Source organism: Lacerta agilis, chromosome 10, assembly GCF_009819535.1.
Source record: "Lacerta agilis isolate rLacAgi1 chromosome 10, rLacAgi1.pri, whole genome shotgun sequence".
Lineage (NCBI taxonomy): Eukaryota > Metazoa > Chordata > Lepidosauria > Squamata > Lacertidae > Lacerta > Lacerta agilis.
The window spans coordinates 35,214,474-35,358,652 of record NC_046321.1 but is presented as its reverse complement, the minus strand read 5'-3'; the positions used below and the strand labels follow the sequence as shown (position 1 = coordinate 35,358,652).

The window sequence follows — 144,179 nt, the reverse complement described above, 5'->3', positions numbered from 1 at the left end:
CCAGTTTCCTTACTGGAGGTCTGAAAGGGGGATGAAATACCTCTCTGAATTTGCTACACCACTCATGGGCAACAAACAGGAGACATTTCATTTATCTTTCAGAACGAGGAATTGTTTTAGAACAGTTTGAGGGACACTTACTGCTGGCTGCAAACAGTGGCATTTTCCTCAGGCCTTTCACTTTTTAAAAATGTAGTTTTGTGACCTCCTGCAAGCGAGTGGTGGAGATTAATGCAGCCAGCAGGAGCACCACTGCACTCCACATAGAACAAAAAATAAAAATAAAAATTTAAGCGAATAAAAAACAGAGAAGAAGAAGAAATTGCCACTGTTTACTGGAATAATAAGACCCTCAGGGTTGACCTAAGAAGGTTTGATCTCTCAGGTGAAGAATAAAATGGCACTCCCTCCCACATACAAAACTCACTAGACTTCCAGTTGAATCTTTCTTCAGCGCTGGTGACATGACACTGCCCTCTTTTCATGAGGACAAATGAGACACTGCTCCACCGACCATAGTCTGTCCTCAGCCAGCCCCCACCGGCCTCCTTCTTACTTATACAAATCCAGGGTATGGCTCTGGCTGTTGGCCTCCCTGCTTGCCACTCTGCCAGTCCCACTGAACCTGAGGCAACTAGATAGTTTAGGGTGGCCAGCACAGGTTGCGTAGCATCTGGGGCTTTGTTCTCTGACAGAATGACTAGGAGTGGAAGTAGGGTTAGGAACAGCTAGGGGACTGTCCCTCCAGTACCTGCTGCCTGAGGCCATGATCTCATTTTGCCTAATGGTGGGGCTGGCCCTGAGCACACACCACCATCCTATAACCCTTCCAACCTCCCCAAAGATTCACCAATAGTTTAAGGGTCCAAAGCTGCCCAGCAGTTTCAGGAGCAAAAAAATGGTGAATTATACCCAAATGTAAGCATGAAGTTTTGACACAAACCCCCAGCTATATATACGATGATGGGCCTGATCTGGTGGTGGCTAATCAGGAAGAGTAGCTTGGACTTTTGATTGCTATTTCACTGAAAATCTCAATAGGGATATTATTTGCCTTTTAAAAAGACTGGAAATGGGCAACTGACAAGAAAAAGCTAAAGCCTCTGGGCTAAGGAGGAGCCACGATTGAAGCTTATTTAAAAGAGAAATGTGTTTAGAGATTTCCTTCTCTCCCTCTTTCATAAGAGCTCAGGGTCATTCAATTAAAATGATTGTCAGTCAATTCAGGACAGAGAAAAGACATTGCTTCTTCACACAATGTATGATTAGCATACAGAATTTGTTACCACCATTGTAGCAATTGCTCCTGGCATAGATGGCTCGGAAAGGGGGATTACAGCCAAAAGTGCCATGGAAACTAGAGGAATATTTCAAAATTTACCAAACACCTTTCTAAACATTGCTGTATCAAAACTATTACTAGTCCTTTCAAAATGGTCAAGTTATCGTCCTCTGCCCTCTTTGAAAAGATAGGGAGGGATCTGATATGGAGCAGTGGCGAGGCTATTTTTTATTTTACAAAAAGAGCCTTTGCCCATCTTATTGATAAGGGTAAGACCTGCCCATTCCGTCCAATTATTTAAATTCCCCTCCTGAAACTATCCTTCCCACTTTTACAGGGGTCCTATGAAAGTAATGGTGCTGGGAACATTCACCACGTCTTACAGACATTTTAATCCCCTGAAAAACACACCCCACAGAACATATCGTTTCAGCTCAACACCAAGTCAGACTGTCATCCTAAGCACTTCTCTGAATGTCTTTTCCATTGAAATGGTAGACACCTGAACTAGAGCTTTTGAATGCAATCAATAAGACTGCTTTAGAGTAAGTACCCTGAGGATTGCCATAATCTTTTCTCTATAATGAAAAACAGGAAATAGGAATCGATTTTCTATTTGTGGAAGCATTACTGAATACAAAAGATATCACTCTTCTACACTGATCTGTTCTTTTTTTACAATTTATTAGCCTCACAGGTTCCAGAATTAAACTCTCCAACCCAACCATGAAATAAAAGATTTAGTGATCAATCTGACAGGGGACAGAATGAGACAGAACGAGCGCACTGAATTTATGGAGTCGGGCTGGATTAATGGAGTTTGTACAGTAAGCTCAAGTTGGAATACATTTGACGTATTTTATTATTAATAGTAGTAGACATCTTGCTTCTTTCCTTTGGAGAGAACAATCCTGTCATATCTCATATGGACCCAGAGAAGTTGAATCACACAATTGCCGCTACAGGCCAGATGGAACCTAGTGATCTAGCAATGGGATGTTTGCCACTCCTTTGGCAAGACACCAAGGCTAACAGCCCAGGAGTGAAGGTTGCTCACTGGCTATGCAGAGGCTCTGTCCAAAGCAAGGGTGCAATGCAGGCAGGGACCTAGCGAGTCCACAGAGATCATATTGAGAACCTTGATTTCCAAGGTAATGGGAGAAACCAGTTGGTACCATGCATTCAGGCCTCCTAGATCCTGTGATTTCTGGATAAAGGTTAAACCAAACTATACCAGTCCAACTGGATACTTTCTTGACCTTCCTGACCAAGGCCTATTAGGATCCTTGCAGATACCCACCCAACCTGTGTGTGTGCTCTTCCTCCTATGGGCTTACTGTGGTATAGGGACTAAGGCACAGGCACACTGGATACCACATTTACAAGTTGGAATGTGGGCTGGATTTGTCTCCCATGTGAATTGGATTGTCTCCCATGTGAAACTTCATGCACATGAAGACCTTCATCAGATGTTTGACCTACCCATTTAATTGTGAAATACAGTGAGTGGCAACATGGACCAGGCCTTCTTGGTAGCACCACCAACATTTTGGAACTTGTCACTGAAAGCAGGTTTAAAAGAGGCAATCTTGTAGTAGGAGTAAAACCCACTGAACACTTCCACAGCATGTGAAGCTTTCTCAAAACCAAACTCAGTAGCCCCAATTTAATTAAGTTTGGCCACACTTAACTCCCACTTCATTTTCAATCAGACTTTTGAATAATTAACTTTCATTAGGGCCAGTTTATATTCATTGGGATTTAAGCTTAAATGATTTCCTGAATCAATTTTGACTTTGAGGACAGAGTTTTAAGACTCTGCAAGCATGTGAACCACACCAGATAAAGACGGAACAGAGCTGAGAGAGCAGAATATACATTTATTTAAGAATCTGGAGATCAAGATGTATTCTGAACTTTCGAGGAATACAAACACATGGTCCAGTCATTGTATTTTTATGGCTCACAGGAAATACTCAGGTGAGATTCCAGACCTATATCTTCATATATTTGGCTTTTCTGACTACTCTCATCTTCTCCAACTTCCTCATCTCCCATGAAAATATTTATCTGTGGGCTCATAGCCGAAATGGTAGCCATGCAACTGGCACTTGGAAATATCATGTCACAATCATTCTCTCCTGTGGATTGTTGTTGTTCTGATTTCTCCTCTTCTCTTTTGTCTGCAGCAGCTGCTTTTTCCGCCGCTGCCCTTTTTTCCTCCTGGCGCATGTCTTGGTACACCTGATGCATGATAAACTGTGTTGTGTTCCTAGGGGCACGCATTCCTGGTGCCCTCCACCCACACAGATTCATGGGGCGCAGTCTCCCCTTTACAGCTGCATGCATAAATGCTAACAAACGCTGGCTCTTCCGCTTCCGACTACGGCGGTGACTTCTCCTGATCCTACAACATCTGGATTTCCACTGGTGACTTGCACACCAATGCTTTGCTTCCTCCTTATTATGTGATCTTTTCTTCTTCCAATAGCCTCCCCTTTTCTTCCATCGTCTACCATTCCCAGAGAACGTACCATTATTCCGTTCAGAAAAGTGACAAGCTTCTTGCTGCTGCACTTTGGGATCATGATGGCTACCATGAGACACTCCTGGATCACTTCTTTCACCATTTTGGTCCCTTCTTCCCATGTTGGGCCATTGTTTGGTATATCCTAGTTGCAGAGACAGCTGCTGATAACACCGCCGTCCCTGTCTCCACATTTCAGGAGATAATTGGGAAGCCTTTTTCCAAAAAAATACTTTTCCAACTTTTGTTTTTTTCCTCCCCAGGACTTTCTCCTTCCACAGCAGCCACTGCTTGTGCTGTTAGTTCTGTGTTGTGTGGTTTGTGCCTTCTGCCCTTAACCACTCCTGGGCACACACTCCTGATTTTTCAGTACTTTTTTCAGTACTTTTTTTCCCTGGTCGTTTTCTGTTGCTGCCCTCTTTCTTTGTGGCTTTGGTGCCACTGCTCGTTTTACGATGAGACCCCGGTGTGAGATGCTGCTTTGACCCAGATTCAGTGGGCCATAGGTGTCATACCACTAGGGGTGTTAACTTCCTTTCCTCTTGGGAGCTTTGTATAGATTGAATAAAGCATCGTCATCACCCTAGGCAACAGGGAACCAATCATAAAGCAATGGGTGGGGCTGTAACTGGACATTCCGCCAGCTTTTAACAGGGTGGGGCTGTGATAGGTGTTCTTTTGAGAGCAGCTCTGTAGAATCAAAGACTCTTGTCTTCTTTAGGCTCCAGGGCAACTGACTCCACACAACTGTCATGGTAGCCATGTTGGCGTGCATCTTTTAGCCAGATTTAAGGCAAATACTATTTTCAGATACCCCAATCCAGTGTAACAGTAATCAATAAAGACTGACCTATGCCATACGACATCTTTATGACTTCAACTTAAGCTGTTGCCAAAGATTAAGTAATGAATCAGTTCTACTTTTCAGAACACAAGGCTGAAAAACAAACCCATCTCATGATTTCCCTGTCCAAATTACACAGGGATGATGTGAATAAACTGCCCATGAACCCATATTTAATTTTCTATGTCTGCCATATATATATATCAGATTTCAGGACAGTTCCTACAAATGATGCTTGGGTAACAGTCAACATGTTTCTATCTACCCAAACTACTCATGCAGTAATACTTAACATTCTGTTTTGTGCAGAATGTCTGGGCCCACAAACTGCTAAATAACTTAATGCTCATATGGATTTTATAGCTAGAAGCTCTGTTTCTTATAAATGTATGTATTTGGTTATAGTTAAATTTTAACTTTGAGTTGATAGAGCACACCCTACAGAATATGCCCTTCTTCCAGTTTATCAAAATGTTGAAGGCAGAAGAAGCTAACTTTAAATATTCAAAGGATTAACTACACACTGCAATCAAATACATATAACCAAACCCTGCGTCCTTTTATTTCTAGAACAGTCATATGGGGGGGGGGGGTGAATTGGAGCAGAAAAGTAGCAGGGAGAGGGTTCTTTTAACCCTTTCCTTTCCCAGTGCTACTCAGCTACAAGTAGCTCTGCTCCAGCTGGTTTTTCAACATCTTGACTACAAATGTGCTTTGAACTATGCATGGAGAAAGGCTTCAGGGCCGTTTGTAGCAGAGACCTAGCAGGCAGTATAAGGGCCCCTGGGACCCTCCTGTTCCTCCTTTCCAGTTGTTGTTGTTGTTGTTGTTGTTGTTTGTTTTTAAGAAAGCTGGTTTGGATTCAAATTCAAATGTCTGTGTGCAATGTGTAGTAGTTAGGCCTGCAGCAGAATATCAAATAATTTCCTTTCTCAGTTAATGTACGGCATTCCAATTTGGATACAAGCATTTAATAGAGAAGTTGAACAAATTCAAGTGACTTTTCTTCTTAAGATCCATGGTGACCCTAAATGCATAAGTTACTTAACCCTATGTGTTGAAACCAGTCAACATCTGGTGGAAACCAATGCATGGCTCACTACAATCAAGGCATGGCTGAAAGTCCACTTTAGAACAACATCTAATTCCTTCTTAACCTCTATGCTTGAAGACCTGGATGGTATAGAGCAGGCACGTCCAACAGGTAGATCATGGACGTCTGCGGTAGATCACTGGTAGATCATTGGCTCCCCCCAAAGAAGCTGAACAACTGTGGCTCCCCTAAAAGCTCAATATTTTACCCCCTCCCTGAAAAAACTCAACAACTTTGACCCGAACCCCCCCCCATGGGTCTTCCTCCTCCCTAAAAAAAGCTCAACAACTTTTGACCTGAACCCCAACAAGGGAGTAGATCACTGCCCGTTTTTAACTCTGTGAGTAGATCGCAGTCTCTTTTTTTAAAATCATATTTATTGATTTTCCAATACATATCTCCAATTACCAATCAAATTAAAATCCAAATTAATTATACTATCCCAATTAAAACAATTCCAATTATGCCAATTCACAGTCCTAATACTTTCACAGCCTCTGATATATGCCAGCAAGCAGACGTGATTATAATGAACAATGTCTCTGTATGGATAAGGTCACTCTCATTCCAAATGCCACATTCCGGCCGCCGCCATCTTCTCCTTCTGTTACAAGCCGAACTTCGCACAGCCCTCTGCCCCGTGCGCATTCCATCCACTCCTTTCTGGGAGAGCCAGACACCTCCATAAATTCCAATATCAATCATCCACCAAGGCTGGCTTCTCCCTTTGAAGTGGTGTTCAGCTTCACAGGCTCTCCTCAGCAATCAGTCTTTGCTGCGCCATTACCAGCCGGAAGTCCTCCATTACTATTAAATCATTCCAAATCTTGTTTCAAGTCCATACAGTTTGTTTATATGACGTCCAATTCTACCTAATTCACTCTCAGTCTTTAAAGTCTGCTTGCTATTTCCCTGTGAAAGTGGATTTTCTGGGGGAGGTTTCGCCCGTGTTAAGTAAAATATTGAGGCAAAACAAACATAGAGTCCAGAGCTCCCCCCCCCCTTCCTCTCCTCTTTCACATACCAGTATAAAGTCCATATCTTCTTCCAATTTTCATTCTTAACAGCTCAGGGCTGAATCTGTTAGCAACATTCTTCCCACTCCTTTGTCTGAGGCATGCCCAAAACCTTTAACCAAATTTATATTTCCAGTTCTGGGAGTCGTGCACAAACAGGGCCAGCTTCCAGGAGCTCCAATCCTCCACGAGCCCTTTGCGCCCAGACCCCCCCCCTCGGTCCCGAAGGATCAAAGTGGGTTGAGGGGCATCTGCAGGCGAGGCAGCCCTCCCCGTCATCCCGGGGAGGTAGGGAGGCTGCTTACTCCCATCGCAGCCGCCAAATTATGGATAGCATGGGTGTTACGGTCTGCCATTCTCCCGCTGTGCACGCCGGAAGTCAGTAGATCGCAGTCTCTTGGGAGTTGGCCACCCCTGGTATAGAGCAATTCAAGATATAATCCATAGTTTGAGCATTGCTTTCGAGAGCCTTGAAGCATGTGATGAAAGTTACATATTCCAAATAATCAAACAGCGACTCTATGACCATGAAAGACAGTGCTTGTTACCTCATACTCCGAGATCCTGTTCTCTGGAGGCCTTAGGTATTACAACACCCTACGGAACCTGTACCAAATATCTAAAGGATCTACTACTCCCTTCCCATCGTAGAGCCTTTATACTCGCGAGATTAAATGCCTTCCCCTCTGCAGTGACCAAAGGTAGATTCTCACATGCCCCATATCAATCCCATTTGTGTGCCTGCAATCAAGAATACCTGATTCAATGGACCACATTCTCTTAGATTGCTCTCTACACAGTAGACCTCGCCAACTGATGCTGAGCAAAATGTTGGACCTCCGGCCTGTAACTCTGAGAAGAAGTCAAATGAGGTTTCTCCTGGCAGATCAGGATAAAGATATCACTGCTTTAGTAGCTTCCTTTTTAGCCACAATTTTACCCGAAAGGGTTCCCAACGAACCATCCTTTCAGGGAACAGACAGGGCGAAGCAGAATATCTAAGTACACACAATCACAGTGTGACCTTATGACCCTTGACAGCTTCACCCTTGTCCTTTTAATTATCCCAGTGATCTGAAATGTTTTAGATTGTGATGCCAATAAAGGTCTTTGATTTTATTTGAAAAATAATTTAATGGGATCACAATATGATCAGAAACACTTCTGTTCATCCCAGGTTCTTTTCTCGACTCCCCCATTGCTCCGCAGCCCCTTGTGCACCATCCCATGGCTTTTAAAAAATATATATTTATTAACTTTTTCAAAACATCAACAAAATACATACAACAAACCAATACAAATACAACTATGACAAACTACAAATAATTAAAAATAAAAACTATTACAAACTACAAAAATGAAAAACAAAAAATCATTCGTTAAAAACTGAATCTTTCCTTAACATTGTAAATTGACTTCCTCACATCTGCCCTTCCTGCGTTCATTGTCATTCATCTTTAGTAATTTCTTTACATTGTACAAACCTTATTTTTCAAAAGATCCTATCCATTTCTTTAACTATATTCTTCATTCAATATTTCACATTTCCTTAACACTTAACATAATTCTAAATCTGCAGTCTAACTTTTCTTACAAGTTCCTTCTAAATTTCAATCATGCTATACTTTTTTAAATACAATTTAAATTTCTTCCATTCTTCTCCGACCGCGTCGTCCCTCTGGTCACGGAGCTTCCCGGTCATCTCAGCAAGCTCCATATAGTCCATCATTTTCATAATCCCATGGTTTTCTAACATGTTTCCCAATCCTCAGGATTAGCTTCCAGGGGGAATGGAGGGGCTGCAGTGAGATGGTATGTGTGTGTTGAAAAGCCCCATCATAAGCAGAATGTTGCTCATGGAGCTCAGGACCCAAGTTTTTGTGTTTATGCAGGTAACCAAGCCTATAAATAGTCTATTGATTTGTTTCCAAAAAGTAACTAGGGTTTAATCTAGGGCTCAGCTGATGGAGCTAAACCTGCTCCTTCATTCATGGCGGAGAGGGTTATCAACGGATACTTCCCATGATGGTTATGTTCTGCCTCCACAGTCAGAGGCAGAAATGCTTCTGAATACCAATTATTCGAAAACACAGTATGGGAGAGTGCAGCAATGTTCTAATTCTGCATGCAGGTTTTCCACAGGCATCAGGTCAGCCACTGTGAGATCAAGATGCTGGACTAGATGGGCCATTGGTCTGATCCAGAAGGCTTTTCATTAACATCTGCAGGCAGCCCTATTCAGGGAAGTTTTTTATGGTTGGTGTTTTATTGTGCTTTTAATACTTTGTAGGGAACCGCCAAGAGTGGCTGGGGCAACCTAGTCAGATGGGAAGCATATAAATAATAATAATAATAATTTTATTATTTGTACCCCGCCCATCTGGCCGGGTCCCCCCAGCCACTCTAATTATTATTAGTTATTAATTTTCCTATGTTGTCAAGGCCAGGTGGCAAATTTCACCCCATAAACATTTGAATGCTGCACCCTTTTGCTTTCTCAGATAAAAGACTGCTATTCATTCCTATGAGGGGGGAAAAAAGCAAAACACTGCATTCTATTGCACTGCTTGGAAAGAAACCAAAGTACCATCCCCAACTATGCCGAAAGTTCAGCTTCAGAAACTTGGCCATTAAATAAAACAAAGGCTCTGCTTCTAATATGTTCCTTCATTGATTCTTATCAGCGTGACTGAGAAGAATGACCGTTTGAAAAGATAATGAATTATCTCCTTTCATTCTCTATCAGTACAGCAGCTGTCACATATTCAGACACAGGCTTAATTTCCACCTTGCCTAGCTTTATTCTCCAGACACTTTAGGGAAGCTAAAAAGCATGAGAGTTCTGTAATCCTGATACATAGAAACTTCAGCCAGAATTACTAGAAAACTTATCAAGTCGGTTGTTAAAAAGCACCCAACTTTAAATACACACACAAAATACAAATATGAGGATTTGACAAGCTTTATTTATAATATCTCAACACATGATGGCAGTAGTACTCTTTAAAATGGTGATACCAATCCAAGTACCGGTAAATTATCAACAGTCTAAGAACCTGATATTATTTGCATAGATTTTTTTTATTTTTAAACCAGAGGTTGGCTAAATTTCCGAGTTTTGCTGTCTTACTTGCTAGTAAAAAAAGATCAACAGTTGTTGACAGAAACCACATGGGTAGCAAAAGGAGAGGTCTAAAGATAGATGCATGTGTCTCCTATCATTTCTACTGCACATATGCATGCAAGTGTGGCTTTGACTTTAATCTGCACCCTGTATTAAGAAGCACAACTCTTACAGCTGAGGTAATAAACCTTTTGGGCCGAAGCCTGCACTGACTCATGGTCAACCCCCCAGCAACTGCATGCCAAAGTACAGGTCGCCAAAATGTAAACGAGTGTGATGACTTTTTCTTTTCTAAAGAAAACTGTGAGGGTTCCCATGCTTTTTATAGTTGGGTGACTATGGGATCAATCAGTTAATATGTATTAATATATACATTAAAGTATTCTTTTAAAATGTACCAGGACTGGCTTAGAGGGCCACAAAAAAGCATTTGTCGTCATGGCATCGAAACAGGGGACACAAAGAAACTGTAAAAAAAAATATGTACATGGCAAATTGTAGGAAGCATGTCTTAGTAGACTACAACTCTTGAGAACCAGTTGTAGATTGTGGGCCATGGATTAGACATCCCTGTCTCACAGCAAATAGATAGCAACACTTGTGATATCTCAATTGAATATTAACAAATATTTGCCCTTGAAAAGAAGCCCCTATTTTGACCATTTTTAAGGGAGTAATGAAAGGGCCACAGAGAATAAATGCTGGTCCTGTGAGCAAATAATTATATAGACTCACCCTCTGGTCTCAATGGTCTTGGCAACCAGGCCAGTGCCTTTGCTCCTGCATAAAATTTTGTTGCACTGTACTGTAGCAATGAAAGTAGAGCAGCAGAATGGGAAGCGCTGGCTGGCTAGGCATTGGAGTGAACATCTGAGCACACATTGGAATACATGTAAGAATGCATCTTTAAGCACAAATCGCATTGCTCTCAAATGAATGTTATTTATTTATTCAATAGAAGATTTATTGCTTATAGCCATAGACCATTGCATATAATACAAATACAAAAAGAAAATGCCTAAAATACAGACAGTCAAAGAGCAAGTCTGCAATAAATCACACCATTCAAAGTTGGAGTTGACACTTTATTAGCAAAAACACAACCTTCACAGACTTGACTGAGTGTCAGGCCTAATGAGCACAGCAGCTCATCCCTGGTAGTTTTACGCCATGAATCAGTTGCCAAGAAAAAGTCCCAACCTCCCTGCAGCTGTCTTAAGTCTCTCCTCTCCAGAGCTTTCCCCAAGCAATCAGGGACTAAGCCTATGTGCAGCCTGTCGCTGCTCTGTCCATTTCAGCTCAATTCTGGTTTTGGGGAGCAGGGAGGAAGGGGAGCTTGTGGCAGCAGGAGGGGGAGCAAACTGCCACATTCAGAGTTTTGGGAAGGTCAGTTGCTTCAGTAAGTCCAAGCCATCTATCTGCTCTGACCCTGACTAATTGCTACATTCCTTCTGTCTGCCACAGCCAGGACAGGACAATTCTAATTTAAGCAGGATAACTGACCACTGTAGGCACTGCTCTGTTTTAAGGACAGTACAGTATCTTCTAAACTGTTATAGACACGTATTAGGTAGTGTGATGCTAGAGAGGAAAGCATATATGTAGAAGGTAAATACTGACCGAATGTTGGGGACAGAGTTTCTTAGGAAGCAGTGCTTCATATTTGAATGTTTTCTCCCCTCTGGTGTATTAAAATATATGAACAGAAACATTCTGTACAGTTTCTACAATACACTTGGTATTGCTCTGCACTTATTTCCATAGTGTCAGGAACTACTGAAACACACCTTTTCACAAAAGTCTTCTACTGTTGCTTTGAGTTGATTGGTGAGCTTAGTAGAGAAGCAGGGAATTTTATTTCTTCACCGTTATCTAGCACAAAATTACTGTGAAGACAATACACATACTTGGTGTACATTTTTTTTACTTACACAGTATAAGGACACTTTCCATGTTTCCTCTCTAGTACAAAGCAAGAGAGTATATACAAGAGAGTATATTTATTTTTAATATTAATGTTTTAGTAAAATAACCTGATCTGGCATCTAGCTGCCCTCTATAACAAGTAGGACACTGGCCTATATGGAGCTTTGGTTTAATCCAGACAGGACTTTTGTTACATTTTTATGAAAAAAATTATGGAAAAGCTTTACATATAGAATATGATTAAAAACAAGGTAGCATGGGTCATTTTCTATTTATATACAATTCTTATAGCTTTACTATTATAATTTTAACGTGGATAAAATTATGAACCAAGTATCATTAATATTCAGTTTCTCTAATACAGTTTCTCTAATACTTATCATAGTTATCATGTCAGCTATTCTGCACTGGTTACAATGCACTGGTTACAATATGGAAGTATGGTATACTTTAATAGAGAATGATTTAGTATTCAGCACTGTGTGTTACTGACTGCAACTGTTTACTTATTATTTTACATCAATACAACCATATCATACTGTTACAAGCTTTTAAAGCAGTTTGCTTTAGAAAGCATACTTGCAAAAAAATTTATCTTACATTACATTTTCGTTATGGCTTAAGCCTAAAAAAGGCTCCCAACAGGCAGACGGGGTAGACACATGTACGCATGAGGGGTTTTGCTCAGATTAATGGGATTGCCATCTAGCCTGATGTCTTCAAGAGATTTGCGGATGTAAGAATAATCTTTCATTTTGCAGAAAGTATCTTCATGCATTTCTTGTATATTGTTGTTCTAAAAAGAAAACAAAAGATTTATTAGAGCCAGTATATAAATTCCAATTTAAATGTCAGTTTGTCAACAATAACCTAATAATTAGTAGTAGCGTACACTGGATTTGGATAGATCCTGGGGCCAGGCAGGATGCCTCAGAGGAATTTGGGGGGGGGGGGTTAGAGGTAAAGTGGGATATCAAAGAGGCACAAGTCAAAGCCCTAGGACTTTGCGATGAAGGTCAGGTGAGAAATTGAATCAATAATAAGAGCAGGGAACTCTGAGTGTCTGGAGGCAGTTGGCAGATGGATGGTGGCTGACTGATTTAGGTTCAATCATGACAAGACAGAAGTATTGTTTTGGGGGGACAAGGGGTGGGTGGATGTGGGGGGCTCCCTGGTCCTGAATGGGGTGGCTGTGTCCCTGAAAGACCAGGTGCGCAGCCTGGGAGTCATTTTGGACTCACAACTGTCCATGGAGGCGCAAATCAATTTGGTGTCCAGGGCAGCTGTCTACCAGCTCCATCTGGTATGCAGGCTGAGACCCTACTTGCCTGCAGACTGTCTTGCCAGAGTGGTGCATGCCCTGGTTATCTCCTGCTTGGACTACTGCAATGCGCTCTACATGGGGCTACGTTTGAAGGTGACTTGGAAAATACAACTAATCCAGAATGTGGCAACTAGACTGGTGACTGGGAGTAGCGGCCTGGACCATATAACACCGGTCCTAAAGGATCTTCCCTGGTTCCCAGTACGTTTCAGAATGCAATTCAAAGTGTTGGTACTGACCCTTAAAGCCCTAAATGGCTTCAGCCCAGTATACCTGAAGGAGCATCTCCACCCCCCATCGCTCAGCCCAGACACTGAGATCCTCCTCCGAGGGTCTTCTGCTGGTTCCGGTCCCTCACTCTGAAAAGCGAAGTTACAGGGAACCAGGCAGAGGGCCTTCTCGGTAGTTGCGCCCTCCCTGTGGAATGCCCTCCCTTCAGATGTGAAGTAGATAAATTACAAAAACTGAAGGCAGCACTGTATCAGGAGGTTTTTAATGCTTGATTTTTTAAAATATATCTTTAAAGATATGCTGTAAGCTGCCCAGAGTGACTGGGGAAACCCAGACAGATGGGCAAGGTATAAATAATAAAATTATTATTTATTATTATTTTGTGGCACCTTAGATACCGGTATTTAGACATCAAAATAATGCTGCAGACAAATATCTGCTGCAACCAGATATTGGTTTTATCCAATGCTCCATGTATGTGGTTCCACTGGTGCAATAGGACTTCCATTTTCTCTCCACCTCTTGCATATACCGGAATCAGCTCTGGAGGGTGTCCTCTCTGCCTCCAAGCTGATTTTGAGGGAGCATAGGAAGGTTGGAGGGTGACAGGATGGGGAGAGGAAGCTACACTGCATACACTGATGTATGTTGTGTCAGGAAAGCTGAAGCGTTGGATGTGGACCGATGTGTCTAAGCTTACCCACGATGTTGGGAGGATGGGAGGGAGAACATCAGGATTAGAGAGACCACAGAGGAGGAACTCTGTTGTGACTGACAGGTCTAGCTTGCTATCAGAGGGCATGATTTTACCATTGTTCCACAATTCCAGTGCTATGGGGGGTGGGGGGGGGAAGCAGCTTTGCAAGACCACATATGTTTCCAAATTTAAGCAAAGCACGAGGATGCAGAGCACCTTTGTAACCAATGGGTCCAACTTCTAACAAGAGGAAATGATACTTAGTTCTTCCTAGCATGAAAGCCCCTGAACCTATTCGTATGAAATTTGACACACTTCTTATCCAGTAAACACTATATCCAAAAGAATTTATTGATTGTTTTAGCCCACCTGCAGATGAAGAGACTGGAGGCTTTCAGGGAGTGGAAGTGGGATATGATCCAAGTTGTTATCAGTGATGTAAAGATGGTGCAAGTCAAACATATCCTGAAGAAAACAAACATTTTTTTTAAACAAAAGAGAAGTGATTTCTTTGTTCTTATTCTGAGCCACACATGAGTATAGACACTTCAATGCAGCCAATCGTTTTAAACATCTGCACCAAGATGGATTCTTTTTAGAGATTCAATGAATGTCAAAGCTCCAGATGTGTAGCATATTCAGCTTAGTGGTTTTAGTTGCTTGTTTTCAAGTTTGCAAAGCCTGGCTACTTCAGGCCATAAGACTGAGCTTGACCTCACTGCAGTTCTCTTTATCACTGCAAAATTTCCCCCTTGTTCTCAGAGAACAGAAGACAGAATCATACCATGCTACCATACAACTGCCACCTTACTCTGACAGTGACTTCATGCAAGGTATTTTTTCCCAAAAATATGGCTTCTGTATCAGTTTTCATGTATATGTGCATGGCACAGATTGCTTAAAAATACATGCTAGTGGCAAATTTTGATTTAAAAAAAATGGTTTTGGTTGTTTTTGCTGATAATGTTATTGTTTGATATTTGTAAACTGCTTGGAGCTTTTTCACAATCAAGCAGTGCACAACTTTTATGAAATAAAATAAATAAGAGGAAAATAACATGTGGCGCTGTGGGTTAAACCACTGAACCTAGGGCTTGCCGATCAGAAGGTCGGCGGTTCGAATCACTGCCACGGGGTGAGCTCCCGTTGCTCGGTCCCAGCTCCTGCCCACCTAGCAGTTCGAAAGCACGTCAAAGTGCAAGTAGATAAATAGGGAGCGCTCCAGCGAGAAGGTAAACAGCATTTCCGTGCACTGCTGTGGTTCGCCAGAAGCGGCTTAGTCATGCTGGCCACATGACCCGGAAGCTGTCTGCGGACAAACGCTGGCTCCCTCGGCCTATAGAGTGAGATGAGCGCCGCAACCCCAGAGTCGGACACGACTGGACCTGATGGTCAGGGGTCCCTTTACCTTTACCTTTAATCCATGGCCCATGATGCTTTCTATATTGACCTTAGGAATTATGCCTTCGCCACCATGTTGTTTTGCACTGGAAGAGCTATCTCACATCACTTTATGAGAGAGCTCCCTCCTGCTCTTATAATGGCAATTTTTATTAGTCAAATTGAGGATTTTAAAAAAAAAAATTAGTCAGCAGTTAAATACAGAACTCACTTTAAATGCTTCTTGTTTGATTCCTTTGCGACCAAGCCTGTTGTTACTAATATCAATGAATATCAAGGTTGGTGGTAATTCTGGAAGCTGCCTTATCTTGTTATCTCGAAGTATCAGTTCCTGAAGTTGTGGTAGATTCCTGAAGGCATCTTCATCAATTTCAGATATAAAATTTGAAGTCAAGTCAATCCTTTTTAAGTTGCCTAGTAAGGGACACCAAACAGGGAAAATAATTACAGCATTTCTGCCTGCTTTTAAAGACCAACACCAGGGGTGGGGGTGGGGAGGACAGACAATCACCATTCTTTGGATGCAAATAGTTCCAAATTATAGTTCACAATATGATATGTCCAGAAGATGTATGCTACTATGCACTTATCTTTCAGTTCAGTATGAGAAAGTACTTTGCATAGTGTGCAATAAAGTAAAGTGTAGTAACTAATAGTAAAGTCATCCATACTTAGGTTAGCAAAGTCATCCCTGTTGACCCTTTTGATTCTGTTATAGCGAGAGTAGAAATGTGTGGTTTCCTTCGGCAAGGGGGGAAGATCTTCGAGTTCACGATCATCACAGTAGACAGAAGTACTTAGGCACATACACAGAAGACAAGTTGGGAGACCTAAAACATGAAACAAGAAACCATTCACTTAGTTATACACTTGTAAAGATTTAGATAAGCCTTGTTTAGAGACACATGGAATGACTTCTGTCAAATCTAACCTGCTGCAAATTCATACAGGGCCATACCATCCTACAGAGCCACACAGTCTAAGTATCTTGCTGAACTAGTTTATGGTTCTGTTTGAGATTTCGAAAAGCATTTGGCTCCTTTTATTCTAGCTGTTCTAGGCTCAGGCTCATGTGTAGGCATCTGAGTTCTCGTGAATAACTTTCCTCTTAGTTCCAGTTACAGGTAGGTAGCCGTGTTGGTCTGCCAAAGTCAAAACAAAACAAAATAAAATAAATTCCTTCCAGTAGCACCTTAGAGACCAACTAAGTTTGTTCTTGGTATGAGCTTTCATGTGCATGTATCTGAAGAAGTGTGCATGCACACGAAAGCTCATACCAAGAACAAACTTACCGGTAGTTTGTCTCTAAGGTGCTACTGGAAGGAATTTTTTATTTTATTTCGTTTTTCCTCTTAGTGTAGCAGAATAATCACCAGTCATGCACCTTTACACAATTTGTGTTCCACATTTACACAATTTGTGGAGTAATGCATAGTGATATTTTTCAGATATTGGGAAACGTTATATTGAATATTTCATGCACTTTGTGTTACGCCATTCACAACTGGGTGCACATGCAAACATGTGTACAATATCAATGCTCCAATTTTCTGAGCTTAATATTTATTTTAAAAGTTACCAACCACGCTTTTGTAAATCTACAATTAAATGAAACAAACACACAAGAAGTTATTAGGTGGATTTATTATTGGAGGCAATGTGGCTGTTCAAAAGCAACAACTTTGGAAGACTCAGTGTAATCAAGTGGATTACCTTGTATATTAGATTGGTTTGGATATGAAAATTGCTGCTTGAATAATCCTAGTGATTCACTACATCTGTAATGTTTTATAGGAAACACTGTTATGAATAATGGAGCATTTTGTCCATACTAGATTTCTCAAGCCATAGCCAGGATGATATCTTCATTTTATATTCTACCTCCAGGATCTGTGTCTTCCCTTTAAAACTTAATAAACCTGCATACATTTAGTTTGGTAACCAGCATGCTTTTTTGATATTTGAGGAAATTGGTTCCCCCCCCCCCATGAAACCTCAATTTCCTTAGAATTGTTTTTAATTAGCATCTTTCATGCAGAACAATGACATCAGGAAAGGCTTCAACCAACCCTTGAGGAAAAACTGCTTGAAAGCTGTAGATTATTAAATAAAACATCAAACTACTGCTGAATGAACATAAGAAAATGATCTAAAGCATTTAAACCAATTTATGAAAGGGTTTCATTAACAGGTGTGTGGATGTAATTGGGAAGAGCTCTGCATTTTCCCATTGCCTTCTGAAAAAAGGAGGTGGGATTGAGAAACATCACAAATATTTATAGAAAATAGAACATAATGGTGCAAAATGACCCCATTTTATATGTCTAATACTGTTAATGTGGGTGTTTAGGATAGACTGGAAAGCAATATTTAACATTCCTGGTTAAAGTCCCATTTACTCCACTGCCCTTGCTTCTGCTGGTCTCTTTTCCCTTACTGTTCCTGAGCAGTGACTGGTCGCCCCTGAACCTGGTGTGAGGCAACCTGTGGTCAAGGAGGTTATGTAGGCGGGGACCAATAAGGTCACATGAGTAGGACTAAGGAGGTTACATGGAAAGGGCCAAGTTGTTCTGGGACTGAAACCAGACTAGAATCTGTTTCTTACAGGTCTACCTGCAGCTATTTAGCTACCACACTCTCAACCACCTTGCCCAGGGAGGAAGTACTAGTATAATTATACTAATTACCGGATTTTCCGGCGTATAAGACGACTGAGCATATAAGACGACCCCCAACTTTTCCAGTTAAAATATAGAGTTTGAAATATACTCGACTGTATATACACCCTTATAACACCCTTATAACAGTAAGGGAAAAGAGACCAGCAGAAGCAAGGGCAGTGGAGTAAATGGGACTTTAACAAGTAATGTTAAATATATATGAATGTATATACACCAGAATATACATTAACCTGAAATTTAGTGACATTATTTAATTAACATACAACCAAGCTTTAAGGCTTGTTTGACTTATAGGAGGGATCAACGTTGTGTTCTGGGGAGGGGGCTTTAGTTATTTTCCTTTTCTTTAGCAACTGACATCTCCACTGCTTGGCTCAACTTAGCTCAGCTTCTACCATACCTGGTAAAATAACACAAAATCAGCAATCTGCTTTTAAAAACTGGAAGAAAATAGATTAGATTACCCAATTTATTTGTCACTCTTGAATGTCCACACACTCATAAACCAGATAACTATTGTGGGAAGAATGCAGATTCATTCCCATACTTCTTTCTATCTACTGGTGGTAGTTATAACAGCACAACGGTGCCTCTTCTACCCCCTGATCACTAGATAATTTAAGAAGTCGAGATGGTAAGGAGGCAAGTCTGCATACTGCAAACCTGTATAGAAAACTGCATTACATATTCCCTGATGAAAAGGCTCCTTAGCTTGTGTGGAATTATAAGCCCAAATCTAGACTAAGCAGAATGCCAAAATCATGTCCCTCAACTCTCTCTTACAAACCTTCATGTGTATGGGGACCAAGAACTCCTGGTCCATGAGGTGAAGAGCCATCAATAAGCTTAGGTGTGGATGCTTCTTCTTCGGGTTCTTCCGGCAGTGGAGAAGGTAAATAAATCTCTTGAGTTACAGATGGTACTACTGTTCCAATCTCTACCTAGGAGACACACACACACTAAAGCAGTAATGTGGTATCAGTATGCAGTGTCAATTTTTATTACAATTTGCTGTATATTCAAATTACCTGGACTTATATTAAAGGCCTAGGAGTCTCTGGTGAGGTTGGAGCAAGAATGTGTCAGTAAGAAAGCATTATTCACTAAACGCAGGCAGAATGCATGATGGGAAGACTTTTTCTGCTAGCTCAGAGGAAATGTGAAATATTCACATCACATACAAATTAGTACTTTTCAAAGTAGGATATATCATTCATCATCTTGCTGCTGTAACCTATCCACTCTAGGTTCACATACTTAAAAACCAATGCATCTTTGCAACCCAAACTCGGCAAATAACCTGCAGTTTTCATTAAACTTGACATCTTAAGATATTGGAAAGAGGTCACTGTACAATATTAAATGTGTGATTTCTGACAAAAACACTTTGTATACCTACTGTACATTTTTTGGAGACTTAGAATAGCTCTTTGGTTTACTTAGTAAGTATCCAACATAGATTGGAAAAAGTAGTTTCAGAATCCTATTTTACCAGTAGATGGCACATACTCCCTGGAACACACCAATATCAGCTTATTTTCTGTTCCATAACTCTACAAATTTATAAAATCGTACATTAACCCACTCTTCTTTAAAATTCACTTTAATTTTTCTTTTCAGTATAGCTTTCTTTCTCATACATGCTAGATTGTTTTCTCTGGAGAAAGCTGGCAACAGATTCTATAAATTAGTAACATATTGCAAAAATAAAATAAAATCCAAATGGTTGTTGTTGGTGGGCTGTTTTTTTTAAAAATGGAATTGTAAAACTTTCTGTATTCTCAATATCCTGAAATAAATTGAGTGAAGGACTGAGTTAATAAATCATTTGCTGGGGTTTAAAAAAAAATCTCCCTCCCCCCAACTGCCTGAATGAACATTTTCCATGTGTGTTTATGGGGGCAACCATTGTCCAGAATTTCAGCAAAGAACCAAAACAGTGCTTGCAAAGCTGCAAATACAAAGAACTTGGTTAAGCACCTGGACCGCCTCTCCCCATATGAACCAACCCTGACCCTGTAATCATCATCCGAGGCCTTTCTTCGTGTGCTTCCTCCATGAGAGGGCCTGAAGATGGCAACACAAAAACAGATCTTTTTTTGTGGTGGCTCCCCATTAGTTAAATGCTCTCCCCAGGGAAGCTTGCCTTTATTACATATCTTCAGGTGTTGGTAGAAAACATTTCTCTATTACCAGGCCTTTGGCTGATTAACATTACATGGCCCTTTAAATATGTTTGTGGGAGGGTGCTTATTGGTTTGTTTTTTATTGTTTTGTTATGTATTCTGTGTTCTAATGTTGTATTTTTATGTTGTGAACTGCCATGTGATCTTTGGATGAAGTGATAAAAAATATTTTAGGGGTCTGCATCAGTTCTGTGTGCAAGGTGAATTGGGGTTATTCCAGTCATGATTCCATGCTCCTGACCAGATCACATTATTAACAAGGAAGATCAGGGAACTACTAATCTTCCAAGTTTTTCCTGAGGTCTATTTTTTTCAAGAAGTTAAACACATAAACTTTCCCCCTCTCCTTTCTTTTCTAAGAATCAAAACTAAGCTGAGCAGGGAAGATGACAGAGCTTGAGAGGTGAGGAGGGGTGTCTGTGTGTTTGTGTATCTCATGTTTTGACTGATAGAGAACACGCAACAGAAGCTACAATTCCACATTGCAAGTACCTAAATAGCATCCACATAAAATTGAAAGTACCCAATACCATCAACATAAAATGGCACAGCTTCAAGGAACCTTGAGTGTTTTCTGGTCCAACCTCTTCTAATGCAGGCTAAGCACCAGTGAAGCATTCCACCTTACTTCACTTTACTCATCACGTACACCTCCCTCACAGGGTTTTGATTAGTTTTGTAATCCTGAAACAGGGAGCAAAGAGGCAAAAGTCACCCCACCTCCCTCTTTGATAGATAACATGGAATTCCTCTTCTTTGCAGAGAACAGGAAATGCCACCACCAATGCCTTCTTTTGTGACTATGAAACTAAGGAAGTGTTTTCGGGATATCAGTATCTTGATGAGATGAGATATAAGTTCTTGTCCCTCTAGGCCGGGTGACAAGGATAATGACTGTTATCATATGCACGCCTCTAAAACACATTGTTGCCATCTGTCATTTTGAAAAGGAGACAGCTTAGACAAGAATGGACTTTGGGACAAATCAAAACAAGACCAAAAGAACACAGGAAATCAAGGCAGATGTTTTCTTCATGGAGGAAGTCTAGAGGGAGGAACACATTCCAGACGTCTTGACCCAGCAGGAGCATTATGCAAAAGTGCTAACATATGCCATATAAAAATATGGCAGCTTATCCACTTGAAGCAGCAGACATGATGAGCAATTTACTTTTGATCAAGGCCATATCAGAGAATACCATCTTTTCTAAAATGATTTTTTAACAGTAATTGCAGCATGTTTAGAAAATACAATAGATATTGACAAGCTTATAGAAGTGTTTTTACATGTAGGAAGCTATATCTCTTACAGTGTGACAGTATGCATGTTAATGGTGTGCTTTTATTATGTTGGAAGCTGCCCATGGTGACTGTGGCAACCCAGTCAGACTGACAGGTTATAAGCAATAAAATAATATAATTTATTTATTTATAATGATAAATCTCACTGTTTTCAGCTTCCCAGGTAGGTGCGCACAGAACTGAAGCTTCAGTTTGTGGTTACAAATTTAATCACTATGACTATTTGTGATAAAGATCTATATTTAGATAAAAGCTTTTGCAGCTCTTATGATCTTTTCTCTTTCTGAAATATCACTTTATGGCAGCAACAACTCAGGGGACTTGGCTTGGTCTGGAAGAGAGATGAATGGCAAGGCTTCCACTAGTATTCTGCAAAAATCTTAACATTAGAAAGTAATGCTGGTATAAGGGATGCCAACTTAAATGTCTGTGCGCGCACCAACACTCTTTCATTTCTCACCTTATTTTGCTTTCTTTCTGCCTGTTTCTCTCACTTTTTTCCACAATGGCTCTTTGTTCCACATGCTTTCCCTCTCCCAATACCACATGCATATATTTCTATTTATAACTAAAGAATCAAAATTTTCTAGGTGTACAGCCATGTTGGTGCATTGGTGTAATGGTGCAAATTCACACCAAGATCTGAAAGCCAACAAGTAAAGTCCTGATCTGAAAGGCAGGAGGAAATACAATCTCTCAACAGACAGATTCAGCTGAAGAAACCAGAAAATGGAACATAAGGGATAATAACTCATGGATGTAGTTTCACACTCATATATTCATATATTCACCCTCTATGTGGCTGTGCCTTGGGCAAGAACTTGTATTTACTCTGTCTAGAATGAACTGGGATGCTAAAATTTCTGACATGATTCTTCCAAAGTTAAACACTGCAGAAAGCATTCCAAAAAAACCAGAATCAAATATGTGTTTCCTGACTGCTATATCTTAAGCTTCACAACATTGTCAATAAAGTGATAGTTCTGGCTTTGTGTTTTGGGCATCAATCCAATGACAGGTGATTTAAAGCACTGATCAATATGCTACTATGCCATTTCACACAATGAGAACATGTGACCTGGAGGTTACAAGGAAAATCTGTTTCTCATTAGTTTTATCCTAAGCCATGCACTATTCTGTCTTTTACATATTTGACAGCTCAAACAAGAGCTTAACAAGACAAAGATGTTGCTAGGTTCAATAATGCAGAAAATAGTTTTTTATCTTCCAAATGTTTGTTTTTGGGAACACTTGAAAATGATCAGAAATGTGAGATTGTGATGGGGCAGAGGAATAGTCCATGTGATACATTGCTTCCCCCCTCTTTGTGTATTTCCTCTGCTGTTCTAAGAAAGCATTTTCTCCCTCCAAATAAATATACAGTGGAAATTATATGTCATATATGAAGGGAGTAAAAAGTAAAAAGAGGTTTGCTTCACAGAAGCAATTTTCATATATCAGTAGTATATAATTTAATAAAATTAATAATACAGTGTCCCATTAAAAGGTCTCATGAACAGCATGACATCAAGACACTTAGTTCATGTGAAACAGTTCATGTGAAACAGTAGGAACAAGCAATGTATCTGAACCGTATCTTTGAAGAAATGAGATATCCCCATAAAGACTTTTCTACTGAAATCAATGGGACTTAAACTCTTCCTTGTAAGTTTGACCTTGTTATGATCTTATGGATTCTCAAATAAAACTGAAGTAACTGAAATGCCTTTAGGGATCTTTTAAAACTTTTGATTGGGTGCTGTTTATGCTTGTCAAGAAGGGTATGGCAACATTAGATTATTGTATTTTAACATTCTGTTGGAAGCCGCCCAGAGTGGCTGGGGAAACCCAGCCAGATGGGCGGGGTATAAATTATTATTATTATTATTATTATTATTATTATTATTATTATTACCTAGAAATGTCTGTTATAAGTAGTGTCCTGCAACAAAATGTTGCACTGTGAAGTTGTGTTCAGGGTTCCAGACACCTAAATCTGCTCACACAAACACTGTTTCCCCACTTAGTTTGCCCAACCATTAGTCAGTACTGAATTCCCGTTGGGCGGTCTAGAATTTATGGGGGGGGGTGCGTTGCTGGGGGATATACATGTACACCATTTCAGCTACAATAAATTCTCTTATTTCCCCATTCATGTATATGGCCATGTCTCCTGCCCCTGTTGTTATTTAAATATAGCTTCTCAGCCTAACCCAGGAAGTGACCTATCTGTACAAGGAGTGAGCTCCTCCTACCATAAGCATGTTTATTTGTCTTCCTTTCTCAGTCACTCCATTCTAGTCCTCCTTTCCATCCAGTCGTCATGTTTTTCTCTCACTGAACCCAATTCAATGTAACTGGGCTATTATGGAACTCTTCGGGGAGTCTCTGCCCCTTTAGGATATTTTCCTCTAAAAAATTCTCATACCTTCAGTTTACCCTGAGTCTAGCAATACCTCTCTTTTTTCCACAAGTAGCGTGGTTTTGGCTACATAAGCATAAGTATGGGAATTCTCAGATATGCAGTAGTATGTTTCTTCAAAGTCAGATTGCATACTGTGAATGGTATAATGGGGGAAATAAAGTATTAAATACATTAAATACATTCTAAAAACCTTTAATGTACATCTTATGCACTTTCCATTCAATTTTCCTAAACTAAGCAGATATTCTACAGTTTCTTCCAAAGCAGTCTGCTACTCTGTTTTCTGTGGTAAACAGGAATGAAATTTTAAAATGGTTTACTGAGTGGTTTCTATTAAGTGCCCATTGGCTTACCCTGGCAAAATCCCCAAGCCACCTGAATTCCTGAAACCCTCAGAAAATTCTGTGTTAATGTAATACCTGTCAAAAATGAAAATTATTCAGGGAAAACACACATCCTTGTTTACATGACCTACACTATATATGTGAAGTTAACTGCATATTGGCCTCCATAGCTGATGGACATGATGCTCATTTTTCTCCATTTGGCAATCATTATTTAATCATTACCTTTAGCAACAGAAGCCCAAGTAGTTACCAGTATTTGGATCTGCATCTTCCAAAGAAAAGAAAAGTAAACTAGTTCCCAGTGATTTTGTATCAAAATCAGCTGATCCAAAGATCTTCACTTAGTCCCAACCCAAGGGGCTCACGGTGACATTATTTTCTATTTCAACTCAAACTCTGTTTGTAAAACAGGAGAGGCAATCACCTATAATCTTTGAGCTCAGAAAACTGCTGCTAGCAGTGCTGTTGTAAACAAAGCTCCTTTGCTAAATCTGAGTAAGACCTGACCTAACACCCCAAAAGATTTTAAGGTCTTTGATCCTTCTCCTCTTACCCTGCTCTTATCTCCTCTCACCCCCAACATAGGAAGAAGGTATAAGAGCCTATTTTTGAAGAAGACAGAAGTAGAAGTAGCAGCATAATCCTCCCATGAGGATCCACTGATTTCTGCACACCTATCTTCCTGAAAATGAGCTGCATCCTAAACTCATTCTTCAGACAAAAACTTTCAGCAGTCATTCAACCATGGAAAGTAAGTGAACTTTTACAAGTTGCCAGATGTGTACAAATACATGATATTGCCGATTTGGCATTTTCTAATGCATTATTTAAAAACCAACCCACAATTCTAAGCATCCTTTTTGAAGTGATTGTCCACATAGTGTAACATGACCTGGGAAGCTACAGTCAATTGTTTCCCTGCCTGTATACATGCATGTAGGATCACCATGTAGTATTTTTGTCAAGGATGATAGAAGGAGTTGGGTACACTGTCTCTCTTTCATTCCCGCCCCCCTGCTACAATCAATCTCTTATACCATCACAGCTGAAAACATTTTTCTCTCATTATGTCAGCTTTTTAGCTTTACCCCCTTCTGCTATTATTTAGTCTTGAAATTTTTCAAGGAAGAGAAAATCATCATGTTTAAGTATGCCTTTTAATCAGAATGATTACACAGGAATTTTCATTCTTTTTAAATAATTTAAACATGTACCATCTAAGAGACTTTGACATCCCCTCCCCACCGCTGGTCCATTGCCCTAGTTCAAATTTAATTTTAAGGATTCTAAAGGAGGGGTAGTGATTCCCTTACTTTTGCTGCTTATCAATTTTCTCTTGGATGCTTCTCTTGAGATCTTTACTCTTTAATTTCATCACATTATGCTAAGGATTGCTTCCATGAAAGTAATGGAAAATGCTACCTGTGTCTATGTTAAATGGCCTATTTTACTGGCACTTAAACTTTAGTAGGGAAGACTGACTTCAACCAATCACATGTGCTGGACCCTTGCATATCTTGCCATATTATATCAAATGACTATCTGGATCCAGTAGGCTATGAATTCCTCATTGCAAGAAGAAAAAGTCCCAGCCACTTTAAAAGAGGTGATAATTAGTTTGTATTGAAAAACAAACAACTAGCCTAGACCTGTTAACAAGTTCAGGAGGGTCGCAAATATCCCCTTCCAAAGTAAGGTATTTGACTGGGTGATTGCTAAGTAGTTCAAGATTCTCATGGATAACGCTGATTTTCTATTTGAGTTGGGTTTTATCTATTTGAGTTGGGTTTCAGTCCTAGTTTTGGAATGGAAAATGTATTTGTTGCCCTGTGGGATGACTTTTGCCAAGAAGGGGGCAAGGAATATGAAAAGGTGAAGCCTTTTAAATTTCATTTTATCACACCTTTACAATAGGCATATTTGTTTGGCACTTTTAAATAACTGCACCAAGTTCTTTGCCCTGGCTGGTTTTATGGTGGTTTGCATTTATGCTGTCTTTTAGATAGTTTCTCTACTGCTGGTTTTATTGTTTCAAACTTTGGATTGTATAATAAAAATGCATTATACATCTTATACGTAAGATGCTGCAAACAAATTAGTTATATGGGCAGTATATAAATGTGATAAATAAATACTATCATAAGAGTACAGACACATGAATTGAGCATAGTACATGTGTCACAATAATACATGTTAAATGTGGACTGCAAATGGAAACACCCCTTTCCCCATTTGTGTAAAGGAGGATGTCTTACACTGCTCTGTTAGGTCTTATATGACTTGTCTTGTTTTCAGACTTACACTCCTGCCTAGAACTACAGTTCCCTCTATTCTAGATTTGGTTCAAGCATGTGAAAGGGAATTCCTATACCTTTCCATTTTCAGGCAACTTGTTCAGCTCTGGAGTGCAATTATGGTAACACTCATGATTCAAAGTTTGAATCAGAGCTAAAAAAGTTTCCACTTTGAGATTTTTATAGACATGGGAATCTTTTAATGAGGGTGAAAGAGGAGAGCGCAAAATATGGTCTGAAGCTCAACATCAAAAAAACTAAGATCATGGCCACTGGTCCCATCACCTCCTGGCAAAAAGAAGGGGAAGAAATGGAGGCAGTGAGAGATTTCACTTTCCTGGGTTCCATGATCACTGCAGATGGTGACAGCAGTCACGAAATTAGAAGACGCCTGCTTCTTGGGAGAAAAGCAATGACAAACCTAGACAGCATCTTAAAAAGCAAAGACATCACCTTGCCGACAAAGGTCCGTATAGTTAAAGCTATGGTTTTCCCAGTAGTAATGTATGGAAGTGAGAGCTGGACCATAAAGAAGGCTGATCGCCGAAGAATTGATGCTTTTGAATTATGGTGCTGGAGGAGACTCTTGACTGCAAGAAGATCAAACTTATCCATCCTTAAAGAAATCAGCCCTGAGTGCTCACTGGAAGGACAGATCCCGAAGTTGAGGATCCAGTACTTTGGCCACCTTATGAGAAGAGAAGACTCCCTAGAAAAGACCCTGATGTTGGGAAACATGGAGGGCACAAGGAGAAGGGGACGACAGAGGATGAGATGGTTGGACAGTGTTCTCGAAGCTACTAACATGAGTTTGGCCAAACTGCGAGAGGCAGTGAAGGATAGGCGTGCCTGGCGTGCTCTGGTCCATGGGGTCACGAAGAGTCGGACATGACTGAACGACTGAACAACAACAAATCTTTCAACAGCTACAGGCAAACATGGACACATTTCTCAAAAGAGACTGATATGCTAACCCCAAAGAAAAATATAAATACTATATTTTGGAATTGTGAGGAACATTTTGAGGCTCAGATCAAAAATGAAAATAAGTACAGACTACTCTTCAAATTGCACTCCCTTTCTAGTCTCTTTCTCCTGCTGGACCTAACCATCCCTTCCTTGTTCTTATGTTTATTTTCTTTTAACATTTCCTTTTTCCTGTTGTCTCTGCTTGGCAGCAGACACATAAATTATCTACTTGAATGGCATCTTTCTTTCTTAATTCTCTCCTGAACAATAAGCCCCCTTAGGATGAAATATTTTAAAAGGAGCCAAGTTCCTAGAACTTGGAAGCTAAAGAAGAAATGAAAGCCAATATACCACCTCATCTGCAGATTGGTAAACTTCCAGAACTTTCCACTCTAGTATTCTTCTTAACTATGGCAATAGGACAATTAAAGTAAACCCAGACTTCTGTTTAGATCTTCCACCTTCCTACCTGGAAGGATCATAGTGATACAACAGACAGCAATGTACAAAGGGAGATGTCAGGAGCCAAATTCATCAAATAACAGTTCAAAATCTGCACAAGCTGTCCACTTTCCTTAGCACCTGGAGGATGGAAACAATATATCCTACCTGAGAAGATACATAATGCAGAACATTTACATAATATTCCAGACATGCATTTTTTAAAAGCTTTATATCATTTGTATGAATTTGTAAAAAGAATTCCAGTGTGGGAAGAAGACCTCCCACTGACACCATGGCAAAAATCCTAGACTTCTATCTTGGCTATAAATCACAAAAAGAAATATGCTTTCCTCACAATTTGAAGAAAACACTGGTTTTACTTTCCTATATTTCCTTGTGTAATATAGCCAGACCTTCGTCCCTAAGATGCCCAACATAATAAAATGTGTTTATTGCCCCAAACTGTCAGAAATTGTTTCTCTTTAACATTCTTCTATCAATCAGATTCCAGTTGCTTAACTTCACACACAGAGACTATTCTGAAAGTTGTTGCTACAGTTAATAATTACTTGGTTCAGAGTGCAATTTTGCCTTTAACATTTACAAGCATTACAAATTCAATATCATTTCCTAAACAAGATTTCTTCCATTTAGAATGTAAAACAAAATTCTCACATGAATATCAAAACTTTTTCAACTACCTCTAAAAATTTGTCTATTTTTTCCTCCCAGGCCTGGTCACTATTGACATTTCAGACAGAATCATAAGCCAATAGGTACAAGGTCAGCCAAGCCAGTTGCTATGGCAATGGCCCAGTGCTGTCTATATAAGTGATTAAGGCATGTCAGCTCAATGTGCCAGGGTCTTGGATCTATGTGTCAGATTCAGTCTGTGGGTCTGTCCATGAGTTGGAGTTTGTGTTATGTCTTGAAACTGGAGCAACAGAAATACTTTGAACTTGTATATATCTATCTGTAGCTGCAAAGCCTACAAGCTGTATATGAACATCTGGAACTGTATTACTGAAGCTTTATCTTCTGCAGCAGTAAATTGTTTTGACCTTAAGCTGCCTCTGCATGGTGCTAGAACTGGGGACAACTTCCACTACATGGGTATCTCACCTCAGATCTCCAACATTAATGTAATATCAGCTCCTGGCTATACCCCCAAGTGATCCACAAGAACATGGGGTGGGCTCAAGCACCAGCTGTTCTAGTGTGTTATCAAAGGACATGATGTTATATCAACAGATTATTAGGTGATGCCAACAGACCGTGGTACAAACGGGTGAGATAATGGATGTTTGCTTTATTCTTTTTTAGCATGCCATCACTCGGTGATTCCTATATGAGATCCTCCAATATGTACCTACTTCCTGCAGAAACACACAAATTGCTGACTGTGATCTGAATTGTAAACTGAGTCCATTAAACAGAAAATATAAGTACTTCTCAATGTAACCCATTTCTTCCCCCCAACTATAGCTGTCAACTTTTCCCTTTTTTTAAAGGGAAATTCCCTTATTCCAAATAGGATTCCTCGCAAGAAGAGGGAAAAGTTGACAGCTATGCTGCCAACCCACCTAATGTAAAAATGTGTTTGTTATCACTATTAACAATTGTACAATATAATACATAAGAGCAAAATAAACCCCACAATTTAGAATTACCTGTGCCTGATCAACAGACAGATTTTCATCATAGTCATATAGGCTATCCAGATCTTCCAAGCCAACATCATATGTTTCAGAGTCATAAGTTACAGGACTCCTTGTAGGACTAGCCAAAACAGCATCAAAGAAAAAAAAGTGCATGAAAATATTTGCAATGACCTTCATTCTTCAGTCTCCTAGCGGAAGAGAGCATATAAGTGATTATTATAAATATAAATGCAAATATCATATGAAATATTGTACATAGTTTGTTGAATACTATTAACTAGAAATTTGATGAGCTAAGGAGTTTTACAAATAATTCGATGTGTGCATAAACAGTAATTAGTCACGTGAGCCATGATGGAAATCAGGAGAGTGCAACACTTCAAGAGAAACATTTTCAAATGATACTTCTTCTATTTAGACATTCTACTTCAGCATATATAATTGGAATTGTTTGTCAAGTAAACAGTTACATACTTATACAACTGGATGTATAAGGACAACATTCCCAATTATACACTACTCTAAAAGTGATAAACTTTGGCTCCATGGTTAAGAAGTCCTGATGGGATTCATATTGCCTCCTTTGAGGTCAATGCACATCACAGGTGCATAGCTATGCTCCACCTCTACTTTGGTTGCAGCCTGTAGGTGGGTATCCCATTTTGTGAGGAGAGGTTGAGACTCTTAGTGGAGTGGTTGTACAGAGCAGGTTGAATACATTAGTAAGAATTATCACCTGGATCCAGAAATCAGAGGATACTCTAGGGTTGCTCTCCCCATTTCCCGCTCAGCTTCTTTCAATACTTTGGATTGTATTTTAGTGCTGTGGTCTCCTGTAAGAGACTGCTACCCTATAGCATCAGGTGCTCCCCTGACAGCTAGGAGTCCAGCACTTAAATAGATACAGTTTGGTTATGGGATAAAGCCAGACCCCCATATGGCTCAAATGGGACTAATCTGTTCATAAGTGTGGGCTCAGGCCACGGGATTGTGAGCTAGAAGTAAGCTGCCAAAACTCTATGCTGCACAATAATTCATCTAGTATATCCTTACTGGTTCTGCAATGAGTGACTCCAGGTTCATGCACATATTGTTCCAATGGGCTGAATGCAGGTTCTGGTGGCAATGTGAATCCAGCCCATGAAACTGGATTTTGAACTCACAGAGCCTCTGCACTCTTAGCATGCGGATTGAGCTAGGTTATAACTATATTGTTTACAATTGTTTTATTGAAATCTAAAGGAGATCTGGAACACTGGTTTGAATTTTGTTTCAAATACTGGCCACCGCCCAAGTAGTTAGTCAGCCTTAAGTCAAACTGGAATCAATGTGCTTTGTTAGTTGCAACTAGCTTGTGCCAAGCACAAATAGCTTTAGTTGGATAGGAGCCATGTGGTCTGAACATTAACAGTCTTCTCTCATCATTTTAAAGCAATGCACACCAAATTTTAAATACCCCCCAATCCAATTTCCAATCTTCATTGTATCATTCACATACATTGAGGGATTTATATGGAAAAAGTGTGAATACACACATACACACACCATATTTAAACTGAGAAAACAGCACATGACTTTTTACACATTTAAAAACCAACACACAGTGTATGATATTAGTAATTCATGAGACAATTTGTCTTTTGAGGTTCCCTAGACTGAAACAAACTGATATTAAGCCTCTTGAAAGAAGGCCTTTGTGAAGCAGGTTTACACATGGAGGCATGAAATTCCAATGGGAATGGTGAATAGCACAAGGCACTCATTTTTCTCTTATACACTTTCCAGTTTTTTTAGCTACCTAGAAGACATAACCTACAGCCAGCAGACTCTCTTTGCCTATAACCAAGGGTTAACAGTATTGCACTTTTCAGAACTGATTTATTTACAGTGTTAAAGGTTTGTCTAAAGAGTTGCTTTACATATATGCTATTATGCTGATGACTTAGGAACCCCTAATGTGTCGATGAACTTATTTGCAAATTTTTGTAATAAATAGTGTAAGAACAGTCTATCTTGGTTATTTTTTCTGTTTATTTATAATTCCAAACAGTGTGTTGATTTGTTCATACTGCAGCTTGTACTGTTTTTACTACTGCTCATATTGTCTAGAACTTCTAATTAGCAAAGTACCGGTAGTTGATTTTTTGTTGTTGACATTCTCACAAGGAGCTCTGAAGTAAGTCCCTGATTATCTAAATGTGCAAATGTAATGCTGAAACTGAGAGACTGTGTCTTGAACACATGACTGGAGAGAGATCTGAACCCATGTCTTCCAGATCCAAAACCATCACACTACCCACTGAACATACTGTTTTGTTTTACTAGAGGAATAAGAGTTTGGACCTGGTAGAAGAGGATATTATGCCATATTACTATTTAATTGTTTTATTCTATAATTTAGATTACATTTACAAATGAAAAATTATAATCTAGTATTTTGGAGCACATTTGGCTGTTGAAGACTACATCTAAAGAAATAAAACCACAACAATCTCTCTCATATACTAATATATATATATATATATATATATATATATATATCTGTATATGTGTTGTACACACACACACACACACCCCTGTAAATTTGCTTGGTCCACTAAAAACTGCTTGTGAAACCTGTGTGTCTCTGTATGCCTTTTAGAGTATAAGAAAAATATTGGAACATACTGTAATTACACTGGCATCCACAAGAGCTGTCAAATATTTTGATGCCAATAATGTAGGCTACTACTCTCTCACAGGAAGGTACTAAGAAATAGCCATACAAAAATAACATAAGGTACATTTTTATAATTCTAATTCTTCTCAATATATTAAAATGCATTGCTTAAAAATAGCTTCTGCTTTTTTATATAAAAAATCCAGTTTGCTAATCAATAAAGAAAGAAACAGAAAACTTACCTTTGGCTCTTGCTTTCTCAAATGGCACAGAATTACTCTGAATGCAGAGCCTGTGGTATTTGACCCTAACCAATGGCAGTGGGGTGCCGGGTTTGTGGGAGGGTGGTACAGGAAGCTCTAATCCTGAGAAATTTCTTGGTGCTTAAACACCTTCATATCACAATTTATGAAAGAAAACTGAGTGCAAAAGCTAGTGATGTAACTGGGTGCAATTTGTTTTTGCAGAAAGAGGATTTTAAAACCCATTACTGCAGCAGCTAATACATCATTCAGCATTTGCAAGAATAAACAGAAAGTTCTGAACACTTGAGCCTGTGTTCTTTAAGCCTAGTAGTAAAAAAAAACATTGCCTACATTTTGTTATATAGTTTGTGTTATTATTAATACCATTATTTATTATTTTATTATGCCAAATGAACTTTTAGTGTGCAAAGTGTAGTTTCAGGAATTATTTACATCCATCCTCTTAACAAGAAACTTGAGAAATATGATAATATTTTCACTAGACCTTTGAGCAACTGAAGCTAAGAGGAAGTGACATGCTGAAGGCCATCCAAAGAGCTCAGGGCTCAGTCATTTGACCCAATTACCCCCAAATTAAAAACATTGCAATAACTTCAGTCTAACCACCAGAAGGATTTTCCTCTTCGCTAATTATGATGATAAACGAAACCCAGTGCAGTTCATTCCACACAATGTGTATTTTAATCCCAAAAATCGCAACTGGAAATCATTTGGTAGGGTTTCACATGTTTTATCACATTTTAGCTCCTATTGTCTCTTTGCAAGATGCTTTTCACAGTGAAACACATGCCTGCCACACTCAGAAATTGCTCTGGATTCACCAACGCTGGTGCATGAGAAGATGTCAAGCGGTGTTCATTTTGCAGCCCTTGGTAGCTAGCTGCCATTCTACAGAGTATTTGACAGAAATCTAAACATACCTTTCTTCTTTAATCTTTAATCCAGCTAGTGTAGAATGCTGCTGCTAAACTGGTAAGCGTGGCAGCCCTATGGAGCCATCTGACACCAGGCTTGAAAGCACTACAGTGACTGTCAGTGTGGGCCCAATTCAAGGTATTAGTACTAGCATATAAGACCCTACATGGCTTGGACTCAGTACCTATAAGTGTCTTTCCCAGTATCATCCATCTTGAATCCTAGAATCAGTAGGTGAGGGCTTGTTGGTACTGTCACCACATGGAGCTGCCTTATTGACAGGGCCTTGCCAGTGGTGGTTCCCCATTTGCAGAATGCCTTTCTGAGTGAGGAGTATCCCTCATTACTGATTTTCAGGAGAATTTTTTATTAAAAAAATTCCAATTGACTCTGCCATTTGATGACTGAAAGACACTATTCCTGGCAACCCTGAGATTGCTGGTGGAGTATATTTTAACTTTATAGAATGTTCTTAAACTATTTTTAGTTTTCTTTTGTAATGTTTTCTTAGTGATGGGTCTGCTGCCCCAGGCTCCTTCGGGAGGATGGGCAGAATATAAAATAAATAACAGTGACAACTGACACCAGTTTGGTCAGCTTTTGTACTGCACATGGAACACAGCACCTGAAAGTCTGGTCATCTTTTGGCATCCTTTCCTACACCCCAGTCAAAAAAGTGCCTTAGTGAAGGCATGGAGAGGAATTGAAAATGTTTCTCCACAAAGTTTCTTCCTCAGTGATCCTGGGGGCACAGACTTCCTTCAGAGTAACAGTGACTTTGGTGACATGTTGGTGAAAGGGGCCCACACCATAATGCTGGCAGTCCTTCCAGGTGTAGTAACTTCAGCAGCTGGACTTTTCCACAGCCACTTCTCCTCAGCAGGAACTGTGGCACTTTTGCAAAGATGGCCATTGCTCTTTCAAGGCACAGCCTTCTCAATGCTACATCTACCTACACCCTGGGTATGAGGCAGGTCTCCTACTTCGCTACTAATAGGCTAAATAACTAACAAGCTTTCTCAATTGCCCTGTAATGTTTGGATAAAGGGGGATATACAAAATAAACAAACAAATGCCCCCCCTCCTTCCTCCACCCTCTCCAACCTAGATGGGGCTGTCATTTCTTAAACAGGTCACAGATTGTATTGGAGAAATACAATTTATTTAACCAAACAATGGCAAACAAAGAGAGAAGTGTTCAGGGTATACAAAAGAAAATACACAAATGGACTCCATATAAAGACTATAGTAAGAGAAGTCCTTGTAGTCTTAGTTAAAAAACAAAAAAAACAGTAGGCCTAATGAATTCTAGCCAAGGCCTAGTTAAGCTTGAACTCTGCAAGATATTTCTTCATCTCTGAGAGGCCTGCTTGCTAAATCATTATTCTGAGATCTCCTTTCTCTCTCTCCAAAGTATACTGTTTGTCAACATTGATGTGGCCTTTTCCTTGTGTGAATCCCAAACCAATTCCTCCCCACAACTCAGGCTGTAAAGCATCAAGGTATATTTCCTATGGCTTGATGTAGGTCAACTGTAGATTAAACCTCAGACTACTTAAATCACTTTGCAGTTTGAACAAAGGGAGCTGCTTGTGCTGAATATTTACAGTGGTACCTGGGGTTACAAACACCTCGGGTTACAAACACTTTAGGGTACAGACTCTGCTAACCTGGAAGTAGTACTTCGGGTTAAGAACTTTACCTCAGGATGAGAACAGAAGTCGTGTGCTGGTGGTGTGGCAGCAGCAGGAGGCCCTATTAGCTAAAGTGGTACCTCAGGTTAAGAACAGTTTCAGGTTAAGAACGGACCTCCGGAACGAATTAAGTATCACTGTACTGTATGCTAGATGGCTTGAGTGCAGCACAATTAGCAGAATCACCTGGATTCTACCAGCTGAAGCAGTAACTGTGGTGGCAAAGCTACAACCAGGTATTTTATTAATTGTATTTAAAGTTCTGAAACATTTATATACATGTGGTGTGGTGCAACTTCCCAAACTTATCCTACATAAAAATATCCAGGAGATAGTGAGCTGCATTGACATTTAATTTCACTACTCAAAGCGCTGCCACATGCGCACAAATCTTCCTGCAGTGGCTTCACTATTTCATATGTTAATTCATCTAGAGTAAGGACTTGTTGACATTATTAATGTTGTTGTTGTTGTTGCTCCTATGTTTATTGTATTTTGCAGAGTATAATGGACAAAATGATCACCACTAAAGCAATGAAATATTACATGCTTGATGCCAATAGATGACCATGTGGAAGCAATCATTAGGTGGTGCAATTTAAAGTTGTTTCCATGTGGTATCTACAATTAACAGGTTCATCTTTCTTCACAGATGTAGGAAATTAGATTAAAAGAGAGTGTTGGGCTGTGCTCTTGACTTGGTTGCCAGAGGAACTAGGGAACACAGCCCAAAGAGATTGCCTTCACAGCTGCCATATATAAACTGTCAAAGATTAATAACAGTTGGAATCTAAAGAGCTACAGTAGGTGAGGTTCAAAATAATTAGTTACTTTTTATTTTGCAAGTAGTTATAATCCTGACAACAGCATTAGTAACTACTCCACTGCTGCCACCTCCTTTACTGTCACAGCACACCAGTAGTTAGGTAGCTTCCTATTTTGCTTTTGTAGTTCCTTGCAGAAAGCAATGTTTAATGACTATATTGCTTGGATAAGTGAGAGAGAATGAAGCAATGAGAACTAAAGAATCTCTTAATGTGCCTTGGAGAGGAGAAAGATCAAGAAACAAATGGTTGTCTTCAGTTTTTCTGTTGATGTGTTCCAAAGCTACACTTAACCAACTTCCAAGTCCTAACATTGCCTTGTTTCCCTAAGCCAGGCCTAGCTGAATGGATTTTTCTGGAAAGCGGGTTCTGAAAAAGAAAGTGCAGTTTCACAAAAGATACCCAATACAGCAGATCTAAAAGGACATTGATTACAGGTAAGAATGTCTACTTCTCTTGTATTCCAACCTCTTCTTCATTGTAATAGTACTGATAGTACACCATTGATATGCAAGGCACTCACTGTACAGGTCCTGGTCCCGCTTAGCTTACAATCTAAACTTTAACAAAGGGAAAAATAGAAAGGGGAAGATAAGTGGGATAAACTTGTCTCTAACAGGGAAAGAACAGATGCTAATGCATTTTTTACATACGGGGACTTAGCTTATATATGGAATAAGTACTGTACTAAACAATCCCTTAGATACATATCCTTTAGATATGCCACTTCACTATAATAAAATGAAAAGTGTCTTTTTAAAACTAATAATATGGTTGCCTTTTTTTAGTATATTATGGATGCTTTCTTGTGTTCAAATGCTTCACTTTGGATGACTTGGAATGGGAAAACCCATTGCTGTGCCCATTTTGTTTTGTTTTTACAACCCCAATATGTTTTAGATTATTCAACTGTAGCATATGTGTGTATATCTATCTATATATCTATGAATGTGTATATTTTTGTAGCTTCAAGAAAAACGTTGGGAATAATTGCCTAAATTTAAACGAGTCTATCATGACTTGAAATAACAGTTTTAGTAGACAAGTTCAAATTTAGTAGACCAGCTCTGAATCCACCGGCCGCTTCCCAGGTATGACTCAGGTTCTATTGTGTGTACTATATAATCCCTCCTTCTACCTGGCCAATCCCCCTGGCAACACCTCCCCAGCTGGGATTAGGCGGCTGCTAGAGTAGGTGGAGTCCACAGGTATCCCAACCTGGGAAGGCGAAGCCAAACCAACTGCCAGGAGCTGCCACCGTGATTCAACGGGTCTCCCTGCAACCTCGCAACATGCGCACCCCATTTGATGTGGGGAACGCTTATTCTGCATTTTTTGTGTACTGCAATATTTGAAAAAAAAGTGGGGGTAATTTTTGTTGTCCTCTCCCTTCCCCCCACAAAAATATATTAGAGGGCTTGGGATATGAATCTGACTCCATGCTCAAAGACCTAATGTCACTCTGTTTTTGTTATCCCTAAATCTGCCATATGGGAAATATTTACCATCTGTTCCCAGTTGTTAGTATCAGTTATATTGATTGACTATTGTTTGCTTTTGGCTCTCATGGACAACATGTCCAAACTGGGTGACAAAAAATAGAGGGGAGAGGGGATAGCACAAATTAAAATGGCACGTTTTCCATTCACAACCAGTGCCTCATTAAATTACCATATTTTCTGGCATATAAGACGACTGGGCATATAAGACAACCCCCAACTTTTCCAGTTAAAATATAGAGTTTGAGATATACTCGACCGCAGATTCTCCACCCGGCGTATAAGACAACCCCCGACTTTTGAGAAATTTTTCCTGGATTAAAAAGTAGTCTTATACGCCAGAATATACAGTATGTGTAATGAAACACTGATGTCATGTCAGTCCGATTCTGCAGTTCGTGAGTCCAAAGATTGAAAATATTTTGAAAAGGCATGTGGATAAAAACTAAGAATCCTGTTTAAGAATTTTTCTCATTATAAGCTAGTACAAATGCTGGACTACAATACACAGTAGATTTTTCCATCTCTTCATCCAGCAACTGATGATGGCTGGGGGTGGGAGGAACAAAATATCTGGTGTTAGTTCAGTGCATGCTTCTTGAACACGTGGAACACTGCTGTGGTCTGCTGTGTCAATCTCTCCTGCACAGTTGAAGCCCACCATAACTGAGGATGAAAGAAATGGAGGTGGGGGTGGAGGTTGAGAGCCAGCCAAATCCATGATAGGTTGGCTATTGTACATATGCTGGTACTAGGTAGGGAAAATACTGTAATTCAGAACTCAAAATAAAAATAAATGAAGTGTTACTTGTGGAGTTGCATACCATTAGACATCAGCTTCAAAATGGTGTTTGTTTGTTTGTATCATTTGGTACTATTAGGTTGAAATCCTAAACATGCTTACAGTAGGCTTTACTACCTAATAAGCATCATATGATTGTGCAGTTCTGGAATCATCTGTCTCAACAGACTTTTAATAGACTTTACTGGTTAAATTAATCAATACTAAATATACATTAATTATATGCCACTGACTAAAGATGCATAATATATGATGTAGGTTTTTCCTTTAGCAGTTACTTTTTCTCCTTCAGCCATGAAATATGAGACTCTTTGTTATATAAAACTTAGCTCTTGCAAACTTTTCCTTTAGACTTGCCAGTGATAGATGATTTAATTCTTTCCAGCTACATAGTTGGTTGAGTAGAAATTTCTTGCATATGGTGCATAAAAAGGACAGATGGGTATGATCCTAGAGATTTGTGTCCCTTTTTACAAATGCTATGGATATTTTAAATACAAGTTCAAGGGATGCATTAATTATGTGAAGTTGTACCTTGTAATGTGCCATTTGTAGTTTACTTTGTTAGACATTCATTTATGCTTGAGTTGTAGTTCTTTCGCACCTTTAAATGACCATTCCTCATCATCATATTCTTTAGACACAGCTGCTATTGTTTTACAAAGTTGCAAAACTGATAAACCTTGCTGTGGGTCCTCATTTCTTTTCTGTTGGACTTTCAAGAATACCATGGAGTTCACATAGAAAAGTACTGCAAAAAAAAATCCTCCAGGAACTGTTGGTGTGGCCTTGAATTGGTCTTGTGCATAACATTTTCTATATTTCTGACAGATTCTTAATGGTGCTTATCAGCATATTTTATATATGGGCAATTCCAAAGAGATGGGAATATTAGTTTACTGTGGCAACTTAAAGGCAGACTAATTTAGACTTTCATAGGCAACAGCATGGTATAAGTTTGCAGACTGGAAAACCTTATGCTTTTATGTATTCTCTTATTCTGCTCCCCAACACAAAAAGCTTGTCAGGGCTTGGGTCATTATGTATATCTGCACTTATCTCATTATCTAGTGCAGGATTGCCTTTGGGTGGCAAGGTCATCAGTTGCTTCTGTTATAGTTCTATAATCTTGGACAGGACAATGATTGGCTTCCCAGAGTAGGGCTAGGAAACATGTAAAATTTGCAACTGGAGAGAAAGGAACATGGTCAAGTGTTCAAAACTAAATATGACAAAAACTGGTTAGTGAGTCACATTTCTTTATTAACATCATCATCATCATCATCATCATCATGTAAAGTTGTTTGACTAAAAATAAATTACTATGGCTACTGTGGCTCTAGTTATGTATATTAGCATGCAAATCTACTTTTTTGGAAGGTAAAGATAACATTCACCAAGTAGAACAGATCTGTCAAATTCAGTTCCCGTTTCTCATTTTTCCAATTTTAAGTTTAGTTTTCTCCATTTCAACAACAGTTTACATTTGGTTAAATAAAGCCTGCACAAAAATTTGAACACAGTTCATGTGTATTTCTCCTAACAAAAACATTTTTTGCAGATATCTTTGTGCACTTTGTCAATAAACCGATACCTAAGGCTGCTTCTGCTGTTCATGTGCAATGATAAATAAAATGTGTTTGTAGCAATGCTAGTGTTGTAGGGATGTACCCGTTACATACGGTAACTTGCATTCATCTTCTTATAACTCTTCCCCCAAAATTCCTCAGATGGTTTGCTAAGATATACGTACCTTCAAATTTCTTACAATTGGAATTTACTGTCAGTTCTGCTGGTATATCATGAGGGAATAGTACAAGTAAGAAAGGACATGTTTAAACATCACTGCTGGTGGAAAGCCATGCTCCATGCATATGGAGCTCCTGAACTGTATGATTTTACATGTTCATTTTTAAAAAGAGAGATATTTGGCCCCATTCTAACAAAATAAAGCAGTGATACAGCTGTTAGTGTCTTCAATATAACACTTTCCGTGAATGAAGAGGGTGGGAAAGAGATTTCTGCTACTTATTTTTATCATTAAACATGCTATCTGGCATCTACAGCAATGCTTAAAAAAAAGATAGCAAAATAAGCAATTATATATTCTACTTTTGCTTAATATGTGAAATGTACTACACCTGAATCTGCAGGCCAATATGTATAAAGTGTAGAAGAAGAATGCCAAAACTTTCATTGAACCCACAGCTAGATAATACATTTGAGTAGCAAAAGCATCGTCTTAATAGAGTGACATTTAAAATAATTGGGACAGGTTGGCTGTACCAAGAGAGTATTTTTGAGAAAGAAAAAGAAGTGATGAAACACTAAAAATTAAAAATCAAACTCCATGGGGGGGATAGTATAGTTGACCGAAAAACATGTGGAATTTCTAACAAGTTTAATGCCAGCAAAACCTGTTTACTAACGCAATAATGGTAACACTAAGCTGTCCTTAAATAACAACAGCATGAAGAAGTCGGAAGCATAACATGAGTTCAAATGGAATTGGAGGTTTGATTTCATTGCCATCCAGGCGGAGATAGCGGAGTCTTGGTAAGTTTCTCTCATAGACATGATCCCCTGGGATAGGAACTGGACATATTTGGGTTCCATTAATACCTAAAACAAAACAAAAAAACAAAACAAGTGCATAAGAAAAGTGGTTGGGAGTCATCATCCTCCCTCCCCACAAAAAACTCCCCAAGTAAATATTTCAAATATGATCCTGTAAGATTAGGACTTGTTGGGAAGCCAGAGGAATCACAGTTCAGCTTTTGTTTCCTTCTATTTTTTTTTAACATGGAAGATGAGAAAGGTAACAGAGCAAATTAAAAGTGGCTGCTGCTCAACAGTCAACAGGTGATGAGGCTGCATGTTGCCTCTTAAAACTTGGCAGTGTCTTCACCCCTTGTGAGGAGTGGTGTGTAGTAATTTTGATTTGCCTGGGATTTGAATTTTCTAGAGTGGTGGTTCTTTGAACTAGAAGCTCTTAGTGTTTCCCATCTGTAAAATGGGTAAATTGTTTTTGGAAACAATGCCTAATTCTGTCATGCTATGATGCATGTGTGTGTGATAATGTGACTCAATGTGTGATTTGTGGTTAGGCTCAGCAGCTTATGGTATGCACTACAGTAATTGTTTCTGTTTTATTCTTGTGATGCAATTGCAGTCTGGTTTGCATTAAGCTTTGTTGGCCTGGTATCAAGCTTGGATGGGTTGTTTAATGGTAAGGGATCTGCCAGCACACAAAATACCTGTGTACCTTAGGTCAGGGATAGGGACCATTCTTCTGTTAACATGTATATTCCTTCTGCGGCAATCTATTGTGACTTGTAAATCATTATTGTGTGAATCCATCCCTTTGGCTGTTCTCCCCACTCAGTCCTCGTCCTCCTCCTCCTCCTCCTCCTCCTCCTCCTCCTCTGCCTGTGGGCTTCCATAGCCACATGAAGTTAAGCTATGGGCCACAGAGTCTGCATTATTGTCTTAGGTGAGCAGAGCATTCTGTGGGCTCCACCCTCTCTCTCCAGTTAATAAGACCCATCTACATTTTACTTTGGATCTCTAACCATGTGACAGAATTTGTTTCGTGGGAGCTGCCCCTATGTTCCTTGTACTTGATCCTCATCCCATTATATGTGATCACAAATATGAATGCCGAACGCTGAAAATCCAGAAGTGAATGCTTCCATTTTCAAATATGCCTTGGAAGTCGAATAGCTTCCGAGGTGCATTTCTCAAGTTGCCCCATTGAACTTGCTGACAGGCTTTTGATTCTTGGTTTTCAAACATTTCGTAAGTCAAACGGACCTCCGGAATGGATTACGTTCAAAAATTGAGGTTCCACTGTATAGTGGTACCTCTGGTTACATACTTAATTCGTTCTGGAGGTCCGTTCTTAACCTGAAACTGTTCTTAACCTGAAGCACCACTTTAGCTAATGGGACCTCCCGCTGCCTCTGCGCCGCCAGAGCACGGTTTCTGTTCTTATCCTGAAGCAAAGTTCTTAACCTGAAGTGTTATTTCTGGGTTAGCGGAGTATGTAACCTGAAGCATATGTAACCTGAAGTGTATGTTACCTGAGGTACCACTGTAGTAGACAAAATAGGGCTTAGTCACTAGCCAATGGAATTTACAGTTTAGATCAAATGTGCAGAACTTATATTTCTGAAATACAGTAGGTTCTCATTAAACAAGAGCTGGTCTGTTTTCTTGTTTCTTTTAATACCTATACACTTTTGGACTTGTGAATGTGTGTGCGTGCATGCATGGGCATGTGTGCACAGCACTGCAACATTTGTGCTATAAATGGGAGGAGTGTGGGGGAGGGGTATTTCTGTGGAAAACTTCTGTCTGAGTCTGCTGATATGCACTTACTGTTGATCCTGTTGTTGTCAAGATAAAGGTGCTCAAGGTGAACATTTATAGATGGGATTTTGGTGAGTTCATTGTAAGATAGCTGAAGGTCAAGAAGAGATGAAATGTTAAATATTTTGGATGGTAGACCTTTATCAGTTAATTTATTGTTGTTCAGTCGAAGGAAAATCAGTTTGAGCGTTGTATCAAAATAATTTTCTGGTATTGCTTCAATGGAGTTGTTGTCCAAAAACAGCTGTATTACATTAGTTGGAGGGGTTGGTGGCATTTTTGTAAGTGAATTTTGAGCGATGTTGAGTTGCATGAGGCTGTTAAGTCCTTGGAAGGTGTCACTTGAGAGAGTACTGTCCAACAGCTTGTTTTGATGTAGATCTAGCGCGGTGAGGTTTTCCATATTGTTGAAGACCCCTGCAGGGATTGTAGTGATTTTGTTTCTTGCCAAACGCAGCTGCTCTAAACTCAATGGCAATGGAGCAGGCACTTCTTCTAACTCATTATTCTCAAGAAATAAGTAGAGTAGATTTTTCAAGTTGCTGAATACACCCTTTTCAATCCCATTGCTGGTAATTTTGTTGTTGTTCAGATTTATCCATTTTAGTTGTGTGGCATTCACAAAAGATTTCCCTGTAACTGTTTCAATGAGATTGTTTTGGAGGTAGAGATACCAGATTCTTGCTGGGATGGCTGGAATTTCTTTAAGTTCCTTGCTATCGCAATATAAGGCATTTGGGAAACTAGGAGGGCAGAAGCATTCTTGTGGACACTCAAAACTGTAGAAAGACCAGTCATATGTATCAGGCTGATCATACATTGGCCTGATATTACGAGTCCACACAGTATTGGTCAAGAAGACTACCAATAGTCTGGAATACAAGTGTACATTCATAGTTAACCTTGGAGAAAAGGGGAAAATAGTTATAAGAGAATACTGTATACATCTCCACAGTATCTTTTTCTGAAAGCAACAATGTGCATTCCTTTATAAGGGTGTAATGCTGTCTTGCTTGGTGTCACAACTTTTTTCAAGAGAAAAAAGAGGGGTCAGTTGTATCTTAAATTCAGGGGGCACTACAAGCTATGACTCTAAGAATAGTGTGTTTCAGTCTGGATTTCATTCCTTTTCTAGATACGGTAAGTGTGTGCACATTCAGTTCATGTTTAAAAGAAGCTAGAGAGACACAGCTTGCTTCTCTTATTGAATTTCAGTAGCATTTAAAAACTTGCCTTCCTCTTATTGAATTTCACTAACATTTAAAAACTTGCTTTTTTCCAAGCTAGGGAAGATAATTCACGTGCAAAAATCCCACATCACCCAAAACAGAGGTGGCATACAGTGACTGACATAATTGCCTTTCTTGACTGCTATCCAGTCCTAGTTTGGTCCTTCATGAAGGAACTCACATGTTCTTTTGTACTCCTAGATGAGAAGGCATATGAATCTGATTTTCTAGGCCTGGTTCTCATCACACACAAGAAAAAGATCAAAGAATATTTTAACAGCTGCTTGCTGGGTATGTTCCCTAGAAGTCTAGAGAGCTCTGTTTGAAAAACCTACTCCTCTTCTTCAATCACTCCCCTGTGCCCCAAATTATTGGCTTTCCTCTTTAAAATGTAAATTACTTAGGAAACAAATTCTCTCTAGAACTTCACTTTTATTGCTTGGCCACGTATTCAGATTTCTTTGTCCAGTTCTTTTTTAAAATTGTTCACATTAAAACTAACATTTTCCATAGCTATACATTAAAAAAACCTAACATGCAAGCCAAGTAACTACAATGCAGTAGTAATTATACAGCAACAGTGCACCCCCAATTTTTATGTCTGTCTTGGTTTTCTAAAAGTAAGTATATATATAACATTTCAAAAGAAAGAAAGAAAATAAGACTGATACACTGGTGCAGAAAGGTTTTTTGTTTTTGTTTTTTGGAGGTGGGTTTTTTTTTGGGGGGGGGGAAGGTATTAAAGAAAATCATAAGTCATAAGGATAACTAAATCAAAGGGAAAACCAATGCCTTCAATGGGTTTTGTTTTTGTTTAAAAAAAATGCTGCTTCTCTAAGTCATCAAGTCCAATAGCTGAAAAGAGCTAACAGGCTTTGAAACTGCTGTCCACAAAATAGCTGAATACTGCCTGAAGTAATAAAAGAGAAAGAAGAGCAAGTGAGAGAAACTAAATTATTTCCAGAGAATGTCATACTGGATTTAGCACAATGTCTCTGACATCTTTCTCTTACAAGAAATATATACCAACATTGTTATAATGAGTAACTGAAATATTTTACCTTGTACAGGTTAGGTGATGATATCTGGTGGCTGTTGGAAATCATTTAAGTACAAAAGTCTTTGTTTCCTTTTAACATTATTTGTAGTCTGAACTCTTGTAAATTTGTAGCATAAAACCCTAAATACACAGCAGTAATCCCCAGACACATTACCCAAGACACCTAACATTCTGTTGTTTCTAATTTGACAATGCTTGAGAATCTAGCTTACCTCAGCTTTCTTGGATTCTCTTCTGTTCTTCCTATTGGTCACTGCGGTTAGACTGTAAGAGGTTGACTCAGGCAACACGCACTGTTTTATGAATACAGCCTAATATATACGCATCAATGACTACAATTGTTAACCCTTAAAATAGCTATGCACCTCAGCACCTAAATGCTAAAGTACAGAAAATCCTGGCTTTCACATCAAACAGTTGCAGCCCTTAAGGTCATTCCCAGAGATGTTAAACTCAAGTTTTAAAAGAATGAATAGACTGGGCAAAGGGAATCATTACTACATATATAATAAAATGTTAATAAATCATTTTCATCTTAATTAGGGAACAAAGCATTAAAACTAGTGCCATCTGTTCCTGCGGAAACCTTTTATTTGATTATGATCAAAAACAGATGCAGGAATGTTTTTAAAGATATGATTCTTGATTAGGAAAAGTAAGTAAGATTATTTGCTAAGAAATTCTTTGATACTGTTAGAATAGTTTGATATAATTTGATGCTTATTCTGCATATATTATTTTTGAATAACTTTCCAGAAATGGAACTGACTTTCTGCCACCTAATCTAACTTTTATGCTAATTAGTTTTAAGCATTTGTTTTCTGAAGAGTTTTGCAGTGAGAAGCATGTGTATCCCACATGAGACTAAGAATAATAATAAAACAAAACATAAAGTGATCTCCAGATTTTTGCTTTGAAATTGGCTGATGCAACTACTAAAGTGGGGTAGGAGGTAGTAATTGGAATGGTGCCTCTGTGCCCTTTTGCCTATAGTTTTCTGTTGGGGCACAAGGCAGAAATATCAATAGCACTAGCATGGTACTCACCCAACCTCCACCTGCCACTTGCAAGGGCACATGTTTCTATCTACTGTGGTGAGTAACCACAGGCAGATTTTAAGGCAAAAACATTACCAATCTGGTAACCTGACTACTTGTCATTGGCAAAACAATTTTTTTTAAAAAAGAAACTGTGATTGAAATATTGACAGCAAAATGTTTTTCTGCTTAATTAGTAGGACTTGGGGTGGAATTTGGCTAGTACAACTGTTCTGCCTGTGCAAGCCTAGCAGCTTGCTACCCCTCTCTACCCACTGCATGTTATTCTGGGTGTTCTCTTAATCCCACCTGCCCCCAACCCAATTTGGAGGGGCCTGGGGAGGAAACATTCTTGCTTAGGGTTTTCAGTGCTGGGACACGTTGGGTCAATCCCTCCATTGGTATCTAAGTGCTCCTGTAATGCAAAACAGTTTTAGTTCTAATTCTATGGCGTTTTGGTTTAATAAATCATATAATTACAATGTATTATAGCATTGAGTACTTCATTCCTCAAAATAGTAGTGATAAAGGAAGAAAGCCAATGAAAGAAGGTGTCATATAAACACTTTTAATATGATTCATGGAAAGTGTGTTTAATTCTACAATCAGGAACATGCTTACTTGAATTCAATACCTACATTGTGATTTAATTTCCCAGGTAAGGGTGTTGGGACTTGATTGTTCCCATTAGAACTTGTAGAATGTTTGTGCATCTTTAAACGGACAAGTTCCATGGATTCTAGTGGGGTTAAACTATGCCTAATCTTTCTTGTATTCAATAATCTTTCTTGTATTCAGTTTAATCAGAGAATCATAGAATTGTAGAGTTGAAAGGGATCCTAAGGGTCCTCTAGTCCAAGCCCCTGCAATGCAGAAATCTAGACTAAAGCACCCATGATAGAATGCCATCCAACCTTTACTTAGGGTTTCCATACCCTTGATCATCTTGCTCACCCTCCTCTGCACAGGTTCCAGCTTGTCAATATCCTTCTTAAATTGTGGCACCCAGAACTGGACACAGTGCTTCAGGTGTTGCCTGACCAAAGCAGAGTAGAGTGGTGCTACCGTATTACTTCCCTTGATCTGGGCACTATTCTTCAGTTGATGTATTAGAATAGTATTAGGTTTTTTTTTTTGCTGCTGCATCATACTGTTGACTAATGTAAAACTTTTTAAAAAAATCAAACCCAAAATGTGATCATAATATGGTGCCTTGCATGCACTGTATAGAGAAGCATTCATATTTGCACCAAGGAATTGTGCAAGCTTTTGCAAGGATGCAGAGTAAGAGCCAGACTAAATGTGACATTAGGAACACAGGAAGTGCCATATATCTGTTGGCTCATCTAGCTCAGTATTGCCTACACTGATTGGCAGGGGTAGAGAGTTTCAGACAAGAATCTTTCCCAGCCCTATGTGGAGATGCCACAAACTGAACCTGGCGCTTTCTACATGCAAATCCATTATCTCTTCCACCGACCTGCAACCACTTCCTAAAATGCATACAAGGTATTTGAATTTAACATGCACTTCTTTTTTTAAATGCAAATAGCTGCTAGGTGGTAGTGTGTGATCATTGTCAAAATTGTAGCATGGAGGGATTTTTTTAAAAACATTTTCTTGTTTTGGTCTTGAATAAAATAGCTACTCTGAAGCTTCTATTTCATTAGCATGAAATTCCCCATAGGTGCTTAAATGGACTTTCCTCCTAATAGAAATACGGTCTCAGAATAGTGATCTTCCTCATAGCTGCAGCAGAGGAGGAAACAGTTAAATTCACACTTCACACATGCTGTGATGCATCCTCTCAACAATGGGTGGTGTTTGCATTTTTAAAATTTGCACATAAATGTAAATACAATTTTAATGTCATGTCTGGTTTGACCCCCTATTGGTTCATTTGCCACAGGTTTGTCAATTGTCCATTTCACATACCCTCATCTTTATTAATAAGGAACACTCTAGTTTGAGCCTCTGGGCATATTCTTGAGGGAGGAGGCAGTGTTGCAGTCGTAAGTGTGAAGTCACAATGGAAAAAAACAATTGAAGTTTGCAGAATACGTATGGACACCTAAGGTGTTATGTATTGTGATAGCTACACATTCCGGACAAATGTACATTCATTTAGTGAAATATAAACATTTCTAATAAGCAGACTATTGTTAACAAATAGCTTATATTTTCTTTTGTAGACAAGGTTAGTTTGTATCACAGTTGACATTGATTGATTTCCTTGAACAACCCTAGATTAGGGTCATCATGTAAGGGAAAAAAACCCCTTTTCTGTAGAAATATGGGATGCCTGGATAACATATGTATCAGGAACTGACTGAGACATGCAACCTCTGGGAACACATGCCCAATTGTAGCGGGATATATTTGGCTGACCCCTGTACCTTGTTAACTTGAGGGAAGGGGGTGATGTTTATTGTAAGGGGTTTTTTGTGTTGTTAGATTAGAAAAGCTAAATAAAAGCATTTATTAGAAGGAAGCAACAGAGCAGAATGTTGCAAGGACAACCAATCAATATGCCCAAACTTTTACAGAAGAATTCAGTCAAAGAAATAATTGGAGGTGAATGCTCCCACTTCAGATGTATTTGGAGCACTTCCGAACAAGTTTAATATGAAGTGGTCTGAACCAGAGCATGCCAGTCTGGAACTGCTTTGGAGATTTGGAAAGGTTTTCATTTTTAGGGTCCTTCCTCAGGTTGATACTTTGATGTAGCTCCCCCATTTGACTCGGTGTTATCCATAAAGCGAAAATGCCAGGTAGAGAGGCTGGGGTGTAATTCTGTGACAGACAGCTTTATTTTCCAACCAGGGAATGACTTTACCAGGGCTATTTTCCCCCCGCTTCCTGTCACGGTGCTTTTGGAAGGATGCAGACGAACATGATAAAATACTCTTCTTTGCTCTTTGTGACTGGCAGCAGCAGTGCACAGGGTGTTTGTGGCTCCCGGAAATGTTTTGAGAACCATGACTAACAAGAAATAAGACATTTTAGTACCTCTTTTGCCATTAGTATCACATTAAGCATTGTATTTTATTTTTAGTACATCTGCTTTGCTAGAGAAAAAGTAGCTTAAGTAACTTTTCCTTACACTGAGTTGGGTCTCACTCAGTAGGTGATTTTCCTGCCATCCTATTTGAGATTTGCTTAACAAAACAACAACCTAGAGATGCTGGGATTGAACCAGGGACCTTTGCATGCCAAATGTGTGCTCTACCATTGAGCTACAACTCCTCTACTACCAATTTGAAGGGTAACATCAACAGGCAGGAATGACAAATAAATTAGAAACACAGTTGTATAGAAACGTTAGCTATTGTTTTATCAATTTGGCTGTGATATTGACCAGCTTTCTGGGAAAAATTATTCATTGTTATTCTAAATGAAATATAAAATCTGGTTTGAATTTGTGCTTTTATGGGTTTGTCTAATACTTGTATCTAGCAGATGGATTATTTAGAGGAAAATGAAGCCACGAGGCTCTTTTCCAGAGTCTGGGACTTGAGAGTTCTAAAAAAAAAAAAATGTACCCACCATACACCAGAAGCAGAGGCAACTGGTATTAAAAGTGTGGATTCTACATCATCAACATCATTTAATTAATAAAAATATCTCTAAGCAGGGTACAAAAAACCGAAGCAACGACAGACAACTTAAACAAAATATTACAAAAATACAGTTACCTATAAAATGTACACCCACATCCACAAAAGTCTCACAACAAGAAGAGTTCATGGAAACAGCAAACATCACCCTAGTATCTCACTCTACTTGCTTTTTATGGCTAGGCCTAAGGTAGATGGTACTTCCTGAGGCTGCCAACAGCTGTGTCCCACTCAGCTGCATTCTCCACACTCTGTTCCAGGTACAGCAGATTTATTGAGTTTCCCAGGGGGTCCTAAGGATGAAGAAAGGCTCACCCTCCACTCACAGCTCTTTCTTCACCCTCTGTTATTTCCTCCTCCTCCTAATCCAGATCACATTGAAGCAGTTAAACCACCATAACTTATTTGTGTCCACCATCCTTAAGCTCTTCCTACCTCTTCTACCAGAGGTCTGCCAACAGACGTTCCACTCATTTAGCCACGACTGCTAAATGATTCAGAGGGAGTGCACCTCTGGATGCTACATACAAGTGACAAAGAGGCATCTGGCTAGCAATGAAGGCGGGTCCATTAGGGTGAATGCGGCACTGCCCCACCAGGCTCAAGCAGCCCCCATCCTGCTGTATTTGCAGCCTGGAAGGAATTTGTCTACAAACGGATTGGCCCCCTTTGCAAGTTTGCCTTCCTGATAGCAATAGTCACAACTCTAGCAGATGGAATCCTTTAGGCTAACAGCAGGTGGGTGGGTGTGAAGTGGTGCGTCACCCCAACCTCAGAAAATGCGTGTTCACAGGGTACCCCATTAGAGAGGTTGAAATCAGGCCTAGGCAAACTCGGCCCTCCAGATGTTTTGGGACTACAATTCCCATGATCCCTAGCTAACAGGACCAGTGATCAGGGATCATGGGAATTGTAGTCCCAAAACATCTGGAGGGCCGAGTTTGCCTATGCTTGGTTTAGATGGAAGTCTCTGTCCAAAAGCCTAGGCATTTGGCTGGTGGGCCATAGAGATGCCTTCAGTGGCCTGTGAGGGCCATCTGTGTAGGTCTGCATCTTGCGGATAGCCCATTAATCCTAGGCTCGACCCTGTCAGCAATCACTTAGTTGGATTGGATTTATGGCAGAATTTTTTTAAAAATTTTTAATCACCCTTCATCCTAAAATTATACGACAGTTCACAGCATAAAAGTACAAAATGAGAACACAAAATACATAAACAAAAACAAACCAATAACCCCCCCTTCCACACACCCCTCCCCAATTTAAAAGGTCATAGAATGTTAATCAGCCGAAGGCCTGTTTATAGAGAAACATTTTTGCCTGGCACTTAAAGAAATGTAATGAAGGTGCCAGGCAAGCCTCTCTGGGGAGAGCATTCCACAAACGGAGCCACTGCAGAAAAGGCCCACTCTCATGTTGCCTCCCCCCGGACCTCTCATGGATGAGGCTTATGAACCCTTGTTGCCTCAGATGATGAATCTGGGTCTGTTTATATGGGAAGAGGCTGTCCTTGAGGTATTGCAGTCTTGGATTAGAAGCTGTACCTATCAACAAATATCCTGCATCTAATAACCTGTGACATCACACACACACACACACACACACACACACACACACACACACACACACTTTCCTCATATGATGTTGTCTGTTGGATTTTGTTTCATATTTGAAACATGACTAGTGACACCAGTCTGGTTATTTTACAATTCTGAGTTGCCTTGTTTGTTGCACCTGCTCCAGGAAGGAGCACTCTGCCCTGTCTATACGAATTGGAGGCTGCAGCAATCAACTCTGTGGCACCCGAGTTCTGTTTCTAATTGATGCTTCATAGTGAGTCTGTGTATAACCCCAGCAATTTTGACAATCTGCTATAGTCATTCATTATTGTACACAAGAACATGTTAACTTGGCTGCTGTTAATAAATTTCCAGCTTCATTTAGCATGATCTATAATGGTCATTTTTAGCATTTTCTTGCTGTTTCTTTACCACAGTGATTCCATACTGGTTTTGTGATTCTATGCAAGTGCTTAAGAATTATGTTTCTTTTGGCTGTATAATTTAACCAGGCTGGTATATCAATCTTGATATAAATCTGTTTCATAATTTGCACGAGGACCTGGTTGCGTTGTTCAAAATGTAAAAAGTTGATCCTGATTAAATTAGAAAGTAGATAACCAAATGTCTGCAAGTGTCTCCGTAATTTCTCTTGCTCTGGAGGCCAGGACCCAAACCAATGGGTTCAAGTTACAAGAAAGATTCTAGCTACTGGAAACTCTCAGAACATTCAAGAATCCATCAGATTCCAACATCTCTAGGGGTAGAACAGGTGAAGGTTGTTGCTGTGAGATAAAACCTTAGGTTATCCAACATCACACTTGAGACCACTTCAGTCAAGGAAGCTATTGGGATGCTAGGGCAGTCTCTGCATCTGGGACCTTCTTATCGTTTCTGCCATTGTTTCTGGTCTCCATTCCAGTAAAACTTGTATTGGAGTTGATTCAGAATTTCCTGCTTTTATTGCTGCAAAAATAGGTTTCTGCCATACAGTATGGCTAGTCTAAATCCTCCATACAGAACTTGTGTGGCTACATTTGAAAGTACGGTATTGACTGCAGCCCTGCACACATCTGCTTATGCTTATGCCCCACCGATTTCCTTGGAATGCTATGAAGGTTATTATGAGAGTATCCTCTTATCCATAATTCAGCTCATTGGAATTAGATACAAGGCACATGGTAGATAAGTTTTGTTTTTTTGTTTTTTTAAAAAAGAACTTTTAAAACTATGAAATACATAAAACAATTTATTTGATGGAGTTGTAGTCTTACAATAATTCAGCAAAATATAAAATAGTGTACCAGTATTTTTTGGTTTGTTTTCATCTGCAGTTACTGTTTTCTAAAAATGTAAACATACATTGACAATAATTTGCACTCAGTATTTTTATTTGCTATGTTTTATTTTCTACAATAATGTTAAATGTAGCATGCAAATAACTGAATAACAATAATGGTGTACATGTTTGACTGTAAAGTAACAATTCCATTTTAAAGATTTAAACAAACCACACCAAAACATTTTTTACTGATTAAATATAAAATGCATTAACAAAATAAAAACCTGGGGAATGTTGCTGTTTTTTTCAATTCTTTGCATAAATCATAGTTAACTGGGGTTTTAAAGTAAGTTTTTGTATGTGTTATCAATTTATATAGCTATAATGATTTATTGCTTTCCTGTGTAATATAATCACAACAAGAAAACAAATCAAAGGAATAAAAGTGGGTGAGAACCTTTGATTTGAATATAGGAAAATAATATACATATATTGGTCCAGCCCTAAAGTACTAAATACTCTATCTAGATCAGAATATGCCTGACTTCTGCAAACCTGAGTTAGGACTGCACACCTGAGTAGGACTGCACACAAGGAGTGATGTGTGTTTATCATGCATGTACAGTGCTTTTTTAAAATATCCTTTTCAAACTCAGGCTGTACTTGTCTAGAAAAGAAACATGAAAACAATTTTGTCCACAATCTATGGGGACTTCCTAGCTTTACAAAACTTTGACCTCACAGATTTGCTAGAACAGTAGCATTCTTTTTAAAGGTGGCCATGCTGCTTGTTAACAAACACAACTGACATTATGCAATATGGCATTCTAGCTTTAAAGTGTGGTAAATTACAAAAATGGAGATGGCCACTGAAGGAAGTAATGCATAAATCACTCCACTGTGATATCAGCAGCCATTCGGAGACAGCTGTACATTTCTTGAGGAAGATCAGATCTTGTGAGATTATTTGCATCCAAACGCAGATGTCTGACCCTTGAGTAGGCGAGTGCTCCAACAACTTTGCAAAAGCTGCTCACTGGAAATTCTGCAATATCAAAGGCACATTATTAGTAGTAGAATCATATACAGTGGTACCTTGGTTTATGTACAACTTGGATTAAGAACGCTGCAAATCCGGAAGTAGGTGTTTGGGTTTGTGAACTTTGCCTTGGAAGCAGAATATGTTCCGCTTCCTGTTGAGTGTGTTCCATTTGTAAATTGAGTCCCCCGCTGCTATGGGAAAGCACGCCTTGGTTTAAGAACAATTTGGTTTAAGAACAGACTTCCGGTGCAGATTAAGTTGGTAAACCAAGGTACCACTGTATTCCCCAAGTGGTGTTCCCTGGAATGTACCAAGATTTTGTATATTGAAAAATATATTGGCTATTGGATTTGTCGTCTTTGCAATAACATGATGATTATGGCATGCGATCATCTCATGAATCATAGTCAAAGGGATCCATGTCTGTGTTCTTAGATTCATAGCTAATTATAAAAATTAATTAACATGTGATATTGTATTATTTTAATATATTTTCTCTACAACACATGAGAATTATGCAATTCCTCCCCCTGCTGCATTAAATTATAATTACTATCAACAACTCAGTATCTCCTGAAATTACTGGAATTAGTGAAGTTTGCTAACAAATATTTCAAACGGAGTGTTATTGTATTACATTTTGTAGATAAATTGGAAGGGGTAGCAAAGTTATTAAATGAAGATAATTATTGCAAAAGATTGTGGAAACAAGCTGGTGATTAACAATTTTTGGCAATCTGAACAAGTTTTTTTTAATTATTACAATTTTAGGATTCCAAAATTGGTCTTACAACAATTGTAAATGAAAGATTTGCACTAGATTTGAGATAGAACAGGGGTAAATTTATAGAGGAAATTTTGTAATTTTAAACACGAGACCTCATTTGTGGTCCATTGTGGTCTGGAAGGTTCCCCTCAATCTTGTATGGAGTAGATTAAAGAAGTGCTCCTTTAGGGAGAGATTTGCTCAAGTTGAGACTGAAGGTCTCATCAGAGTTTTAGCTGGTTGGTAATAATAACTGTAACTAATGCTTCCACTCATAAATTTGGTTTTATCTTTGCATACTTTGGTACTAGTTAAATTTCCATTGCCACTGAGGCCAAACTGGACTTGATGCAGTAGTGGTTGGTGGGGCTGCACAGGTGGGGACTGTGTTGGTTGAGCTCTTGACTTCCCCCTGCCATGCATCACTGGGCCTGCACCATGCTGAGCTTCCATCTGCCTTGCCCCCACCCTCCACTGCCCTAGCAACCAGCAGTGATGCACAGCATTGGAAAACCAAGAGAGCAATGCAGCCCCACATGCAAAGTCACATCAGGTGCTACTGGTTTGATGACAAATGAGGTCTGTTAACCCAGGTGGCTGCCACACAGTTAAAAAGCAGCAGGAGCACACTGATTTGGAGGGGAGAAGTAGAGGTAAAGCTAAGGTTTTTCACTTTCTCAACAGTTGTTTTGCCACTAGAAAACCGATTAAGAGCTGATTAATTTGATGAAGCATACCAAAATCAGATAAAATATACCAAAATACAAATTACAGACATTTTAAAGAAGAATGGCATGAAGCAACTGAAAGCATTCAAAGTAAGGCTAATCCAATCATATATTACTGTCCTGCAATGAGAACATCTGTCTGCCCATATTATTCTTATTTGACTGCAAGATGCAGATTGATGTGATACCTTTGTTTGATCTCACTGGAAACACCTGGAGATTTTAAAATGATGACCTGTTGATGTATGGATGCATGAATATGAAAAGAACTTTCTATACAATCAACCATGGGTTGCTTTGCTGGCATGGAACAGATGGGACACCATTTTGCAGTGACACAAGTTCTTTCTTGTCTGTAGGTGTCGGAGGGTAGTGCTTTGAGGACTTGTGTTCAGCCCATTGACTGAGGGTTCAGTTTGATCCCCTTTGCATTTCAGAATCTTCATGAAACCACTGGGAGAGACTATCTGGGGGTTTTCATCAGTATGCCAATATCTTCTTTCCATCACATTCTGGTGAAAAGGTTCTTAACCAGTGTTTTGGAGTACCTTGTATGTGGAGCTAGGGTATCTTTTCTCTCTATGAGCTGGAGCAACAGAAGACATTGTTCTTTAAGCAAGTTTTTGATTCTGTTGCTGCTTAACTTTATTGATTGATCGTTTTGGCTCTTTGATGCCTTTTTTTAGTCTATTGTGTTTTTGAGATTATTGTGATTTTATACTTTATATATATATTGTAAGCTGCTTTGAGCAACTCCTTTTTGGGATACACATTTTGTATACCGGTAAATAGGAATAAATAAAGCATCTGCTTAATCAGGAGCTCTTTAAAAGTGTGTCAAATATCTATTACCGAATACATTATATATATATCAAGCACTGTACTAATAATCATGGTTAGGCTGCTAGATTTAAGCTGTTGGGCCAGCATTTATAGTGGCCATGTGCAAATTTTGCAGTGTTAACAGTTACTAAGATCTGAACACTGACTAAAACTGGTTCCTGTTTTGGTGCTGTGGTCTAGACAAACAGAAGACTACTGCTTAACTTCTATTCACCCAATAACCAAGAGGTTGTATAAGTTTAGTGTTTATATATTACCTTGGGTACCCAGGGGTGCACATTGTTTTCCAGAGTCTTCTAGTCACCCTTCCCCAACTCTTATTCTGAAAACTAATAGCTACAAATGAAGAGGACCAATAGTGGCTCTGCTTGTTTCTTTACTGCCTTGCCTCTTCCCAAGAAGTCTTCTTTTCTACTTTTGCTGGGTTGCTTGCCTTTTACTATGACTTAATACTCCAGCAAATAAATTTCAGTGAAGCTCATCTATAGTAGACATGTTCCTTGTGTTGATTTCTTCAAAACAAAATTTGACACCTCTTCAGCCCATGCTTGTTTGATCATGCCATTAAGAATACTTTCACTGGAATAAGGATGGAAATGTTAGTGGCCCATTTTGTGTTATTTGAGTCCACTGGCAAGTCTTGAATGAGTTCTCATGCATTTGTTGAATACCACAATGCTCCCTTTAGGTAGTTATAGCTTTTTATTTATTACTAGTAGCAGCAGTAGCAACATTACAATGACACGTTTCTTGTATATTAATGGACTTCTTTTCAAATAATTTTCACCTAGCGTTTTCTTTTTAGACCTAGTTCTGGAGGTTTTGGGGTTTTTTGTGCAAATTCAGATCATAAATGGGTGATAGCCAAAATTAGTCATAAAATAGACCAATTGAAATCAGTGGACTTAAGCCCACTGATTTCAGTGGGCGTAGTTTGAGTATGACTAATGTTGGATATCACCCATGTCTTCTGCACTGTCTACCCTAGACCAAAGTAACTAGTACTTATTGGGACTGGGTAGAGCCTCCTATTCACCTCATGACCTCAATCCATGGGTTCTGAATCAAGGAGACCCACACTGGGCTAAAATGGGGACCACCTGCCTAGCCTTGGATCTGGTCCCAAAGTAGTTTGGGGGGGTATGCTTAATTTGGGGTGGGTTTTGGGGGTTGTTGTTGTTGTTGTTGTTGTTGTTGTTGTGTGTTTTAAGCCCTAATTAAACATATAGCCAGAAAGGGGGGTGTTGCTCTCTCTCCTCTCCTCCCAACAAATAGCAGGGGGTAAATTCTGTGGGTATTCCTCTGCAGGCAGCTTCTTTGGAGCCCCACTGAAATTAATAGGAGAGCAAGCTGGTGCTCAAATGAACCCTAACAATTATAGGTGGGATTGTGCAAACAATTTTCTAAGTGAATTATGCCTACATGGATATATATATATATATTAGAAAAGAAAGCCAAAGGTGGCTACTAATCAAAACACCAGGTTTGCTTTGAAAGCAATGCTTCCCACAAGAGATGGTAAACACCAAGTTCATGCCACATGATGAATTGAATACAGGTTATAAAGACCATCTGCTTTCCCCATCTAGCGCATGTATTATCACCATACAGTATTGTTTAGGACAGCCAGAACTTTTTTTCTGAAAGAAGAAAAACACCATTTTTGTTTCCAAGTCTGTTGTTTTCCAAGGTGCCACCTTCAGGCAGGTTTCATCCATCTCCTCCAGCACCTTGCTAGGTGAGACAGAATAAATGAAACTCCTGTTTGTGATGATTACTTGAGCCAAAGCATTAAAAAGATACAACTTCGGAGAGCTGAGGTTTCTGTAAAAGTAGGCAGAACTACTATATATGAGCTGATGAAATATGGACAAGTATGAAGTAAAGTGAAATGCAGGAGAACTGCAGGAAAGAAATTTTGGTAACTATTGTGCTATTCATTATTTGGAAAGGCTATTTATTTATGAAGAAATAATCTATTTGTACATGTGGGTACATATTTTTATTAATGGAAAGTATACCTATTTCTGAATAGGTGCATATTTTGATTGGTGTAGTAGAACATTTGTTCACCAGTGAAAAGTTTTTTATGAAGGGAATGTCAGATTCCACTGCTCTTAATTCTAATTCTTCATATTATTCATATATTTATAGTACACTATTCTCAATTATTTTGATACTGGTTTTGTAATTACAAGTTGGCATCCCAATATGCATGTCTTGTAAAAAATTTGACATCATAAAATACACAAAGTGCTGTATTTTAGCAGAACTATATTCAGGTAAGAAGGTTGGTTCTTCACTTCCAGAGTTGACTTCTGTGGAAATATAGCAGGGCTGGCCCACTATGAGGTAGTGGCTTCCGCTAAGTTTTCATGAGTTCTTGCCAAAATATCACAAGACTTGTGAGATCTTGTGTGCTCCACAAGTTATCATGATAGCTCTGCAAGATCTCACTGGAACCCATCCTTACTGCTGCTTTGTGGGCGCTGGCCTGCAACTCAGGTAAGGGAAAGTTTGGCAGAGATAGGACTTCAGTGGTGAAACCTTCCCATTTCTCCTCAGGTGGTGGAATGGGACAGGCCACCCCTGACCCTATAGTCATCTCTGTGAGGAAACCAATGTAGGAATGCATCCTGGCAACAATATCCCTGTGAGGAATACTAAGCAGTGCAGGCAGGAGGGAGTTCCATAGATCAAACTTAAGGACACACCTGTTACTTAGCTAACATTTCATTGTATCACCTTTACCTTTTTTCAAAAAAGGAAACATTACTCACTGTTTATCTGATTGACTTGGAGGTAGTAGTTTTCGAGATGCTCATTTACTGTTGGAATGCTCTTCAGCTGATTATAGGAGAGATCCAGCTCAACAAGGGTAGATATATTGAAAGCATTGCCTGGTATTCCAGAATCTGTCAACTTATTGTTAGATAGACGTAAATACTGAAGATCTTTAAAACCCTGGAAATACTGATCAGGAATGTTGGTAATCTGATTATTGTCAAAATATAGCATCATTAAATTAGGGGGCAGTCCCAAAGGCAGTTTAGTAATCTTATTAAAGCTCAAATCAAGATACAAAAGTGCATTTAGGCCTTTAAAAACTCCAGAAAGTGTATCTTCAGACAGTTGGTTGTGCTGTAGGTGAATGACAGTCAGGTTCACTAGTCCTTCAAATGTGTTGGGATTGATTTTTGAAATCTTGTTATGAGTGAGTTGCACGTCATCCAGAGTATTGGGAAGTGGTCCAACAGTTTCAGTTAAATTGTTGTTATTAATATGAAGCTTTTTCAAACTCTTTAGTTTGGCGAAGACTTTGCCTTTTATTTTTGAATTTTCCAGATGGTTATGATCTAGGATTAGCCACTCCAGGTCTGTTACATTATCAAAAGCTTTCTCTTCTATGCCTTCAATCATATTATGGCGGAGATACAGGTATTTAATTCCAGAAGGAATAATTGGGAGACTCTTCAGTTTAAGATTGTCACAATACATGGCTGATGGATAGCTTATAGGGCAAGTACATTCTGGTGCACAGACTGCTGTTGAGTGATCAAACATTGAAACAGCATAACCATATTCAGGCTGTGGAGCATACCCATCATAATCATAATATTGACAGAAGATGCCACTAATCAAGAAAAGGAAGAAAGGAAGAGAATTCAGATGCATCTTTGCAGTGTGTGTTGCTCCTGTGAGGGAAATAAAATGCATACAGTTACTTGACTGGTGATTTACAAGGAAGCATATCAAAATAGTAAAAACAGAAGTTCATTTTTCTATGAAGGGATGTATGGAAAATGAACTGACTGTATGAAAGTATATTGAAATTTGGTGCATTGTTAATAATTATAATTGATAGAGAAATTAATATAGCTCAGAATATCTGTGTTCATATTCCAGTCAGGGATTGAGCCAGTTGGGATACTTTGGGCCTGTCATTCTTTCAATGTAACATACCTGTCCATGTGAAGATAAAATGGGATCACCCATGTATGATGACCTTGGTGCAAAGTGGAATACAATGTCATACATTATCTGTTACAAGAACTTCTTAATACATGTCCAATAGCCTACATAGATTCCACTTTCACATAACCATCATGTGCTGGACCATTTTCTTGCCTCAGTAATCGACTGGATGAGAGCCAATAAACTGAAGCTCAATCCAAATAAGACTGAGGCACTGTTAGTAAGTGGTTTCCTAGACTGTACAGGTAGGAGGCGGCCTGTTCTTGATGGAATTGCACTCCCTTTGAAGGAGCAGGTATGCAGCTTGCAGGTACTTCTGGATCCTTGAGGCTCAGGTGGCTTCAGTGATACAGAGTGCCTTCCATCAGCTTTGGCTGGGGCCCATCTACACCTCTATCTAGACAGGGATAACCCAACTTCTGTCTATGCTCTGGTAATCTTTAGATTGGATTACTGCAACACATTATATGTGGGGCTGCCTCTGAAGATGGAAACTTCAACTGGTGCAGAAATTAGAAGATAAATTGCTGACCGGGGCAAGAAGGTTAGAGCATATAAAGGCAATCCTGGCCCTACTGCACTGGTTGCCAATTAGTTTATGGGCCCAATTCAAAGTTCTGGTTTTGATCAGAAAGCCTTAATTGGCTTAGAACTGCAATACCTCAAGGACTGCCTCTCTCCATATGAACTGACCTGGACCCTGTGATCATCATCTGAGGCCCTTCTTCATGTCTCCTCCACAAGAGGCCTGGAGAATGGTAACATGAGAACAGGCCTTTTCTGTGGTGGCTCCTCATTTAGGGAATGCTCTCTCCAGGGAGACTTTGTTACATATCTCTAGGCGCCAGGCAAATTGGCTAATTAAACAATCTATTGTCTTTTAAACTCTGTGGGGCAGGTGTTGCTGTTTTTGTTTGTTTCTATGGTGGGTATTTATGTGCTTTTAGATTGTAGACCTCCCTATAATCCTTGCATGAAGGGTGTTACATTCATGTTGTTGGATCAGACTTTATTGGGGGTGTGCATGTGTTCATACTTTTATTTATAAAACAGCACAAATTGTGTACAATAGGGAGAAAAATGAAATGGCGTGAACCCAAGCCTTTATGCCATATTTGTAGTAATTACACTAGGAAATCAGAAAACATTAGCAAATAGATGGATAATACATATTGGGAATAGCAAGTCTTACCGTATTTTTGTTTAACACATGTTTCATTTGAATATGATGGTTAACACATGCAATAAAGCACTTTCACAGAAACATAAGAACATATTCTGCTTTCTTAACATACTGGATGGAACATGTGTCTTTCATGTAGTTCCTTATTTGTTACATTTAGGTTATTAGAAATAGATATGACTTCAGACTTTTCCCCAAGCAACAGTTCTTTGTAGTAAATGTTCTGTGGCAAACAACCCCCTATTGTTTCATAATATACACCTTTTTTAGGATACCTCCACAAAATGGTATACTTTTTGGGGGTTGATGAGGATAGGCTACTTGAGCATTTCAGCTGTTTGTTTGAAATTCCACAAGTAACAAAAGTTAGTGACAGTCTTCCAACACAACATGGCATCTTGAAACTTGGGAACACCAGGAACACACTTCAGCCTGACTGTCAGTAGTATTCCAGTCATTAGTGCAGGGGAAATGTGGCCAAAACGTATCTGCACAAGCTCAGAGTGGAATCAACCGAAAACTTTTATGTGGTCAGTTGTCAACTTAGTACTCATAGGAGCTTCCGTAAGTCCATACTGTTCTCAATGAACAAGTTTGTTTTGGTAGGGGTACCCTTGGCAGAGGCATACAGGATAGGTTGACATAGAAGTGAGATAGAAATTTGGGAAAATTTAGCAGAATGAGTAGCACAGAAATTTAGGAAATGAATAAATAAATGCTGCCCAGAGTATGGTCTGAAGGCAAATGAGGCCATCATCACCTTGCTGTAACTAAGCAAGTCTGGGTCTGGTCAGTGTCTGGAAGGGGGGGACCACCTGGGAACCTTATGTATGCCCCTTGGGTTCTGTGATGGAAGAAAGGCAGAATATATATGTAAGAAAAGGAATAAATGCCTTCATGGAAGCTAATCTTTGCAATGCAGCTGCCACAGCTGCATTAGATTTGGAAAGCCATAAACAAATTTCATGTTCTCATGTTACAAGTGCATATTCTTTTGCCACTTGATTTTTTTACCCTGGATAAATATGCATAGCAACATCTTAATGGAATGGCTGAATCATTTCTGTGTGCTGCACATGAAAATAAAAATTTAAAAACCTATTGCTTGTACTAATTATGTGTGCAGCAAAAGTTTTTTTTTTTGCCCTAGGCAGTGATCATTCTGAAGCATTGCATCCTCTTCATCCCAGAGAAATTTTAAAATATTGCCCTTGAGACCATAACATATAAATGCACCTTATTTTTTAGCTGTAGCAATTTATTTTTAAAATAAAACATTTCTGTGTGGATCTTTAAGAGAAATAATAAGTGGGTGTACAGAAAATGAAAATGTTGGGCCTTGGTATACATTTATGAAATATAATTTATTTATTCAGTGAATCCTTGCAAATTAGAGGTAATTAGGACCTTGGAAGTTTTGACAAGATAGAAATGGGGAAGTGAAAGACATATGGATGAGATGGTTGAGCTTCCATTGGAGACACTGGAAAATTTTTCATTGATTTTAATGGAGTTAGGCAAATACTCAAACAAAAGGTTTTATATTTTAACTCCTAACCAATACATTTAAAAGATCTAGGATGGCATAGTATGTGGATGACTCCTTCAAGATTTCTCTTTAAAATTTGACTGACAGTTCATCATTGTGCTTTGTAGTCCTAAGTATTATCATTTCACATGTGTGTGAATCAAGATAATTGGGTCATTAGTAAACTGGTACTTTATGAACACTTCTCTGACACATATGTTTGAAAATCTTCTAAAAACCTCCTTAAAATTTCTATTGCAAGCATTACTTTGACATTTGGTATCTTCTTCCATGAAAAAAAGAAGCCTATTACTTTGCAGTAAGCAAGCAAACTTACTTGTGTGCTAGTTTTAAAAGTTTCATTATGAAGACTCCAGAACATTTCCACGAAACAGGGAAATTAAACAGTAAACTGCTGCACACAGAACTCCCCAGCATATAATATTTTGGATAGTCTTCTTTCATGCATCATAATATTCCAGTTATAGTGGAGTCAAATTAAGTATATTGATTTAATGCTTTTAACATTAAATTGATTTTAACATTAATTGATTTTAACTCCATTTAAAAATTATTTTTTTTAACATACTAATCAATAGTTGGATATATAGAATTTTTGTTTGCTAGGATTCCCCCCCCCCCTTCAAAGGCTTGGTCATTTGTACTGAATGTCCCTTCTCATAGAAGCCAACATGTTCTACAAAGGAGCACAACAATAACCCACAAAGCATGTGGAGCAGTTAAAAACAAACTGTGAAGGCAACTGCACAAAAGCAACTGTATTCAGTTTGCAAATTGGCAAAGTTGTGGCATGTTCTCATTACTGTTTCCTTCAGCTGCTTGATTGTTAGTGTTAAAGCATGCGAGAGCACTTACCTTTCTGACTTGAAGCTGCTTGCTTTAATTCCCACAGCAGATTCAGTAAGGGACGGATCAACCAATATATGCTATAAACAGTGTCAGAAGGTAACTGGCTGCCAGATCCTCTGTGATACAAGGGCTTGGGGGGAAAATCCTAGTCACGCTGTTGTCTGAGGCTATGTCATCATGGGATTCTGGTGGTGCGGTATGTAAAACTGCTGCTGTCTAATCAAGTGCAGGTGGACACTGAATGGTAAAGGACAACCCATCTGTTCTCCCTGTGGAACAGGATGGAGATAACCCCTTTAAGGAACCTGAAAAAGTTCAAGCTGACTACCACAGCATGAACAACAGAATTATAAAAGTGGGGTGGGGGGGACCAATTTTAAATAATGCTCAAATTGCAAACAGACATTGCATTTTCCCTAGCTCATTTTATAGCCTTCAGCTAAATCTAACAAATAACTCTCAAACCTCAGTGTAGCCACAGTTCTTAAGCCAAATGACTTTTTCCTTGTTTTTCTTTCTGTTAAGTTATGTACAATAGTTCAATGAAAGCCTTAGCAGTGGAAAAAAATATATAACACCAAATGGTGAAACTACACAAGGTTTTTTCCTTTACTGTACTGTAAAAAAAGTATTAGTAAAAGGGAAGATTGGATATGATGGTTCTGGTTAAATATACATCTAACCATAAACCATGTACATTTTATTTTATGGCTTAACCTAAATATTTATATAACAAAAAGTGTGTGTGTGTGTGTGTGTGTGTGTGTGTGTGTTTATAATGTTGAGGTAGAAATAAATGGTTGGCAGCTTCCTTAAAATTATACTAACATTTGTCCCTTTTAGGACTTAAAGACATTCAGAATCTGGAAGCAATCAACTGAGTGTTGTCTGTTTCTTATTTCATGGATACTGTTCAAGAATGCTTCCTAAAGCTTGGATGTGAATGCTATTGAAATAAGACACTGCCAAATATAATGCTATAAAAATAAGGAAAATAATTGGCAAAACTTTATTCTTTCTGGTTCCAATATATCCAGAAAATTCCCATCAAAGATCTCCATTTTGTCCGAGACACATTGCTCCTTTAAAAGAGTGATCTTTACACCAACTGGTTTGGTGAGGGACAAGGAAGAAGGGGCAGACCATGATTCTTTCAGACAATGTAGAACAAACTTATTATTGCATCAAATAATTTTTTTTATAGATTGCAGATACCATTGGTGTGGCAGATGTATACAATAAAATGCCACTGCTTTGTGTATTAATCAATAGCATAATAACTACATTTATCTTCATGGGCTCTCCCATTTTGATCTTATGCTAAGTTTACCTTGTCTGCATAGGGTGTAAGACAATCAATCACCCTAGGGCTGTATCTAATGTTGGTCATACTTGCAGTAGACCTACTGAAATTAATAGATCTTAAGTAGTAATGTCCATTAACTTCAGTGTGTCTACTTTAAGTATGACTAACATTGGAGGCAACCCATAGTATTTAGGGTTGCATTTAGACTATTGCTTTATATAAAGAGAAGATAATTTGAGAACAACAGTTCTCATAAATGTAGTGATCACTTTGTCTCTACTCCCGCCTGAATGCTGTATGGCTGCTTTATTGTATTTATAATGCAATAATGTTCAATTGATTCTAAAATAGTTGTGATTATTTTAACTTAGGTTAGCTGCCTTGAGGAAATGGAGAGCAATGATGGTCTAATTCAATTTAAATAGATAAAAAAAAGAATCAAAAAGTGTGTGCAGCATATCAGCCACCACATATCAGATGTCCGGGGCCTAGCCAATGAGAACTTTCATCACAAGGTACTGTCATAAACTTTTTGACAGAACTGCAACAAGCTCTTAGGTCTGCACACATCAAGTACCTGATCCTTTCCATTAGTTTGGGTGAGCTCTCTTTGATCCCACACTTGGAATGAAGATGCAAGTCAAAGCTAGGGTGTGAAAAATTGCCATAAACCCAATTTTCTAGAGAATCTGCAGCAATACAGTAGTAACTCTACCTCCTTTCTGCAGACATATCTATCACGAGTAGATAAGAGGGAAACTGGGAAACTCTAGCTTCAATCCCAGCACCCATTGTTGACTAATGCAAGCTGTTCATCAGCTCACCATAAAGGTGAGTTAAGGAGGTGGCCGTCCTGCCCACCCCTGGTTGCTGTTTGGAAGGGTGAAGCCAACAGAACCCAAAATAATGAGGAGGGCAGTAATATGAGGTAGGTTGGCTACATGCCCTGCAGCCAAAAGTGACTCCTAGTACTTGCTGGTGGGTAAATGTTGTTATATGCCCACACTACATGGCCACTAAAGTTGTGACAGAATAGCAGTTAGCCAAATTAAATAACACCATTTTCAACAATAAAGAGTAGCACCACATAAACAAAACAGAATGTTCCATTGGCCAATCACAGGGCACCAAAAATTTCCACTCAGCCCCCAAATGAGGCAAATAACTAATTCCATGACCAGACCAGACCAGACATAGCAAATGCAGTAGGAATCTAAGTAGGAAAGGTAGCTCTCCCACTGAGAAGGACTGGACTATTGTGAAAAGAATTATTAGATACTTAAAGGGAACCTTGGATTGTACATTTAAACTACCAACAACTATCCAAAACTACTAGGTTACACAGATGCTCTCTGCACCAGAGACACAAAGGATTACAAATCAACAGGTGGATTTCTCTTTATGTTTGGAAATGGTTCTCTTTCCTGGGCCAGTTGTAAACACGTATCTGTAGTTTTGTCTTCCACAGAATCAGAATACATAGCTACAATTGAGGCATGTAGACAACTGGTCCGGATTGAGCAACTGACCAACTAACTATGGGTTGTTTGGGGAGAAACCTGTCTAGTTGATTTAGGACAGGCATGGCCAAACTTGGCCCTCCAGCTTTTTTGGGACTACAATTTCCATAATCCCTAGCTAACAGGACCAGTGGTCAGGGATGATGGGAATTGTAGTCCCAAAACAGCTGGAGGGCCAAGTTTGGCCATGCCTGATTTAGGAGAACCAAAGCTGTTGGAAATTAGTATCTCAAAGTGGGATTTTATTTTTCCAAGAATCAAACACATTGGGGAAAAATACCACTATGTGTGTGAGGTAATACAAGATGGACTTATTGAGTTGGCATATTGTCAAATCAACGAGATGACAGCCAACATTATCACCAAGCCACTCCGAAGAGACAGTTGTGAGAACCTTCAAGCCAAGACTCTGGGTGGTTTATTAATATTGTGTGCAATTGTTTATAATTGCCTGAGAAGGGGTTTGTGGGAAATTCAGCATCATATAAACCAGCATGCTCAGCTCTAGTTAATGCATGAAGGGGTTAAAACCACAGAGTAAGCTGAGTTTTACTAGACTCAGCTAGGTTGTGCCCCCTTACCTCTAGTGATGAACTGGTAGGGAAATTTATTTGTTCACTTTCTTTCCTCTGTTTGTTCTCTTCCACCATGTGAACCAACCAGATAGGACACCTCAACTTGATTGCTCCAAGCTCAGACAGAGTGTTAAGAAACTTCTTACCATATTTTGTAACCCAATTTTTCTGCCCATGAATTTGTCCTTTGAAAGTTTGTAAATAACAACCATTTTTACTTACCAAACTGTAGAAAGCAAAAGTACTTCAAATAACTTAAAACAGGATATTTAAAAGGTCTATCAGCATATATTCTCATGCTTCACTTTGCTGCATGTTTTGTGTTTTAAAACCTCTGCTGGGGATCTCTCTTACTGGTGAGTATTCTGCCTCAAGTTTGGATCTAGGAATCCAATGGATTCTTCTTCATTTAACCAATCATAACTGACACAATTGAGTGCTCACTAGAAGGACAGATCCTGAAGTTGAGGCTCCAGTACTTTGGCCACCTCATGAGAAGAGAAGACTCCCTGGAAAAGACCCTGATGTTGGGAAAGATGGAGGGCACAAGGAGAAGGGGACGACAGAGGATGAGATGGTTGGACAGTATTCTCGAAGCTACTAACATGAGTTTGGCCAAACTGCGGGAGGCAGTGAAGGATAGGCGTGCCTGGCGTGCTCTGGTCCATGGGGTCACGAAGAGTCGGACACGACTGAACGACTGAACAACAACAACTGACACAATCAACCAACTATCCTGAGTCAGTGTCCTGATCATACCTAGAACAATGAGAATGAGCAACTGGATTTTGGGTTCTTTATGGGCAAAGCACTTAATTGCATCAGCTCATAAAGTGCAAGTGATATAGACAGCACTCCCTGCTAACTACAGTTGTATCTTGGTTGCCGAACGCCTTGGAACTCGTATGCATCGGCTCCTGAACAATTGAAAACCAGAAGTGAGTGTTCTGCTTTTCGAACAATTTTCTGAAGCTGAACATCCGGCACGGCTTCCGATTGGCTGCAGGATGTTCCTGCAGCCAATTGGAAGCTGCACCTTGGTTTTCAAACGGTTCTGGGAGTTGAATGGACTCCCAGAATGCATTCTGTTCAAAAACCAAGGTACGACTGTACCTGGTTAGGCAACTTACAACAGCAGACCTGTGCTCCATCTTCAACAGTTGGAGCAACACTGTGGCCCTGCCCACCTGCTTTCTTAAACCCCTTTATCTAACACGGATTACACAAACACCTGATAGCTGTTCATCAATGGCAGTTTCAGCTGCTCCCATCACCTCCTTGAGCATGGAGACAGCGGATTGGGGTGCTCAGAGAAGATCCTAAAGATATAACTCTCTCTGAGGGTGTTGCAGGCTCCTCAGCTGCCTCACAGAACCCCACAAATTCTTGGTCCCTTTCCCTTGATTCTTTCCTCCCCAAATGCTTCCTTTGCCCACACATCCTCCCACTACTTGGGCAACAAAAAGCACTTTTTTGTATTGTTGTCATAAGGAATGGCCACCTCATGAGAAGAGAAGAATCCCTAGAAAAGACCCTGATGTTGGGAAAGATGGAGGGCACAAGGAGAAGGGGACGACAGAGGATGAGATGGTTGGACAGTGTTCTTGAAGCTACTAACATGAGTTTGGCCAAACTGCGAGAGGCAGTGAAGGATAGGCGTGCCTGGCGTACTCTGGTCCATGGGGTCACGAAGAGTCGGACACGACTGAACGACTGAACAACAACATAAGGAAAAGTATAAAGAAGCAACTATATCAGAACTACATGCAACAGTATCTCCATGGGTGAAGTCTTACCAAAGTCTTGATTCAAAATGGCATCTGACACCCAAAAAATGGAGAAGAGCACCACCTACTCCTTGTGATCCTTTCTGCTAATTTGGGCAATGAAATCTTGAGTAGTGTCTGAACGTATAGAGAAGAACTGCAGTAGGATAGGCATTCTAAAATAAATTATGTTATTGTTAATGAAGGATGAATGACTTGCTTTCTGGTGTCAGTTTTCTTATTAGTGGTCACTCACATGTAGTACTGGGTGATGGTAAGGAGTCAGGGAGGGCAGGTACACTTAACCAGCTGCTGCTGCTGAGCAGTGTTTGAAAAAGAGGATGCCTTCCATGTTGTGTTGGTTTCTTCCTCCTTCCCTTTTCATGCTGTCTAGCAAGCTCAACCGAATGCAGCATCACACCATCTGCCTCTATCTTCTTCCTCAGGACCTCCCCAGCATAGAAGAAATGAGCTAGCGGGAGAGATGAATTATTTTCTCTTCTCTTCTTTACAGTTTTTGGGAAGGAATGTACTTCTGTCTTCAAGTTTAGGCTACACGTTTTTATTTCCTTGCTAAATCATTGAGAAATGAAGGATAAATCAGATGTTGGGTTGCTTACTTGAATGAGCAAATAAAACATAGCTACAAAAAACTTCAATGTACTATGTGAAATTTATCAATTTATTCCATAAATTGTTCTGCAGTCATTGGCATGCAGGTATTATTAGACCATCTTCTGCATTGGACTGTTTTCAAGGAGCTTCACTGGCTAATCTGAAAGGTCAAAACAAAACAAAATAAAAAATTCCTTCCAGTAGCACCTTAGAGACCAACTAAGTTTGTTCTTGGTATGCGCTTTCGTGTGCATGCACACTTCTTCAGATACACTGAAACGGAAGTCACCAGACTCTTAAATATAGTGAGGGAGTGGGGAGGGGTATTACTCAGAAGGGAGGTGGGAATGGGTGATCAGCTGATAGGTGTGGAAAACCTGTTGACGACTGTTAATGACTGCAATTGGTCTTACAGGGTCTTGCAGGGAAAGGCAAGGGGTGAGATGGCTAAAGATAGCTTTGTCATGTATAGTGAGATAAGAATCCAATGTCTTTGTTCAGACCAGGTTTCTCCATGGTTTTAAGTTTGGTGATTAGTTGCAATTCAGACATATCTCTTTCAAGTCTATTTCTGAAATTCCTTTGTATTAAGACAGCTACTTTGAGATCTTTTATAGAATGTCCTGGGAGATTGAAGTGTTCTCCTTCTGGTTTCTCTGTCTTGTGATTCCTGATATCAGATTTATGACCGTTTATCCTTTGGCATAGGGTTTGACCTGTGTGTCCAATATAGAGAGCTGAAGGGCACTGTTGGCATTTGATTGCATACACAATGTTGGAAGATGAGCAATTAAATAGTCCTGAGATGGTATGTTTGATGTTGTTGGGACCAGTAATGGTGTTGTCCGGATTTATGTGGCAGCAAAGTTGGCATCTGGGTTTATTGCAGCCTCTGGTACCAGTGTCCATGTTGAGTCCTGTTGTATTATTGTGGGTGAGGAGTTGTTTTAGATTGGGTGGCTGTCTGTAGGCGATGAAGGCTGTCTGTTCATCGCCTACAGACAGCCATAGCAAGAGCTCATACCGAGCTCATACCAAGAATAAATTTAGTTGGTCTCTAAGGTGCTACTGGAAGGAATTTTTTATTTTATTTTGTTTTGACTATGGCAGACCAACACGGCTACCTACCTGTAATCTGAAAGGTGTTAACCCCCCATCCTCTGTGATATCTCACATCATTTGCCTGTTCCCTAAACACATTGAAACCTTAAATACTGCTCATAGCTCTTAACATTTTAAAAACTTTTTACCCATTTAGAACTTTAACATCATACTGAATCATATAAATGTTCCATGAAAAACAATCTGCCTCCAATCATGCAAGGCATTCATTATTTTTAATGGGAATGTTCCCAGACTGTCATTTTGCTTGTCTGATATCCACACATTACTTGCATTTCAAATGGAAAGTATTAGAGCACATGATACAAGTGTTAGAGAAGTTGTGGTACTCTTAGACATGTTTCTTATTCCTAAAAAGGAAATGGCAGCTTTGGAGATTTACAAAGTGGTACTCCTAGTACAACCTATTAACAGACCACAAGAGTATTAGTCTGATATCTGTATCTTTCTTTATGGGAATTCAGAATTACTCATTGCATTGCTTCTTTCTTGAAAATGTCTAAAACTCCCTAACGTTATCCCATTTCTTCCTTCTTTTTATTAATGTCTAATGTTTACAGAAACAGGTTTTCTGATTCATTTGTTGAGAAAAATTGTGTGCAGAAAGCTTCAAAAGAGCAGGAAGAGAGATATAATTTTAATGTGAAAAGAGCAAAAAGATTAGGGGTGGATCCAGTTAATCCCACAAATGAGGGAAATCTGCACGCTTAGAGTTGCATATGCAGAAGAGGGCCTGGTGATATCTGTGGCAGATTCAAATAGAGTGAAGCATGTGTCAGGTAAATTTACTGTATGTGAAATTATGCTTTGTGCCATGTGGTTCTTGGCTACATTAACTTTTTTTTACCAACAAAAAATGATCCGGATTTCAGTTGGCATATATTAGTTTGTCAAAAACTATTTAACCCTTATTTATTCATTATGAACAAACATGTAGAGAAAGTAAAAGATGCTTAGAAAATACAATTTCATATCTTCAACTTCAGAGAAGAAAAGTGGAATAGGGTAAATTGAAGCAATGTGGAGAGGCAGACACCTTATTTTTATCACAAGATCAGTGCAGGAGGGCTTGTGTGTAAGAGCAGTCTGTGAGTACCAGGGACACTGGTTGTGCTTTGGTCTACTGCGCCTCTTGAGATTGCCGATTGGAAAGTTGGCTGTTCGAATCTGTGTGACGGTGGCGAGCTCCCGTTGCTCTGTCTCAGCTTCTGCCAACCTAACAGTTTGAAAGCACACCAGTGCAAGTAGATAAATTGGTACCACTGCGGTGGGAAGGTAAACGGTGTTTCTGTGCACTCTGGCTTCCGTCACGGTCCTCTGTTGCGCCAGAAGTGGTTTAGTCATGCTGACCACATGATCTGGAAAGCTGTCTGCAGACAAACGCGAGCTTCCTCCGCCTGAAGTGAGATGAGTGCCGTACCCCATAGTCACCTTTGACTGGACTTAACTGTCCAGGTGTCCTTTACCTTGAGCTTTTTACATGTGAGTAGCAGAAGAATCTGTCGATGAGGCTTTTAGCTCATTTCTCATTTGGTTTTGAATCCTGCAACGATTTTGGAACAGTGTATTTCTCACTTATAAAATGAATGATTAAAGGACATTTCCTTCAAAATCTGATATGCAATTTACAGTGCAGGAAGAAGAGTTTTAGAAATAAATACTTGCATATACTGTACTTGCTTTTTGCTAAAATCACTGACACTTAACAAAATAATTTTACAAGTCACAGGCAAGATTTAGAAAATACTTTTTGTGATACAATTATTTAGGTATGATATATAGGTATTTAATATGATTTAACCAGGTAGATCACATTCTAATCCCCAAACCAGTTTGATTACTCTGGAACTGTTGAGTTTCCTTCAGAATACCCCTTCCCCAATATCCAGCACCTATTCTGTTTAATTTGCATGCTTTAGGGGAAACCCAGCCAGATGGGTGGGGTAATAATAATAATAATAATAATAATAATATATTTTATTTATTTATTTATTTGTTTGTTTATTATTTAGAAATGTAAATGTAAAGTATGCAAGTATAATGATCCATGTTATGGTCATCTACTCCCTTTAAGTTCTTCAATGTATTTCTATTTGTCTCCTAGGTCTTATTACAGAACATTAAGAAAGTGAGGAAATTAAAATGCCCAATTTCTATGACAGTAGGTGGTAGTCTGCTATGTTTTACTCAGAATAGACCCATTGAAATGGATAAACATGACTACATTAGGTGCACTAGTTTCAATGGTTGTACTCTGAGCAAAGCTAAGTTGCCTGCTTACCCTGTGCTGTTTTTCTCTTTTCACATCTTAATATACATGTAAGGAATTGAAGGAGAAAAATGAGCCAGGTGTATCATTCAAATCATCCAAATTTGGATACATGTGAGCAGTATATTTCCCTTCTTCTGAAGGAACTCTCATTTTAAATGTTGGTGCATTTGGTGAAAACAGCAAGGTAGTGAATTGAAATTCTCTGAAGTGTGAAACATCCAGGACTTCTTCCAATTCCATCGGAGAGGGGGGCACATTTTGTGGTAGCTGTACTATCATGAATGTATCAATGCGAAACATGATAATGTTCATTATTTTAAGACACATGTATCTATTCCATCATTCATGGTGAATGCAAGAAAAACCTCTGATCACTAGAGGCCGCTGGGACACAGTGTAAACAGTTAACTGCCTGGCCTTCTTACAGGATAAGGGTGCCTGGAAGTAAGAGACACAGGGAAGGGCACTCTCCATCCTATGGCCTCATTTGTTTGTTTTATTATTGCTTCCACTTCTCTCTCTCTCTCTCTCTCACACACACACACACACACAAAACCTGGATACCCTCAGTTCTACCGTACCCATATCCCACCTGTTTCCCCAAAACTCCCAACTCCAAGCCTTACCCAGATTTCCATTCACCATTACTGTTCAGATCTTGTTAAATTATTTTAACAGTTAGACATGCTTTGTTTATAGTTTATATGTTGATAGTGCTTTCCGTTTTCATCAACTTTTTCCTGCAAGCTCAAGATCTGATTGCATTTCTTTAAGACAGTTCTTTTCTTTTATTTCCTTTTAAAAAGCAGTTGCTAAATTTGATGAATTGCATTAGATTTTGGCATGTTGCTTAATATCAGTATACTCCAGGTAGGGACGCGGGTGACACTTTGGTTTAAACCACTGAGCCTCTCGGGCTTGCCGATTGGAAGGTCAGCAGTTCAAATTTGTGCAACGGGGTGAGCTCCCGTTGCTTTGTCCCAGCTTCTGCCAACCTAGCAGTTTGAAAGCATACCAGTGCAAGTAGATGAATAGGTACCACTGCCTGTTTCTGTGCATGCTGTGGTTTAGCCATGCTGGCCACATAACCCAGAAAGCTGTCTGTGGACAAACACCAGCTCCCTTCGCATGAAAAGCAAGATGAGCACACACCCCATAGTCACCTTTGACTGGACTTAACCGTCCAGGGGTCCTTTACCTTCACCTATCGTACTCCAGGTAGGAAGGGATCTGTCAACCCTCCATTCTTTCAAAATTACCCGAGAAAACCCTTTACCCCCCTCAAAGATCTCAACTTCTTGCCGTTCCCACAGAACTACCAGGTGACTGTTCTGCTGTTCTCCACCACACACCTTAATGCTATTTTTTATTTAAAAAAAAATCATAGTATTGTGGATTTGAATACTGCACCTATATTACAACTGCAAACAAAAACAACTAATTTCCATAATGATATTAATTATTCTAGTATAAAAAGTCAAAATTTCATTTGCTATAATAGAAACTGAAGAAATTTTGAGTTGTTAAGAATTTCTTTGTTACTTCCTGGAATAGCCTTCTTTACGATATTAGTGGAACAATACTCATTCCCAGCAACTGGCGTCTGTGAATTTGAAACCAGCATGGCTAGTAGCCACTGATAACCTTCTCTTCCCTGCATTTGTCTAATCCCCCTTTAAACACACCAAATCTGTGGTAGCAAGATCCATAGTTTAAATGTACAGTATGTTGGGTAAGTGCATGTTGTGAAAAAGCACTTCCACCAAGGCCATATCTAACATTCTCTGACAGAGTTTAAAGGTACACAACAACAGAATTCTACACAGCAGTTGCACTAGCAGAGGCAACAGCTGATTCTTGTTGTGCTATCTGTTCCACAAGAAAAGTTGGTAACAACATGAAACAAGTACAGTATACTGCTACCCTATTCTTGGCCTGTTTTCTAATAAGCGAATAGAAGTCTGAGGTAGCAATCTTCATTGAGAAAAAAATCCCAAGGGAAATGATTATTTCCCCCATCTCACCACCTCTGTCACTTTATACCAAAATGTGAAGAGATTTCTGTTGACTCATATTGTTTCACCCTCAGCTGATGTCCCGAAACATTTATCTGGTAAGATCTATATAGGTCTATACAGATAATCTGTATGCTCCATTAGCTCAGTAAATTCCCTAAGGTATCTAAAGCATTTTTATCAGAGAAGCCAAGAGCAGGGATGATAGGAGCTGGAGGGCCACAGGGTGAGTTTTCTGGTGGTTGGTGCAAAATACTAAATAAATTCACAGTTGTTGTCATGTTGAATGTTTCGCTACACTCATTTCAATTTTCTATCAGGAGCCTTAGCGAAGATATATATTTTGGATATCCTTTCAGCTTTATTTATTTATTTGTAAAGTTTTGAATTGCATTATATACCATACTGAAATAATATTTTACTTTTATGAGAGGGATAATGGAAATCAAGGAAACTCTCTTACCTCTTAAATGCAATACCTTCTTATATGGCCAAACTGTGGTTAATACGATAAAAAGAAAATAGTTTATGGAAACATAACCCTGCCATTTTTTAACTTCCCTCATAAAGGTGAATTCATCTTTTTTTCCTCCAAATGTGTTTTAGTATCTTATTAATAACAAAATGGTGAACATTTTTTCTTAAGATTTTCTCTTCAGAAAAAATATATTCATATGTATTTGAAAAGATATATGTAAAAACAATTAAGATAACCCATGTTAACTTTAACTGTTGCTTTTTATAATAGCTGTTAGTTTTCTGAAGCTATTCTGACATTGTTTTGGACAGGAGAGGCTATATAACACACACCAAGGGTTTGGAGTTTGCCAGTACTGTTTAATATAAAAACATACATACATACATTGAAAATATTGTATTTTAGACAATTAAGAGGTATCCAAACTTTTCTTTGACATGTGGAAAGATATATAGTTAACTTTGAAGACAGTGATCCCAGAAATATACACCCTTATTTTGGTATGCTCGCCACTAACTGAAGCCAGTTATAGAGATGAATGTAGAAGGTTTGATTTCAGATGACTTTTAAAAGAGAAGACTTCTAAATATGCTCTTCAAGTTCTGGCCAGTTATATATTCTCAGATGTAATTCTAGATACTGCTAAAAAGGAAGTCTGCATATCTCTCTACATTCTATTTTAAAAGGTTGTTGAAACTCAAATGCAGTGAAAAGATGAAAGTGCATTGTTGTATTTAAGAGCAATGAATTAATGTTGTGGGCTTATGCCTGCTTAAATTTACACATGCCTGCAGATTCACTGTGTGCATCCCCTTGAGTGGGTTACTGCAGTTGCTCAGATGAATGGGAATCGTATGGATATATTGTCTGGTGGATTATGACACAGAGAAATGGTAATGAGAGCAAGGAGAAACAAATTGCTCCTCTAGAAGTTAGCTGTTTGGAGTCCAGAAATAGCAGCATCCAGGGATACAATAATCATGTATTTTGTGCAGCAGATGTTTCCTAATCTTGCATAGAATTATATTTAGGATATTTATAAATGAAAATTTGAATATATTAAGAGAGTATTTTAACCAAGAATGCTAACAAAAGCAACATTTTAATATTGCTTATGTTATGTAAGCACACTGGTACCTACATTCAGGCTTTATTCCTATGGAGTTTGGTTGAGTCTTCAGTTGACTATTCCTGCCCCACACCAAGAATAATATATATATATTGGAAGTTTCATTTCCTTTTCCTCCAAGTAATTCCTTTGTGTTGTTGTAAATACCACCATCTATATAATTTCTAATTGTGAAAAGCATGACAAATATTTACCCCAAATCTCATGCACAGTGGAATGCTGAAATCTGTTGCGCTCAGCTAATCGATAGATACCACAGAAATATACCACATGCTGGCAAGGAAGTAAAACATAGTAAATTCAGCAATTTTGTCTTGGAATGGTCTATTAGGTTTTTGCTTTTTTTTTACATACTTAATGATATCCACTCTGCAGGTAAGTTTCCAGTATTTGGCTTTAATGTTAGCAAACATTTTAACAGGCAACAGGTATTTCTAGCAGAAATGCATTTGTGCATCTATTTGTAATTTCCAAGTTGTATTACAGATCGTTCATAGATACAGCGGAAGGAGGATGGCTGGATTTCCCAGTACTGCACAGGGTTGCTAAACAGACTCACTCCTGAATAAGAAGCCTTTTTGGTGTTGTATCCAGGAGGACAAAAATCATTGGGACCAACGGCAGCAATTTTATTGTTGTGAAGGTAGACCACCTGGAAAGTTACAAACATTGTAGAAGTGAGACAATCTATTCTGTTGCAGAAACCTAACATGGGTCATTTATCATCATTTAGTACATGGATTTCTACATACTTAAGCCAAAATCACTTTTAAAAAATCATCCCTTGAGCAATCACCTGAGTAGAAAAACTTGCTCCCACTCATTATTAATACTTTATTCTGCCCACCGGGTAACACACTAAAGTTCCCTGCATTGTGTTGACATCTCCATATATTTGTTGCCATCCTTGTGATACTACAGGAAGACCAGAAGGCAGAAGTTCTTCTGATCTTCTTATGTACATTTCCAAAGCATATATAAGTCCTATGCAGGAGTTATTGTGCTTATACAATTGGGTTGGGGGAGGGGCATATGTCCCAGCCCCATTCTCCCAACTTTTCTTTTGATTGTACGCACTTAGAAGCTACTTTGTGACTGGGAACACTGATAATGCAGATGTTGTTATCGCGGGGAGACTTTTAAGTGTGTTCAACCAAACCTGCTTAAAAAACTTTATTCAGACCTTCGCACTCAGTTCAAGAATGTCAGCAATGGAGAGGTTGGAGATGAGGATATTGGGAAGTGGGGACAGCATCCCTCATGCTCCCCCTGCACCCATGGTTTAAGCACAATTACAATAGCACCAGAGTAGGGCTGTAGACTTGCACAACCCCAATTTATCACTGTTGAGGAATGCTCTCTGTTACACATGTGGAACAGTGAGTGACACTGATAATAATGTGGCCAATCTCTGATTGTCTGCTGCAGTCCCTGCTTTCCTCCCCTGGAGCCACTGGATTACAAAAGATTATTGAGATTGTTTTACAACAAATGAAAATAAGATACCTTGTAATGCAGATATTATCACAAGAACAGTAGCTAAGCAAAGTGGGCGGAAAAGCATAAATGAAAATATTTTTCATTTATGTCCACCTGGTAATTAAACTAGTCTTATGTTATCTGTTATTTATTAATTTATATATGCTTTTATTCCTAAAATGGAAGTGTAAATAGTAAACATCAGGTTCCTAGGTGGTGTCCCACCCAGGTAGCTAGCAGACACAGACTATCCTGTGTTACCTTCAGGAAGGTTACTATAACCTTCAGAAAGGTTGTTGGATAATGGCATTCAGACCATTTTTTACATCCCTACATGCACCATTACTTCATAAAATTAAAAAGGCAGTTCATCAGAATGATATATTGCAGCTAAGCATTTATGTATTAGTTAGTGAATGGAGGAAATGCAGTTTACTGCTCTATTAGATTTTCTAACATCTTTGTTAGATGTAGGTACTACTGCCAGTCCTATGTTGTCTGTGAGATATACAATAATTAGAAATGTTGTGTATCTCAGTCTTATGGTATACTTTACCTGTACATATTTGTGTTCTCCAAGCCCAGGAGGTACTTTGGCAAGCTCATTGTGGTCTAAATGTAATTCTCTCAAATGTGGAACGTTAGCTAGAGAGCCATTATCCAGGTTAGCAATGTTATTGAAACTGAGACCAAGCCTGCAAGAGAAAAACATTATGCAAGCTGTAGTGAAATAACTGTTCTCATAGATAATAATTGTTTCTGTAGATGCATCACACTTCTCTAGCCATGCCACAAAAACAGGAAAATAGTGCACAAGTTGCTATACTAAAAACATGTACTATAGTTACATTTAATTCCATTGCATATGATCAGTTGTAGTCATGTATTGGGCCTACATAGGCTTATTATGAAGCTAATTTCACATCATACAAGTATCACTATGTGGACAATATATCAAATTAGTAACTGGGTACTTAGTACCATATTATTTTAAAGTTAGATTTTGGTACCAGATAAGATTGCAATATATCTATACATACTGCTGCAGCTAGAGATACCTGTAAAACAAGAATATCAGTGCATACCAGGGTAGGTGGGAGGTTGCTTTGTGTAGTGCAGCATTAAAAAAAAACTTATTTGTGGAAATTGGGAGAACCCAGCAATATATATGCAATTTTAAAGAACTGGTTCTTTACAACTTTGTTTTTGTGGTAGCATGTATACAACCCCAGGAAATATGTACTCCAGTCTCATATTAGACATTTACTCAATGAAGGTAGAGCAAACTACATTAGTATATGAAAATTAGTAGATTTTTAGCCTACCTTGAAGACTATTAAACATAGAAAGATGAAACAATTCAAAGCTAGAAAACTAGCTAATGTAAAATTCAATACTTTTTCAGTAACTGCTGCTTTTTTTTGCCAAAGTGCTTGGAATGATCCAACTCTAAACAGCCTGAAACTTGTTAACAGATGCAGTGAGCTGTGGCTGTTGAGGAAGGTTTAGGCCACCAATTTTGCACAATGCTGGGCATTTTTATAAAATAATAATTACTTAGCCAAATTGGTGAGTCCTTTTAGACTGTCTGCATCAACTTTGTTGATTTTGTTGCCATCAAGGTGAAGTTCTGTCAGAGATGTGGGAAGACCTGCAATAAAAGATGGAGAACATGTGTTGCAAAGACCCGTGGAAGGTAGACTGTATACAAAAACACATTGCACACAAAGCTCCTGTGGGAGTCAGTGGTTGGTGTGAGCCCATCCACTTCATGTCAGGGGTGATGGGGCATGTTTGGCCTTTACTATAACACAGTCCCCAAGTGCAACCCTGCCTCCACCCTTAGAAGTAAACTGCAGACATTCACTTATATGAGAAGAAGTAAACGTGCAGTTTCTGGTTCATTTAGCGCAGCCATAAGTCCAGGATTTCAGAGTGTCCTGGTTTTTACTTTTTGAAATATGGCAACCCTAGGTTCATTATGGAGGAAGAATCTGAACTTGTTTGCTGCCCAAGAAGGTCCTAGCTGCCTTGTTTATCGAGCTTGTTCTTCTATGTATAGCTACTTTTTAGACTCTCTTTGTTGGTCTTGCTAGAATGTGACAGTGTGGTTTTCAGATAGATAGACAGACTGCTAATTAGTTTGAGATTTATAAATGAAAGATAAAGAGTGGTACAAGATATGGATGGATCACTCTCTTTATAATATGTTGCAGTTGCATGTGTTCCAACCTGTTTCTACATTTGTGGCATTTTTAAAAGCAACCAATTAATATATGAATATGTATTTAATTATTATATATTATGGTAACACATCTTGTTCAGTTTTTGAGTTGAGAACTATACTGCAAAAGTTGAAGAGAAAATCTAAAGGTTAATTACATTACGATCTGCAGTTCATGAGGAGCAGATCAGGTCAGTTCACATTGGCATTCATACAAAATAAATTCCTTATTCACTCCAATCAGTTCAGCATTGACTCTGTCCATCTTCATGTCCAGCCTATGCAATGTGTAGAGCAGTGTTTCCCAAACTTGGGTTTCCAGCTGTTTTTGGACTACAATTCCCATCACCCCTGACCACTGGTCTTGCTAGCTAGGGATCATGTGAGTTGTAGTCCAAAAACAGCTGGTGACCCAAGTTTGGGAAACAGTACTGTTGGTCAGTGGTTCATCCATACTTGTGATTGTACACATATTCCTAAAATCATTACTAAATCTTAAAAGCAGAATGTAAATGGGATATAATAAAGGCTGACCATGTAGAATGATGGAATTAATCTCACAAATTTAAATAAAGCAAAAGTATATAATACTTTATATTACTATTCTCTGCTTCTTTGTGGAAAAGTTCACCCTCCTAAGAGTGAATGATAAATGTATGTTTGATACCACATACCATACCTTTCTGTGTATAACGTGGCCCCCTAATTTTTGGGACTCCAATTTAAGAAAATGCCCCAGAGTTGTGGAACTTTTTGGGGGGAGGATGGCCCTAGGTTATTGAGATTTTTTGGGGGGAGGATTGGAGTTGTTGGGCGTATACACTGAAAAGTACAGTATATGCTTTCCATTTAAACTTGAGGGTCCTTTGTTACTGTATTCTAAAAGTAAAGTAATATTCTGCATGTGATGCATTATTTGCATTCAACAATTTCTTATTACTTTTTACAATTTACATAATTTAAGATAAAAATATAAAATAAAGTTCTTCATAATATTTTGGCAGTGATGCTGTACACAGCTGCAGTTTCCCAAATAGTGTGCTTACCTTTAGGGACAGTTGTTATATTGGTATCTGAAATACGGATGTAAGAGAGTCTCTTCATCCCTTGAAAGCATCCATTTTCTACACCTGAGCTTTTTAATGGATTGGTACCTAGTTCTAAAAATAAACAACATTGACAATTCTTAGCCAACAGATTAATACCCCTCCCTCCTTAATTCTTCTCTAATTGTGTTCAGTTGGCTGCACTGTACTTTACGAAATAATTCCAGCCTTACTTTTAAAATAAAAATCACATTTAGTGTTGTGATACCTCTGTAAAGGTTTTTTTTTATAAGAAATGATAACATTCAGCTGGTATATTCACTGGAGTTTTCTTTTACTTGATTATATTTTCTGGGTTGCAGCATGTTGTGAAAATTTCATTCCATAAAAAATAAGTGAAGCTGGAGATTTTAACAGCCTAGCTGAACACCATGAGACAAATATTTACTTCAACTCTTCCTTTTGATTTCTCTCAGTTACACCCTCCTTTATAATGCCCAACTGTTACCAGTGAAAAAAGGGGGGAGGTTATTATCTAACACATGGTCTAACACATGAAAAGTACTTTAGCACTTTAGCAAACTCAGTATGAACCAAAACACTTGATACGTCCAATTACACTTCACTTTTTCACATTCAACCAACCACTGTTACATCACCCCCTTGGAAGTGTTTACATCAATAATATAGTTAAGAAATTTCTTAGTCTGGATTCTGTCAAATTCTATTGACTTTGAATTTTACCATCTTTCACCTGATAAAATCTTATCATGGACTCTATTTGTAAGCAGCGATGCATACCTACGACAATCATATTACTTAGTCCATTGAAGACGGCTTTCCTTAGTTTGTTTATTTCATTTTCATGTGCTCGTAGCTCCTGCAAGCTTTTAGGCATGTTTTCTGGAAGTTCCTTCAAATTGTTTTTGGACAGGTAAAGTCTCTCCAGTTTCTTGAGTGGAGCAAAAGCTCCCGGGCTGATTTTGCTGATTTTGTTGTTAACAAGGATCAATGCCTGTAAAGCAAGAAACAATAAAATAGAACTTTGTTAATGCCACACATGGGCATACTGTTAAAGGAAGATATAGGTATCCACTAAAGATACAAACGTCCATTAGAATGTTAATTCTCTATGTCCTACAAGTTTGCAATGTGATTTGGCCTTCATGGTTAGGACTGTGACATGGGGAAGGGGGCCTTGAACTCTCCAGCAGTTCAACTGGAACCTAGTGCATGCTCTGAAAATATGAGTTTACTTTGGCTTTGCTCTGAAAGTGAATGCAGTGTCATTGCAAGGAATTGGATGAAGTCACAGTGGTACAAACTAAATACTGGGAGATGCCCCAGTAGTTCCCTCCAAGTATCCTCTCCATAGTAGCTGCTGTACAGAAAAGTTACCTGTTACCTGTGCTTAATAAAATGCATAAAGGATCATGTAAATGCAAGCCTTCATAGCCCCTCCTCCCATGTCTACCATATCTTTGTTGTTGTTCAGTCGTTCAGTCGTGTCCGACTCTTCGTGACCCCATGGACCAGAGCACGCCAGGCACGCCTATCCTTCACTGCTTCTCGTAGTTTGGCCAACTCTGGCCAACTCTCGTAGTTTATTTAACTCTGGGCAGAGGTTGAGGGGTTGCCTCCATCAAGAACATTCTTCCATTAATTGAATTAAACCTACATTTACATTTCCTGTGAATCGTATTTCTCTACAAGGGATGTCTCAGTCACTTGTCTGAGAGTTATGACATCCTTGTCACCATGTAGCAGGAAACATATTGGCTGTAAAGACTCAGTACTTAAATTAATTAACAATTAGTCCCCCTTCTGTCCAGCCCTGTCTTCAGAAAGATCACCCTTTGGGTTAAAGCTAATGGCAATCGAGAATATTTTTTCCTATGTGGGCATCTCTCATTCCCTACTTGGTTCAGCTTTCTGCACAGGAGATCACTGCCCTGATCCATTATTATTTTTTGGAAACTTCTAGGAGGCTGCTTCATATCACTCTTTTTCAAGACACTCCAACCCTATAGATCATTGTGGGAACCAAACCTCCTCACCTTTAGCTAGATAGCTATCCTTATTTCCTCTCCACAACTTCCTATTTCTCAGCTTGTACTTGTTGTTTTTCTGTTTTACATTAGTTAGGACCTTTGCAGGAAGAAGTATTGTTACAAAAGGAAACATCTTTTGTTTTTCTATTTGGGGGAGGGTTTCTCATAAGCTGGGGTGGACTCTGCCTAAAGGAAGCCAAAGGGTTGATTAGATTATCAAGTCTGTCACAGAAGACATAATAATTAATCCAAGTGTGCTTGACCATTGGGAACTTCCATAACACACATCAGCATGCAGGCATCTGTTAGGAATCTTGGTTGTGACTGTGCACATAAAGGCAATAGTGAAAATCAGAAAACCATTTATATCTCCTTTGCTTGCAACAGCTATTTACATCTCATTCCTTCATTATTCTCCTGTCTTTCTTATTTCTTCAGTCATGTTCTCTCCGAATTCTCACACTAGTCCAATTCTAGTCATTGACATTCAAGCTTCCCCCCTTGGTGAATTTAGGCCTCTATCTCTATTGTGCCTGGTTACCATCTATATTCCATGTAAGGTATTCTTTAAGCTCTCTCTGTAATAGGAACGTTTTAAGCTTATGGTTCAGGGAACATGGGTTTGGGTAGACTGTGACTCATAACAACTGACCATCTTTCTATATTTCTGTGCCAGCTATTCAAGCTACAAAGCCATTTTACTTACTGCCTGCCATTTTGTGTAAATAAACCTTATAGTCATTGGAACTGGCTTTGTTAGTGTTTGCTAATTTTTCACAAATAAGCAAAGCAATGTTTTGCAGAGTAAGCAGGTCCATTGCAATAACCTCTGTGACATACAATTATTTCCACTGAAACTCCCAAGAGTGATGGTTCTGTGAACATAAATGAGCAGATCTTGTAACTTACACACACACACACACACACACACACACACATACATCCTAATCAGAATCCCCATGATTGTCAGAGTTGGCTCAGAATTTGATTTATATAGCTCATACAAGACAAACCAGTTTTTTTCCATAATGAAACAATATGTGTTGGTTCTCTAGATTTAAGGCTCAGTACATACATTCTGTGTTGTCACAACTATTCATCTTGCAGAAGGAGGAGCGGGGAATCGAACCCTCTTCACCAGATTATGAGTCCACTGCTCTTAACCACTACACCACACTTCAATAGAAGCTACTGACTTCTCTTCATGCATGCTGTAGACCCGATTCTGACTGGATCCCACCCATGACTAAACAAACAAACTCCTGTGTTGCAAAATATGATTCAGCAATATCGAAAGCAACACGATGGCCAGAAACAATTACAGTATAGTAAACTTTATGCAATAATGCAAAACATCAAAACTATCAAACTGAAGTCTCTGAAAGTCCTTGAATAAGTCACGGTGCCAGACTTTACCTGGCGGAGATCAAGCTTGTAAAGCTTTGTATAATCGGCAAATGTCCAATTTTGATGTTCAACTCTGAAATCTGCTGAACAGTGTTTCCGGATAGCAACTACTGTTTCGTTCAGTACTTCATCAGCCAGTTAGTTCAACAAACACTCATACGTAGAAAGATGTGTAATTTCTTCATTAACCAATCTTTTCCCCTGAATTGATATAATATACATGAGAATGAAAAATACTCTGGAACAGTGCTCATGTGATTGTTTGTCCCGATGGATCCAGGGCAACTGGCATGGCTTCCATGCAGTCCTTAACCCCAACACTTTCATTTTTAGCAGTTATTGCCCCCTCCTTTGCCATCATACTGTACAGTCAAAACTGCACACTGTTGTTAGTCCAGGAAAATATTTTTATTCATGATCCCCTCCCCTTCCTGGTCCCCAAGGAAGTCCATTCCAGATCCCGCACCAGCTTCTTTATAGTTACAGAAGGTAGGCATCTTCCTGAGTAAGCTCCTGGACAGGAACTTTGATTTCACTGTTCAGTTCTCCCTCAGTCTCTGAGAGGGAGGCTGGTGGCAGTAGCCAGACATCTGTGAAGTGGAGGGGAAGTCAATCTTCTGAAATGAATGGGTAGAACTAGTAGGAGATCAGAAAGTGAGCTTCAAAGAGATATTTTTTAAATGGAGTGCTCTATATCTCATAGAATCATAGAATAGAATCATAGAGTTGGAAGAGACCACAAGGGCCTGTTGGCATATTAAGCTGAGCAGCTGCACAACAAGAAGGTTGAGGAGACTGTAGAGCAAAACTAGGAGTGGTTTTAATGAAAAGCAAAAATAACAGAAATTACATCAGCTAACATTACATTACAGAAACATGACCCATACGGTGACCCACCACCCAGGGCACTGAGGAAGGTACGCAGACCTCCTTATATACCGTACCCGATTACTGGCACGCCCAAATCAAGACAAACAGCATCACCTGCTGCACTGTCCCACAGCTGGAAAACTAGGTCAATTAATCTTCATACTTTTAAAGAGATATTCCTGTGGAACAGTAATGAACCTTGAATTAACATCCAACATATCCCCTGCGGTTCATTAGTGTGAAACACAAACATTCAATATATTTCGTACATGTCTTTCGTGCGTGACCTTCGGGAGTGCCTTAGTAAAAATGTCCGCAATTTGATGGTCACCTGGAACATACTGAAACTCAATTGTTTTATCAGCAATCAAATCTTTTACAAACTGTAAACGTAATCTTAAGACTCTAGTACGTTGTGTATTCGTTTCTGAACACAGGATAGCAAGTCCACTCTGGGAATCAAGGAAAACTTTTACTGGGAGTGTGACTTGCATTTGCAAATCTGCAAATATTTGTAGATACCATTCTACATCACGAATGGCCTGAGTGCATGCGCACAACTCACTCTCTGTTGTGGAGAGACAAACAATTGTTTGGTTCTGTGACTTCCATTCAAAAGGGCATCCATTATAACACATAATTATACCAGATACACCTCTGTAACTATTTTGTTCTACTGCATGAGATGCATCACAATATATTTCTAAACCTTTTTCAATAGATGGTGTAATCTCTAACCTATAATGTCTGGTATGTTTAAGGTACATCACCACTCTTTTGAGAGCAGTAAAGCATTGGGTAGTAGGCTAATACACCATCAGGAACACGCATAAAAATCTGTTCCTTTAAATCTGCAAACAAATAGGCAGTTTTTATATCTAGATGATAAACAGAATGTCCACGTTGGGATGCATCTTTCAACAAAAGTTTAACAGTCTCATATTTTACATTTGGTGAATAACACAAATCATAATCTTCGCCTGGAACTTGCTGAAAACCTCTGGCTACTAATCTAGCCTCGTATCTTACAACTTCATTCTTGTCATTCATTTTCACTTTGTAAACCCATTTAGAATCAATGACTCTCATCTCTGGGGTTTGTGGTACAAGAGACCAAGTGTTATGCTCTTTTAAAGAAGCTATCTCAGAATCCATAGCTTTGTACCAATTTACAGCTTCATGCTTGGGTAACTTCTGAACATCATTGTAGCTTTTAGGTTCAAAAATTGCCTTATTGGCATACACAGTGTTAAACTGCTCTTTTGAAAACCGTTTTGGCTCCTGTCTCTTTCTATGGGAACGTCTCAGTCCTGAAGAAGAGCTAGACCCTTCAGAATCAGTGGAACTAATTGGGCTTCTAGCTTCTGACTTTAAATTATTATTGTCAGACTGAGAAAGCTCCTGTGGACTTTGCTTACTATCAGGAAATTCAAAAGAACTTGGCCTTTCCTCAGGTGTCTGTGACTTTAAATTTTCAAATAAATCACTAGACCCAGGCTTCTCGTCTTCAAATTCACCACTATCCCCTGCTGCAGGTTCTATTTCTTCATCTGCTTCTTCCACCTCAGTATCATCTCTACCATCATCATCTTGAAAAACAGCAACTCTATTCCATTTTACAGTTTGTATCATGCTTCTGGTTATATGAAACTTGCCAGTTGCTGGGATATAAACTCTGTACGCCCCCTGCTGGTAGCCCATTAATTTTCCTTGAACACTTCGCTCATCTAGTTTGTGCTTAGCAGGATAGTGCATAATTACATCTGAACCCCAAATTCGTAGATATTTTAGATTAGGGCGCTTTTTAAACAACATTTCATAGGGAGTGACATTTAGACCAGAATGATAAGAGCGATTTCTGACATAAGCATATGCATGGAGTGCTTCAGCCCAAAATTCTTTGGGCAAATTAGCATCATGCAGGTAAGTTTTAACACCTGCCTGCAAATCACGCTGTGCTACTTCAACAAGCCCATTTTGCCAGGGACTTCGGGGACAGGATAACTCATGAGTAGTCCCCTGCGCTTCCAGGAAATTCTCAAAATCCTCAGAAATAAATTCCCCTCCTCTATCAGAAAATAGGTTTTTTATAGGTTTGTTAAAGTGGGTTTTTACCCAGTTGCAAAAAACTTTGTACTTCTCAAATGCTTGGGATTTTTCAGCAATTGTAAAAATCCAACAATATTTACTAAATTGATCAATCAAAGTGAGCCAGTATCGTGAAGATCCTAATGATTTAGGGAGTGGACCAACCAAATCACAATGCAAACGCTCAAACACGTCTGTTACTTTTCTGTCTGAGTATTTACCCTTACGTGCAACTTTTATCTTGTTCTTACAGCAGGATATACATTGCATATAGTATTTACATGGCTTCAAATTTAGTCCATCAACAATCTCTTTTGTCTTAAGCACATCAGTAAAGTTCAAATGTCCTAGAAGTCTGTGCGCTTCATGAATACATCCAGAATGTGGTTTTACATTTTTCAACCCCTGTTTTGGCTGTATTACCTTGCAATTTACAGGAGGTTGTGAATACTTTTGGAAATACAGTCTATATAAACCCCCAGACTCCCGGGCATATAATACACGTTCATTTCCTTTGAAAAACTCACATATTTTCTTAGTGAAACGCACAGTTATGCCTTGTCGAGCAAAGCAGCTTACTGATAATAAATTGTCCACTGACGGGCAGTAAGTGCAATTTGCTATGGTAATGTTTAGAGAGTCAAGTTTCACAGTACCTCTGCCGAACGACTGCATAACGTCAGAGTTGGCTAAATGTATCTTGCCAATCTCCTCTTCGAAAGACATAAACAGGCTCCGGTCATTACAGAGATGGGTCGTCGCTCCAGAGTCGACAACAAAAGAACTCCACGTGGCCCCTTTAACTCTTTTATGACCAGTAGTCCGAGCATGTAAGGCTTGGGGCTCGTGTCCATCTTTACGATACGCTGCTGACTGCTGGGGCGTTGCCTGTGAATTACGACCTGAAACAGTCCTGGGATCATTTTGCTGCCTTTTAGATCTGCAGTCCTTGGCAACATGGCCACGCTTATTGCAGACCCAGCAACGCTTGCCAGCTTTAAACGCAGCTGAATCTCCACAAACTTGCTTACGGCGTTCCTCATTATCTCCAGAAATAGGAGTGCTTATCTCACAAGCCTCCCTTCTGTCCAGCTCGCCCATTAATCTTGCCGTCACCCCTTCCACAGTTAGTTGTGCCGGTGGAACGGCAGATATCTGGCTAGCTATAGCATCAAAGTCTTTGTTAAGCGAACAGAGAATAATAAACACATATTGAATGTCAGGTATTACCATGTCTCTTTGGATTAATTCGCCACGTATCGCCTCCAGACGCCTCAAGTGTGCTGCCAAATCACCACCAGGCTGCAACTTTGTCTGGTACAGCTGCTTAAAGAATGTTAAGGCAGACGCTGACTCCTTTCTGACGTGAACTGCTGCAAGGCTGTTCCACATCTCCTTAGCAGTTTTCTTGCTTCTTATATAGACTACCTGCTGGTCACTCACAGCCAAGTTAATTAATGCTCTGGCTTTTGCATCTCCTTTCGACCAGGCATCAGTCATAGGGTCAGGAGGGTTTTCAGTTACATACTTCCAAACATCTCGCGAAGTCAGGAGCGCCTCCACCCGAAATGACCACAAACTATAATTTTCATCAGTAAGTTGTGGAAATGTCAAAGCCTTCTCAACCTCAGAAACCCGGTCCACCATTCTGCTCAAACGCACAGGACCGCAACAGCAGCAGCAAAAAGAAAAAACCTTTCTTAAGCTATTCTCCAACTCCTAAACTATACAGTCATCAACTCAATGGCTGGGCCCATAACCAGATGTTGGCATATTAAGCTGAGCAGCTGCACAACAAGAAGGTTGAGGAGACTGTAGAGCAAAACTAGGAGTGGTTTTAATGAAAAGCAAAAATAACAGAAATTACATCAGCTAACATTACATTACAGAAACATGACCCATACGGTGACCCACCACCCAGGGCACTGAGGAAGGTACGCAGACCTCCTTATATACCGTACCCGATTACTGGCACGCCCAAATCAAGACAAACTCAGCATCACCTGCTGCACTGTCCCACAGCTGGAAAACTAGGTCAATTAATCTTCTTCATACTTTTAAAGAGATATTCCTGTGGAACAGTAATGAACCTTGAATTAACATCCAACAGGGCCATCCAGTCCAACCCCCTGCCAAGCACTCCACACTCCATATCTCTCTCACACACACTCCATAGCTAGGTGACAAACCTATTAAATAACTACAGGGAGGTGACAGGGTTAATCTTTCATCTGTTCTCTGTCCCCTTCCTTCTTGACACACCACTACAACCACAATACAATGTATATAAATTCCATTCACTTCATATGCAGCAAGTAAACTGAGGCAGAGATTGATTTGATCACTGCCACATAGTTACCAGAGCCTAAATCACTGTACCACAGTAGTAGTCATGTTATGTGAACCTTACTTCTTTTGTGCTGTGTACCTGTTTCCTCGTCAGACTCTCACAAAAATATGAGAGTGCTTTGAGATGTTTGGAAAGCAATAATTATTCAGGAATAATGTTCCCTTGTTATTTGATCAGTGGAACACAGCTGTAGAGCATATTTGCTCACTGAATGTATTATCTTACTTGTAAGAATGGAAAAACAGATGGTTCAACTCTCTGTTTTGATTTCTAGCCATTCTAAATCCTTTCATAATTAAACTTATGCCAGCTATCTTTAAAACGTGCAGGAGGAAAAGCTGAACATTTGCAAAGATCAGAAAATATATAAACAGCTGCAGGGAGGGAAAACATGAAGAAAAAGCAAAAAGAGGAGAAACTATTATTTTGAACAGTTCATGTGTTGTATATTTTCTCTCTAGTGTATTTTATTTCCTGTTCATTGTCAGTAAAACAGGAGGTATGTTTTGCAGATGGCTCCACTGTGTTTATGATAGATGTGCATGGTTTTAATTTTGTATACTAGCCAGGAGTGGCCAGATCTCTGAGAGGAAGAGGTCACTCAAAGTTCAGCAGTGCTAGCAGAAAGCCTCTCCCAAAAAACATTTACTGTTAATTTAGCTGTGGATATACTTTTCTCTCTTCAACTCAAAGCTACAAGGACTGCCACTGAGAGATAAATGACCAGTCAATTTTAATACAAATCTCTGAACACTGTTGATAATGTTCTATACATGTTTATACACCACCACAAACAGAGGCTGCCACAACAAACACACCCTTCCCCCTGCATGCAATAGGAACTTCAGAGCACTTTTTGCTGGCAGAGGTCAGCAACTAGATTAGGGACTTAGAGAGCTGCACGGCCACCACTACAAGGTGAAGGTGGCGACAGGCACGTTGCTGGGTCAGCCTGGAGCTAATGCAGGGATCGGGCCTAGATCAGAGCCAGTGCCATCACATGACAGCAATGGCGCCAGCTTGGAATCCAACATCCTTTGCCAAATCAGCCCTCCACCCTGAAATGACTCATTTCAGGGCTTTCTGTTGTCTGCCACTGGTGGGAATCCCACTGCTGTCACCCACATGTTCAGTGGGTGGAAAGTGGAGCTACACACCAGTGGACTGTTCCTGGCATCATTCAGTATGCAAAGGTAGTGAGGGCCAGGCAGAGGGACACCTCCACCCAGTCTAAGCACCCCAGACCCCAAAGCCTGATTTAAATGGGGGTGTGGATTGCTCTTCCAGTCAGCAAGCTAATCCTGTGCCACACACTTAGTTGACTAGTCACTCACCTATCCAAGTGGTCTCAAACACCTTTACTTTATTATTACTATTATTTATTGAATTTGTATACCATCCTATACCTGCAGGTCTCAGGGCGGTTCACAGAATATAAAACCAACAACCCAATAACCCTGCCAACACAAAATAAAAACTCCCCCAAATAAAAACAACAACAACAACCCAATAATATCCCCTCCAACTCACACCCTCTCACCACTGCTGAACCTAGTCATTAGGTGGATGAATTGATGATAAATACAAATTTTCCTTTCCTACCCACTGCTTTAAATTAAGGTGACCACTCCGGTGGGAAGGTAAACGGCATTTCCGTGCGCTGCTCTGGTTCACCAGAAACAGCTTAGTCATGCTAGCCACATGATCCGGAAGCTGTCTGCGGACAAACGCTGGCTCCCTCGGCCAGTAAAGTGAGATGTGCGCCGCAACCTCAGAATTGTCTGTGACTGGCCTTAACAGTCAGGGGTCCCTTTACCTTTTTATGGGAATTCCATACCTTGATTGTTATTATTTCTTAAATTACTAACCACTCAAAAGGAAGTTCACAGAATAAACACATCAAGCATAATAAGCACCAACCAATAAATACAAGAAATTGCATTTTCAGAAGTCTTTAAAACAAGCAGCAAATAAACCCCACCCCCAGCATATTAACCCAAAGTGAACGAGTAGAAAAACACACAGAGCCACTCTTGTCTTTAGCATTACTTCACGTATTTGACAGTGCATTCTGGTGGTGTCAGTGAATTCCTGGTGAGATATGAATTTATGGCAGTAACACATGTAGCACTTTGGCTGCTAGCATACCAAGTGAATAGTGCCAGATTTAGCTGGCTACGAAACACAAACTCCTCCTATCCTAAGGAGAACATATAGTAAAGAAGCCAGGTGGGAAAACTTGAGAGGAGGGATTTGCCTGGATCAAGGCTGCTAGACATGCTCATGGCAATTGGAGCACTAAAAATTAAACTGGAATGGGAAAGCAGATGTAGCCCATATGTTACTGCTAGGGAACCACACAAACATCTAATAATCCTGGGGCAAGGTAAAATTCTCCAGCAGTCTGGGTGAGCTCAAAAAGAAAAGAAAGCAGTGACAGTTACAGTTCTGCATGAAGGAATTCTCTTCACACAAATGTTCTCCCAATAGTTTATATGAACAGTCTTGGTGGGATCTCTCTGGGATTTTGTATTTTGTATTTTGCTATTGTAATGGTTTGAGTCATCTTGAGTTCAGTCTTGCATGTAATTTGTGCCAAATCTGTCCAAATGTTAATTTTTTTAGATCCATTACTTCCTTTTGCATAATTAATTAATTTATAATGTTTTCAGAGTCCCCCCCCCCTTTCCCATACCCCCTTTCCATCAAGCTGTGTTGCTGGAGGCAGTGGCCTTTTAGTCACAATATTGAGTCCCTGGAAGGAAACAGAACTATATGATTCCCTAAAGATGTTACTGTTACCTAAGGCCAGCACAAAATTTCAAAAAAATATTGCCTAGATGCTTCATTTCTCAGTTAGCTGCTAAGCTACAGGTAAAGCAACCAGTCAAGCGCCTGCCCTTATCTCACTCCATATGCTTCTCCCTGACTGTACTGTGCATGCCGACTCCTGTCCTGTGGCTCAATCCAACATATGATTACTTGGAAATTAATCCTGCTCAGTACAACTGTCCCTACTCCCAGTAAGAGTGCATAGTTTGTTGTAACTCTTGAAGCCAGAGTGATGAGGAAGGGAAGTCATCAGTCTAAACCAGTGGTGGCGAGGCTTCCGGTTTGGTGCCGGATAATGGCGGAGCGGAGCTGAGTCAGTTCCAGTCCCCGGGGGGTTTTAGGGGTCTCCTTGTCTGCGCCAAGGGCCCCTTAAAGCCACGGGAAGAGCGTCCCGTGGACCGCGGCCTCGTGGGTCCCAGACGTGCCGTCTCTGCTCTTGATTGACCCTCGTAAGGGGGAAAATCAAGCGAGCGGAGCTACCGACACGGGACTGAAGAGGCGGATGCACCCCCCCGGGGAGATCAAAGCAGCAATTCTGCCAGACCTGAGCACCAAGCTTTTCCTGCTAACTTCAAAGAAAAAAGAAGAACCCCGGCTGCAGTAAGTGTGGGACTAATTGGATTTACATTTGAATAATTGCCAACCGGGAGGGATGTTAAAAGGAAGCCCGTCCCTCTCCTTTGTTGTGCAGAGGAGGTAATTAAGCTTCAAGCGGCTGCAGCTGTATCACTAGACACAATGTTGCTACGAAGCACTTTGACAGAGAAGATGGATTAAATCCCAATTTGGGGGATTGAAGACTTTGGAAATATCTCTTCTGTGGCTTTTGGAATTAATTTTGGCACCCTGTCTCAGGGAAAATGGCGCTGGAAAATTAATACGCAAGATGGAAAAGTACTGACATTCGACACCCTTTGTTTGCTCCAACCATGCTTGCTTTCGCTTTTAAACTGATTCTAGATCCGGGTATTACCCAGGAACAAAGAACAATCCTTCTGCAATTGGAGTTTGTGAAGCGGAAAATGGACTGGTTAGGACGTAATTTCAAAGAAATTTGTTGTGGAGCAGGAGAGACCAGCCAGATCTGGGAAAATTTTGATAATCTGGAAGCAGACTTCTCCAGGGAACTGGGGGAGGTGCTGGCGAAATGGGACGAATTGATTCAGCAACCCCAGGTAAATGGACGGCTCTGGTGCAGTGAGAGACGCAGGGCTGATGTTTTGACTGGAGTTACGAGATTCAGTCTCTGGAGTGGGAGTCCAGAGATGAAGCTGAGAAGATTCTTGAAGACAGAAGTGGAAGGAAATCAAAATTGCGAAATGGAGTTGCTGGGAGAGGAGAGCTGGTGCCTCTTGAGGCGCCCAAGGAGGAGATTTATAAATTTTAAGATGATACTGAACAAGGACAATAGAAGGAAATGTAAAGATGAATGGTGGGGGGGCATGGGAGAGAGCAGAAAAATGGTGAGAAGGGGAATAGGGTGAAAATAATAAAAATTGTATTAGGATGGATTTATGGTACCCTGAAGATAGTGTGTTAAGATTTTAGGATTTTGATGTTAAGTTTTAAGATTTTGATGCTACGATTTTGGGAATTTTGAATTAGTGAAGAGATATGTAATTGATTAATAGCAGCAGCTCAAGTGAAAAGAAGTATAAGATTGATTTAAGAATTATTTCATGATACTATAAGATGTTAAGACTTTATGATACTATAAAAGGTTGGACAATGAATTGTAATGTTAAAAATGAATATTACCAAAGTATATTAGTATTGAAGGCAGAGGAGGGAAAGCGGGGGAGGTCCCTTTAGAAGATTAGAAATTAGATTTTGTTAAGTAGTAAGAGATAGATTGGTGTTCCAGTTTAGGTATGTATTGGTTTTGGTTTTGTTTTAATTGTTTTTTATGTCGATTGTATTTATGTAATGTGTTTTTTATTGTGTTAATGTTGGTGTTTATGTTATGTTATGTGTTTCTCTTGTTTATTGGAAAATAATAAAAATCTTATAAAAAAAAAAAAAAAATAAACCAGTGGTGGCGAACCTATGGCACGCGTGCCAGAGCTGGCACGCAGAGCCCTCACTGCTGGCACGCGCACCATCGGCCCAGGTCTTGAGATGGCCGCAGTGGTGCAGCGATCCCTCCGGCGCCCCCGACGTGCTGTCTCTCTGCTGCCTCCCTCCCGCGCTTGCCGCCCCTCAGGAGGGGGGTGGGCGAGCGGGGGATGAGGGGCGTGGCACTGGAGCGGCGCGGGGCTCTGCGCACCCTTCCAGTGCTTCCGGGATGGAAGGCGAGGGCGGGCGGCTCGCACTCCCGCCGCCGCCTCAGGTGAAGGGGCGGAGTCGACGCTGGCAGCCGGAGGTCGTCGCCTTATGCAAGGGCTGAGTGAGGGGGAAGACGACGAAGGAGGCGCGCGTGCGCAACAGCCTCTCCACGCCTTCGCCGGCGGCGCTTTCCTGGGACGGCCGGGAGAAGTCGCTGCCGCTGCCTCAAGTCCGCTGAGGGAACGAGGACCCTCCGCTTCTTCAGGGGCAGCAGCAGGTGTGGGGCCCGAAGCCCCTTCAAAAGGAGAGCCGCTGCTGCGTCTTCATCTCCTTCAAGCGGCGTCCGCCCGCGCCCTCCCTCCACTCCCGGCTCCTTTACGAGGCTTCCCGGGCGCCTCGGGTGACTGGCTCCTCCCTGCTCCCTTGGCGAGGCAGAGGCGTGCGTTTGTTTGTCCGCCTGTTTGGTCTCCCGAAAATAGGCTTTCCAATCCGCGCACCGTCGTCGTTGGTTGTTTTTTTTTTTTTTTTGCCCCGGCCGCTGTGCTCATGTTTCCCTCTTGGGCGACGGGAGTGGCGGCCGGTCTCATCTCCTTGCACTTCCTCCAGAAGCTCCCCAAAAAAAGCTCAACAAGTTTGGGCACTTTGTAATAAATAAGCAGGTTTTGGTTTACAGTTTGGGCACGCGGTCTCTAAAAGGTTCGCCACCACTGGTCTAAACAATAAGAGACACTCAGTCTGAACAGTCAAAACATACTGAATTGAGGGATTATTCTGCTCTGAGTCTAGCTAACCAGTTTTAATATAATGGATAGTACATTTTTAATCATGTTTGCTGGGTTTTCCTATGTGAGGATGGAGAAGTAAAGCCACAGGATTTCTTGCTAGTCTCACCATAATGCCTTGGTCCCTCTGCCTTCCAAGCAGACCTTCAGACACAGGTCTGTCCCAAGCACTATGAGCCAAAATCAGCCCACCTCAAAGCTTAAAGGCCTCTGTACATGCTGTGGCCTGCTGCGGGTGTCCTCTATGTTGCTTCTGCTCTTCACGTGCTCCTGGGCATCAGTGTTCAGTACTAACAGAGTGTTTGAGTGTAGCAACTCTACAAAGGCTTGTAGACATAAGGCTTCCTATAGGCTCCCCTCAACCCAGATCCATCAGGTAGTATCAGTAGAGACTTCACCTATTCTGTGTAGGCAGCAGCCTCTGCAGAAATCGACAGGTGCCAATCACTAGAACCTTGCGTCCTTTGTGCAGCCATGGTCCCCCATCCAATTTGAAACCATATTGGACCTGGCTTAGCTTTGCAAATGTGCTAGCAGTTTTATTGCTGCACCACTAGGAGGTATATAAAAACTCAGTCTCCCCATGGGGGAATCAAATCCCAGTCTCCCGTGTGACAGGTGGGGATACTTAACGCTATACTAGTGATTCAGGTGGAACAGAGAGAGAGAGAGAGAGAGAGAGAGAGAGAGAGCTGGGTGTCATCTGCATAGTGATCACACTTCAAATCTCCTAAGGACAGCTCCTGGAGGCTTCATATAGGTGTTAAATAGCATGGCAGACAAGATGGAGCCCTGTGGGACACTACAGAACAATTTCCATGGCACTGGAGTCCCCTTCCACAACTCCTTTCTGGAAATGGCCCTAAAGGTAGGAACAGAACCACTGAAGCACAATTTCCCATCCCTCTGATATGCTCCAGAAGGATACTCTGGCCACCAATAGGAAAAAGCACTGAGAGGAGAAAGAGCAGAGACACATCCACCCATCTCTCTTCTGATAAATGTCATGAACCAGGGTGGCCAAGGCAGTTTCAGGGCCATGACCAGACCTGAAGCCATTGCAATGAATGCACCTAGCTTATTCGTGCTCATTAATGTCAATAGATCTACTGTGAGTAATACTAAATGGGCTATAACCCATAATTACAGTAGCAATAGTGGCTTACTACATAACCTTTATATATTTATATGCAAGGTAGATATTATTCCAGGTCAGTCTCTGAACCTACTGGAACTGATCAAACATGTGACTAACATGTAATGTGTATTTCACTGTAACTTACATGAAGATCCTTCAAGTTCTTGAAATCTCCATCTTTTATTTCAGTGATTCTATTGTTCTGTAGGTCCAGTAGAGTCGTATCTGGGGGGAGATCCTTTGGAACTTGATCCAGACCTGTAATGGGATTTTAAAAATAGCAATTAATAAGAATAAGATAAAAGTCCTGCTGGATCAGACCAAAGGTCCAGGTAGACCAACATCCTGTTCTTATAGTGTCCAACTAGATGCTTATAGTAAGGGATGTGGGTGGCGCTGTGGGTTAAACCACAGAGCCTAGGGCTTGCCGATCAGAAGGTTGGCGGTTCGAATCCCCGCAATGGGGTGAGCTCCCGTTGCTCGGTCCCTGGTCCTGCCAACCTAGCAGTTTGAAAGCACGTCGAAGTGCAAGTAGATAAATAGGTACCGCTCCAGCGGGAAGGTAAACAGCATTTCTGTGCGCTTCTCTGGTTCGCCAGAAGCAGCTTAGTCATGCTGGCCACATGACCCGGAAGCTGTACGCCGGCTCCCTCGCCCAATAAAGCGAGATGAGAAGGTAGCCATTAAGACTAGTAGCCACTTATAAGGTGAAAGGTAAAGGACACCTGAATGGTTAAGTCCAGTCAAAGGCAACTATGGGATGTGATGCTCATCTCGCTTTCAGGCCGAGGGAGCCTCTTTGAATTTATCTATGCTTCTTTTCAAGCCAACCAAGCTGGTCACCGTCACAACATACAAAAGCATAAAGATGGTTTACAGAGGGTCAATAGTTACTTATATCTTTATTATTGAAGCAGAGCAAGTGATTTCTAGCTTTCACTACCTAAAAATTGCAAAGGTTGATAACAACTGCTGCTCTGAAATGGACAAGTGGTTCATCTACATCAGCATTCTGACTTTTTTAATAGCCAGTTCCCTCAATGAAGGTTTAGACCAGTGTTTCCACCAGCTTGGGTCTCCAGTTGTTTTTGGACTACAACTCTCATCATTCCTAGCTAGCAGGACCAGTGGTCATGGATGATGGGAATTGTAGTTCAAAATTAGCTGGAGACCCAAGAATGGCAACATTGGTTTAGATGAAAGACAGACAGATCTCTCTCAAGTTCATTGCATGTAACTATTTTCTTATTCTGGGGAAGCCACACAATGAAATGTAAAAATATAAACATCTAATTTACTACCTTATATCTTCAAATGTTCACAGTAGTCTGGTACTATAACAATTCATCTATAGTTCTTCTCTCACTTGGGTCCTTAGCCAAGGCATCATTCATCATCGGTGCCATAGAAGGAGTTATTCATATTGTTTATTCCAGGGTGCCCTCCAGAAGCTGTTGGACTATAATTTCTGCCCGCCCTAGCAAGCATGGCTCATAGCCAAAGCTACCTCTTACTTATTCTATTGAATTTTGAATGAAACCAGTCCTACTGACATCCCCACCCCCGCCACCCATTGAAGTAAAATAGCTTCCCTTTCCCCACCAATTCAAACAAGCACTTTCTTCATACAATGTCAAGTCAAGCTTTAAGTTCACTGCTTCAGATTCTAAGTCCTCCATGTTCTAATTATGGTCAGTTAAATCCTAAACTCTAATTCTGGATGACAGTCAGGGACCCGGTCTTGGAAACTTTCCAAATAATACCATGTTCTGCTGACTTCAGCAAATATGAAGGGCTTGAAGAAAGGCCATGTTTGGATTCAGTTCCTTGTCATACATCTAAAAAGAATAAATTGTATGTAATCAACGTAGTCAGACCAAAAACATGCCTCATTTGATTTGTATCCTTCCACTAAAGTAAAGAGCTGATCACTGATTGTAATGGGTAAAACATCAGAATATAATTAAAGATGTTTAGCATTATTTTCACATTCAGGCTTTTCCACATATCAGTGCTCTCATATTTATCCTCATCTAAAATATCCAGACTATTAGATTTATAAAAACTAAGATAATTTTAAATGACTCCACTGTCATTTCTTTTTTTGAAATGGAAACTATATACAGAGCATTGTTTTTACAAACAGATTCATTTCTGTTCTGTGAATGCCTGAAAAACATCATTCAGTTTAAATTAAAAACACTTGTGATAGCATTTCAAATGAAAAGCACTTGTGATCCCTTTCAAATATATGGCTTAGGTGAAGGAAGAAAATTAAAATTATTTCATATTACATAACCCTGTCATCCACTTTGCTTTTCTAACCAAAATATCTTGTAAGTATGTATATTCATTGTTGACCGATTGATCCTGGTTCTTAACAGAATCAAAAATTATGTCTGTCCTGTTAGTATAGAAAGTTTTCACAGAAAGAGAGAATTACTCAGTACTGCGATATGTGCCCATTTTTGACACTAGCCCTGAAATGAATAGTCATGACTAACTTGGGTCAATTAATTTAAATGGCTACACAGTTTTTAAAACACAGAGGCCCAGAATAATATTTCAAAGGCCTGGATGAACAGAAAGGTATTCACTTGGCACCAAAATTGAAAGGTGCTTCTGAAAGGATCTTAAGGTTCAAGTAGGTACATATGGGAGAGTAAGCAGAGAAGACAGGGTAGTGAGGAGTCTGGGCAATTTATATAAAATCCACAATTTATTTCAAACAAAGCTAACACTAGAAAATATCATAGAAGTACAAGCTGAAACTTTTGAAGATAAGACTAGATTAATTTATGAATAAAACCAGAGGTAGAACATTAGCCTTATCTTGATACCTCTCTCTCTCTCTTAAGTTCCCATATTCAGTCTACTGCCAAGTTATGTTACCCTACCCCCCTTACATTATTGCATACCTATGGTCATTTCTCTCTGCTCACTAGTGAAAAGTCTGGTTTGTGCTCAAGTTTTCTCCTGCCTTGACTACTGCAGCCTTCTTATCTCCAATTGCCATATGTCAGCCCTATTTCTATCCATAAGTTTATGAATAAAATAATTAATTTATTTTAACCAAGAAATCTTACTGGCTTACTGTTGGTTTATAAGTTAAATATAACTTCAAAGTCCAATTTGCATGAACTCTGAGCTTGCAAAGGTTGACTTATAATAGCTTGCTGTTATAGATTCCTTGTTGCAGGAGCTGATAGAATTGCCTAATGTATTTATATAAACCCAAACTTTTGGATTTACTTATTGTGCTTAGGTTTAAAAGAAGACTTATTGCCACTACAAGTTTGTATAAAATTTGCATTTTCTTACAGAACTTGTTGCAAGCACAACTTGAATAAACTTGAATTATTTCATCCATCTGGACTCTTAGCAAATTAAAACATGTGAAACTGATCTAGCAACAGGAAGCCATGTGGCAGTGATTGATTTTCTTGAAGATTTCACCATTCATTGCTCATAAATGACTCAGCCCAGGCCACCGGGCCTATAAATTGCCTTTGTCATTTATATCTTTTGCCAAATGTATTCAGGAATGACTAACCCTTACAATGTGTTCCAAATAATAAGACCTTTTGATCCTAGTATTTCATAACACCAGTTCCACAGCTGAAGTTATCAGAAATACTGTGTAGTAGTATATACAATTATGGTAGCATTTGTAAATTTGCATTACTCAAGAGTACTTGTCCTCTCCCCTGACATGAAACTGCATGCACAGGAATAACCCCTTATACCTCATATCTCTGTTTACAGCCTGAGCCGAGCATCCAGGTAGCACAAATTTCCTACAGGCTGGTTCTACTTTGCAAGTTGGGAGGGTGGAATATGTGCCTGAACTTTGGCTGCAACATTAGTTTCTCCCTGTGTATAAATGGCTGGAGTCTTTCCAGGAGACCCCATATGATAGTTACCTCCATTTATATTTCCATCAACTTGCTTCTATGCAGAAAATAATACAATTCCTGTGCCCTCTATTTCACATGTGGCATGAAGTCTTGATTGGCAACAACTTTCCACCACATGTGTATATTGCAAAATGTGTTAGTGGTTCATGACTAACACCACATGGGATTCATGTGGTTCACTACACTGAAGTGATGCCATGTATTAAATTTATATTTGAGTGCTTGAACATTCTTTCAAAAAGCTTAGTATGCCTGTAGTTTGTTCATCAGCAACCCTAATTGTTCATCAACAACCCTAATTGTGATACAATTCATTCATTCATTTTATTTTATTTTATTGTTTGGGTAGGAATGGCAGACTGGTAGAGATGGGAAGGTGTGCTTCCCCTGTTCGTTCCCCCCCCCCATAGTGTTCTTGGGAAAAACTTGTAAACAAGCCATTGGCATATTGATTACAAAACCCTAACAAAGCAAAAAGCTCATATGACTCTTCCTATGTGTTGTCTATAACAGCAAAAGGGTAGAATGTATGCCTCAGGTCAACTCTTCAGCAATGTAGGCTTGATTACTAAATGTGCTGGAGAGTTTTAAAAGAAAGTACTCAGCTTGAAAATCCACATCAATGGCAAACAGAGAAGTTCCTTCACATGCACAAAACATGCACAAAGTATGTTTTCAAATTTATTTGACTCTTCATCAGTTTTTCAAGAGCCGGCCAAACCAAAACAACACAACACTGAAACTCTTTCTTCTGCTGCTAAAAAGATCCCCCCAAAACAATACTTCTGTCTTGTCAGAATTCAACCTCCATCTGTTATCTGCCATCCGCCATCCATCTTCCAACCACCTCCAGACACTCACACAGGACCTTCACTGCTTTCACTGGTTCTGTTTTGAAAGAGAGGTAGAGCTGGGTATCATCCGCATACTGATGAACACCCAGCCCAACCCACCTGATGATATCTCCCAGCGGCTGCATGTGGATGTTGAACAGCATGGGGGAGAGGACAGAACCCTGAAGCACCCCACAAGTGAGAGCTCAGGGGTCTGAACACTCATCCCCTACCACCACTTTCTGAACGCGGCCCAGGAGGAAGGAGCGGTACCACTGTATAACAGTGCCCCCAGCTCCCACCCCCTCTAGACGGTCCAGAAGGATGTTATGGTCGATGGTGTCAAAAGCCGCTGAGAGATCCAGCAGAACTAGGAAACAGCTCTCACCTTTGTCCTTAGCCCACCGGAAATCATCGACCAGTGCGACCAAGGCAGTTTCAGTCCCATGATGAGGCCTGAATCCCGACTGGAAGGGATCCAAATGGTCCGCTTCTTCCAGGCGTGCCTGGAGTTGTTCAGCAACCACTCGCTCAATCACCTTGCCAAAAGTGGAAGATTTGAGACTGGGTGATAGTTGGCCATATTGGCCACATCTAAAGATGGTTTTTAAAGAAGCAGTTTAATAACCGCCTCTTTCAGCGGGTCTGGGAAGACTCCATCACAGAGAGAAGCATTCACCACCCCGTGGAGCCCATCGCCCAGCCCTTCCGGGCTAGCTTTTATAAGCCAGGATGGGCAAGGATCAAGGAGACAGGTGGTTGGTTTCACTTGTCCAAGCAGCCTGGCCACATCCTCGGAGGTAACAGATTGGAATTGATCCCACACAACTTGACTAGACAGGACTCTAGCACTCTCCCACCCTGGCCCTGCTCCCATGGTGGAGTCTACCTCTTCCCGAATCTGAGCGACTTTATCTGCAAAAAAACTTTGCGAAATCATTGCAGGAGATCATGTTTGTCTGGTGTGAATAAAATTCAGTAATGCATGGGTGGAGAGAAGAGAATCAATCAGCAAAAGTAATTACCCACCCAAATTGCTAGGCATTTAAGTAGATATTTAAACAGGCTCTCAACTCAGCTAAGCAAACCATCCAAGAATATTTTCATATTTGATCATTCAGTCCAGAGGGAATTTTAACATAAATAATATGTTGTAAAAAGCTTGTTGATGGGATATAGTAATGTTATCTTGTTCCGCCCTTGCACACTAGGGAGGATGAAGGCTGGATAACAGTCAACTAGAATTCTTACAGCATAACAGAATTAATTCAGCCAGCATTCTGAGGCTCCAACAGCTAGAGCAAAGCAATAGTTTGTCTGGTGTGAAAAGCTATAGAAAATGAAGGCCCTCTTCAGACATGCTAGTAATTTAGAATCTAGCAACAGTTTGGGATGTGAGTGAGATACGCCATACATATCTGAAGTATATTCATGAAATGGACTGTGATTAAAACCCTCAAAACGCACCATTTATCAGTGGACATAGCTCAATCTGAACTATTTCCATCATTAATGGGTTGGTTTTGAGATTTACGAACAATGTCAGAAATGTTTGTTTCATGAAACTTGTTTTGGATATACACAATCAGTCCGTAGTAATGGCTATTCTTTACCTGTAAGTCAAGGAAATAAAATTTTGATTTTACTGGCCTACTGAAAGCTAGAAATGACAATATTTGTCAATTTTTTGAGAACTGTATGATTCAAGTTGTGATTAGCCAGTCATCCCTTTTACTAAACAGATTTCTAATGGCACATGATAGATGGTGAATGTTTTTCTAAATGGGACCTAGTATTTTGGAGATCTGAGCTTTGAGAAGGTGACCTCTCTTCCAGCTGAGGGGAAGTGGTTGTTGAATGGTTATATGTGTGTAATAATAGAAGCAGTTTCTAACTGGAGCAGAGAATTGGAGCCTAACCAGACATTGCTTTAATAGCATAATCAGCAACAATATTTTTTAAATTGATAGTTGTGAAAGTGGGGTGATTTTTCATAAGGGTCATGGAAATTAGGGGATGCCAGTTTTACACTTCCCTCCTCAGCTGCAGTCCTAATGAAAATCATATACATTAGCTTAATAATTAAATAACAACAACAACCAAGCATAGTTGGCAATCACACTATTAAAGTAATATCTTGTTTGCCCCTTTATTGAACGCTAAAAGTATCTTGGGTTCTGTGTAACTCTGGGAATCATATGTAGGCAGGAGCTTTGCTGTTTGCTTCTCCCAACCAGCCAAATATTACAAAAAGCATCATAAATATATCTCTTCCAAAAAACCCAACAACATCCAGCAGCTTCATAGCATCAAGGCCATCAGCAGATCTCTTCAGAAGAATGTGAAGGACTAAGCAGATGGGATAAGTTTGGTGTTCATTGACTGCTTTTGAGTTCTGGTTTCAATTTAGAAGACAACTGATCAAAACAGAAATCTGTCCTGTTCCAGTAATTGTCTCAGAATTGTGTTTCTCTCATATAAATAAATGGTAGTTCATTGCATCACACATCCCCTCCATTATATGACAATGCCATTGGCATCTCCACTTACAGTACTTAAAACTGTGCTGAATTTTTAACCTGCCCAACTGAAAATTCAAAGCATACCCAAAGCTCTAGTTCAGGCACAATGTCTCTCATCTAGAAGATACAGGTTGACTATATAATTGTAGAGACATGCATTTTCACATAAGGAAGTGATAGGATAATTAGCTTCCCAGGAAAAAAAAATTCACCAAAAACCCCAGACAGAGAAATAAAATTGTCAACTCAACAGGAAAAACAGTCATCATAGAAACTCAAAAAACAAAACAAAAAAGCTTTTGCTCTTTTGATCCTTAACTTTTCCCACAATTTCTAAGTTTCATGGGGTTTTGTTTCCTTTACTTGGGATCTACTTCCTCACCTAGATGTTTGACCTTTGCCCATTGCTCTGCTTCATCATGTCTGGAAAGCATCCAGTACACAAACATGTATATTTGTATTTGTCAATGAAGACTAAAATAGTTATATTTTAATCAAACTAGAATAATTAAAAGCATTACTGTTAGTTCCAAATTAAAGCCAATGTTAGAAAATGTTAGGGTCCACATGCTCATATTTCCAAGTTAAAACTGGTAACAACCAGTTTTATGTGGCCTGTGTAACCTATTGATTAGGAAATAGAGTGAGTCATAAATGAGTAGCAGATTTTGGTACTCAGAATTTAGATTTATCTGGATTTGTAATATAGGTCTGTTACCCAACCATATTTAGTTCATATTTATTTACACATGATAGAATATTGACAAACTGGCATTTCCTTAAAGAGAAATGCCTGTGGTCTTGAATGAAAGGCAGCGTAAAATGGACGGAAAGCAAACAACTACCACTATTTCTTTCATGGTCTACCACCACAAAGACCCTGTTTTTCAGCCGACCTATTCTCAGCTGAATTCTCTCTTCTTATTTTCCTTGTTGTTTTCGACAAGGCTATCATACAGATACTATCCCAACAATGGCAAAATTATAGTGTGACAGGGGAACTCAGTAACTATGTTGGTGCTGATACCCAAAAATAGCTTAAGTTGTCATTGTGAGCCAGCATAAACAGACATTTTATGAAGCAACATTTCATTTTGCTCACCTAAATCGGAGCACTGCACAACTCGAAGATGGCACTGGCAGCGGAATGGACATACTGGGCCTTGCAGTGAAGGATAAGTATCTGGAGCATCTGTAGTTCCAGAACCTGCTTCATCTTCAAGCATAAAATCAAACAAGCCTTTTTGGTGGAATGGCTTAGCCCAGCAAAGTGGCAGGAGTAGAAGGAAGAAAACAGCTACCTTCATGGTTTAGTTCATCTATTCAAGGTGGCAGCTGTGAATCTAGAAGTAAAAAAAAAAAAAAAGCAAAGATTTGTAAATTGGTGGCATTGTGTTCATGCTCATATCTTTCACATAATTATAATCAAAGCAGTTTTGGGTGGAGTTGTGTTGCAGTGTGTAAATGCAATGATGAAAGCATTACCCAGATATAATTTATGTAGGAAACCAATAAGTATTTATAAAACAGAGATTCACACAGGAACACGGAGTCAGTTCTGTGCACAACTGTCTGGATAGTTTGATATGTCTGGTATTTATTAGTAAGAAGCAGTTGTGTTAGGATTCTGCACAAAAATTAAGGGAATAATTATTTGCCAGTTCTTAGTCAAGATAGCAAATGGACTGCATTGGTTTTTTCCTATTGTCGCAGTTACCCTGAGGCTGTGAAACTTATGATAGTATTGGGAAGGGAGGGATAGTATTCTGTTGTTGATTTTTTTTTAAAAGCCCCAAACTTGCCAGGCTGGCAATATCATGTGAAAGGAACCTTTAGTTGCTTAAAGTAAACCATGTAAAGCATTTTAAGGGAAAAGGTTCAACTTCAAGTTTGTTATTTTTGGCTTTCTTGTCTGTATATCAAAATATAGCCCAATTTTAAACCATGTGCCATAGTACTACAGGTGCCCTTTAAACTAATTTTTAAAAAAATGACAGCCAGGCACCTTACATCTAATTTTGACTTTCAGCTGGATGGCCATGGAAGAGGCATGGCAGGGCCTGGAGGCTCCTCTGCTGTTGTTTCTTGACTCAGATGCAATAACAGAAAGGATTGGGCTATCTCTGCTGTTTCGTAATTGTGTGCAAATTTTTTTTTTACCCACAAGTTTTGTTTTTCTATAGTACATTTTTAAACTCAACAACATAGCCTCACAGATGTATGCTGCTTATTGTCAGCACCCTTAGGGCTAATTCATGTTACAATGACCACTCATACCACTGTGACTCAAATGCTGTTTCCTCATATCTGGATCCCATCCTATACCAGTAACATCTATCAAAAGAAACCACACAGGATGAATGGATGACACAGTTATTTCCCACACTAGCATTGCCAGAGTGGCATTGTTATGGAAAGAAACCATGTCATCTACTTGCTTGGTGTTCATAATTATTGCTTGCACCATAAAACCCTGCTGTAGGGAAACAATTTGCTGCCTGTTTTGAGGTAAATATAAATGTCTTGATCAAAATCTCTGGAGGCGTAAACAAATAGAGAAGCAAGATCCTGAATAGCATGGGGAGGAGATGGCATGTAGATGTTATTAACAGCAAAGAGCTGGACATGTCACCATCTGCCTTGAGCTTGACCATCAAAACAAGAAAAGTATTGGGATAGACCTAGCTGTTGTTGTTGTTCAGTCGTTCAGTCGTGTCCGACTCTTCGTGACCCCATAGACCAGAGCACGCCAGGCACGCCTATCCTTCACTGCCTCTCGCAGTTTGGCCAAACTCATGTTAGTAGCTTCGAGAACACTGTCCAACCATCTCATCCTCTGTCGTCCCCTTCTCCTTGTGCCCTCCATCTTTCCCAACATCAGGGTCTTTTCCAGGGAGTCTTCTCTTCTCATGAGGTGGCCAAAGTACTGGAGCCTCAACTTCAGGATCAGACCTAGCTAGGATCAGACCTAGCTATAGGGAAACAGCCCTCAGCCTGCATTGCCAATATAGATAATCAGCCCAGTAAGTAGGGTTGCAACCCATCCTGTATAATACAGGATTGCCCCATGTTTTAATGCACAATTTTACATCCTGTGTTGATTCAATACAGGACATCGTTTGTCCTGTATTTCCTGCATGTCTGTTCTGCTCTCTTGTTCTCGCTCTTTCTTGGCCAAGTTAAGGACCCTCTCCAAATGACTCCGTTCCTACAGGGAAGACATTGCTGGCTTGGCTGGAGAAACCGCCTGTTGCTTCTTTCCTTTCCTTTTTTCTCATTGCTCCCTCTCTCATCCCGCCCCCAAGGATGAGCAAACAATGGGGCAAGGCTTTCATGTTGTTGCTTCCAATTTCCTTCAGCTTCAGGGTGGGTTGAGGCGGTCTTCCACAGAGCTGCAGCTTGGGAGTGTCAGGCCCTGTTTCTCAGGAAGCAACAGGGTCTGAAGCTCTGGAAACAAGTGGGTTTGGTCAGTGTAGCCTAGAAGCCCCAGTTCTGAACATAATTATCTGCATGATATTTGAGAGAGGAAGGTGGAGGAAAAATAGCTCCCCAGAAGGCTTGCTCCCCACCCCTTAATATTTTCTCTCTCTTTCAGAAATTTAACATACTCATCACAATATGCCCACCCCATTTACTTATTTTTTGCCCCAGCCTGCATACAGTAGTGTATGTGTGTTAAAGGTCATGAATTTAAGCTCTGGGTAGCAAAGCACAGACATATTTACAAATTCATGTGTATGTGTGAGCATGTGACAAATCCCTGTTAGGTTGTCCTGTTAGGCTGCAATGTAATGTATTGTGTTGAAGTCATTTCAGCACCAGGTGTGTGTGTGTGTGGGGGGGACTTCACACATCAATCTTGTCCCCATCCTGCCCTGTATTTTGCCAGAACAAAGGTGGTAACCCTGCTAGTAAGGCACCATGCCCCAAGTTATAAGGCCTCTATTGGAAGGCTCTTACAACTTCATGGAGAACAAACAGTAATGATATTCCACTGTGCACCCCCACAGATCATAGCTAACTGTAGGCTCTTTCTCCCAGCATGAAACAGGACAAAACCTTTTCAGTTTGCCATTATGAGGATGATGATGACAAAGCTACTGTAGCAGAAGTTCTGTAAGATGGTTGCAGGTTTGTGAATCTCTGAAGTGAGAGTGGGAGCAGAATTTTTACTATTGTATTCTGAACTTCTAAAAGTCATTTGGGCGGTATTTTTCTTTTTCTATGCAGTTGCATGTGAATTAAAGCACAACACAATGAAGCAATGAACTTGGTTTTATTTTGACCTTAACCTTGCTCAAAGGAGTTCTGGTTTCCATATCATATATACCCTCCCCACCCCCCAATATATTTTATTCTCATGATAGCCTTGTGAGGGAGGTTAGGATGAGAGATATTAACTGGCTCAGAGTCACCCAGTGAGAAAAAAATGTGGACCCATGCCTCCCTGATTCAGCCCCAACACTTTAGAATGATACTGCACTACACTGGCACACAGGTCTCAAAGTCTATTAACTCTATTTGAAGTTTAAAGACCTTGGCATATTTCCAGACTAATAGATTAATTACATATTAAAGGGAAGTATATCTATTCCTGAGGAGTATTGTAAGGGACAATGTTCTAGCAAATCCAAATCTGAAACATAAAATAGCATAAATGGTATTTTATTTCTTCAGGCAAAAGGATGGTTTATATGAGCTCTTAACTCCCCTGTTGCTAAAATGTTATGATTTTTTGAAAATATTTCTGTGTCTTAAATTAGAGTCTAGAATGAAGTCTGTAAGGGTTTTGTTTTGTTTATGAAACCTCTAATTTTTCAGCCATTAGAATTCTCACTTTAGGGGCATAACTGGCACATGAAGAATGTCATGGTAATTCCATGTAAGTCATTGTTGAAAGGTGATTTACGAAAGAGGCACATCCTTTGCTTATTTCACTGTACTTGTATTTGCACAGCAAACAGTAGCAATATGTTTACTGATACTGAAGACCAAAGATGTAGGATTTTCAAAAATCCAAGTATTATTCAGATGATGACCCAGATAATTTAAAAGGCATTTTTAAAGCCCCCTGATTAACAATGATATTCTGAAAGATCTCAAAGGAACTAAAGTTCAAAGGAACTTCAAAGGAACTTAAGTAGATCTGATGAACATAGCAGCCTAAAATTTATGAAAAAACTCTGTGGCTGCCAACTAACGATGGGCCTTATCCTCCAGTAATTGCTGGAGTATTCCTTCCACAGCTATTCTGTAGCTGCAGAGAGTATGCCCCATTGAACCTTGTGAGACTTACTTTTGAGTAAGCATGCATAGAATTGTGCCAAATATTGTTTCAACCAGCTATTTCTGAGAACAGCAAATAAGGCTTGAGGTTATAGTGATTCTTTTATCGGATCAACTAACAGACAATTGTAAAAGGTATGTAAATAAAAAACCCAGAAAAAAGATATACAAACAAACAGCATAATAAACAAACCATATGGGGAGAAGGATTGTGAGATGATACATATATATTACATTGAAGGTGGGGATTGGTGGGGAGGTTTAATTCTATACTGAATTATGCTGTGGTATTTATTTCTAGGAGTTTAAATCTTGCGCAGCCTGATCCATAAATCAGTTGATCCAGAGTCCTAGGACTGAATGTTTGGTGTAACTAGTTTTCAGAATAAAGATATGTATATACCATTTAGAAAACGGAGAGAATAAGGACTTTTCTAAAAAGAGAACTACAACTCTATTTCAGTTTCATCTACTTCATCAGCAACTAATATACTGCATTTCTTTTCATAGCAAATACTTTTCTTAGAACAGATGAGGTAAAGAACATTCTACAGGGCATATTCAAGATTTTGAAAGCATGTTTATTTCAATTTTAAAACTATATGGAATGCCTGCTTGTTTATCTTTAGTTTTTCCAATCAAGAAACCTCTTGTCTTAAATATGTAATCGCTGTTTACATATGCAATATACCACTCTGCAGTGTTTAGAAAGATGTCTGCTACTCTGGGCAAAACATTCCACCACCACCCCTTTAACTTAAAACAAATACCTTCTGGTTTTCAAACTACGAAACATGAAGTTTCTGTCTTCCTCCTACAACATCATATACTCCAAACTTTGCATTAGAGCAAGAAAATGCACAGCTGGAAAACTTGAACATACAAATCCTTACCAAAATACAAAGAAATGGCCCCAAATGTAAAAGAATGCTAGGAAACGTCCACAGTTCTCTAGAATGCTCCCAAATAACGCAGCTATAACAGTACTAAACATCTTGTTTAAAGCTACTTCTTTCAGGCTCCCTGTTTCTTCTAGCTTTTACTGAAGTTTTACTGTACTGGAGCAGAGTTCAGGATAATTATTGAAAGCCATACCTTTTAATCCAGGGATTTGCAAAAGGCGCCCTCAGAGCTGAGATGCAATTAAACTGAAATATTCAAGCCAGGCAGAAGAAGGTGCAGGTGTGGAAAGGAGGAGGGGTAGAATACTGCTCAGTTGACTGTCACTTGGTGGAAAACCCTCCTGCGTCTTCTATTCCATAGCACAGTTAAAAAAGTAAGGTTTCCCTCAATGAACAGAATCCAAGCTGACACCCACAGTAGATCATATGGTAATGATATGTCTCCTGTATTGTAGCCAGAAACTTTATCAGCCCCCCTTTCCCCCTTATTTCTTTTTCATGTGTTCAGGATCCTAAGTGCTTTTACAGATCAGCACAGAATGCTTTGCTTGATGTCATTTTTTTCTTATTTCCATCATTTTCTTTAAAAACCACATATTTAGTTAGATGGCTTTCTAACTTTGAACGATCATTTTCTTTCGTGGAAGAAAAATGTCTAGAGAGAGCGAGAGAGGCTTCTGGTTTACAGTAGTGTATGAAACCCAAGGAAGTGGAAGGAAACTAATCTCTCAAAGTTAGTAAAAAAAAAAAAAAACCACACAGATTTACAGGAGAAAATAAATGAGTTAGCCTTAAGTCAAATATTTCTGCAGGTACCTATTGGTTTACAATAGGAATAAAGTAAGCAAGCAGACATGCCTTTGCTGTGCATACATAATCCCATGATTTTGTACTTTTAAAATACAAGTAGGACTGGAACTTGCAGTCTGTATCTTTATTAAGATACTAATACACGGTGCAATCCAGTATATGTCTATTCAGATGTAAGCCCCAATGTGTAAAATGAGGCTAACTTTCAGGTAAATGGGTATAAGATTGTAACCTTTTCTATATGACACAGAAATGTATCATACTGACAACTTTAAAAGTGCAGAACAGAAATAAAAAATACAAATAGGAGATTTTTAATAATACATTTTTACTTGTTTTGTGATCCAGGATCGCAACTGTTACATGAAACATTTTGTACAGATGTTGCTATGTGGCTTCTCAAACTATACAGGAGTTATACATATATGCTCTAGTGACGTCACCTACTGTAACTGGTGGTTAGAGCAGCCTATAATCGCATGTATACCTTGGAGTCAGGCCCATTAAACTCAGTGTGAGTTACTTCTAAACAAACTTGCATGAGACTGGGATACAAATGCCAAATGAACACATGGAACTTCCTTCTGTTCTTACCTTTTTTGCTTAAAATATGTGGATTTGAGTTGCCATGTTTAAACTTGTAACTTTCTCCCTCCCCTCAGGCTGCTACCAGGTGCAAATGCAGTGTCAGTTAAAGGCCTTTTAGGAGAGATATAAGTTGTTAGACTCGTAAGAGACTTTTAAATCTTACTCGCTTTGTATTCCTGATTGAACACCAGAGATCTAAAAGTCATTAAGTTTGTTCTCATTCCTTCCTAGGATTTAAGAACAAGTCACATTTAGCATGACTTGATTGCAGTATAGGGTTCAAATCAAGGGAGTTGTTTTAAATAAGGCATGCTACTTAAAGTAATATTTTAGAAGTGCTACAAGGATTACTTATCCATCTTTTTAACAAAGCTTAGTCAATTTAGGCATTCCAGGGAGCTGATAGTCCCTTTGTGCTACCCATTGAGAACAATAGTTGGCAATTCTTTCAGATGAGACATTGTGGTGTACATGATTGCTTTTGCCCTTATGCATTTCAAACATCTAGCAGAAACTAATCCTATTCAGATGAGCCACTCTTAGGTTCACTGACATTGCGATGGCTTCTTAGCAATTTCAGGTATTCAAATCCAGGTCACTTGCTATGTCTGGTGCTTGGAAATGTTTGAAGCAAGACTTTTGATTGACAGGAGGTCAGGCAGTGGGTCAGTTCTGAACCTCCTCAATTGTCACTTTTCCTTTAGGTTCTCTTTAACATCTTCCAGCAAAATTCTTGCACAAATAACTGAACTTTCTACAGGTATGTTACATGTGCAAGTTATTATCTGTTTAATGGGGCCTTTTCCTAGCAAAGAATGGAGTTTGAACAAATATCCTTCCTACCTCCTACTTTGCTCAGCCCTTGGAGCACTGAGCCCTTGGATCACTTTAAGTGTGTCTGAACTGGGACAGTGACTTTCTAGCCTTCCCACTAGTAAGTAGAGCAAGACTGTCAGTGATGGTTAATAAAGAAACATTTGATAGTTGCCACGTTCTCCTGTCCTCTATATTGTAGAGCCTTCATGATGATGTTCAGTGAGTTTCACCTTGGCAGACTAGAGAAGGAAAGAAGGAGGAGAATTTACGGTTTTGGCATTGTCTCATTAATTATTCAGAGAGAGAGAGAAATGCACAAATGTTATTTCCCAGCAGAGACTGTGGTGCCTTTAGGATGTATGGTTTATTTACACACATATTTAACCTGAGCCTATGATGGAGGGGCTCATAGCATTAACACCCTCATAAAATCTTGCTTCTTTCATAGCCACAGCCTTGGATCCCAGCAGAAATCAGGCATGGCTCTAATTCACAGCTGCCCAGCCTACTTCTTGCTTCTACATCTCAAACACCTCAACTCTGGCTTTTGTCCTTCTAACAAACAGGCAGTTGAGGGGGGGCAACCATTTGCTGTCTGGCACAGAGACACTTCCTTTGTTACCTTAATGACCCATACTTAGCGGGCCATTGCCAAGAAGCTGGCCTGGCTATTCCAACTATTGAATCCTTGTTGGATCCAGGACTTAGAAGAAACTCATACAGCCTACTCAACCACCCCCAACTCACAACAATACATTAGAATCCACAGTTGCATTTAAATTGACCACCCTATATGTGTGTGTGGTGAAGCTGGGAATATTTGTCAGAGTTCCTGGAATTTTCCAACTCTTTTGGAGAAAGCTCCCCAAAGGGGGAAAAAAATATATATTTTCTGATAAATTTTTTACTTATCCTTTAGTTACTGTTGTTTGATCTACCTTCTCTTCCATGTATTTTTTGAATTGTCAGTGAATAAAACAGCTATGATTTGAAGCTATGGGAAACATATTTTTTGAAAAGTGTGTGTTTTTGAACCCTTATATTGTGGGGTTTTCTTTAAGCGTTTGCATTTCTTGGGCTGCCTTTGTATTTATTTATTTTTACTGTGTTTATTTGGAGAATCATGCCTGAATTCAGGGGGTTACAAGCAGGGTTGGGGGGGGAGGGGAGAAAGTTGTCTGAGCAGGGTTGTAGGAGTAAGAATAAATGCATAGAGTGGAGGGATGAAGGTAAGCGGGAGCCCTTGTTTGATGGTGGAATGGACATGGCCCAAGTTCATTCTCCAAATATATATATATATATATATATATATATATATATATATATATTTGCAATATCAGTTTGTGCTTGCATTGTGAGAAAGTGGCTAAAGTATTGGACATAGATAGACCAGGGAGACCCAATATCAGAGCACTGCTCAGTTCAAAGCTTGCAGGGAGGCTATAGAGACTAGTCATCTCTCCTCCTAACCCATCTAATAGAGTTTGTGTGATGATTTAAAAGGGAGATCATATAAAGGTAAAAGGTAAAGGACCCCTGAACGGTTAAATCCAGTCAAACTTGACTGTGGGGTTCAGTGTTCATCTTGCTTCAGGCCGGCGTTTCCCTGCAGACAGCTTTCTGGGTCATGTGGCCAGCATGACTAAACCGTTTCTGGTGCAATGGGACACTGTAACGAGTGCCAGAGTGCACAGAAATACAATTTACTTTCCCACTGCAGCAGTACCTATTTAGCTACTTGCACTAGTGTGCTTTCAAACTGCTAGGTTGGCAGAAGCTGAGACAGAGCAACGGGAGCACATTCTGTCGCGCGGATTCAAACTGCTGACACGCCAATGAGCAAGGCCAAGAGGCTCAGTGGTTTAGACCACAGTGCCACTTGCTCCTGTCCTGAACTCCTTTGGGGAAGTGGGGGGGGGGTAATCAGTGCTTTTTTCTGGGGGAGATGCAGGGGTATGTATGTTGTTGTTGTTGTTCAGTCGTTCAGTCGTGTCCGACTCTTCGTGACCCCATGGACCAGAGTACGCCAGGCACGCCTATCCTTCACTGCCTCTCGCAGTTTGGCCAAACTCATGTTAGTAGCTTCAAGAACACTGTCCAACCATCTCATCCTCTGTCGTCCCCTTCTCCTTGTGCCCTCCATCTTTCCCAACATCAGGGTCTTTTCTAGGGATTCTTCTCTTCTCATGAGGTGGCCAAAGTACTGGAGCCTCAACTTCAGGATCTGTCCTTCTAGTGAGTACTCAGGGCTGATTTCTTTGAGAATGGATAGGTTTGATCTTCTTGCAGTCCACGGGACTCTCAAGAGTCTCCTCCAGCACCATAATTCAAAAGCATCAATTCTACGGTGATCAGCCTTCTTTATGGTCCAGCTCTCACTTCCGTACATTACTACTGGGAAAACCATAGCTTTAACTATACGGACTTTGGTCGGCAAGGTGATGTCTTTGCTTTTTAAGATGCTGTCTAGGTTTGTCATTGCTTTTCTCCCAAGAAGCAGGCGTCTTCTGATTTCGTGACTGCTGTCACCATCTGCAGTGATCATGGAACCCAAGAAAGTGACATCTCTCACTGCCTCCATTTCTTCCCCTTCTATTTGCCAGGAGGTGATGGGACCAGTGGCCATGATCTTAGTTTTTTTGATGTTGAGCTTCAGACCATATTTTGCGCTCTCTTCTTTCACCCTCATTAAAAGGTTCTTCAATTCTTCCTCACTTTCTGCCATCAAGGTAGTATCATCAGCATATCTGAGGTTGTTGATATTTTTTCCGGCAATCTTAATTCCGGTTGGGGATTCATCCAGTCCAGCCTTTCGCATGATGTATTCTGCATATAAGTTAAATAAGCAGGGAGACAATATACAGCCTTGTCATACTCCTTTCCCAATTTTGAACCAATCAGTTGTTCCATATCCAGTTCTAACTGTAGCTTCTTGTCCCACATAGAGATTTCTCAGGAGGCAAATGAGGTGATCCGGCACTCCCATTTCTTTAAGAACTTGCCATAGTTTGCTGTGGTCGACACAGTCAAATGCTTTTGCATAATCAATGAAGCAGAAGTAGATGTTTTTCTGGAACTCTCTGGCTTTCTCCATAATCCAGCGCATGTTTGCAATTTGGTCTCTGGTTCCTCTACCCCTTCGAAATCCAGCTTGCACTTCTGGGAGTTCTCGGTCCACATACTGCTTAAGCCTGCCTTGTAGAATTTTAAGCATAACCTTGCTAGCGTGTGAAATGAGTGCAATTGTGCGGTAGTTGGAGCATTCTTTGGCACTGCCCTTCTTTGGGATTGGGATGTAGACTGATCTTCTCCAATCCTCTGGCCACTGCTGAGTTTTCCAAACTTGCTGGCATATTGAGTGCAGCACCTTAACAGCATCCTCTTTTAAAATTTTAAATAGTTCAGCTGGAATATCATCACTGGGGTATGTATACCCCTGTACATACCCCTGTACATTTTGTGAATCTAAGTTTGGCCTCGTTGAGGGGCAATATTTCAGTATGAGTAGGAAAATGAGAGTACCCCTAAACATTTTTTTGGGGGGGGGGGAAGCACTGAGGATAATCATTTTTTTTTAAATGTGTTGTTTATCTTAAACTACTCCTCCCTCCATGGCCCATTGTGATTTCTATAGCAAGTGAAGGGATGCCTTATAATGGTGCATGTGCCATATGAAATAGAAGCTGGGAGGACAGAGAGGCATTGTTGCTTTTTACTAATTGTTATCACTCCATTTTGTTTCTCGGGTCTTAAAAGCAAGTAGCATTTTTTTCTTGCAGTCCTTTCAAAGTCCTCAGGAAGCATCTTAAGAATGTTTCAAATTGAGAAAGTAAAGTTACTGATGTTAACACAATAAAACATGCACAAAATGTTTCCATTAAAAATACTGGAGACAGCAGAAAGGTTTTACATTGGCTGAAATATTATTTGGACCTCAAAGGGAAGGTTTAGTCTGTCTGGAAACTTTTTTTATAGCTTCTCCTGTGAAATTACATCTGAAAAGCTCTTACTCAAAAATGAGACCACAAAATGTACTTGTGTTTATAATTAAAGCACTGAGGATAGTTAAACTGAATTGGTTTGTATTTCAGGTCTAACTTTGTTCTACGAATGTATTTTATTTCATCAAGGAAAAATAGAATTGGGTTATTGCTTTATGACAAAGCTTTGCACAACTTTGATTCATATAGCTTGGGGACATATTAGTTTAAGACTTGTGTGGGCTTGTTTGATGTAAGAATTATCTCCTATAAGAATTCTGCCTCCACTATAAAGAAAGTGCATTTTGCTGACTCCTGTTTTTCCCACCTGGTTGTGAGCAAAGAGATTTTTCTTAATGTTACCTGACAAACAATAAATACCAGATTTTGATGTGTGGAAAGAGATAAACCAATGATGGGGGTGTCCCAACTGGAGTTCTGTCTACCAGACATCTTCTAAGCCTCATAAACTCCCTGCTCCCATCGGAACCTGCTTTTAAGATTGGCCTTAGAGGTCTTGTTATTTGTCCTGTCCATACATGGGATCAGGCATGAAACTCAAGGCCTTCTTGGTGGTGGCACTGAGATAATTCCGGAATCTGTAGTGGATAACTACTGAGTTCCCTCTTTGTCCATCTTTAGATTAGGAATGAGCAAAAAAATCACCTCCCCAAAGTCTTCATGTTATTTCTGGGTGGCAATATTAGGGTGGGGAGCATTTTGCCAGATGTTTTCTGGGGAGAAGTGGAATTCTCAGTTTGGATGAGAATGGAAGCAAAAATGCTCACAAAACTCTCTTCTGATCAATTTTGGCTCTATTAATCTTAAATGAAACTCTATTGTTAGTTTATATTGGTGGCTGAATGGGATAATAGAGGAAGACTAGAGTAGAGGCCAAGCCCGTTGCTTAGAGAAGGATGGGGTTCATTGTGTAGTCCTAGTGCAAATGCCAAACTCTGTGAAACACCTAGTGATGTGGCCCAGTGATTCTTAAATCTCATTTCTTCTCCATCTGCTCATCTCATGTCACACACACACACACACCAGTTCCAAGCTATTTTATGAAACTGCTCAATAGCAGGTGTTTGTTTCTGAGGCAGGGACAGTTTCCCATTGTAGATTCACTTTACACCTTGTAGGGAGTTTGGAACTAAATCCAAATTGCTGCTGCATTTGTTTAACAGAATATGAGTTAAGGCTTTAAGGGGGAAATTGGTATGAAATCCTTCAAAATGTTCCAAGCAGCAGCTGCTCGTGCAGATTAAGTTATTTTATCCACACTGTATAAATCTTTTTGGGTAGAATGGGAGCTTTGTAGTAGAAGATCCCTCCATCTTTCATGTAAGTGACTGCAAGCATGTGGAAGGTGATGCCACAGGGAGCAATTTAAAACATTCTCCTAGTGGTGGCTACTTTCCTATACAAACGCCTTTTAAAAGCACAAGATAGGTGGGTACAGAAACATCCCAGGGATGGGTACATGTCGTCCTCTGGTTGTATTGGACTCCAAATCCCATGAGCCCTAGGCAGCAAGATCAATGGCCAGGAATTATGAGAGTTGTAGTCCAACAACAGAGATTCTCCATCCCTACTTTATCCTACACTCTTGTACAATTGGAATGCTTCTTGTTGCGCGGCCAGGCGAAGTCCCCTGTACCCCGGGGCAGCACCTGAGGGAAATAACGACTCATGACAACGTTCTATGGGATTAAATTGGCCACAACTTTATTAATATTCAGGTGTAGGAAGACCTTGGCTCAGGCATTGGGCATTTATCCTTCCCAGCCCCCCAGCCGGGGTTCTGGGTAACTTCAGGGTTATCCAGCATGATTGGGAAGTGGACTAGTCTGGAGAGCATATGTTCAAGCAGATAGCCCGCCCCCCTATGTTTGCTGCCGCTGGAAGGGGAGGGCATTGACAACCCTGGGCGTATGGTCAATGCCTCCCCCTGAGACCCCTTTAACGGGAACCCTGTTATCTCCACCGCAGTGGGGGCGGGGGTCACCACCCCACGCCCCCCCCAATCCTGTAAATGACTAAAGGATTCCGCCCAAGGCCTGCAACCACCAAAGTTGTGGCGAATTGCTACGGGAAAGGTGAAACCTGCCAATGCAGGGAAATTCCTTTCCGGCCCTTTAACAGCAGCCTTGTCATAGCAGCACCTGCGTGCCTGTGTGGCTGTGGAAAAAAGGTGGTTAAACCTGCAAAGTAAGCATCAATTGAGGGAGTGGAGGGTGGGGAAGCTCTGAATCCAACGTCCGCTTCCCAGGTATGACTCAAGCTCTATTGTGTACTGTATAATCCCTCCTTCTACCTGGCCAATCCCCCTGGCAACACCTCCCCAGCCGGGATTGAGCGGCTGCTAGAGTAGGTGGAGTCCACAGGTATCCCAACCTGGGGAAGGCGAAGCCAGACCAACTGCCAGGAGCTGCCACCATGATCCAATGGGTCCACTCGCGACCTCGCAACATGCGCACCCCATTTGATGTGGGGAACGCTCATTACTGCTCACAACCACCATTATCTAATTTCCAAATGAATCCATTAGTAGTTTGGGACTCTCACGTGAGCTACAATGGCCTATGAGTAGATTATCTGAACTTCTTTTGTTTCTTGTCTGTTGGCTAGGTATATCCATCACAAATCTTTCTTTAACTTTTTGTTTTAACATAATGTGGTCTTTATCCTCCAGACTTGATTCAGGAGCTCCTGGGTGTGGCAAATGTGTATATGACTTATTGAACCTGACAATTTCGTCTCGCCTTATATTTCTGCAATGTGCTAATCCCTTACCCCTTGCCAGCCTGAGGCTTGCAATAGGGATCTTTGTTTCTAGTGAGCTTTGCTCACCACTATCTAGGAGTACATTATGTGAACTGGTTCACAGGTTCCATCTGTGGAGCATGATGTTTTAAGGCAAGGTGATGGGGAATCTGTGACCCTCCAGACATTGTTGGACAGCAACCCTCACCAACCCTAGTCAGCATGATTAATAGCAGGGGTAGGCAACTTAAGGCCTGTGGGCCGGATGCTGCCCAATCACCTTCTCAATCTGGCCCACAGACAGTCCGGGAATCAGCGTGTTTTTACATGAGTAGAATGTGTCCTTTTGTTTAAAATGCATCTCTGGGCTATTTGTGGGGCATAGGAATTCGTTCATTTCCACCCCCAAAATATAGTCCAGCCCACTACATGGTCTGAGGGACAGTGGACCGGCCCACAGCTGAAAAAGGTTGCTGGCCCCTGGTTAATAGTCAGGGGTAGTGGCGATTGTAGTCCAGTGATGTCTGGAGGGCCACAAGTTCCCCATCCCTGTTTCAAGGGAAACTTTGCCTCTCAAATCTACCTACCTCAGATTTGCAATAAGGTCAGCTGTCTTACAAACATCTGAAAATAAATGATCTGGAAGCAATTTTCTGTACAGACATCAAGAGTGAAATGATTGGCAAACAAACATTTCTTCAAAGCTCTTTCTACGGACTGTTGATAATGAAGACTGAACAATTTGCTGCCTGTTTTGAGGTAAATATAAATGTCTTGATCAAAATCTCTGGAGGCGTAAACAAATAGAGAAGCAAGATCCTGAATAGCATGGGGAGGAGATGGCATGTAGATGTTATTAACAGCAAAGAGCTGGACATGTCACCATCTGCCTTGAGCTTGACCATCAAAACAAGAAAAGTATTGGGATAGACCTAGCTGTTGTTGTTGTTCAGTTGTTCAGTCGTGTCCGACTCTTCGTGACCCCATGGACCAGAGCACGCCAGGCATGCCTATCCTTCACTGCCTCTCGCAGTTTGGCCAAACTCATGTTAGTAGCTTCGAGAACACTGTCCAACCATCTCATCCTCTGTCGTCCCCTTCTCCTTGTGCCCTCCATCTTTCCCAACATCAGGGTCTTTTCCAGGGAGTCTTCTCTTCTCATGAGGTGGCCAAAGTACTGGAGCCTCAACTTCAGGATCAGACCTAGCTATGATCAGTCATTTCCAGAAACCCTTCCAGATGATTCTACTGAAGGGCTTTTTGAAATCCACAAGGATGGAATAAATATAAATAAAAATCCAGACTTGAGTTTTGCAATATTTCCTAGTACTGTCTTCTTGTAAATATAAACAACATTACAGTTGATGTAATCATGCAACACAGTTCTAGCAAATACCTTCATAGCAATGATCTCTGTTAAGCAAATTATTTTTCAATTCTTACACACATTATTTTCAGTGTTTGAACAGGGCTGTTGTCTGTTTTGCACCACATTACTTTCATGTCTGCCATTGTTGCTTAGTCGTTTAGTCATGTCCGACTCTTCGTGACCCCATGGACCAGAGCACGCCAGGCAAACTGCCTCCTGCAGTTTGGTGAGACTCTTGTCTGCCATACCTACATCCAAAAGTATGTACCTTTCAAACCACAAAGCCATAGAAATCACCAAATGTATAGACTTGTTGAACCCAACCACAAAAAGAGTAGACACAGATTTATTTTAGGGCTACAATTTGTGTGTGTGTGTGTGTGTGTGTGTGTGTGAAACAGTTATGTGATTACCCTTTGTCCATATATTTTTTAATTTTAGTTTGTGCTGAAGATCCACACAATCTGTAGCCTACCAAATCACATGCAACCAACCAGCCACATCAAGCGACCCACCAAGGCCTTCCAATACTGCAAAACATGGCAAGTGATATGGCTGGTCATCTGTGTTTGCTAGTTGGGTAACAATGGTGCAGGTTTGATATGTTTTGTGTGGTTGTGCAGCTTACACGGGCTCTCCAAGTGGCAGCAACACCCCTTTTCAAGGTGCCTGTCTGCTCCTTACTGAAAAAAGTAATTAGGGTCAGCATGAGATCTGTCTGCTGTGTGAATGATATGGAAAGGGTAGGGTTACAGAATCACTATGGAAGTTGAAACTTTTTTTTCTTGGAGTATTCAGGTGATCTGCTATAAAGGGAGCACAATCAGTAAACAAAGTCAATGAGCATTTCTCACAGGTTTCTGGACAGTTGCGGCACATAAAGTGGGGCGGAGTGGGGCCAGAGCAGGAGTGGAATGGAGTGTTTTCAGGCTTTTTCAGTGGATTTCAATTATACATGATTTCACTGACGTGAGCAGTGCCTTGGAACGTAAACCCCGCGTAAAATGGGGGCTGCCTGTAATACAGTTCTAAAGCATTGTCTTTTCATGACTGACTATTTTGGTAATATCCAGCTCTCTACAATGCAGGTATCTTTTGCCCAGCATGAGGTTCAAACCCATAACCTTAAGATTAAGAGTCCCATGCTCTACCCTGGCTATCCCTGGCTCTATGTTGAATTTGAGAGCGCTGAAAAGCAAGGGTTGCTAGCCTAACGGTAAAGTAGTAAGCTCATTGTAAGAGATTATATGATCACTGAAGATCCACCTATAAATTGGTGAAATTGATTTTTGATGCCAAGTTGTGATGAGTTTTATATTTGCTCATTTCAGATTACTAAAATAAGAGGCACCAAAGTTGGACAGTAGATTACAAGATGGTGGGATCATGCAGTAAACTCCATGGTTTAAACCATAGCACATCTGTGAAATTTCCCTTAGCATGTTCCTGTTCTTCTGTAAATACTTTACCTGGTTGGTACCAGTTTTTAATAGAAATTAGTCTTGTTACATCATTATAATAGTGTATAGCATTTGTACATTTATCCATCCTTTATTAACGCCAAGAAGGGGATCATTCTGGACAGAACCATTATTCAGTAATATAAATTTTGTTATGGTCGCTTCCCAATCGTATAATGTTGTGTAATTCAGTCCCAATGGGATGTTAATAAACAAAATATTATTTGTGGTAGAATGTTAATTTTAACTGTGGCTGTCCTCCTAAACCATGGTAGATTATTAATCTTTTGTTTATAATCTTTTTCAATTGTTGTTATTAATGTATTAAGATTATACTGTGTGACTGATTTGAGGTCAGGATAAATATCCAGTTGGCTTGTCTTTCCATTGTAAATTGCATTCTGTTTCAAATTGCATGTTACTGCTAATCATTCTTACTTATCTAAGTTTACTTTATAACCAGATGCTTTGCTGAATAAAAATAAAGTGTCCATTGGTTGCTTGAAAGAGTTAATTGGGTTGGTCAGGGTTAAGGCAATATCATCTGCATGCATCATCTTAAGTTCTGTATGTCCAAATTTAATTCCAGAAATGTTCTTTGTTGTTTCTGGTTGAAATTGCATGTAGTTCCAAGAAAAGAGCAAAAAACAGAGGAGCAAGTATTGTGTGTTTTTACCTGGAATGGACTGCTGGAAATTGGGAGCCAAAAGGCAATGCTTTGAAAAGTAAAAAACAAACAAACAAACAAACTGTTGTAAAATATTAGAAAATGACATATTAACAATGACTATTTGGGTAACTACTTTAAAAGTTCAAGCAAAATATGTTAGCATGCAAAAAGTAGCAGAAGCTGTTTTTGGAAGACAAATGGAGAGGATGATTGATAAAAGGGTAGAAAAAGCCTGTAATTCACTAACCACTTAAGCTGACATTCTTGTATTGAAGCTGGCTTTAATGCTCTGGAAGACCATAGTGGAAGACAGCTGTCTTAAATTAGAAGCCTAATGCTATTGACCAGATTTAGCTGCAGAGGTGTGCACAGATGTATACAGCACTTTTGGCCTTGAAAAGGTCCTTGCTATAGATGCGCAAATGAATTGATAATTTGGCTCAGGATAACAGATGACCTGCCAACCTTATCTCCATTTATGTTAAAAAAACGACCATATGTAGCACTTTCATTCAATGTAGGTGGCCAAGGAATGCACTAATGGAGGGAGTGTAGGCCCTCATTGAGCATGGAAAGTGAAGAGATGTTATATACCTGAAGGGGTTTTCACTTATCCTGTTCTCCTGACATGGTGCATCTCTCAAGCTCCACTCCTTGAATCCTGCATGACATCAGCCCCACTTCTGACACATTGAGCATGGATATCTGAAGAGGGGAAGCATGCTCACATAGAGTTCTACACACATTGGTTTTCACATGCTCTGGATCCCTGCCACAAGCAGGGTTCCATATTATGTGGAAACTTATGAAAATGGCCTCTACATATGCACATGTGCCCTCCTCAGATGTCCACGCTCAGTACATGGATGTTGGAGTCAGGGAGATGCATCACATTGGGGGTGGTGTCCCTACCTCCTTAATCTCATGGAGTGCCCTTCACACATATAATACATGAAGGGGCTTATAGTTGTGGTTAGTTTTAGCTCTTTTGTGATCTTGGGGTTTTGCTATCCTATGTACAGTCTTATACTGCTCTACCCAAAAGTAAGATACATTGAATTCAATGGGAACTGCCCCTTGGTCTATGTATATAGGACCACAGCATTCGTCCTACTGAAATTGAAGTCACTTTAGTTACCCTGCAATTTTTATTATTATTTCATTGTTGGGTGTAACAGATGAAGCACACATGAAACTATTTAAAGGCACTTTCATGGCAAAATGATATAAGTTATACTGAAAGCTCTACTCATTTTTTGCTGAGAAAGGAATTCCAGACACGAAGACAGAATGCCTAAGAATGTCTTTCTCAAATATGCTGTATGAAAGTTCATAGCTTTATTCATTTAAAGTTTTTGACAACCAAGTATTGTGTATCTTTAAAATAAGGCTATAACAGCTGTTTTTCTTCTATTTCAGGCACCTGCCCAAACAGCTCATTAATCCAAAGTATACAGAAGTCAGCAGGATTTTCCCCACCTCCATCTGCCTAATTTAATTCAGTGAACAATAGATCAGCACCCTAGAGCAGTTTTCACAAGGTATGACACTGATAAAGCATCATTGGATGAAACTACAAATTTCAGTCTGGTATACAGATATCTAAGATTGTGCACTAGAACAGCAGGTTAAGGGCCTTTCCACACTTACCTTTTATAGTGGCATTAGTGGGGAGCGCCAGACACTGCCCATAATTAGTATATTTGTGTTTCTCAATTTGGGTTCAACTTGCCATAAATGGAAGGCAAAAAATGCACTAGCTCTCCAATAATAGGGATATGTAGCCAAAGGCGCAGGTGGTCTGCTGACAATTTACACCTCAAAATGTCAGATCAAACAGCAACCATACCTTTATAAATGGTAAGTGTGAAAAGGTCCTAAGTCCTATAAGTTGCCTGTCCTTGTACAACTGTGTTAGGGTCACCGGGGAATGAACTGGGCACCTCAAGTTTCTGAAGCTGGGACATCACATGAGATATACTGGGGTGTATAGGTTCTCAGGCCTCAGAGCCCCCCCCCTCAAGTGCATGGAAAGCATCAGCTCCTTCAGTTGGCAGGTGCTATGGAGTCTCTTGAGGCCAGGCCTTGTATAAATACTAAGAGCCAAGTCTTGTGCCCTTTCAGAGTGGGGTTATGTTGCTTGATGTATCTAAAAGTCGGCTGAACCACCCCAACTTTCCCTTTCTCTTTTGGCCATGTGTGGGCCATGAGGCAAAAAGAAAATGCCCTCAGAGTTTAGGAGTAGGAGGCTTAGGTGTGGATGGGGTGGCTTACCTTAGTTTTGACAAGGTAGTCAACAGAGGGGCACCCACCCTTTTTTACAGTTCTTTAAAAGCTTTTTTTTAAAAAAAAACCCAAAAACTGGTAGTGGCAGTAAGACTATCTAAAGCCTCTGAGTTGTGTTTCCTGTGCCAGAATGCCCATTAAAGCATTGGTTTGTTGTGATTAAACTGTTTTTCCCTGGAAAAGAAAAGGATGGTTTTACCCTGGCTTTAAAAAAAACCATGTAAGTGAAAGATTCCTTGACCACCTCATCAGGAAACGGTTATATGACAAACCCACCATGAGAACATGTGTGAAATTCACCACCACCACCCAAAAGCAATAATTCTATGAGGGAAATGCATTGTAGGTAGCCTACAAAGGTAAAATAAATGCATACTTGAATGCCAGGGATATCTTTCTATTATTGATCGGTTCTTTAAGGCTGTTACACAAAAATGTTAGATGAAACACAACTCCTGGCTTAGCTGATTGGTAAACAACAACAAAATGTGTTCAGAAGGACCAAATTATTTCAAGTTTTCCTGTGTACAGTACATGAAAACTATTAGATAACTTTTTTGCTGTATTTATTCTGATCTCTTGGCGGCCAGAATGATTGATGGTTACCAAAGTATAAATTTTGCTGACAATTGCAGTGTTGGTTAAACCCTTGGCATCATTGGCTAGTACTTTTTGCAATTCAGCTACTGTTTTGAGTATTATTAGAAACCATTATTTTGTGAAATACAGTATTTTGTAAAGTACAGTACAAAATGCACATGCAAACATACAGTAGCTTCCAGTGGGAAGTTGACCCATATATAGACTTCCACAGAAATGTTAAGAGCAGGTCAATTGGGGGAGGGGTCTAATGTTGATCCTCTTGTTTGCATTTCTACAGTAATTCATATCAAGTAGAAAGGTGTGCAGCAACTCATTTGTAGCTAGACCTGTCTTTTACATGTAAAAATGTCCTGCCACTTTACATGGGAATGAATATTCTTCAGGAACTTTGAAACAACACATTTCTCACTGTTATGTGCTCCTTCTTTCATCTCAGTAGGATTGTAGCCCTGTTCACAAATAGGGAAAACTGTACAATAAAGATACCATGGGTTTGTGCCCACCCCACCCACCACTGAGCCTAGCTCATTTAAATCTGTAGAATATAAAGGGCAAGAGATTTGTACACATTGTGGGCAGATCCATACTATACATTTAAAGCATATTCAACACACATTTAAAGCTTGCAACTTCCTCCAAAGAAACCTGGGAACTGTTGTTTGTTAAAGGTGATGTAAATGTTAGTTCTGTATGGGTGGGGGGTGTTCTTCAGTTCTCATAACTGTTTGAAGGAAGTCGTGTGCTTTAAATGTGTGTTTGATTTGCTTTAAATGCATAATGTTGGGTCTGTTCACAGAGTCTGATTAGGAGAAACCTCTATCTATCTATCTATCTATCTATCTATCTATCTATCTATCTATCATTGATCTCCTTCCTTCCTTCCGCCACCAAGGGCAATAGAGGCAGAGCTCTTCTTCAAAGAGGTGGAAATCAGTAATGGCTGCCATCCCCCCTCCCTCTCCCAAATGCCATGGAACAATTTACATTGTGTAGTTTTTTGTGAGAAGGCAGGTCTATTAAGCTGTGCTAAAACATCTGCAGCTGCTACCAATTATAGCCTGGTGAGAATATGAAAGAATCCCCCCAACCTCCCCCCACATACACCATTTGCTGCCTATGAATGGGATAGAAAAAGCAGAGTTTAGCTCAGCTGTGTGTGTACAATTGTGACTCCCTTTGCTGCTGGGTGAGGCTAGAACATAGTGGACATGCCCATGAACCAACTTGCTCTGGTAGGTGGACTCTGCATCAGAGAAGCCCCCATTACTGCAATGGAAAATACAGCTGATGGAACATTACTGCTGGCAGGGCTTGTTTTTAGGGGAACTCACAGGAACTCAGTTCCAGCACCTCTCAGGTGAGCACAATTGCCATTCTAAGAGAATGAGGGAGCTGTTCATGGTGAGTTCCAGCACCTCTTTTTCTAGAAAAATGGCACTGACTATCGGCAGTGTTTTACTTTGTGTTTGAAACAATTGTATTCTGTGACTGGCAGCAGCTCTCCAAATTGCATGTTGAGGTACCCAAGCCACCCCCCCCCCAAAAAAATTCACACTTCAGACATAAATTTTGTTTGGGTTTTTGGCAATAATTTAGGCCACAACTTTATTAAAATACAAATTATGTGAGTGGTTGTGTAGGCATTGGTTCAGACTAGCTGTCCACCGTGACAGAGCTGACTTTCGGTCAGCGATGGGAGAATGCCATCTGGGGAGAGTTAAGGAGGGTTCGGACAAAAGCATGTCGAGCCCCTGGATAGCTTTAACGGAATTCCCTGCACACCATCATTATTCTGGAGGGGGGGGGACCACCCTTCCAGTAACCAACACAATAACCAATGCCTAACCGCCAACCTTACAAGTTGTGACTAGTTGCTACTGCAGTAGGCGAAAACCAAATGGCAACAGCCAATCAGCCAAATGGAAAAATTTCCTACTGGGCCCCTGCCCCAAAAGCAGATGACCCCATGACAGGAAGTTGCAAGGTCAATGCAGAGGCCTAAAATAAAGGGTGGGAGGGTGGGTGATCCGAAGCACACAGCCAAGAGAAGGATCACCCTGCGTGCAGAGCAATATAAAGGACGCTGGGCTGTCCATCACAACATTGCAACATTTAATTCTCCCCAGCAACACCCCAGGGTCCTATTGAAGCTGTGGCCAGCTAACTAACCTCGCCCTGCTACCAGGGAGGTGGCTTGCAAGCCCCCACCGCAACACATGCTCTCCCAAGGGAGAACCCGATTTGTCATATACAGAACTTTCTCAGCCCTGTTCCCTGGGGTCCTTTAATGTTGAAACACTGGAGCTTTTTGCATGCAAAAAGGGTGCTCTACCACTGCATTGTAGCCTCTCCTCTTAGAGTATTCTGCTTATTCCAATTGATGCCAATGTTTAACATTTATTCCAGTAATGTGAATATTTGAACTGTGAAGCTTTGCTGTTTTAACATTCCAAATGCAAGTAGAGCATTTCAATCAAATACAAGCTCATAAAAATGTCAGTTTCATTAGAATTTAGAGTCAACATGTACGGTACACAGAAAATTAAGAATTTTTGTGACCATGATTTCTGCTAGTTTCCAGGAGCAGCCAATGAGGTTGTGCAGATAGATGTAAGCAGCAGGAATAAATGGCCACTGCTACATCATGAGTGATAACCAAATGGGTGAGGGCTCTGATGCCCATACTGGAAGGAGAAGCAAGATACCAAGGGAAGCAGAGGTTATATAAAGTCATAACAGCTGAGAAGTAGGAAATTTGAGTAAGGGCTGTTGATGTCAACATTGCACTGAGCACTCCTACCAGCTGCACATCAGCATGATGCTTAGTTTTTCCAGCTTCCTTCTGCTTCTACTTTTATCTTGCATCTCCTGCTAGGTAACACGTTCCTTTCCCTCTTGGTTGCCCCCAGCAGCAGCAGGTTATTGCTGTTTCTTTCTTTAAAAAAAAAAATTATTAAGGATTTTCTTGTTTTACAAAGGTATATGCAATATCTCTCTCATATTTTTCCATGTAACATTTTTACACATCAGTTTCGTTTGTTGAGACATTAGGAAGAAAAGGGAGCGGGATGGAGAGATGGGTGGGGTGGGGTGGCGATGTTTCTACTTTACTTAATATATGTAGGGTTTGGTGTCAGTGTTGTTTGTGCAGGTTCTCTGTTGTTCACTTGTGCTTCTTTGGTGGTGAGAGAGGTCAGGGTTGGCGTAGGGTGTGATTGTTCATTTGTGGTTGGCTGTGGTGGTCTTTGGTTTCCTCTGTGAGTGGGGTGGATGAGTGTTGATTTGTATGCTGTCGGTAGATTTTTGTCATTGTCTTGTTGGACTGTGTGTGTGATGAAGGGGAACCATAACAGGGTGAAGGCGTCTTCTTTTATTTGTCCCGATGTCAGTTTCAGCTTACTAGTTAGTTTTTCTAGTAGAGCTGTTTCCCATACTACTTGGTACCATTGGTCCATGCTTACTCCTGACAGGTCTCTCCAGTGTCTGGTTATGGTGTTTCTGGCTGCTGAGAGTAAGTGGGTTATGAGTTTTTTGTTGTCTTGGAAGATGTCTAGTAAGACCAGTCCTGGGGTGATTTCTAGCACTTGCTTGGTTATCTTACCTATTTCTCGTATGATTGTTGTCCAGAATCGTTGGATTTTGGGGCACTCCCACCACACGTGAAGGTAAGTGCCTGTGGAGGTGCACCCTCTCCAGCAGTTAGGAGAGGTTCCTGGGCATATTAGCACTAATTTTCTTGGCATTAGGTACCACCTGTGGGTTAGTTTCAGTTTTCTTTTCATTGATATGGATTTAAAGGGGGTTTTAGACCACATTTTGGTCCATTGGGTGGGGTTAATTTCATATCCTATGTCCTCCTCCCATTGTTTTTTGATTGCGTCTAGGAAGTTTGTGGGATTTTTTAGTAGTATTTTGTATATTGCGGATACCAGGTTTTCAAACGCTGTCAGGGGTCTAGTTGCTGCTGATTTTACTTTTGGGTTGTTTAAGAGGGCATGCAATTGATGTTGTGCTAACCAGGGCATTTGGGTGTCTTCTAGTTTGTCCTGCATTTCCTGTGTTGAAAAAGGTTTGTTATTTTTATAAAAGCCTGTTAGGCGATATAGGCCTTTGGATTGCCAGGTTTTTATTTGGAGGTTTGTGCTGCATGGTGGAATAATGGGTGATAGGCCAGAGGAATTAGTGGGGATGGGGTTGGGGATAATTTGCCTGTTTCTGTTTTCCATGCTTTGAACATGGTTTGTTTGTACAGTGTTGTGGGGATTTTTCTTAGTTTTTTGGGGGGAGGAGTGGGTATGCTGTGGTGCAGATATTGGTTATTGCTGTTTCTTAACCTTTCAATGCAACATTTGCCAACTGCTGCTCTGGACAGCTACCGTAATTCTCCAGACAACATCCAGAAAGTCTGTTATTGATGTTCATCGCTGGTCTGTTAGCATATCCTCATCATTTGGGTTGGTGGAGATGACTGTTTCCCATTAATTGACTCAAGGAAAAGAGAAATGATTAACTTAGTTTTAATACACTTCCCAGAAAGTGAATATATCTATAACATTTGTCCTGGGACCACACATTTCTTCACAATCTGTTTCTGATACATTTGGGCTTCCTGTGAGCAATTTCCAAAGGAAGTAGGCACATTCTCCTTACTCATAGTTCCATTCATGGACTATAGGCTAAGACACACAACACCCCCCCCCCTTACCATCAGATGCTATGCAAAAGAAATAGGTAAAATATGTGGCGTTTAGATTCAAAGCTTTCTTATTAGTAGACCATTTGAGCTAAACCTGCCACATTGCAATGTTTTTCATTACCTTGCTTTCTTTTTCCATGGTGTTAAGTCCATAATTTCATGAACATAAGGAAACAAAAAAAATATTTTGGCTCAGCATTTATAGAAGACATGAGCCATTATTTGCGTGGTGCCATTATTTACCCTTAAGAGTTTCAATATATATTGTATCATAGTGATCAGGTGAGTCAGAATTTGTTTGAGAAGGCATTCCCCCTCACAAGTGATGCTCAGACTCCTTTGAATTCAGGTCCAGTCTCCCCCCCCCCCCAAAAAAGGTACCTTTTGAAGAAGGGAAGAGTAACAAATGGTGAGAAGTGCTGGCTAGGGTCAGCAGTGACCTGCTTGCAATTCAGTTGGGAAGCAAAAGCAGCTGCAGTCCCATGGTCCTAGCAGGAAGTGATGCTTGTGAGCATGCAGTGGAATTTCATTCCAGTTAACAACAGTGGAGCTTATGTCTCCAGTGAACCCTCCCCACCAGCTCTTCACTTTCTCAAGATTAAATATTTTGCTGGGTGGGGGGTTGACAGTGAGCCAGGGGCACATTTCTCCTATTCCTTATTTCTGTTTAAGAAAGCTGAGAAAGAAGGGGTAGTTTTCTTGGGCGGGGGGTAGGAACATAAACTGAATCAAGCTGAGGCGAGTCTACTCATTGCTAATATTCAGTGCCAAATTTTGCTTCCAGTTGATTCATTAGGGTTTTTTATGCTATCATATTATTAAAATGATACCATTGCAACTCTAGGATATAGGAGAATGTAAGCAGAGCTTGCTGGATCAGGCCAAAAGTCCATCTAGTCTAACACCCTGTTCTCCCAGTGGCCAACCCAATGCCTATGGGAAGCCTGAAAGCTGGACTTGAGCTTGAGAGCACTCTCACAGCAACAGCCATGCAAAGGCATGCTGCCTCCAACAGTGGAGGCAGAACATAGCCACTGTGGTTAGTAGCCAGTGGTAGCCTTGTCAGCCATGAATCTATCTGATCATCTTGTAAAGCCATCCAATATGGGGGCTATTGTTACTTCTTGTGGGAGCAAATCCCATAGTTTAACTATGGACTGTGTGAATAAATAATTTATTTTGTCTGTTCTTGAAACTTCCAACATTCAGGTTAATTGAATATCCTTGAATTCTGATATTATAAGAGAGGAAGAAAAACTTTTCTCTGTCTGCTTTATCCACACAGAGGTAACTGCCTAAACTGGGGGTGTCAGCCAAAAGTACTTATTATTTTTGTGAATGTGAATGCTCAGCAGCGTCAAACGGCCTGAGGAAAGAACCAAAGGAGTGACATGGTGCTAAGAGCTTTGGAATGCTGGGGGTGGGGAGAGAGAATAACTTTCTGCTGGAGAGACTGGGAGCTGAAGTGAGAGAAAGGAAAGGTGGCTGAGGAGAAGAAAATAGGTTTGACCTAAGTGGAAGGAGAAATCATGATATTTACACTAATGCATACATGTTTTTGTACACATTGCTAGGCTGGAGGACCACATTGCAAGATTTGGAGCAGTGTGCATTTCAAAGAATGGCCCTGTTTCAGTTTGCACATCATTCTGGAAAGTGTGGACTAGGTAAGTCCTCCTTTAAATGTGTACTGAATCAAATGGTTGCCTCATATCTGTTTCCTACTGACTGTGGTCTTGGCCATGCCCTCATCTGTGTGTTTATGTGGTGTGTGAAAGGGTTCTACATGCATACAGATGTAAGCACATGGAATTTCTCCATACAAGGGACCCCATTGGTCCAAGCAGTCCATGTGTAGAGGAGCTTCCTCACATACCCCATGTCCAGATGACCAGGCACATCACCACCAGGTGCACGGGTAGAGGAAGATGAAGCTAATCTTCACAGCCCCACAGTGCCACTCATATATATTTTTCAGGCACATCTGAATTCCCCTTACATGATCCTTGCTTGGCTTGACCATGTGACCAAAATGTAATAATCCAAAGCAAGAACGATGCTGCCCCTGTTAATCAATGACCACAGCAAGCCTCAACGAGAGCCTCTAAACCGAGGGAAGGAGGGCTGGGAAAGTTTACTCTACTTGAGGAAAGAATTCAGGCAAGATGGTGGCCCATCCTTTAAAAGGAAGCTAGCACTCTCTCTTGAGATTTTGCTAGGCTGCGTGAGATGCAGGGCCCCCAAGATCTTGCAAGAAAATAAAACCCCTCCTATTCAACCATGGTGGTGGCATCAGATGTTGCAGATGTTGTGAGATGTTTCAGTATGTTATGATTGTAAGCTAAAACTGAGAAGCATGAAAATGAGTGGTTGTGCAGGGGTGTGGTATAGCAACCAGCAGACTAAGACGCATGGCAATGGATTTATGGATGGTGATCCTAGTTTAGGACCTAGTGGTTTCCAGTTTGTAACCTTTTGCTTGTCACTTGGCTAAGAATAAGTATTTTGTGGAGTGCACTGAATTCTGTTTGCCTGTTCTGCTCAAACTGAGAAAAGTAATACAATGGAAGATGGATTTCCCTGACTGCATATTTTTAGTTGTACAAGTAAGAGCCTGAAGCTAAGCTGACCGTGATCCAGAGAAATGTTAACACATATTATTATAAGGCTGTTTGAGGAACTGACCTAATCCATACCTCCTGGACTACTTTCCATGCTACCTGACAGACATACGCAATTACGCATATTATGGGTGTATTTAAAAGTGTATCACAATAAAATGTTAATCATTCATGAAATAAAGTTTCAGACATAATGAAGCAACAGGAAAAAGAAATAGAAGGAGAAAAAGCTGTTTATTCTAATTTGTGCAATCAGTGTGGATGTTTCCCAGGATCCAGTCTATTGCTTGTGTGGCAAGGAAAGAAATGGTACTGTGTAGTTTATTGCCTTGTGACATGGACTTTCCTCATATTTCCAAGAGGAGCCCTGCTTTTTCAGAGTTTGCATGTGTGCACTTTAGACTCCTAACACAGAGACTTAAAGGAGCCTTTCCTCCCCAACATTCTGGTCACATTGCCCTCTTCATTAGTCCAGCATTCTTTCATCTTGTACTTCCCTGGAATTTTTTTTGTAAAGAATGTCATGAAGTGACTTGCTAAAAATGCATTAAGGGCCCTTTTAAGGAGATGTTGTGTGATCCCATATTAGGGAATCTACTCCAAGATCCTATTCAGATAATACATATCTTTCAGATAATAGTTTGCAATGGAATTAATTGCCTGTGCCAATCTACAGTAGAGTGGTTTATGCATTTGATTTATTTGCGTGTTTAGACCTTTTACCTTTCCACAAAATAAATTCACACAGGAGACAGATATTTGGTTTGGTTTTTGGCAGAATTTAGGCCACAAGTTTATTGATTACAATCAAGTGAGTGGTTGCATAGGTTCTGGTTCGACTATCTCCTTGCACCCTTGCAGGCAGCACTGTCCCAGAGCCATGTTCATAGGACAGCCAAGGATGAACACCAGGGACAGCTGATGGAAGGAGCACCAAACAGCCGACCTGATGTCCCCTGGACTTGGGCGCGGGCCAAACCCCTTTTGGGGAACACCAAACCAGTGAGTCCCTGGATTCCTTTACCAGAATATCCTACATTTGCATAGGTGTTGCAACATCACGTGCCACGCCTATCACCTGAACCAGAGCCTATCCGCAACTTACAAGTTGTGACTATTTGCTACACGGCAGGCGAAACCCAAATGGCATCAGCTAAGTGGGGAAAATTCCTGCCATGCCCCTGTCCCAACGACAGACGACACACGACGGCATAGCAAGGTCAAGCGCAAGCCCTAAATATAGGGAGAGGTGGGCGGGTGTTCCGATGCGATAGCCCCAAAGAGGAAGCTCAGTAGCCTTGCATGGGCTTATGTACCATATTTTTCGCTGCATAAGATGCAATTTTTTCCTCCTAAAAAGTAAGGGGAAATATCTGTGCGTCTTATGGAGTGAATGGTGGTCCCTGAAGCCGAATTGCCCAGGGGCCAAAAGCAGATCCTGCTTTTTTTTTTTTTTACAAAGAGAAAAAGGGGTGTTGAAAGGAACCGCTCAGCAGCTGATCAGCAAGAGATCGGGAGAGAGATAAGAGTCCCCAGCTCCCTTTCAGCCCCGCCCCCTTGCCCAGGCCTCCATTATTGAATGTGCTGCAGAGGGAGGTTGTTTGTTTCCCCAGCGACATGTGACTGGCTGATTAGATTATCTGTCTGGAAACTGTAGAAAGGGCTCCCTTTCCTTAAGATTTTTCAGAAATGTGAGTTGAACCCCATAAAATCGGGGCTTTTCCTCTTTGCTTTTTCCCCTTTGCAAAAGGAGCTTTGCTTTTCCCCCTTTGCAAAAAAGCTGCAAAACTTTTAGCTGATCCTCAAAAAAGGGCTTTTCCCTTTGCAAAAAAGCTGCAAAACTTTTAGCTGGTCCTCAAAAAACAGGGCTTTTCTCTTTGCAAAATAAAAGCTGCAAAACTTTTAGCTGATCCTCAAAAAAGGGGGGGCTTTTAGAGGAGGAAAACCAGAAAAATATTTTTTTTCTTGTTTCCTCCTCTAAAAATGAGGTGTGCCCTATGGTCCGGTGCGCCCTATGGAGCGAAAAATACGGTAAGTCCCACATTGCTGCACTTTCTCAGCGCCCTATTGGTCAGATTGCACCCCAGCAACATGGGAACCTCCTATCAGAGGTTGTGGCCGATCCAAGATTACTCACCCACAACACCGGGTCAGGTGGCCAGGTCCTCTTTGATGGAGGACATGTTTTATCACCTAACATTAGAGTCAATGTGATTTGCACTAAAAGCAGGCAAACTTCAATATCAATGTGACATATAAGAAATATAACACAGCTGGACCACTTCAAATGATCATACAGGATAAAAGCTGCCTACCCCAATAACCTTAAGCATAATCACTAATAAAAAATAAATAAATTAAAATTTCCATTTAAATTTCTACTGAGTATTGGTCAGAGATTAAATGTGCCTCATTATGTATCAACACACCTTCGAAGACAAGCAGGTTTCCATTTTGTATGTGATGATGGCATAGAGAGCACAGGAAGATCAAATGATTCGTGCTTGTTCATCTTTCAAACAAGAAAATTCACATCACCCTCATTAAAGAAATATGTGCCCTTCCAATGCAAGGACAATCTGCACATCTCCTGGGTAGAATAGAGCAATGGCTTGATTATACATAGAGAAACAGGAATTGAATCTAGTGCAGAGCACTTGAGTCAATGGCTTGTGACTGAAGTGGATTGCTAAGTCTGATGTGAAAAATGGACAGTGAGAGAAGTCTACAAACCGCTGTCTCTCCATCTCCACACCTTTTCATTCTCTCCCAAATACTGTCACACAGTCCTAGTATCACAGAGTTCCAGTTCAAGTGGTTGTTTTTTTTTTTTTTTTTTAAAAAGGCAAGCCATATTGGTTATGCCACTCTAGTGAAGTTTAGGTCCTCTAGTGTGGGAATACACTTCGTGGGTTCCTTTGAACCCGTGGTTATTTGTTTAATTTAATGATATTTATGTACTAATTTATGTGTTCTTCCACGTAAAAGTGAAAGTAAAAGCAGGGCTCAGTAGGCATCTTGCCACTGAGATCCCTCCGCCTAAAAAGTTAGTTCCAGAGGTTTTAAAGTTGTCAATGGTCGTTTATTCTGCTTCCCGCCTTTTTTGGGGGCAGCAACAGCGTTCCTATTGGTAAATATATCGATCATGACGTTGCACTTGGTTGTCAATAAAAGGCTGCGGCTCCCCGTCTTAGGCGGATAGTCAGGATTTATCAGTCGCTTAGTTAGCGGGGCTTTTGGGGAGCGGGTTGGATGGGTTGGAAGCACGTGCAGGAGGAGTTAGGACTTAGCATTGCGGAAGACTTGGCGGCAAAGGTTTAGATAGCTTTAGTTTTAGCATAGGCTTAGATCGCGGAAGATTTGGCGGTACAGTTTTAGTTAGCCTTAGCATTGCGGAAGATTTGGCGGTGCAGGGTCTGTTAGCTTAGGAAAAGCTTAGTATAGGGCTAGGAATAGTGAAGTGTAAAAGCCTATGCGGGTCAGCCAAAGCCATTCAAAGAAGTAATGTTGTCTGTCTTTATTTCATCTTAATTTAAATTTTTTGGGGTCTATTTAGCCTTTATGCTTGGGTACGTAACTTTAGAGTAACTCAGGAGGTCGCAAGTGTTTGTAGATAGTTTCACGAGGCATTTTCATCCGAACCACTCACGCACCTTCAGATTTAGCCTGGCGGACAGCGGTACGGTGCGAGTTTATGCTCCGGAATTATCGGCCGCTTCGTTCGCAGGCTCGGCCGGCGCCCGTGCTTTTTACGCATGTGAGGTGCTGGCCGCAGATCCCCAGCAACTGGAATCCCACGTGTAGGTGGCCTAGACTTACACGTGGGAAGCTCCAGCAAAGAATCCCCGCACTCTAGTGAAGTTTTGTCCTGTAATCTCACAAGGGTGGAAGATCTGATGAAACATAAGCTATACTCAGTTTGATTCTTTTCTGTTATGTTAAGCCATTCCAAATTTCAGAGAGAGCAGGAGATGAACCAACCAAACATGAAACTCTTCACGTTAGCTCTTCATACAGCTATCACATTTAAAAAAACTGTTACTATGAAGTCAATCTAGGACCACAGGTATTTACTTAATTATTTGTTTTATTCAGATAGCATGACCTGCTTTTCAGTTGAAATTACATGGCAAAATAGACTACTATTGTGGACCGCCCAGATAAGGAAGGGGCATGTCTGATAGTTAACTGTTCATTGGCAAAAGAAACACAGCAGCTTTCATGTTGTTCCAGATAAACATGTCCACAGGTCTGGACCCTATGGAGCAGTTGCAGCAACAGTGGGGTCCCTCCGCTCCTCTGGCTTATATCCCCTTCTGTTGGGTTGCATGCCTGCAACCTGAGATGTTTCCTGCACAGAAATGATTACTGGTCTTCCCTCTTCAGGCCCCTTCTGGCTCTAGAAGACAGTGGGCGGGGAAAGGTCGGGAATCTACTTACCCATCGTCCCCCATCTGACCTGTACCTTCTTCTTCCACCACCACATCCTGCAGACCTTCCTCTGCCTTGGGGTGCCCTGAGTCTTCCTCCTTCCCTGAATCATGCCTTGCGGGTGGCCTCACACACCCTAAATCACTGGTTTCTTCTCCTGGGTCACTCCCTGGTCCCCTGCCCATCCTTGACAACCTATAAAGCCTAAAACAATCAATTTACAACAACATGGTATCATTGTGCAACTCTGTCCTGCAAGCGAAGAAGTTTACCCAGCTGTGGAGTTTCCACCTGCCCTATCAGTTCTGCAAGACCTTGGTTTCTGTGTATGTGTGTGTTAGAGAGAGAAAGAACAAACCATTAGTACCTCCTCCATGGTAACAGTACAAGTGATAGTGGAATGAAGTGGGGACTTTTGATCAGTATGCACTAACATGCTGGTTATTCATATGAATCTATAGTCTATTTTTAACAATGGTTTAATTTGATGTGCAAAGCAGGCCACTGTAAGTTCTTTATATAAAAAGTAGGTTTGAAAAGAAGAAGAAAGAAAGAGAAAATTTGATATGCCATATTTAAAGAAGGCAACATAGATAGTATCTTTGGCTACCTAAATATTAAGCCATCCCTTAAGAGACCTATTTTATGAAGCAGGTACCTTATGAAAATATACATTAGAAAGATTTTCTCCAGATAGTAAGTGCAAAATGACCACTCTTCCCAATGCATTTCCCTTGTGATCTATAACCATCAAAGCTACCTCTGACTCATTTTGTTGATTCCATCACCAAAACCAACATCAGCCGGTAACTTAAAATAAGTTTATAAAAGTGTTCAAGGTTCACTCATTGCTTAATCAGGGTGTGTTTATAGAACAGGAAACTTTAAAAAATAAAATTGCCTCCATAATTCTACGGAACAAGAACCTAATCAAAAACAGCCTTACAGCTGGGTATGTTGCCTGCTTGCCAAATTCCTATTGGCAACAGCTCCTAATAAAATATAAATGCAGTGGCTATCTTTTGTTAGCATGGGAAAGAGACATATCTGAAAGAGGAGCAGCCAGTCACAAAAGTCTTTTAAAATGAATCTGAAATACGGACAGAGCTGGCCCGCATTATTTTTCTGCTTGAGAATTAATTCTCTTCAGAATAAATGTCTGACTAAACATCAGGAAGAATTTTCTGACAGGAAGAGCTGTTTAACAGTGGAATGGTAGACCTTCATTGGTGGTTTTTTAGTCATCTGTCATGGATGATTTAGTTGAGATTTCTGCATTGCAGGGGGTTAGACTAGATGACCATTGGAGTCCCTTCCAACTCTACAATTCTATGGTTTTGTGACAATATGGTGCCCCCATCTTGGGAGAAGAGTGATATTACATTCACACTTTTCTCTAATATCTGTGGCATAGGTTGAGTACATGTAATTTTCTACATGAAGTCTATTTTCTGCCATTTCTCAGACGATGCTGATTGCATGCATTGAAATGACTTTTATGGGGAAAGTGCTTCACCAGCCATGGCAGAGCGCTGCAACAGTGTTGTCAAGTTGATAAATGACTGAAAAAAGGCTTCTTGCAGAGAACCAAATCCCTTCAAAACAGTCCCTTCGTTGCCTCATCTCTCTCTTTCTCTTCCTACAGTTGTCTATGAGCATCTGAAAACATCTGGTTCAGCTCTTATTACAAATTCAGCTGCACTGAGCACAAAAAGAACTAAGCAGTTCTTAGCTGCTTGGGTTGCTCACGTTCTTGCAGTGTGGACTGGATTTTCCCTTTTAATACAAAGGGAAAATAGGCTCCACAAAACATTATGAAATAGGTTATATAAAGTTCATAAGATGAAGAAAGCAGCTGTTGCTTTCAGGCTTCTAAGAGCAACTGTTTCAAACAACTATAGATGCATAGAGAGGCTAGAGAGATGTTATAGGAACTAAAATGCCGTGAGACCTAAACCACATGCTTAGTCAGTCCATCAGGTTAGCTTTGGGGGATCCTGGCTTCATGAACAATGGAAATCCTCTATCCCCACCCCGACACACACACTCAGTGTGACTATATAGCTTCATTTACAGTTGTGCACTGCAAAATTCTTCCCTTCTTTAATGCCTCCTCAGGTTGAGCTCCACCAGCTAGTATCATAGATGCAATATACACCTCACACTTACTAGCCATATTCACGCCAGAGCTACAATTCTCAGTTGTTGCTGACATCCGTGTGTCTTGGGAGACAGTGGAGGAGTGTGCCTTTAGGGGTGAAGTCAAACTGTTGGAAGGTTACAATGCTTGCTGTGGTTGTAAAGACTGATACAGGAGATGTTTCCTTGCAGCTGGGGCAGATGAAGGCATCTGGTTTTGCGTGGACAGACAGAGTCCCCCAAACCCTAGGCGACCCCCAAGCGGAATAATGACACAAGACAACGTGCTATGGGATTAAAATTGGCCACAACTTTATTAAGATTCAGATGTAGGGAGACCTTGGCTTAGGCATTTGGCGTTTATCATTCCCAGCCCCCAGCCAGGGATCTGGGAAACATCAGGCAAGGCTGCAAAATTGCACGAAGCGGGAGCGACACCCTCTTGGAACTCGACACCTGCTTTGCAGGGACACAGACAACAGCTCCATTATCAGTCCAAAGACAAACGCGGTGATCTCTAAAGTCCTCCATCCAAAGGTGAACAGCCACTACCATGAGAAGAAACTTCAAGAAGTTAACTTGCATGTAATATTGACCACGTCAGCTTCATGCCCACACTGGTTTCCAAGAAGGAGCCCTGATAGGACCTAATAATATGGAAACAGTTTAAATTGTCCTGCCAGAAAGATACCACATTGTAAGGCTCCAGGAAGTTAAGCCAACCCTGAGTGCCGCTTTAGCAGCCTCAGAAAAAGCACATCCCAGGAAGAGGGCTGAAGCCCAGTGGATAACCCAGCCAGACATGCACAGAATGGCCAGCCTGGAGCAATACCTGACTTGCGAAGATCAGGATTCCCCAGAAACTGAAGCCACATGACAGTAGCCTGATGGGTGATGAATGATTGTGGTCACATCCTTTGCAAAAGTATGCCAATTCCCATGAATTCCCGGAGCTAAGGCAAACAGCTTATATAACGAAAATGCCTAAGTCTAATACATGAAGGGGGTTATGTCATAGAGCGAGTTATGGATCAAGCGAAACTCACCTGGATTCCTTTGGGTACAATTCCCAATGGAGAAATGGGGCATGGAATGGGCCAGCCACTGGAGAAATGTGTAAGCCGCCAGCCACCCTGCCCGCCAACATTTCCTTGTTTATTTTCTTTTTGCAGTATCTGGCATTTTCCTAACAGCTTTTGGTTTGGTGAGTCCCCAGAAGTAGGTGGGTGCACATAGGGATTCTGAAGCCAGGAGAAAACCAATCCCACAGATATTTAGCCACCTTTCTGTTAGGGTATTTGTCAAGCAGTAGTCTCAAGGGAGTAAGTTTATCAGGTGAGAAAGCCAGGCCAAGTGATATGTTAATACCTGTTTGAGGCCACTCCCTGGGAGGGTCCGGAGGCATTTGTGCTCCTACCAGTGGTCATTCCTCCTCTGCTCACTGTTATGGATGATCACTGCAAGGGATTCCCACACGGCAATGTTGATGTTGCCAGTCTTTATGTCACGTTTGCAGGCATCTTTTTAGCATGTAGTTGGTCTGCCAACAGGCCTGGTTCCTTTGGCAAGACAGGTACAGCTAAGGCTCACCTCTCCAAAAGAGTATGGGAGAATATGATGCTAGCAACTAATACCAAGATGAAGGTCTACCAGGTTTGCATGTTGAGGCTGTCTCCTCCTCTGGGATGTCCGACTGAAAACAGAACAGTTGGAGAGGTATGGATTCAGGAAGTAGTGATGAATTAAGTAGTCACCTTTCAACAAAACTGGTCCATGTGGAGGCAGGAACTAGACTTCTTGGGTAAATATGCACTTCTGGCTTCAGCTGCTCTTGCTCCAAACAGATAGTATAAATACCAGTGCTGGCTAACGTGGTGCCCTGTGCACTATAGTTCTCATCATCACTGACCATAGCCATGCTGGCTGGGGCTAATGGGAACTGTAGTCTCAGCCATGTGGCAGCTTTACAGTTCTCTGACACTTGGACATTTGAACTGTATCTACCTATTCTGCAGATGCTCTTAGCTTTGGACACTTGACTTGATGATCTTATTTACAATGAAATAAATGTAAAAATAAAGCTGCAGTCCTATGACTTGTCCTTGGAAGTACCGTATTTTTCGCTCCATAGGGCGCGCCTCGTTTTTAGAGGACGAAACAAGAAAAAAAATATTTTTCTTGTTTTCCTCCTCTAAAAGCCCTGTTTTTTTGAGGATCAGCTAAACGTTTTGCAGCTTTTTTTGCAAAGGGAAAAGCCCTGCTTTTTTGAGGATCAGCTAAAAGTTTTGCAGTTTGGGGTTTTTTTTGCAAAGGGGGAAAAGCAAAGCTCCTTTTGCAAAAGGGGAAAAGCAAAGAGGAAAAGCCCCATTTTTATGGGGTTCTACTCACATTTCTGAAAAATCTTAAGGAAAGGGAGCAGTTTCTACTGTTTCCAGACATATAATCTAATCAGCCAGTCACATGTCGCTGGGGAAACAAACAACCTCCCTCTGCAGCACATTCAACAAAGGAGGCCTGGGCAAGGGGGCAGGGCTGAAAGGGAGCCGGGACTCTTATCTCCCTCCTGATCTCTTGCTGATCAGCTGCTGAGCGGGATCCTTTCAACACCCCCTTTTCTCTTTGTAAAACAAAAGGCACGATCTGGTTTTGGCCCCTGGGCAATTCAGCTTCAGGGACCACCATTCGCTCCATAAGACGCACAGGTATTCCCCCGTACTTTTTAGGAGGGAAAAAGTGCGTCTTATGGAGCGAAAAATACGGTAAGTAAGTTCTGGCTTTCTTTTGAGTAAGCATAAGATTGAGTTCTTAGAGTGAAATGCAGAACAAGCTCTAAACTTAGTACGCATAAATTGACATAGGCTATTGAGGCCAAAACAAATTTTGTAATCTCTTCAACATTCTAAGCCAACTTAAAACATTTGATTGAGGCTCAAACTGTGTTGTGCCCTGACAGCTAAACAAACATGCAGTTCTATATCGCTAAAAGGCTTATTGGCAGAAACAGAACAATGCGTAGGCTGATGTGTCAGGAGAGCTTTCTGACAGAAAGCATGCTTTAAATATCCTGTTAGCAAAGTAGTTGAACTCTGTGACATGTCAAAAACATGAAGAAGTTCAAGGGGGAAAGATGTGAGAACAAGCCTTTGGGAAACCACTTTAGCTTATGTGGAATTATTTGGGGCAAGGGGGTTGAAAAATAAATCACTTGAGGAAGAATAAAGTTAGAAATATGACTGGAAATACATACATTGGACTTTAAAGGAGATGAAAAGAAGACAACTAAAGGCTGCTAATGTCTTGTGTTTCTTTTCCTTTTCAGTAGAAGCAAGCTATTTTTATACCTAGTTTCTGTAGATTTGGATATGGTAGATTCTCTACTGCTACTACTACTACTACTACTACTACTACTAATAATAATAATAATAAATCATAGCATATTTAGAGGGAGATCTTATCTCAGATATTCACTGGGTCTACTAGCAGAGGACCTATCTTTTATAGTTAATCATTAATAAACAACAGGAAATATTTGACGTGAACATTCAGCCATAATTTAATGCAGCCTCTAACTTGGCAAGATTCCCAAATTAGCAGATGTTTCTCCTTTATATAGCACTAACAGGGTGTGACTGGCAATGCCGGGAATTTTCAGAACTCCCCCCCCCCCAATATTGTGATTTTAGAATGCATAGTGTAATGTGTGAGTTTGTGCCCATCATGCCAAAAATCAAGTAAAGTCACACCAAAGTCACGCTTGGGCTCACCATCTTGATTCAAAATGGCACATGGCATCCAAACATCAATGAAACACCACCAACCCCAGTGGCAGCTCTTAGGGCATCAAATTCCAGCAGCGCCCTGAGTGACACCCTCCACCTCTCACGCTCCATTCTAAATCATGTTTGCAGCATCCTCAGCAGTGTCCCCAAGGTTCTGTGCTCAATGTGACCAAACTAAATCTACCTCTGCCCCACCTCAGAAAACCTTGTGCTGAGTTTCGAAATGACATATTGGGAAGTGGCTAAGCCTGTGCCAAAAAAGCCAGGCCAAGTCACACCAAAGTTATGGTTTGGTTGCCATATTGAATCAAAATTATGCCCGGAATCCAAATATTGATTCTGCCATCTCCACCTTAGGAACCCTCGTGCCAAATTTGGTGATGATATCTCAAGAGATGGCTGAACATGTTTCTCAAAACCAAAGCATAGGGTTACATTGTGCAATGCAGGCCTAAAATAGGAAAACAGACAGTCACTGTGAGTAGAATCATAACAAATTCCAGCTCAGATAGAGAATAATAACAGAAATTCTCTGGGAATGAAACTGGATTATGCTTTCTTCTGATAGAAGCTTATGAGTTATGATGACAGTACCCATAAATATCTTGCTTGACCTACCACATTGTCAACAAGAATGCCTTTTGATGCACACTAAGTTTATATTCTGCATTGCCCCAGTTTTCTCCAAAGTGTAATGCACAGGCAAGAAAGAAAGAAGACAATCCTTGTTCTCATAAGAGTTCACAACTCAGTGGCCAGATAGTTTGGACAGATGTGATGCAGGAGAAGAGGTAACAAATCAACATTCAATAGAATCTGCCACCACATTTCCAGCCTATGTCCTATAAATCAGGG

At 40.2% G+C, this 144,179-nt stretch overlaps 4 protein-coding genes across 8 annotated transcripts; all 4 read right to left on the bottom strand.

The window, feature by feature from the left end:
* Nucleotides 1-10,916: 10,916 nt before the first annotated feature.
* Nucleotides 10,917-33,690, bottom strand: EPYC (epiphycan). Of its 2 annotated transcripts, none has more exons than XM_033162739.1 (7): nucleotides 33,620-33,690; nucleotides 29,784-29,962; nucleotides 18,934-19,087; nucleotides 16,137-16,295; nucleotides 15,677-15,879; nucleotides 14,434-14,529; nucleotides 10,917-12,608 (listed from the first exon to the last, which is right to left on the bottom strand). In XM_033162739.1, exons 2-7 carry the CDS (start codon nucleotides 29,949-29,951, stop codon nucleotides 12,438-12,440), a joined length of 951 nt encoding a protein of 316 aa, XP_033018630.1. In that variant the 5' UTR covers nucleotides 29,952-29,962; nucleotides 33,620-33,690; the 3' UTR covers nucleotides 10,917-12,437. The 2 variants fall into 2 exon arrangements, with proteins under 2 accessions (XP_033018630.1, XP_033018629.1); XM_033162738.1 differs by lacking the exon at nucleotides 33,620-33,690 and adding an exon at nucleotides 32,676-32,824.
* A 7,102-nt stretch (nucleotides 33,691-40,792) lies between these two features.
* On the bottom strand, nucleotides 40,793-45,557 carry KERA (keratocan). 4 transcript variants are annotated; one of them, XM_033163347.1, is made up of 3 exons: nucleotides 45,306-45,557; nucleotides 42,814-43,706; nucleotides 40,793-41,055 (listed from the first exon to the last, which is right to left on the bottom strand). In XM_033163347.1, the coding sequence occupies exons 2-3, from the start codon at nucleotides 43,697-43,699 to the stop codon at nucleotides 40,889-40,891; spliced, it is 1,053 nt and encodes a 350-aa protein (XP_033019238.1). In that variant the 5' UTR covers nucleotides 43,700-43,706; nucleotides 45,306-45,557; the 3' UTR covers nucleotides 40,793-40,888. The 4 variants fall into 4 exon arrangements, with proteins under 4 accessions (XP_033019238.1, XP_033019241.1, XP_033019240.1 ...); XM_033163350.1 differs by having other exon boundaries at nucleotides 42,814-43,676; XM_033163349.1 differs by lacking the exon at nucleotides 45,306-45,557 and adding an exon at nucleotides 45,095-45,284.
* Nucleotides 45,558-52,676: 7,119 nt separating this feature from the next.
* On the bottom strand, nucleotides 52,677-63,794 carry LUM (lumican). Its single transcript, XM_033163352.1, has 3 exons — nucleotides 63,530-63,794; nucleotides 58,748-59,662; nucleotides 52,677-53,633 (listed from the first exon to the last, which is right to left on the bottom strand). Exons 2-3 carry the CDS (start codon nucleotides 59,640-59,642, stop codon nucleotides 53,479-53,481), a joined length of 1,050 nt encoding a protein of 349 aa, XP_033019243.1. The 5' UTR covers nucleotides 59,643-59,662; nucleotides 63,530-63,794; the 3' UTR covers nucleotides 52,677-53,478.
* Nucleotides 63,795-75,530: 11,736 nt separating this feature from the next.
* Nucleotides 75,531-110,743, bottom strand: DCN (decorin). Its single transcript, XM_033163346.1, has 8 exons — nucleotides 110,507-110,743; nucleotides 105,228-105,468; nucleotides 96,999-97,111; nucleotides 81,872-82,085; nucleotides 81,071-81,184; nucleotides 79,358-79,451; nucleotides 78,357-78,495; nucleotides 75,531-76,973 (listed from the first exon to the last, which is right to left on the bottom strand). Exons 2-8 carry the CDS (start codon nucleotides 105,430-105,432, stop codon nucleotides 76,779-76,781), a joined length of 1,074 nt encoding a protein of 357 aa, XP_033019237.1. The 5' UTR covers nucleotides 105,433-105,468; nucleotides 110,507-110,743; the 3' UTR covers nucleotides 75,531-76,778.
* Nucleotides 110,744-144,179: the final 33,436 nt, after the last annotated feature.

Excerpts from the sequence above, each read along its gene's own strand:
- EPYC (XM_033162739.1), bottom strand. The coding sequence starts at position 29,951 with ATGAAGGTCATTGCAAATATTTTCATGCACTTTTTTTTCTTTGATGCT. Across the intron at positions 15,880-16,136 it reads GGATGACTTTGCTAACCTAA|GCAACTTAAAAAGGATTGAC; the intron begins GTATGGATGACT and ends GTCCCTTACTAG. Across the intron at positions 14,530-15,676 it reads TCAAACAAGAAGCATTTAAA|GATATGTTTGACTTGCACCA; the intron begins GTGAGTTCTGTA and ends TGTTTTCTTCAG.
- KERA (XM_033163347.1), bottom strand. The coding sequence starts at position 43,699 with ATGAATGTACACTTGTATTCCAGACTATTGGTAGTCTTCTTGACCAAT. Across the intron at positions 41,056-42,813 it reads TGACAACAACAGGATCAACA|GTATTAATGGAACCCAAATA; the intron begins GTAAGTGCATAT and ends GTTTTGTTTTAG.
- LUM (XM_033163352.1), bottom strand. The coding sequence starts at position 59,642 with ATGCATCTGAATTCTCTTCCTTTCTTCCTTTTCTTGATTAGTGGCATC. Across the intron at positions 53,634-58,747 it reads CCAAGTCAATCAGATAAACA|AATTTCCAGTGAGCAGCTTT; the intron begins GTGAGTAATGTT and ends TTGATATTGCAG.
- DCN (XM_033163346.1), bottom strand. The coding sequence starts at position 105,432 with ATGAAGGTAGCTGTTTTCTTCCTTCTACTCCTGCCACTTTGCTGGGCT. Across the intron at positions 81,185-81,871 it reads AAGTAATATGATTGTCGTAG|AACTAGGTACCAATCCATTA; the intron begins GTATGCATCGCT and ends GTTTATTTTTAG. Across the intron at positions 78,496-79,357 it reads GGACTCACCAATTTGGCTAA|GCTTGGTCTCAGTTTCAATA; the intron begins GTAATTATTATT and ends TTTCTCTTGCAG.